Here is a 144,179-nt window from a genome sequence, read left to right as displayed (position 1 = left end):
TATTTCCTCCAGCAGGGCAGCATTTCCTAAGTCTTCCCAAATGATACCACCAACTGAGAAGGATTAATTTCTCTGACTTCAAGCCTACATGCTTGCTCTCTGTTACATGAACCAATTCATGATAGAGGAAAACTCTGTAGGTAAGCAAGCCTTTAGGTGCCTCAACACCTGAGTTACAGGAACGAATGAGAAAAACATTCATGGGTAAAAATATTTGCTTACCTACTTGTATTAATTTATTTATGTCAGTGTGTATGTGAGTGTATGTGTGTGTTAGAGAGAGGGGGAGAGGGACAGAGAGAGAGAGAGAGAGAGAGAGAGAGAGAGAGACAGAGAGAGAGACAGAGAGAGAGAGAGAGAGAGAGAGAGAGAGAGAGAGAGAGAGAGACTGACCATGTGTGTACCTGTGTGCTGGTTTCCAAGAGGATTTTCCTTTTAATCTTCTTGTAGCAGGAGTTACAGGAAGTTATCAAAAACCTCTCTTGGTCCAGGGAATAAACTTGCTCAGCCATGTCCCTAGCTCTGAAGTATTTTAACAACTTTGATGTCAGGCAGTAGGAAAGAACTCATATATGAGAAAACCCCATTTGTATGAATGCTTTGAGAAAGACTTTAGATATCACGTGGCAAATCCATTTACAGACTTTTTTAGGACATCCTTACATGCTTCCTGTGCCTTCTGTTCATCTTCTGTTTGTACTGCACTGTCCCGTGGTGACAGGTATTCTCCTGCCGCAGTGTATAGAATGGTATCCCATCATCTAAGTGGTCCATTGTTCATTTATGTATAAGTCAGGTTGTGACCATACTTTTCCTGTAGTGGTGTCTGTGAGAAGGTGGTGGGTAGGTGTCCTGGTTTTAGTTTTCATATTTTCACAATTCCCTTGAGATGTTGTTTGTTATCCAGCCTGGTTTGCATGTCATTGATTGGTCAAGGCTCCATTGGACCTCTTGATTCTCATGGGTCAGCCTCCTTACTACAAGGCCAGGAGTAGGAGATGTACCACCAATGTGTCCTGTTTTGTCAACACATTTAACAATATTAACGTTAAAATGAATATTAGAAGAGAATATAAGAAACATTAAGTAGAGCCGGGCGTGGTGGCGCACGCCTTTAATCCCAGCACCCGGGAGGCAGAGGCAGGTGGATCACTGTGAGTTCGAGGCCAGCTTGCTCTACAAAGCACGTCCAGGACAGCCAAGGCTACACAGAGAGACCCTGTCTCGAAAAACCAAAACAAACAAACAAAAAAAGGAACATTAAGTACCTCGTGTGTACTCAAGGCAGCATTTTCGTCTATCTGGTAGAGAGCAAACAAAGTGAGCAAACAACAACTTTTATAAGAACTAAAAATTAGCATTATGATTCAATCAGTTTTCTTTTAACTAGGTGTCTTTTTTCCTTAAGATGGATGCCATAGCTCAATCATGTTCATAGCTGCCTTATTTGGAATGCCAACCTGGATGTCTCTCTGTGAAAGAATGGAGAAAGAAACTTGGCACATTTACCCTATGGAATACTACTCAGCTATTAAAAACAAGGAAATCCTGAAATTTGTGGGCAAATGGATGGAACTAGAAATGATCATACTGAGTGAGTTAACCCAGATCCATAGAGACACACATGGTATATCCTCACTTAAAATTGGACACCACCTTCTGTTTCTCTCATAGACATTATGTCAATGTGTACTGTGTAAAGATTCAAATGTTTATTTCTCTGCTTCCCTCCCCCAAAGCTAGGTGCAATCTTTGTTCTGAGAATGTACTGTCTTCAGGGTGTGTAAACTTTGTTCCCCAATTGTCCTCTCCTAATACCATTAACAGCTTAACAGCCAATCACTAAGCCGAGCAGGGGATAGGAATGGACTTCCTGGCAGCTCGGGAAGGGGAAGGAAGAGAGAGGACTTAGAGGATTCAGCCACAGCAGAGGTCCAGCAGCCTCCATGAGAAATGAGCAGCTGGAGCAGAGACATCCATACAGTGCAAGTCTCTGGGGATTCACACTGGGAGGAAGCCAGATTAGCAAAGAGTGTCAGGAGAAGATTAACACTGCTCAGTTCTTATGCATTCAAGCTTACTACACAAATATAGTAGGCCAGACTCAATTATTTGCATGCTAGCCAGTTGAATAGAGAAAGCACAACAAAAACAGACATTTTATTTTTTATAATTTTTTATTTTTTTGCACACATTTCTATTTTATTATGGCAAAAGTGCAAGTGACAACTTCTCCCCAACTGCAATCAGTAAAACTTACCTCAGAAATACCTCAGTCCATAACAGGTCTGTTTCAGAATTTTAAAAGGGGGAGGGGAAAGCCTTTACGTGAGTTTTTAGACTCTATTTTCAAAGAGTGAGGGGAAATCCGAGAAACAAACCCACTATTGCCCACATAGTGCAGTTGCCATCCTTCCCTCTAGAGATCATGGCCAAGGCTCCTGAGTCCAGTTACGCGTGTGGATTTGCTCAGCTGTTTAGCTGGTGTCCATCCTTGCCTTCTAAGCATCCAGCTGTACATCCTGCTCCTCAACAGAAAAATGTTGCTTTGAGTTCCCGCAAATGCCTCTACCTCTTCCCTGGCTGCCTCCACGAGTTCCTCTTCTTCTGCCTCTGCGGCCAAAACCCCCGATCCACGGTTTCCTGCCATGATACTTCTGTCAATGCTTTCGTGCCGGACTTCTCTGTGTATCACGTTATGATGTGACAAGCTGGATGTCATAGGATGGCCATCCGGAGGGACACCGTTATACTGCTCATAGCCTTCAGGGCGTTGGGCTTCCGTTCATCTGCTGTCCCTAAACTTCATCCAGAGTGATCTTAGTGCACAGCTGCTCTCTTCAACGTTCCAAATTCAGCAAAGAGTTCCTGAATACCAGCGTCTGGCACTCCGACGTTTGACACCAGCAGCTTCTCACCCATCTCCATGCCGGCTCCACCCCAGAAGCCTGTGTGGAACAGGTCCTGCTGCCACTTGTCAGGGAGCTGTTTAGGTCTGCTCTATGGTGCAGGCTGGTTTCTGCTAAGGTCTACAGCGCCAAAAAAAGAGCGATGGCAGGCAGGTTTCAAGGGTCCACAACGTCGGTTCACCCGCACGGTTGAATGCAGTGTGCCACTGTGGCTGCCCTGTGACCCCTGCCCCTCCTCAGCTGCTGCCTAGCTGGCTCAGGTTCACATTAATGATGTCCATTTCGTCGGCCATCCCGCGAACACACACATTTGTAAAACAGTCACTAACATCTCTCTCTGTCTCTGCCTCTCTGTCACTCTGTCTCTACCTCCCTGTGCCTCTGTCTCTGTCTGTCTCTGTGTGTGTGTGTGTGTGTTTGTGTGTGTGTGTGTGTGTGTGTGTGTGTGTGTGTGTGAGTATGTCTTTCAGTCTCTTTGTTTTTGTCTCATGATATAAGCTCCCAGCTGCTATTCCAGCCATATGTCTGCCTGTTTCCATGCTCACCTTCAGGATGGTCATGGCCTCATCTTCTGACAGTGTACACAGTCCCCCAGTTAAATGCTTTCATCAACCTCAGGATGACAGGGACCTGTTCGGCTTGGCCACAAAAGGCAGACATTTTCCAGGACGACCCAAGAGCAGAGGCCAGGGTTAGGCTCATGAGTGCTGTCTCCTCCCACCACAGGCCCACACCTGGCCTAGGTAGTCTAGGCCAGAAACAGCCATTCTCTCCCTGCCAGAGTCCCAGCACAAACAGCACTGACTGGTTGGAGGGCAGGAGCATGGTTTCTAGGGAATGTATCATTGTGGCCGCTAGGGGGCAGCAGGAGCCAAATGGCAGCCTAGAAAGAGCCCAGGTGCCTGGAAACCTGGGAAGCAGAGGATGCTGAGTAGGCTCCTTAGACAGTAATTCCACTGTGCTGAAGCAGATGCTTCTGAGCATTAACACCCCCGCTGCCCTTTGAAACTGCTGAGCGAATTCGAAAGGTAACTGCCATCCCTCCCTTTGAACAACAGCCCAAGGCTGCATCCCTTCCATTTAGCAGGCAGGACTGGAGGCAACTGTGGCCTGCATGGCAGGAGCCCAGCATTGGCTGGAGTCTGAGCAGAGGCCAAAAGGAGATTCCTTTAGCTCTCCAAGGAGGACTGGCAGAAAGAAATTGTCCATTGAAAGCAAGTACGGAGCAGCTGGAGAAGGGTCACACTGAGCACATTCAGAAATGAGAAGAAGATCGTAGCCAAGAAGCAAAGCCAAGTCGAAGGTAAGGATGGGAGCAGCTGCTTGGTCCTTTTGTGTGTCGGCTTGTCACTGTGCTCCAGGAGCGCAGTGTGTGGCTAGTAATATTTGAAATGTAAATGTCTATCAAATGTTGTTAATTTTAACGATGGATACTCATAACCAGAGCAGCATATGTATATGTGCACATATATATTTGTAATTTTCAAAATATGAGGTTAAACAATGCAAAGGCTGTAGGATAGTGGTAAAGTGTTTGTCTAGAAGGGACAGGAATGTAGTTTCCATCTCTAGCACTGGGAGTAATCAGTATATATTCCTATGACTTTCAGTGTTTACTTAATTTTATCATATCAATAACTAATTAATACCAGCAGCCATTATTTCATTAGTACACCAAATATTCTCTGATATGTAGTATTGCAGGACATGGAAGCACCACAGGGAACTTCCACTTTTCCTAGAAATTTGAGCTGTGTTTCTCATTTGAAAATACTACTGTGAAGGAGAGATAAACCTGTGTTTTAGGATCCCAAGTGCAGGATTGGAAGGGTCTTGTGAGAGAACAGGTGAGGTTAATCCACTAGAAGACCAACCACCTCATGTGGGAACTTAATTGTTGCCAGTTGAAAAGATCCTGTGTTGCCGGGCGTGGTGGCCCACGCCTTTAATCCCAGCACTTGGGAGGCAGAGGCAGGTGGATCGCTGTGAGTTCGAGGCGAGCCTGGTCTACAAAGTGAGTCCAGGACAGCCCAGGCTAACACAGAGAGACCCTGTCTCGGAAAAAAAAAAAAAAAAAAAAAAAAAGATCCTGTGACCAGACTCTGGGAGGAGATATATAAATGAGCCCAGAACTGAGGCGGGGCTTTTTGGAGACTTGGGATAGTTTTGGCTCTTCATCGTTGCAGTTCAAGACGCTCCTAGAGAGAACTGCTTGAGGGAAGGCTTTGGGGCTCCGGCTCCTGCTGAGGTTCCAGGTTCTGATTACTCTAGGATTCAGCAGAAGAAATCTTCCAGATTGTGCCAGGAGAATTGTTCCTCGGAACTGATATCCTTACAGTTTTGTTATTGTGTCCATTAATCCTCATTTCCTATTGTTTTGGTTAGTCGGGTTATAAGTGACATATGCTTGGTCACTAAGTTATTAATAAAATATATTGGTTAAGAAAATTGAGCATACACTACTGTCTGATAAACTGAATTTATTTTGATTTGTTCAAGTGCGCCCATTATTTTTATTTAACTTTTGGTTGTTGAGGTAGGGTCTTACTATGTGGCCCTGGCTGGCCTGGTATTTGCTATATAGACCAGTAGTATCAAGACCCCATATCATGACTTCTTACAACCAGGTACGAAAACTAGGAAGGTAGAGTTGGGCAGATGGCTCAGAGGTTAAGGAGCAGTGTCTGCTTTTCCAAACGTCCTGAGTTCAGTTCCCAGCAATAACATACTGACTAACAACCATCTATAATGAGATGTGGTGCCCTCTTCTGGCCTGCAGGAGTACATGCAGGCAGAACACTGTGTTCATAATAAATAAATAAATATTTTAAGAAAGAAAGAAAGAAAGGCTTGCTCTTTGGTATCCTATTTTGCCATTTTGTTAGTCTATTGATATTTTGCTGGGATTCAGAAAATGATACCCAGAGCCCCACATTATGGCCAGTTTGGTTTCTATTCATCTTTCTTTCCAAAAGTACAGAGAAAGAAAGGCCTTTTGACTGAGACATGATGACCCTTCCCAGGTGTAATAGTGATGGAATCCCATGACCCAGGCAAGAGTGACTTACCAGAAAGAGACTGATAGGCTGTCCTCTTAGACCCCCATCAGATGGTCATCTGGTCTTCTGGGGATATCACAAGACACTTTGTCTACATTTAGAAGAAAATATTTGTTCACCTCTGTATTCCTTTTTCCATGTGTCTCATAGCTTGTGGTTACTTTCCAATATTACAATTTATAATTCTTTCTTGTTACTGTAAATGGTTTTGTTTATCCTACCCTTTGGGGGGGGGGGTTAGACAGAATTTCTCTGTGTAACAACTATGGCTATCCAGGAACTAGCTCTGTAGACCAGGCTGGCCTTGAACTCACACAGATACACCTGCCTCTGCCTCCCAAGTGGTGAGATTAAAGGCACGTGCCACCACTGCAGGCTTATCCACTATTTCTTGAAGGTGCAAACTCTTCGAATACTTTCCATGCTGGGTTTTTTTTTCTCCTGACACATTAATAAATTCTGTTACAAGCACTGGGTTTTATGCAGTCTTGGCAAGAATTACATATAGCCCCAATAACCAAAATAAAAATTTCAAAATATTGTACTTTTAATGCTGAGTGCACAGATTTTTTCTGTGAAGAAGATTCCAATATTATTTTTAAAAACATTTGAAAAATAAAGAATGGACACATTTTATAACAGCATCACTTCAAAAAACTAACCTGATCTCTTTCTGACAGAGGGCTAATATCCCCTAATATCCAAATTATATATAAAGAATATAAGAAATTAAAAACTACCAAGTCAAACAATACAATTAAAACTGGGGTACAGAACTAAACAGAGAGTTCCCAACAAAGGAATATTGAATGGCCAAAAAACAGTTAAAGAAATGCTCAATGTCCCTAGTCATCATGGAAATGCAAATCAAGCAACTTTGAGATTCCATCTTACAATGGCTAAAATCAAAAACTCAAGTGACATCACATGCTGGCAAGGATGTGAAGAAAGGGCAACACACCTCCTATGTTGGTGGGATTACAAACTTGTATAACTACTTTGATAATCAATCTTATCTTTTCTCAGAAAATTGGGAATAGTGCTACCTCCAGACCCATCTATAGGACTCCTGGGCATATGCCCAAATGATTCTCCAACCACACAACAAGGACATTTGCTCAGTTATGTTGATAGCAGTTTTATTTGTAATATCCAGAATCTGGAAACAACCTAGATGTCCCTCAACTGAAGAATGGATAAAGAAACTGTGGTATATTTACACACTGGAATATTATTCACCTATCAACCTCAAGGAAATCTTGAAATATCTGTCGTTATAATTGACCTGATAGCTTCTACCAGCTTAGCCAGAGCACCCTTGTCTTCCGTGTTAACTTGTGTGAAGGCAACAGTGGTGCAAGTCTTCCTGTGGACCAGCCGCCCCAGCCTGGCCTTTCCCTTGATGATGCAGTAGGGGACCCCCATCTTTTGACATAGGGCAGGCAGGAAGACCACCAGCTCAATGGGGTCTACATCATGGGCAATCACCACCAGCTGAGCCTTCTTGTTCTCCACCAAGGTAGTGACTGTATTGACCCCTGCTCGAAGGACAGGTGGTCTCTTAGTCGGGACGTCCCCTTTCCCAGCGGTTTTCTTCTCCGCTCGCGCCAGCAGCCTTATGTTCTTCTCCTGCTTTGTGTCTGGCCTGTACTTGTGCGCGAGCTTAAGCAGCTGGGTAGCTGTCTGCCGGTCCAGGGCCTGGGTGAACTGGTTAATGGCGGGAGGTACCTTGAGCCGCTTGTAGAGGATGGCCCTCTGCCGCTGCAGTCTGATGTAGCGGGGCCATTTGATGAAGCGAGTGAGATCTCTTTTGGGCTGGATGTCCTGCCCGATGCCGAAGTTCTTGGGCCGCTTTTCAAACAGAGGGTTGACCACCTTCTTGGCCTACTGTTTCTTCACCACGGCGGGGGCCGGGGCCACCTTCTTCCCCTTGGCTTTCTTTCCCTTGGCCATCTTGCTGGGCTGGAGGAGAGAGCACATCTGTGTTTTTGTGTCTCTTCAAAAGACAGTTTCCATACTATCCTGCTAGGATGAGGGAAAATGCCTTCCTGTTGTCACTGCATGATTACCTGAGAATCTGGTGCACTTGATTTTGAAGTGCTCATGGCTGTTTCCAAATGTGTGAGCAAATGTCTGGATGGGATGGATTTCCAGACTGCATTTATTGTTCCTGGGGAGTTTTAGTTATACACAGAAATCTCTGCTCCTTACACACCTAATGCATAAATAATTATGCACCATTCTATATTTAGGCCAGCATTTCCTTTGAGTTTCGGTTGTACGTGAGGGAATGTACAGAGAGTGCTGTGTGCTGACACACACTAGTTCCTCTCATGGTCTCAGTGGCCATTCATCTTCTGGATGTCTCTGCCATCCTGCCCTCAGTAGGAGCTATGTTCAGGTATGGTAGGACCGTCTACAGGAAGGAAACCGACCCAGGTTTATGCATGTTTCGTGGAGTCTGGTACCTCAGAGCACAGCCTCGGGAATTGGATTCCAAGAGTCAGACTCCCAGCCCAGCCACTGTGCAGCAGTTTAACCTTGGGTAACGTCCCTTCTCTGCTCTTGTCTCATTTCCCTTGCCATTCAAATGGTGACAATAACACCTACTGTACAGTATTGTTGTGAGAAATAGAGTGTTAGCCATCAAACTGGCTCAGTACACACAGTATAAGACTGGTTTACACAGCTAATGAACTCTGGTCCTGGAAGCAACTGTTGTATAGTGCTCTGTGAGAGAGGAACTCAGTGAGAGGACTAAGTGTATCCTGTATCCTGCATTGGATCCTGGGGCAGGAATAAACTAAGGGACTACAGAGAAGAGCTGGATTCTTCTTAGGTCACCAGATCAGGTGGAGTGAGGGGCCTCAGCTGAGAAAGGGAGTTCATTCCTCATAGGCCCAGCTTAGAATCGGACATCCATTGAAGACCAGATTTCAACCTTAACCAGCAGAGCCCTACAGCTCTGAGTTTACATTCTTACTAACCTGAGATCAGCATCACCTATCCCCAGCACAAGGCTGAAGGGCTGGAGTCAGTAAGGGCATCCAAGGACAGATGAGCTCCGGTTCCCAACCTGTGCACTCCAGAAAGGAGAGTCCTTGAGCATCAGGTCTCTGCTTGGTGGCCTGTGTGTTCTTTGGTACTCAGTTAACCATTGAAAGATGAAAGAAAAATCTTTTATAAAAAATGGAGGGAGCTGGCCACTGGTCTGCTTCTGCCTGAAGCTCCCATGCAGGAAGAAGCAGGAGCCACCAGTGAGGAGAGAAAGCCAGCTGAGGGATGAAGACAGAGGCAAGAGACACAGCAATTGCTGGACTGTGGAGGCCAGGCCAGTCCCAGTCAGGACACACTGACTTGGCCTCCACTGCTCTTCAGAGATGTAGCATTTGTCTTGAGGTTTTTATCTGGAAGAGACATTGTCCTCTGCCTTCACTTTAGTCCAGGCAAATAAGATGATTGTGTGAAGCCTGGAGCCACAAATGGACTAAGAAATGGATTGACTATGATGTTGTTGTTTCCTCCTCCTCCTCTTCCTCCTCCTCCTCCTCCTCCTCCCTCCTCCTTCTGTTTTAAAAGTTCCTGTAGTCTCTCCCACAAGGAAACTCAGTATTCTACAATGTTCACTATTTGAACCTTGATACCTGGCTCAGGAAATAAAAGTATCATTTTCTTTAAAGCACCATCTTTCTGGATTTTTGTCTGTTTGCTTATTTGAGACACAGTCTCACATTGTAACCTGGTCTCAAAGGTGAAGCTGCCCTTGGACTCCTGATCCACCTCCTGACTGGGGGTTTCAGAGTTCTTATCTTACCCAGACAGTGCACAGAGTATGGGGTGGGGGTGGGGAGCTCAGTTTAGCAGCCCCTACTTCATGAATGACAGAGAAACAGAGCATTAGTGCAGGAGGGAGAGGGTGGTGACATGAGAGCCTGTGTCTATAGCTGCCTCTCATCTCCCACCCTGATTCCTGGAACTTGACCAGGGTACCTCCCTGTATCTCACAGCTTAAATCCACTTTTTGGTGTGTTTGTTTTGTTTTGTTTTATAGACAGAGTTTCTCTGTGTAACAGCTCTGGCTGTCCTGGAACACACTCTGTAGCCCAGGCTGGCCTTGAACTCACATAGATCTTCCTGCTTCTGCCTTGCAAGTGCTGAGATTAAAGGATTGTGCCACCACTGCCCAGCCCTTAAATCCACTGTCTACATATGTAGATTCATTATATCAGGTCTGTTCATGCAGAGAACCTTCATAATACAGCTGTGTTTTTGTTTTGGTGTGTGCTGGAGATACATTTGCCTACCTATACACGTATTGTTGGACCCTAGAGTTTACTTGGGTAGTAGGGGGTCATCACGAGAGACCACTCGAGGACCACAGTGTTGATGTAAAAGCACAAGGTTTATTGTTGACGCATGTCAGGGGGCCTCAGCACTCACTCGGGAGGCAGGCACCCCGAGTCTTTGTTACAGACTACTTTTAAAGGCTAAACCCGCAAAGGTTAGAAGTGGCTGCCTGCCCTATGTTAGGATTGGCTCTGGTGGTCGCTAGGGGTGCTTGTCTAATTATTATTGGCTATTGCAGGGGTCGTTGGCCTCGGTAGCTGTTCTTGGCAAAGAGGGGTGTTGAGGAGTTTCCAGAGAATTTCCAGATGGTAATTGTTTACCTTAGTTGAAATTGTTTATCTCGGTTGGCCACCTTGATCTCAGAAACTCAAGCTAAGCTGGCCTTTAATTCTCTATGGGTCATTTTTCCAAGCTTGTCTGGGTCACGTACTCAGGCTGGCTGAGAGAGAGCCTTACAGTATCTACACACACACATACAGACATACATACACAGAATCTGTTTCTTGCTTCCCACATCCCCCCAGTATTGTCTAATGTGTACCAGGTGAAAAGTAGCTACAGTTTACCTGAACCCTGCATGCAGCCACAAAATAAAAATCTTGTTTCCTAAACTCTCTCTTTAAGTGTTAACATTCTGGGCAGTTGTGGGGCAGACGTGTAGGGGACGGGCTATATGGCCAATGTTCAGCCATCTTGTCGGAGTCTAGGTTCCTATTTCCCCAGCACTCTGCCATTTATCCGAAGCCAGCTGGCCCTGTCGTGGTTTGGCAGTTAGACCTGTCGTGGTTTATGGTGGGGGCTGGTCATTCTAAGACTCCTCAGCTACTCCTTTCTGGCTATAAACTAGCTTTTCCAGTAAGACTCTGGTGAGATCAGATTAAAGGCCAGCTGCCTGCGAGCAACAGTTCCGGGAACTTTTTGCTGACTAACCAGATTTTCCCAACTTCTTTCCCTCTCTGGAATTTCTCTCCTTCAATTAGAGCAGCGGTAAACATAGATACCTGCAGGAGCACTCCAGAGTTAGGTATCCATAGCAACTCTTGCTTATGCAAAAACCCATGCCTCTGTGCCTATATAAACTCTGTGAAATTTTTCAATAAATGGAGTTGATCAGAATCCAGACTTGCCTCCTTCTTCGTGTCTTGTGTTCTGTCCTCATACAGGAAAGTTCTCCCCCTAAGCGTGAGTCCAACCCCGGCGGGCCGGGACACAGAGGGTTAAGTCCATGGCAGCTGAGTAATGGGCCATATATGTTATCTTCCTTGCTTCCAGGAGGAAGAAGGCAAGTGCCTGCTGAGGGCCTTGAGGGCAGCTGAGACAAGCTCCAAGGTCCCAAGGCGTTGAAGGCGTGGTCACTGCACACCTAGGGAGGAGCAGGCAGCTGAGCAGCAGGAGCTGGAGTGGCTGGTCCTCCCTGGGGCAGGGTGAGAAGACAAAGGGGTTGAGTATAGGAGGACAGGCACAAGCGCTATGGAAATGAAAAGCTCTGCAGATCCGGAAAAGGACTGGCTCTGGGCTGGAAGCCTGGGCCAGGACCACTGTGCTGCTTCCCTTCTGCTCATGTCACTCAAGACACACTAGCCAATGAGAGCCATGAGGCAGAATTGTCAGCAGGAAGAGGAGGGGAGTTATTCCTGGTCCCATGGTGCAGGTTCCACTCTAGCTGAGCAGGCTTTAATGGTTTGGAGTGATGTGGTAAAGGCAACTGCTGTGTGCTGTGAGGGGAGCTCCCGCTAGCTCCGAAGCCGAGACATGGTGAGCACAGGGCCACTGCCCATAACCAGGAGGAGCAGGCAGCTGAGCAGGGGGAGCTGGTGTGGCGGGTCCTCCATGGGGTGGTCCTAGTCACTCTTTGGACCAGACTGTGGCCTCTGAATGGGGACTCCTCATTGTATTCCATTAGTTTGCATAGACTGAGGAGTTATTGTCATTGGTTTCTATAGTCTTTATATTAGCATGTATGCAGCCGGGCTGTACGCTGAAAAAGAAATCCCGCCATGCGGCAGATCCATACTAGTTTTTTGTTTGCTTGTTTGGTTGGTTGGTTTTCTTTTTAAAATGGGAATTGAATACCAAGACAGTCTTTTGAGACTGACTAGAGAAGGAAATGGCTTGGGGAATGGGAGGAATTCCTTCTACAAGTCTTCTTAGCGCAGAAGGTGCAAGCTCATGTGCTGGAGTACAGGTGTGGTGGAGGGGATGGGAGGAATTCCCTCTACAAGTCTATCTCGCTCGTGTGCAGAAAGTGCACACGCATGCACACAGGGTGCCCACGTGCTTTAATAGACCTGAATCCTGCATGTTGGTGGTGGCCTGTTTCAGAAGACATGCTTCCTGGGCGGCTTTGTATTTTCTTTTTCCCATGGTCATCAGTGCCTCTAGGGGTGGCTCCATTGCTGCCTGTTTACTAACACTGTATTTCTTCTTTTTTCTTTTTCTTTTCTGTTTCTGAGACAGGGTTTCCCTGTTTAGCCCTGGCGGTCCTGGACTCACCTTGTAGATCAGGCTGGCCAGGAGCTCACAGAGATCCTCCTGCCTCTGCCCCCCAGAGTGCTGGAATTGCAGGCGTGCACCACCACACCCCGCACACTGCTATCCTCACCCTTTTTTCATTCTGTGGAGAGTTGTTCAGTTTCCATGAGTTTCTAAGCTTTGTCTTGTGTCTGTTGGTGATGGTGTGCCCCTTTAATCCTTGGTGGTCTGATAGTTTGCAAGGTCACTACAGCGTCCTTGTATCTGTTGAGACTTGTGCTGCGTTTGAGTATCATTAATTTTGGAGAGTGTTGCATGAGTTGTGAGACGGGGGTATATTCTTTTGTGTTTGGGTAGAATGTTCTGTAAATATAACTTTGGTTGTTTTAGCTTTTAACTTTGGTTACCTGGGGTAGTTATCGGGTTTTTTCCCCCTAAAGGACCCATTTCTTGGTAAGAGAGAGATACTGAAGTCTCCCCCTATTAGTGCATGAAGGTCTATGGCGATTTAAGCCTGTTTCTTTAACGGTGTTGGGAGCTCTGGTGTTGGGACATAGATGTTAAGAATTTAAAAGATAACATGGTACTCTTTTCTTTGAATACGTAGTGTCCTTCCCATCTCTCGATGACTTTTTGTTTGAAGTGTATTTTTTAGATATTAAAGTGGCCATAGCATCTTGATTCTTAGGTCCATTTGCTTAGAGTCTCTTTTTGCCGCTCTTTGCCTTGAGGCAATGTCTGTCCTTGCTGTTGAACTGTATTTGTTGTAGGCAGTAGAAGGATGGATTCTGTTTTAGCATCCATTCTGGAAGCCGGAGTCTTTTTATTGGTAAGTTGAGGTCGTTGATATTGACAGATATCAATGAAAAATGATTATTAATTCCTGGTGTTTTGTTGTTGTTGTTGGTTGTGGTGTGTTAGATTGTATATATATGTGTGTGTGTGTATGTCGCAAGTGTGTGGCATGTATGTACACCTTCTGTTCTTTTGGTTTTGCTAATGTGAGGTTATTTATGTCCAGTGTCTTTATGGGCATTGTTAACTTCATTGAGTTGGATTTTTCCTTCTACCACGTTGTGTAAGGCTATGTTTGTAGATAAATATTGTTAAAAATTGACTTTATCAGAGAATATCTTATTTTATCCATTTATGGTGATTGAAACTTTTCTTGTATAGTAATCCTGGTTGCAGCACATGTGTCCAAGCCCTTCTGCTTTTAGAGTCTGCATTGAGAGACAGATACAATTCTAAGAAGTCAGCCTGTATATTTTACTTGGTTGTTGTGTTTTATATTTTGTTGCAGTTTTTCACGTTCTTTCTCATGTCTAGTGTTTTTATTATGATGTGGCAAGGGGAATTTCTTTCCTGGACCAATCTATTTTGTTATTTTGCATGCTTCTTTTTGTTTGTTTGTTTGTTTGTTTGTTTTTCAAGATAGAGTTTCTCTGTGTAGCCTTGGCTGTCCTGGTCTCACTTTGTAGACCAGGCTGGCCTCGAACTGACAGCAATTCGCCTGCCTCCCGAGTGCTGAGATTAAAGGCGTTTGTCACCACCTCCCAGCTTGCATGCTTCTTGTACCTTGATAGACATCTTCTTTAAGTTAGGAAATTTTTCTTTTTATAGATTTGTTGAAACTATTTTCTGGACCTCTGAGGTGGTATTCTTCTCCTTCCTCTATTGCAGTTAGTCATAGTTTTGGTCTTCTCCTAAGATCTCAGAGTCCCCAGATGTTTTGTGCCAGCAAATTTAGGTTGTATCCTTTTTTTTAAACTAATGTATCCATTTTTTTTCTATTGTATCATCAGTGCCTGAGATTTCCCTTTCATACACAATCTGAGAGGGAATCTTGCCACTGTCCTTCCTTGTAGTCCTAAGACTTTCATTTCCAGGATTCCCCCATTTTCAGCTTTCTTTATTGTTTCTATTTCCAATTGTACATTTTCAACAGTTTTATGTCTTCATTCAAGCGTTGTTTAGTGTATCTTGGCCTTATTTAAGGGGTTTATTGGGTTTCTCCAGTTGTTTGATTGTGTTTTCCTGGATCTCTTCAAGGGATGTATTCATTTCCTTTGAGGACCTCTATGAAGGTTTTTTTCTAGTGCCTTCAGCTATGTTGGGAAATTCAGGACCTGCTGTGATAGGATAGCTTGTCCTTGTTGGAGACCCAGCTCCTGGCTGTTATTGATTATGCTCCTATGCTGGTATCTATGCATCTGGGTTTGATGTGATTATTGGTGTAGGTGTTGATTTCTGGGTTTGTCTTGGAAAGGTGGGAGTATTGTTTCTGGGTTCCTGTTTGCTCCCTGGATATTCTGAGAGTGTCTTGGCTGAGTATTGGATTTTTTACTGTTGTGCTTGGCTGCTGTGTTCATGGAGAATGCTTGCTGTTCTTAGAGGCTGGGAAAAAGAAGGTCAGGGAGAGATGGCTTTAGGGATGGGATGGGGGAGGGGAAGCTGCCTCTGTTGTCCAGTCCAGTGCTTGGGGCAATTGTGAAAATCAAGGTCTGGGATGAGAAGATAAGGTTGTAGATCTGTTGACAGCCTACCTGGGCTTCGGGCAGGCATGGAATGTGGTTGATCAGGAATGTGTCTGCTTAAGGAGGGGCTTGGGCACAGAGATGAGGCAGTTTTGTATGGTCTGTGTTTTCTACAGGAGACATGGTAAGTGAGGAGGAAGCTTTCCCTGGTATTCTGTCCAGTGTTTGACAATTTAGTGTGCAGTAACAGATAGTGGGATATCTTTGGTCAGACTACCTAGTCTTCTGTCCATCAGGGCTTGTGGTTGAGCAGCGTGTCTGCGCCCATAGTTAGAGGCTCAGGCAAAGAGATGAGGTAGGAGGAGAAGGGCAGATGGGAACGGTCTGTGGTGATGACAGGAAGCATGGACAGGGGGAGAGGAAGATGCATCTCTAGGGGCAACCTTGAGTAGTGACTGGGTCTCAGGTACCAGAGAGTGGTGAAGGTCTGGATGCATCCCACCTAGTCCCATGCACAATGTCTTCATAGTGAGCCATCATGTTCTCAGGGATCAATTATTTACCACAATCCCCTCAGTCAGGGGGTTGTCAGGAGAACAAGGTGGTAGGCTCTACTCCAGATCCTTTTACTAACTAGACAAAGGAAGTTCTAACTGATCTTTGATTGGTCCTGGCCAGCTTGTGGCCAAGGGCAGCTTTATATGTAGCTGGGTGTCACAGACAGGACGACAGGTAGTAAAGGTTTTTCTTGGCAAAATTCCAGAGACCTCCAACAATCCAACATGATCTCTAGACATGTAGAACAACTATTGAGGCTTTGATTGACAAAGATCCAAGGATCTCTGGCTGATCACTACTGTCCCTAAATATCATGTATTGTCCAAGTGTAAAGCTGTTTTAGACATATACTATTTTTCCTAAAACTGTTTAATTTTTTCACCTTTTTCTTTGGCTCTTAAAATTTTCATACAGGGAAAAGTTTTTCCCACAGAGAATGTTGAAACGGCATCTTGCTCACGTTTTGAGATAATGATAGAGTTTTTTGCTCTGACTGTGAGCACCCAAGCAGAACCTGCAGGAAAGAAAGTTAAGACCTTGACATAACAGTACCTGGCTAGATACTGTCACCTGTAGAAATATTTGTTAGAATATGTTTTGAGAGCCCTAGAAAGGGGCTTGGATCATCATGCTTTACAGATATTTTACGACAGAGGACCCCTTGGCAATTAGCCTAGGCTTGGATAGCACAGCTGTTGTTCTGAGACTGAAAGTAGGTCAAGTTTTTCTTTCAATAATATTTAGCTTAAGGTATGATGATGCTATGAGCATCTTGTAAACACATTGGAGGTAGGTTGGGGAAATGTATGAATAAACTTTCTTGTGTATTGTTTAAAAAATAAAGATCAGGTCATGCTGCCCATTGCTTGAAAACTGATTTTCGTTGTAGGTTACAGAACTTTTGTATTTCCTTGTTACTCTTTTGATTTTTGATTGCCCTAGTGATTATAAATGAAGGGAAAAATCATGCTGTAATCTTTAACAACAAATAATAGGACTTCAATAAAATTCTGGTGATGGCCCAAGGAGAGGGAAAGGAAGCAAGAGACATGAGAGAGTAAGCTAGAGTGAGATGGGGAACAGCAAGAGAGGGGGATAGATAGGGAATGGCAAGAGGGATAGGTAGATGGGTAACAGCAAGAAAGAAGATAGTTAGCAGGACAGCAAGCAAGCAAGGTGAGAGAAGTCAGACAGACAGCAAAGGAGACAGAGACGGAGAAAGATAGAGAGGCAGAAGAAAAGTTCTCCTGGGCTTCAAGACCTTCAGCTTCTACCGCTTATGCCTGAGTATTTCTTTTTCCTCCGTTCCTCACCATCTCAACAACTACTTCCTCTAGCTAGTTGTTCAATCAACGCTTGGTTTCCCTTAAGCAAACTTCCTGCTCAGTTCTCCCTGCTGCAGATCTACCTCTCTTCTCTCCTATCTGCAGTTCCTGGGGTTGGTCTTGGGGAGCAGGGACTGGGGAATGTCTGTGGATTAACAAGGCCTCAGAGTGTGCTGAACATAAACATAGTTTGTTGTCAACCTGACCCGATACAGAGAATTCTCCCAGCACTGAAGGCACAAACACTTTTCCTAGAGTAGGAACATTATTTGTGATCAGTAGTTCTTGGTGAGCCTGACTTTGTCCAGGGAATTCTCTCAGACCAGGGTAGAGGTCTGTGTGCTAACAAGGAAGTGTATCTGCTTGTCACAAAATGGAGTCTGACTGCTCTTGATGTGGTCTCTTCCGGTGAGCTTATTCAGCAGTAAAACTCAGGAAACATAGTTGGCCTAGGTTAACAAACAGAGGGAGGAAGCCTCACAATTGCATCTGGGGAATCAATGTTCCTTTGCACCTTCACCTATCTTTGTCTTCAAGATTTACTATATTATGTTATGAGTTCCTTGAGTTTTTGTTGGTTTGAAGAATATCTGTGGAGAAACAGTTTTAGTTTTCTTTTCTTGATCTCAGAGCCTCCCCTTTCCTCTTTTCGTGGCACATCTGTATTTGCTAGTTTTTGCAATAATCAGTGTTTGCTGGATTGGCAGTAAAATTGTTTGCTATGGTTAACAAATTCTTTGAGGTTTTTAAACACTTTCTGATATATTATTGCTTTGTGTCCTAATTAGCTTCATTTCTGAACATTTCAGTGTCTACAGTCATCAGTTGATGGCGTGCCCCTACCAAGACTGGCTGGTTGCTCTGTCTGTCAACAATTGTATTGATTTATCACTTAAATCAATTGTATTGATTTAAGACTCAGGAATAGCCTTTTTTTAGGGTTTGAAAAAATAGTAGAAGGGATCATGCAGTCTTGGTTCATTGAGTAAACATTGATTAAGGCCCTGTTGTGTGCCTAGCTGGGACACAGAAAGGCAAAGGAGAGGTAAACACAGCCTTTGAGAGAGATCACCTAATGTGAAAACAATACGCCATACAGTAAACACTGTGGGCTCTTGACAGGGCCTGACAGTGAGTAGCTTTTCTTTGGAACAAGACCAAAGAACTTCCAAGAAGAATCTGAAGACTGAGGCATCAGCAGAGGGACAGACTAAGAGTCTGAGCCCAGGCTACAGACAGCTAAATCAAAGCATGTGCAGCCATGAGGTGACACTTCTACTTGTCCAGTGAAGGACTTTGTTTTTTTAGATTTATTTATTTATTCCATATACAGTGCTCTGCCTGCATGTACACCTACAGGCCAGAAGAGGGCATCAGATCACATTATAGATGGTTGGGAGCCACGACGTGGTGACTGGGAATTGAACTCAGGACCTCGGGAAGAGCAGTCAGTGCTCTCAACCTCTGAGCCATCTCTCCAGCCCCCCAGTGAAGGCCTTTTGGCAGCAGAATCAAAGTCCTGTTTTTTCTTTGTCAGTCCAGCTTCTGTGCCTCCCCTTCTCAGGTGTTAATCTCAAAGCAAACATGCTATGCATCCTACCTAATCTCCAGCTTGGGGCGGGTTCCACTGGCAGCCCAAACAACTGCATCTGCCAACATCTTTACAGCCAGGACCAACCTGCAGATAAGGCTCAGCCATCAGTGGGGCTCCACACCCTATAACTAGGAGGACAACTAGGAAGAGCCTTGATGTGGCAAGGCTCTTCCAATGAGAATGGCAATGTCCCTAAGCAAGTGGGCGTGGGCTGGATAAGGGAGCTGGCTGAGCATGGGACCGTGGCCAAGCAAGAGAGAAAGCGAGGACGCCGTGTTTGCCCATAGTTATTTACTTCATTTCTTTTTGCATGAGTTTGTATCCCAAGCTCCTGAAACAATGGGCTGTGATTGCACAGAACCATCCAAAAAACTTGTTTGCTACCTGAGTTTCTTTAGGTTAGAAGATTCAATCACAGCAGCAGAGTAGCAAGTTTAAAAAAAAAAAAGTGGTACACAAATAGTGATGCTGCTGCCGGACAGAACCTGGTGATGGTCTCTTTTGGATGAATATGGAAAACATCAGGACTAGAGATGGCAAAGGCATAGAAATGTGTATACAGAGTTTAATCAGCTGTTCTTGTAGGACCTGGATGATCAGGAATGTTGAGAGTAATGCAGACAGAGGAAGTCCAGGCCAGAGGATTTCAGTAGAAAATAGACGCCATAATTCTTCAGCTAGTGGTCATTTGTGTGATATTTGGGTCCAAAATCTTTGTTAATCTTCTCCTGCCCTGAAAAATTGAGTAAGGCAGGATAATTAAATAATGAGCTGATTTTCTAAGTGGACTATTGACTCTTTGGATGATTTTTACTAGTGGCTCATTAAGGACTACAATGTAAAAAAGTGACAAATGGTGTAGAAATAAACACAAAGTCTGTGGTTTGTAGAAAAAGAACAGCAGTAGGTTGTATCAGATGCAGACCAATGCTGAAACCGAGGCAGGAACTTTCAAGGAGGTGGTCACCATTCCAGGTCAGGCCCTTGCTCTGGTTGGAAACCTAAGAAGATGCCTAAGGGTAACACTTGATCCTCTTAAGTCTTGAATTAAAGGAAGGGTGGGCCAAGTTATTTCTAGTCCCAGGAAGCAACTTCATACAACACCTGCTTTAACTGTGGTCCAAGCAAGGTATGATCCATCCCAATATAGAAGCCCAATTGACAGCACCACAGACCCATGCTATACTGTTCCTGGAAGGAAGAGGCTTCTTCCTCTGTGGTTTCAGTTCAGCGCTATTTCTGCTCTCTATTTCCAGAGTCATAGCCCCAGTGAGGAGACTGTGAGAGTTCATTGCCTGAAGGCATAGGATAAAAAAGCCTGGGTTGTATTTGGAGACCACAAGATGTTGAGTTAACTGAGCTATGAGAAGTCAGCCATGGAGGGATGCATGTAGGGAGTGGAAGTAACCAGTCTGAGAGATGTGTGACAGGTTTCAGGGATAGGGACATCTAAACCCTTTGAGACTGAAGCCCTGTGACGGACTTAGAGGATTTGTTCTTTGCCTTCTATCATGGTTTCTCGCCTTGGTCCTATCTTCCCTCATTCAGCACACATTCCTCTCTTTGGAATGGGAAGGGCTATCCTATGCCAGTGAAGATTAGAAAGTTGTAGCTTGTTTTCTGAATTGACAAGATGTGGCCATCAAGAGATTGTCTACAGAGTCAGAAGAGACTTTGGACATTTGGACAGTGTCCAGGCTGTTGCAGACAATTCAGATCATTGAAGTTGACTAAATGCATTTTCATCATGGGATGACCATGAGCCCAAGGTGACAAGAGTCAGATGGAATAAAAACACAAACACTCCCAGAAAGGATGATGTCTTTGAACACTTGTTTGTGATTTGTGGCTTTCAGGATGTGACTTGAGTGTCTGTAGACTCAACCTACTTCCTGTCTTTGTGTTTACTGTGCTGTGGTTGAAACTGATCACTCAGTACCCTGCTCAAGCCCTCACCATTGTAGAGTCTTGCTAAATGACATGAGATACAGTGGATGCAAGTGCTCTTTAGTGCTAAGCTATTTTGCTAGCTGAATGTAGTTCTAATGTTAGCTTTGTTGTTTTTGTTTTTGAACACAAACTATTTAGCTCTGGCTGTCCTGAAAGTAATTATGTAGACCAAGCTGACCTCCAGCTAGAGGTCCACCTGACTCTCTCCAGAGTTCTGGGATTAGATATGGGCCAACTTTGCTGTATTTTGGTTTCTTTTCATGTATATTAGTGTCTGATGTGCCTGGAACATGGGGTCTTGTACTTGTCAAGCACATGCTGTTGTTCTGTCCTTCAGCCACATCTTGGATATTGAAATTTGGCAGATTCTATATATTCTCTTTCTCAGGATAGCGTGTATTCCTAACATTAATACTCGATGAGCCTTCTGAATTGTTAAATTGCAGGTGTGTGGCATTTTTCCTACCTGTTGTGTTTGTCTTCAAATTTTTTGACTGAATATGAGTCTTTGGCTATGGGCATGAATATGCACAGTAGGCTTTGATCTTTTTAAAACCTGCTTTAGAGCTGGAGGGATGATGGCTCAGTGGTTAAGAGCACCACATGCTCTTCCAAACATCCCGTGTTCAATTTCCAGCAACAACATGGTGGCTCACAACCATCTGTAATGCCCTCTTCTGTCTTGCAAGTGTACATGCAGGTAGAACAATGTATTCATAATAGTAAGTAAATAATTTTTTTAAAATCCTACTTTATTTGGGGCTCATTAATGCCTCTCTCACCCTTTCAACCCAGTACCTCACATTGGGAGAGAAAAGGGCTGATAGGGACTATGGAGGTCACCTTCTTACACTCAGTTCCGTGGAGGGAGGTTCCACTCTTAGCTATCAGGATTCTGGCTGACCTATTAAATAGCAAACCCAAAGTTCAGCAAATGTGACTGCAGTGACAACAGCGGAAACCTGGCAGAGTTCTCAGAAGCGTTTCTGTTGAAGAGCATCTCAAGGCAGGAGCAATTCTGAGCAGCCAGGCAAATAAAGTGATGCAAAAGGGATTTATCTTTCGTATTTGGACTATATTTACTCTCCCATAGTCCATACAGGATGTTTTTCAAATGGCAAAGAACATTTCCCCACATGAGGCAGTTCTTTTTGCAATAGACAAACACCAAACACCCTCACACAAGGCAGTTTCTCATCCCACACTTGGGATCAAAACCAAAACATGTTTACAGTGCACCCCATGTGTGCCTGGACTTCACAGTAGTCAGTAGGTGGCCTCAGAACTCGTGAACTTGGAATAAAGGGTAGTTGTGAGCAGCCATGTAAGTATGGCCATTGAAGCTAATTATTTGCAAGATCATCAAGGTCTCTGAACTGCTGAGACATCTCTCCTGCCCCTGTTACTCATTTAATACCAACCCTTGCAGCCAGGTGTGGTGGAGCACACCTTTAATCCCAGCCCTCAAGGAGGCAGAGGCAGGTGAATTGTTGTGAGCTCAAGGTCAGCCTGGTCTAAAAAGGAAGAACAGGACAGTGAAGCCTACACTGTCTTGAAAAAAAAGGGAAAAATAGAACAAAAATGAAGTCAACATTTATATTGCTAATATATTCATCTTGTTGTGTTTGGGATAGAAGCCAAGAAAACTCACTTTAGATAGAGGAACTGAAAATGAACCCTTTATTTCCTGAGGAACTGAAAATGAACCCTTTATTTCCTGAGCACAGGGAGGCGGCCACATTGGGATCTTAACCGCATCCTTGAACAGAGACTGTCCAATATTTTTAAAGGATGGGAACAAAAAGCTGGAGAAAGTGGAGCCGGAACATTGTCCAATCATATTTTGACTCAAGGGTTGAGCCAGGAAGTTTCCATCAATCAGGATAGGAGTGGCTTCTGGACCTGGGAATATGAATCTGATTGGCCCTGCCAACAAGATGGAGAAGTTGTCCTTGAGTACAGGCTTGGCCAGGATGTAGGCAGAAGCTATAGTAAGGAGGGAACACATGGGAAGGGAAGTGAGCTTTTTCTTCTAGGCTGTATTCACAATGCAGCAATTTATATTTTAAGTGTTTTGACCAAGAAATGTTTTTTTTGTAACTAGGGGAAATCTACAGTAGGGGGCTTCCAACAGAATGGGGGTGGCATGGAGATGCTCTAGGCCCCTCATCCTCATGGTTAGAATCTGAAAACAAAAATGAGAGTACTGAGAATTAGTTTCTTTGGCTGGTTCCCAAAAATCTGTCCATGTGTAAAATGCAATTCCTGTTAGTACGATCTTATCAGTGTTACAGTTTAAGCTGGGCACTTCAGGAATCTGTCAGATGAATACAGAACTAGAGTGAGTGTGCAATTCTTTGTAGGAACTTCAGTAAAGTCCTCTGGGGTCTTTCTGTTTCATTCCTTGAGTTTTGTATAGGAGTCAAGGTCTTAATAACTACCTCTGTGTGTCCCTGAGCTCATGGCATAGACCAGTCTGTCATCCAGCTCAATGAGATGACCCTGCCTCTGCCTCCTGAGCCCTCTTATTAAAGAGATGATCCAGTAAACCAGCTTGTCCTTTTTTCTTTTCTTTTTTGTCTTCAGTAATAGTTCATACAGTTATTCTGATGTAGCCTCAGGACTGTTGATGCTTCTCACAATCCTCTCTCTCTCTCTCTCTCTCTCTCTCTCTCTCTCTCTCTCTCTCGTTATCTGTTAATTTTCATTTCTCTTGAAAGGCTATATCCTATTCAAAGAGTTCAAAAATGATACAGAAGAACCTTATTCTATTTCCTAGGTGACCTAAGTCACCTAACGTGACCTGCTGAGGACATTAGCGCTTCTGTGTCAGGAAATAAGTGGAAGATGCCCAGAGTTATATGAATTCTATGTCAGAGAATTATACATTTCCAGTGTGGTCACTATCATGCTTCCTATTGTACACATGTATGGGACATTTTAGGGTGCAGTGAACTTGGATGATGTGCATGTGAACTTCACTCGGGAAGAGTGGGCTTTGCTGGATCCTTCCCAGAAGAATCTCTACAAAGATGTGATGCTGGAGACCTATTGGAATCTCACCACTATAGGTAAGACTGTGACAAAATTTTTTGTTTTCAATTTTTAAAATACAGGGCAACTGTTTCCTTAGTATTGATGCTGTTTTGTAATTTGAATTGAAACCGAGGAGGGATGAGGTGATTAAGTCAGGCATGGTTGTCTGATTCACTGAAGGGAGTATCGTAAGTTTGACCTAATTTCCAAAGATATATCATATATTTTCTGGTACTATGTTTTAGGATACAATTGGGAAGACCACACTATTGAAGAACGTTGTCAAAGATCTAGGAGATATGAAAGGTAAATCTCATGTGCAAGCTGATATGAATATGCATCCCAAGAAAATGTAACATGTCCTGCATATTTTAAAGGAAAGCACTGCTTTATGTGTATTGGGGATGAATACATTCTCATAAACCATGTCCAGGAAGGCCTTTTTTTTTCTTGCTGTTTCAAGACAGGGTTTCTATGTGTAACCTTGACTATCCGAGACTCACTTTGTAGACCAAGCTAGCCTGGAACTCACAGCACTCTGCCTGCCTCTGCCTCCCAAGTGCTGGGATTAAAGGTGTGTGCCACCACACCTGGCTCCCTTAGTGTCATAGCGTGTTATATGTGTAGCATGTATCTCAATGTGCACAGAAGGTATACCTATGGGATAAGTGATAAGTATATGTTCAACACTTTCTAATAAGCACATAGTCCATAGTAAAGCAGTTTAGTGAGGGGACAGTTTGTGAGAGTCAAGAAGGTTGTTGTGGAGAAACCTTAATCCTTACACCACATGTCTATGAGGAACAAACATCAAAGTGTGTGACGGCAATGTGGAGCGCTTTCACTTGTTATTCTTCTTTTAATAGCTATATCTTATGTCACAATGGATACAGGCTATGTGAGCAAAGCGGTATTAAAAGAAGCACCGTACCTCTGTGTCCCAGAACAAACAGAAGCTATGTTGTAGTCCCCACTTTTGAGTAGACTTTCTGAATGTGATACAAGTTTTCAGTTCACTGGTTTTCCAACTTCATTGGAACCATCCCAGACTCACGATGCAGGAAATCCCTATGAGTACTAGGAATGTGAAGATTCTTTTTGTTCTGGTTCACCTTGTAAATGTATAACTCACACCTTAGAGAATTTTATGAATGGAATCAATGTGGTAAAGCTCTGAGTTCTTCTTGTTTTCATTAAGTATATGAAAACCTATAGAAAAAGAATGCTACAAATGTAAACCATGTAATAAATGCTCTGAACATCACAGATATCTTCAAAATCTCAAAACGACCCCCAAAGAAGGGGAGCACCATAAATGGAAACAAAGTGATAAGATCTGATTCTTTTTTATCATTAGACCATATTTTAAAATTAATTCATACAGATAAATGATTTATAAGTGTACTGAAAGTGATAAATTTTCACATGTGCCTATTATCTTTGCAGGAAGGAGAGAAATCAAACAAGAGAAAAACCCTTCGAATATCCTGTATGTGATAAAGCCTTTGCATATCACCGTCATCCTGAAAGACTTGAAAGAGTTGATGCTGGAGAGAAACCCTATGAATGTAAGCAATGTGGTAAAGCCTTTCTACAGCACAGTAATCTCCAAACACATAAAAGAACACACAGTGGAGAGAAACCCTATGAATGTAAGCAATGTGGTAAAACCTTTGCACAGCGCAGTCATCTTCAAAGTCACGAAAGAACACATACTGGAGAGAAACCCTATGAATGTAAGCAATGTGGTAAAGCCTTTACACAGCACAGTCATCTTCAAAGTCACGAAAGAACACATACTGGAGAGAAACCCTATGAATGTAAGCAATGTGGTAAAGTATTTGCACATCACAGTAGTCTTCAAAGTCACGAAAGAACACACACTGGAGAGAAACCCTATGAATGTAAGCAATGTGGTAAAGCCTTTGCACATCACAGTAATCTCCAAACACATAAAAGAACACACAGTGGGGAGAAACCCTATGAATGTAAGCAATGTGGTAAAGCCTTTGTACAGTACAGTTATCTTCAAAATCATGAAAGAACACATACTGGAGAGAAACTCTATGAATGTAAGCAATGTGATAAAGACGTTGCACAGCATAGTCATCTTCAAATTCATGAAAGAACACATACTGGAGAGAAACCCTATGAATGTAAGCAATGTGGTAAAGCCTTTGCACATCACAGTACTCTTCAAACTCATGAAAGAACACATAGTGGAGAGAAACCCTATGAATGTAAGCAATGTAGTAAAGCCTTTATGCAAAACAGTCATCTTAAAAATCACGAAAGAACACATACTGGAGAGAAACTCTATGAATGTAAGCAATGTGGTAAAGCCTTTGCATATTACAGTAATCTCCAAGTACATAAAAGAACACACACTGGAGAGAAACCCTATGAATGTAAGCAATGTGGTAAAGCCTTTGGATATTACAGTAATCTTCAAATACATAAAAGAACACACACTGGAGAGAAACCCTATGAATGTAAGCAATGTGGTAAAGCCTTTCTACAGCACAGTAATCTCCAAACACATAAAAAAACACACAGTGGAGAGAAACCCTATGAATGTAAGCAATGTGGTAAAACCTTTGCACAGCGCAGTCATCTTCAAAGTCACGAAAGAACACATACTGGAGAGAAACCCTATGAATGTAAGCAGTGTGGTAAAGCCTTTGCACAGCACAGTCATCTTCAAAGTCACGAAAGAACACATACTGGAGAGAAACCCTATGAATGTAAGCAATGTGGTAAAGTATTTGCACATCACAGTAGTCTTCAAAGTCACGAAAGAACACACACTGGAGAGAAACCCTATGAATGTAAGCAATGTGGTAAAGCCTTTACACATCACAGTAATCTCCAAACACATAAAAGAACACACAGTGGGGAGAAACCCTATGAATGTAAGCAATGTGGTAAAGCCTTTGTACAGTACAGTTATCTTCAAAATCATGAAAGAACACATACTGGAGAGAAACTCTATGAATGTAAGCAATGTGATAAAGCCTTTGCACAGCTTAGTCATCTTCAAATTCATGAAAGAACACATACTGGAGAGAAACCCTATGAATGTAAGCAATGTGGTAAAGCCTTTGCACATTACAGTACTCTTCAAACTCATGAAAGAACACATACTGGAGAGAAACCCTATGAATGTAAGCAATGTGGTAAAGCCTTTGCACATCACAGTACTCTTCAAACTCATGAAAGAACACATACTGGAGAGAAACCCTTTGAATGTAAGCAATGTGGTAAAGCCTTTGCACATTACAGTAATCTCCAAATACATAAAAGAACACACAGTGGAGAGAAACCCTACGAATGTAAGCAATGTGGTAAAGCCTTTGCACATCATAGTAACCTCCAAATACATAAAAGAACACACAGTGGAGAGAAACCGTATTAATATAAGCAATGTGGTAAAGCCTTTGCACAGCATATTCATCTTCAAAGTAATGAAAGAGCACATACTGAAGAGAAACCCTATGAATGTAAGCAATGTGGTAAACCCTTTGCACAGCACCGTTATCAATGAAGTTACATAAGAACACACCCTAAAGAGAAACCTTATGAATGTAAGCAATGTGCTATAAAGCCTTTGCACAGTACAGTTATCTTCAAAATCATGAAAGAACACACACCGGAAGAAAACCCTATGAATGTAAACAATGTGGTAAAGCCTTTGCACAGCACCTTGATCTTCAGTTCATGAAAGAACACATACTGGAGAGAAACCCTATGTATGTAAGCAATGTGCTAAAGCCTTTTTATGTCACAGTGATCTTCAAAGGCCTGAGAGAACACACACTGGAGGGAAATCCTGTGAACATATCCAATATCGTAAAGACTTTGGACATCATAACAGTTTCCAAATACATTTTGAAAACTGATGTGGTCAATTCAAAAAAGTCTGAAGAAGGTCACTGCATTTAAGAAGCATATTAAGAATCTTGATTGTGTAGGTATGTCTTTCATTGTATATAGGTCTTATAATTCATAAACAAATACCTTGTGTCTCAAAATAAAAATATTTGTTATATTTGAAGTTGTGCATGGTAAGGATTGTGTTTGAACTATTAAAAAGAATAATGTGTTAAAAGTCCATGCTGACCTTGTATATTTAGTACTATGAATGGATTGGTTGGGATTTGGTGTTGTAGAGCTCACATGCTTACACTTAGGGCCTTATTTCCTCCAGCAGAAATACTTTATTAAAATGACCCTTTATTTTCTAAAGTAACATGTTGGTACATTTTCTCTGTTGCTTCTAGCCAAGAGCTTTCAGTCCGGCAATCAGCATGATCACATGGTGTGAATGTTTTTTGCCATCCTTCTGTAAATAGTGAGTTCATCATTAACTCTGCATGGCTTCCGCCTGTCTTAAGGCAGACAATAAGATCATAAGCCTCTTTTCCCCAGTATTGTAGGCTTTCAAAACTACTTTAAGTTATTGATGCATTTCATAATTCTGCATAATCTATATTTGAAATTACATCTTTTCAGCACTTTTCTAAACTCATTTAGATGAAATCTTGCCTTAAGCTCCCAAAATGCTTTGCCATTAGCTTTAATGTCCATTTATATGTTTAACTTGGTTTCAAATTCAGGTTCTGTGTAGTAAAAAAAAATAGTCTCCAAATACATAAAATAACTCATACCAGAGAGAAACCCAATGAAAGTATCCAATGTGGTAGAAAGTGTGCATATCACTGTCATTTTCAAAGGCATAAAAGAATATATACTGGAGAAAACGCTTATCAATGCGGTAAACCCTTTGCATGTCACAGTAGTCTCTCAATACATAAAAGAACACTTACTGGAGAGAAACCCTATGAATGTAACCAATGTGGTGAAGCCATTGCATGTCGCAGGCATCTTCAAAAACATGAAGGAATTCATACAGGAGAGAAACATGATGAGTGCAATGAATATGATGAAGCTTTTGTACATTCCATCATGAAAGAATTCATAAGGAAGAACAACCTAATGAAAGTATTTACATGGTGATGCCAATGTACATTTCTATAGTGCTCATCATCATGAAGGAAGTTGTACTGGAGAGAAGTTCTGTGAATGGAAAGAATGAGGTAAGGCCTTTGTGTTATGGGGTCTGCTGAGATCCAACACAACTCACACTCCACAAGTCAATGAAACACACAAGAGTGTATAGTAATCAAGGCACTACTGATTGATCAGGGCCACTGAACATACATGGGAGCTGAACTACAACACACAGACCTCCGCTCCTGAGCCAGAATGTTAGAGAGCTTTTAAACTTGAAAACCATAATCATCTGAGGCAAGTTACAGCTACATTTTGCCACCCATCAGGATTAGGGATAGGGGCTTTCCTTATGCAGGTGATCTATGTCAACTGAAACCAAATATAGAGTTTACAGTCTAAACAATCATACCCATTTGGTTTTTTTTATTTTTATTTATTTAGAGTGTGTATGTGTGTGATTAAGAAGAGGCATTATGTCTTGAGGAATAAAAGATGAGTAAGAGAAGCTCTGGTTAGGAAGAGTTATTACTCCTCGCTCCAGTGGAGTCTGTATTACAAATACTACACAGGCCTGAGACCACGACCCCTCCAAAGGTGAGAGTGTCCTGGATTGGCGCTTATGTTTCTGCCAGGAGAAAACCTGAAGTTCTTTTCCCTCATTGTGCTGGAATCTGTTCTTTCCTCTTACCTCTACTGCACTCCCAATCTGGACATTTTATCAGGAGCGTTACTTTGAGACGACCCGACCCTGACTCAGGATTGCAGCCAGGTGCTGACCAGGTCCAGAGTAGTTCTGCTTCACTTCCTTTTATTGAAAGAGGCGTAAGTAGAAATTAATCATTAGTTAATAAGTTATATTATGGCTTACAAAGAAAGTGTATTTCAAAAATTCCAAATAATGATGCTCAGATGTGAGATGATGGAACTAAAGAAAAGGAAAAATCTGTCTTGGCACACAGGTGCTAGGCACAGGTTTTGTTAGGGGTAGAACGTTGACCCTGGACTAAGGGAACACATACATATTGATCCCAAGCCAGTAAGGTAGAAGTGATGATGTCTTTGCTGTGTGTTCTGTATCTTGTATTGTTTGATTCAAAGTTGTAGTTCAAAAGATGACAACACAACAACTTTGCATTCTGCACCTGAACTGTGTGTGCCTGATTGCTCACTGACTTCCTTGAATCTGCTCTGTAGGAAAAGGTAACCACAAGTTCCCCTGCTTTTGAGATGTATGTTTAACAACTGAGACTACTTAGCTGCAAAATACACTCAATTTTGAGTTGTTCTGTTTGTCACTTGCCCATCTCTGTTCACCAATGCTTCAAGACCTCCCAATCCCAAGGACCTCTCCTCAACAGAGCCGCTTTGTACCGCACTGAGGTACAAAGATGACTAATGGAATCTGGTCAGCTATTGTGAAGTCCACAGCTCCCCTAGGACCTGGGAACTTGAGCTTAGTTTCAACCTAGGATTAAATGGAGGCTGTGTTGGTTGGTTTTGTGTTTCAACTTGTCACAAGCTAGAGTCATCAGGCATGAAGATCCTCAGGTGAGCAAATGCCTCCATGAGATCCAGCTGTAAGACATTTTCTCTGTTAGTGATCCATGGGGGAAGGTCCATTGTGGGTGTTGCACCCTTTGGGCTGATGGTCCTGGCTTCTCAAAGAAGGCTGACTGAGTAAGCCAAGGAGAGCAAGAAACTAATCAGCTTTCCCCCATGTCCTCTGCATCAGCTCCTGCCTCCAGTTTCCAGGCCTGCTTGACTTCCATGCCTTCTTGCCCCAGTGATAGAATACAATCTGGAAGTGTACCCTGAATAAACTTTTCTTACAACTTGCCTTTTGGTCATGTTTGTTTGCAGGAATAGTAACACTAGGGAAGACATAGGCTGACAACAAAAAAGCAATACTTTTTTTTTGGTTTTTTTGAGACAGGGTTTCTCTGTGTAGCCTTGGCTGTCCTGGACTCGCTTTGTAGACCAGGCTGGCCTTGAACTCACAGCAATCTGCCTGCCTCTGCCTCCCGAGTGCTGGGATTAAAGGCGTGGGCCACCATGCCTGGCTAAAAAAGCAATACTTGAGACAGGCTTTCCCCTCCTGTTGCCAACATTTGTAAACCACTGTCGTCTTCAAATAAATAAAAGAACATACATTGGAGAGAAACCTTACAAATGTAGTCCATGCGGTAAAGTCTCTTCACAGCACCCTTACCTACTAATGCAGAAAGAACATGTAGTGGAGATGTGTGCATAGGAATAAGCGATGTGGTAAAGTCTTTGCATGTAGCAGTAGTCTTGGCAATATTTAGAAGAGGTCGTGCTGCAGAGAAAAGCCATAATTGTAGTCGGTGTGATAATATTTTGCACATCATGGTTTCTGTACACAATAGTAAAGTCTTTAGTGTGCTCACACCTTTAATCCCAGCACTTGGGAGGCAGAATCAAGTAGATCACTGTGAATTTGAGGCCACTCTGGACTACAAAATGAGTCTCCGATAGCCAAGGCTACACAGAGAATCCCTGTCTCGAAAAACCAAAAGCAGAAACAAACACAAAACCTTTAGTGTGTAATCAGTGTGTTAAAGCCTTTGCATATCACAGTGTTTTTGAGGACCTGAAAAGATTCCTACTGTCAGGAGTCTATGACTAGAAAGTATTTGGTAAGATCTTTAGCGTACAGACTTCCATTGAGTTACATAGAATATTAATTTTGGAGAAAAGAATGGGACATGCATCAACAACCTATTCTAACAGCATGATGCCCCTCTCTGTTATCTTTGGACTACAAACTCCTATGGACAGCGCCCGGTGAATTTAACAATAAGGTAACTCACTTAGCTTTCACAGTTCCCTTCAATTACCTAAAATAACGCATCCAGGTGTAAAACTTTATGTTGTGTATGACCAAACATAATGTCTAAGGTAACTTATAAGTTGCCTTGTAAGGTTAATTTATAAGTTTAATTCAGCTTATGGTTCGTGGGATATGGGATCATTGTGAAAGCAGCAATGCAACAAGTGTGATATATTGGGGGTCCAAGCAGGAAGCTCAGAGCTCACACCTTCCACCTGCAGCATGAAGCAGAGAGTGGGAACTGAGAAAGTTGTGCATGCCAAGTGATGTATTTCCTCCAGCAGGGCAGCATTTCCTAAGTCTTCCCTAATGATACCACCAACTGAGAAGGATTGAATTCTCTGACATCAAGCCTACATGCTTGCTCTCTGTTACATGAACCAATACATGATAGAGGAAAACTCTGTAGGTAAGCAAGCCTTTAGGTGCCTCAACACCTGAGTTACAGGAACGAATGAGAAAAACATTCATGGTAAAAGTATTTGCTTAACTACTTGTTTTAATTTATTATGTAATGTCAGTGTGCATGTGTGTGTATATGTGTGTTAGAGAGAGGGGGCAGAGAGAGAGAGAGACAGAGAAGGAGACAGGGAGGGACGGAGGGAGGGAGGGAGAGAGAGAGAGAGAGAGAGAGAGAGAGAGAGAGAGAGAGAGAGAGAGAGAGAGAGAGAGACTGAGCATGTGTGTACCTGTGTGCTGGTTTCCAAGAGGATTAATCCTTTTAATCTTCTTGTAGCAGGAGTTACAGGAAGTTATCAAAAACCTCACCTTGGCCCTGGGAATGAACTTGCTCAGCCATGTCCCTAGCTCTGAAGTATTTTAACACCTTTGATGTCAGGCAGTAGGAAAGAACTCATATATGAGAAAACCCCATTTGTATGAATGCTTTGAGAAAGACTTTAGATATCAGGTGGCAAATCCATTTACAGACTTTATTAGGACATCCTTACATGCTTCCTGTGCCTTTGGTTCATCTTCTGTTTGCACTGCACTGTCCCGTGGTGACAGGTATTCTCCTGCCGCAGTGTATAGAATGGGATCCCATCATCTAAGTGGTCCATTGTTCATTTATGTATAAGTCAGGTTGTGATCATACTTTTCCTGTAGTGATGTCCGCGAAAAGGTGGTGGGTTGTTGTCCTGGTTTTAGTTTTCATATTTTCACAATTCCTCTGAGATGTTGTTTGTTATCCAGCCTGGTTTGCATGTCAGTTATTAGTCAAGGCTGCATTGGACCTCTTGATTCTCATGGGTCAGCCTCCTTACTACAAGACCAGGAGTAGGAGATGTACCCCCAATATGTCCTGTTTTGTCAACACATTTAACAATATTAACGTTAAAATGGTTATTAGAAGAGAATATAAGAAACATTAAGTAGAGCCGGGCGTGGTGGCGCACGCCTTTAATCCCAGCACCCGGGAGGCAGAGGCAGGCGGATCACTGTGAGTTCGAGGCCAGCTTGCTCTACAAAGCACGTCCAGGACAGCCAAGGCTACACAGAAAGACCCTGTCTCGAAAAACCAAAAAAAAAAAAAAACCAAAAAAAAAAAGGAACATTAAGTACCTTATGTGTACTCAAGGCAGCATTTTCGTCTATCTGGTAGAGAGCAAACAATGTGAGCAAACAACAACTTTTATAAGAATTAAAATTAGCATTATGATACAATCAGTTTTCTTTTAACTAGGTGTCTTTTTTCTTTAAGATGGATGCCATAGCTCAATCATGTTCATAGCTGCCTTATTTGGAATGTCAACCTGGATGTCACTCTGTGGAAGAATGGATAAAGAAACTTGGCACATTTACACTACGGAATACTACTCAGCTATTAAAAACAAGGAAATCCTGAAATTTGTGGGCAAATGGATGGAACTAGAAATGATCATACTGAGTGAGTTAACCCAGATCCATAGAGACACACATGGTATATCCTCACTTAAAATTGGACACCACCTTCTCTTTCTCTCATAGACATTATGTCAATGTGTACTGTGTAAAGATTCAAATGTTTATTTCTCTGCTTCCCTCCCCCAAAGCTAGGTGCAATCTTTGTTCTGAGAATGTACTGTCTTCAGGCTGTCTAAACTTTGTTCCCCAATTGTCCTCTCCTAATACCATTAAAACATCTTAACAGCCAATCACTAAGCTGAGCAGGGGATAGGAATGGAGTTCCTGGCAGCTCGGGAAGGAGAAGGAAGAGAGAGGACTTAGAGGATTCATCCATAGCAGAGGTCCAGCAGCCTCCATGAGAAATGAGCAGCTGGAGCAGAGACATCCATACAGTGCAAGTATCTGGGGATTCACACTGGGAGGAAGCCAGGTTAGCACAGAGTGTCAGGAGAAGATTAACACTGCTCAGTTCTTGTGCAGTCAAGCTTACTACACAAATATAGTAGGCCAGACTCAATTATTTGGGTGATAGCCAGTTGAATAGAGAAAGCACAACAAACACCGACATTTTATTTTTTATAATTTTTTATTTTTTTGCACACATTTCTATTTTATTATGGCAAAAGTGAAAGTGACACCTTCTCCCCAACTGCAATCAGTAAAACTTACCTCAAAAATAACTCTGTACAAAACAGGTCTGTTTTAGAATTTTAAAAGGGGAAGAGGAAGCCTTTACGTGAGTTTTTAGACCCTATTTTCAAAGAGTGGGGGGAAAACCGAGAAACAAACCCACCATTGCCCACACAGTGCAGTTGCCATTTTTCCCTCTAGAGATCATGGCCAAGGCTCCTGAGTCGAGTTACGCGTGCGGATTTGCTCAGCTGTTTAGCTGGTGTCCATCCTTGCCTTCTAAGCATCCAGCTGTACATCCAGCTCCTCAGCAGAAAGACGTTGCTTTGAGTTCCCGCAAATGCCTCTACCTCTTCCCTGGCTGCCTCCACGGGTTCCTCTCCTGGTGTCGCCGCCACCAAAACCCCCGATCTACGTTTTCCTGCCATGATACCTCTATCAATGCTTTCGTGCTGGACTTCCCTGTGTATCACGCTATGATGTGACAAGCTGGATGTCATAGGATGGCCATCCGGAGGGACACCGTTATACTGCTCATAGTCTTCAGGGCGTTGGGCTTCCGTTCATCTGCTGTCCCTAAACTTCATCCAGAGTGAACTTAGTGCACAGCTGCTCTCTTCAACGTTCCAAATCCAGCAAAGAGTTCCTGAATATCAGCGTCTGGCACTCCGACGTTTGACACCAGCAGCTTCTCACCCATCTCCATGCCGGCTCCACCCCAGAAGCCTCTCTGGAACAGGTCCTGCTGCCACTTGTCAGGGAGCTGTTAGGTGTGCTGTATGGTGCAGGATGGTTTCTGCTAAGGTCTACAGCGCCAAGAGCGATGGCAGGCAGGTTTCAAGGGCCCACAGCCTCGGTTCACCCGCGCGGTTGCATGCACTGTGCCACTGTGGCTGCCCTGTGACCCCGGCCCCTCCTCAGCTGCTGCCTAACTGGCTCAGGTTCACATTAATGATGTCCATTTCGTCGGCCATCCCGGGAACACACACATTTGTAAAACAGTCACTAACATCTCTCTCTGTCTCTGCCTCTATGTCTGTCACTCTGTCTCTGCCTCTCTGTCTGTCCCTCTGTCTCTGTCTGTGTGTGTGTATGTGAGTATGTCTTTCAGTCTCTTTGTTTTTGTCTCATGATATAAGCTCCCAGCTGCTATTCCAGCCATATGTTTGCCTGTTTCCATGCTCACCTTCAGGATGGTCATGGCCTCATCTTCTGACAGTGTACACAGTCCCCCAGTTAAATGCTTTCATCAATCTCTGGATGACAGGGACCTGTTCGGCTTGGCCACAAAAGGCAGACATTTTCCAGGACGACCCAAGAGCAGAGGCCAGGGTTAGGCTCATGAGTGCTGTCTCCTCCCACCAGAGGGCCATACCTGGCCTAGGTAGTCTAGGCCAGAAAGAGCCATTCTCTTCCTGCCAGAGTCCCAGCACAAACAGCCCTGATTGGTTGGAGGGCAGGAGCATGGTTTCTAGGGAATGTATCATTGTAGCCGCTAGGGGGCAACAGGAGCCAAATGGCAGCCTAGAAAGAGCCCAGGTGCCTGGAAACCTGGGAAGCAGAGGATGCTGAGTAGGCTCCTTAGACAGTAATTCCACTGTGCTGAAGCAGATGCTTCTGAGCATTAACACTCCCTCTGCCCTTCGAAACTGCTGAGCGAATTCGAAAGGTAACTGCCATCCCTCCCTTTGAACGACAGCCCAAGGCTGCATCCCTTCCATTTAGCAGGCAGGACGGGAGGCAACTGTGGCCTGCAGGGCAGGAGCCCAGCATTGGCTGGAGTCTGAGCAGAGGCCAAAAGGAGATTCCTTTAGCTCTCCAAGGAGGACTGGCAGAAAGAAATTGTCCATTGAAAGCAAGTCCGAAGCAGCTGGAGAAGGGTCACACTGAGCACATTCAAAAATGAGAAGAAGATCGTAGCAAAGAAGCAAAGCCAAGTCGAAGGTAAGGATGGGAGCAGCTGCTTGGTCCTTTTGTGTGTTGGCTTGTCACTGTGCTCCAGGATCGCAGTGTGTGGCTAGTAATATTTGAAATGTAAATGTCTATCAAAGGTTGTTAATTTTAACGATGGATACTCATAACCAGAGCTGCATATGTATATATGCACATATATATTTGTAATTTTCAAAATATGAGGTTGAACAATGCAAAGGCTGTAGGATAGTGGTAAAGTGTTTGTCTAGAAGGGACAGGAATGTAGTTTCCATCTCTAGCACTGGGAATAATCAGTATATATTCCTATGACTTTCAGTGTTTACTTAATTTTATCATATCAATAACTAATTAATACCAGCAGCCATTATTTCATTAGTATACCAAATATTCTCTGATATGTAGTATTGCAGGACATGGAAGCACCACAGGGAACTTCCACTTTTCCTAGAAATTTGAGCTGTGTTTTGACATTTGAAAATACTACTGTGAAGGAGAGATAAACCTGTGTTTTAGGATCCCAAGTGCAGGATTGGAAGGGTCTTGTGAGAGAACAGGTGAGGTTAATCCACTAGAAGACCAACCACCTCATGCGGGAGCTTAATTGTTGCCAGTTGAAAAGATCCTGTGTGGCCGGGCGTGGTGGCGCACGCCTTTAATCCAAGCAGAGGCGGGCGGATCGCTGTGAGTTTGAGGCCAGCCTGGTCTACAAAGTGAGTCCAAGACAGCCCAGGCTAACACAGAGAGACCCTGTCTCGAAAAAACAAACAAACAAAAAAAGATCCTGTGACCAGACTCTGGGAGGAGATAAATAAATGAGCCCAGAACTGGAGGCGGGGCTTTTTGGAGACTTGGGATAGTTTTGGCTGTTCATCGTTGCAGTTCAGGACGCTCCTAGAGAGAACTGCTTGAGGGAAGGCTTTGGGGCTCCGGCTCCTGCTGAGGTTCCGGGTTCTGGTTACTCTAGGATTCAGCAGAAGAAATCTTCCAGATTGTGCCAGGAGAATTGTTCCTCGGAACTGATATCCTTAAAGTTTCGTTATTGTGTCCATTAATCCTCAATTCCTATTGTTTTGGTTGGTCGGGTTATAAGTGACATATGCTTGGTCACTAAGTTGTTAATAAAATGTATTGGTTAAGAAAATTGAGCATACGCTACTGACTGATAAACTGAATTTATTTTGATTTGTTCAAGTGTGCCCATTATTTTTATTTAACTTTTGGTTGTTGAGGTAGGGTCTTACTATGTGGCCCTGGCTGGCCTGGTATTTGCTATATAGACCAGTAGTATCAAGACCCCATATCATGACTTCTAACAACCAGGTACGAAAAATAGGAAGGTGGAGTTGGGCAGATGGCTCAGAGGTTAAGGAGCAGTGTCTGCTTTTCCAAACGTCCTGAGTTCAGTTCCCAGCAACAACATACTGACTCACAACCATCTATAATGAGATGTGGTGCCCTCTTCTGGCCTGCACGAGTACATGCAGGCAGAACACTGTGTACATAATAAATAGATAAATATTTTAATAAAGAAAGAAAGAAGGGCTTCCTTGCTCTTTGGTATCATATTTTGACATATTATTAGTCTATTGATATTTTGCTGGGATTCAGAAAATGATACCCAGAGCCCCACATTATGGCCAGTTTGGATTCTATTCATCTTTCTTTCCCAAAGTACAGAGAAAGAAAGGCCTTTTGACTGAGAGATGACCCTTCCCAGTTGTAATAGTGATGGAATCCCATGACCCAGGCAAGACTGACTTACCAGAAAGAGACTGATAGGCTGTCCTCTGAGACCCCCAACAGATGGTCATCTGGTCTTCTGAGGATGTCACAAGACACTTTGTCCACATTTAGAAGAAAATATTTGTTCACCTCTGTATTCCTTTCTCCATGTGTCTCATAGCTTGTGGTTACTTTCCAATATCCCAAACTATAACTCTTTCTTGTTACAGTAAATGGTTTTGTTTATCTTACCTTTTGGGGGGGGGGATTAGACAGAGTTTCTCTGTGTAACAACTATGGCTGTCCAGGAACTAGCTCTGTAGACCAGGCTGGCCTTGAACTCAAACAGATACACCTGCCTCTGCCTAGCAAGTGGTGAGATTAAAGGCACGTGCCACCACTGCAGGCTTATCCACTATTTCTTGAAGACGCAAATTCTTCGTATACTTTCCATGCTGGGTTTTTTTTCTCCTGACACATTAATAAATTCTGTTACAAGCACTGGGTTTGATGCAATTTTGGCAAGAATTATATATAGCCCTAATAACCAAAATAAAAATTTCAAAATATTGTACTTTTAATGCAGAGTGCACAGATTTTTTTGTGAGGAGATTCCAATATTACTTTTAAAAACATTTAAAAATAGAGAATGGACCCATTTCTATAACAGCATCATTTTAAAAAACTAACATGATCTCTTTCTGACAGAGGGCTAATATCCCCTAATATCCAAATAATATATAAAGAACTTAAGAAATTAAAAACTACCAAGTCAAACAATACAATTAAGAATGGGATACAGAACTAAACAGAGAGTTCCCAACAAAGGAATATTGAATGGCCAAGAAACAGTTAAAGAAATGCTCAATGTCCCTAGTCATCATGGAAATGCAAATCAAGCAACTCTGAGATTCCATCTTACATCTATCAGAATGGCTAAGGTCAAAAACTCAAGTGACATCACATGCTGGCAAGGATGTGAAGACAGGGCAACACACCTCCTATGTTGGTGGGATTACAAACTTGTATAACTACTTTGATAATCAATCTTGTCTTTTCTCAGAAAATTGGGAATAGTGCTACCTCAAGACCCATCTATTCGACTCCTGGGCATATGCCCAAATGATTCTCCAACCACACAACAAGGACATTTGCTCAATTATGTTGATAGCAGTTTTATTTGTAATATCCAGAATCTGGAAACAACCTAGATGTCCCTCAACTGAGGAATGGATAAAGAAACTGTGGTATATTTACACACTGGAATATTATTCACCTATCAAACTCAAGGAAATCTTGAAATTTGCAGACAAATGGATGGATCAAGACACAGTCATCCTGAATGAGGTAACCCAACCCTGGAAGACCCAAATGGTATGTGCTCACTTATAAATAGATACTAGCCCAACATAGATGTCCTCTGAGAAACTCCACCCTGCAGGGGATTGGGACAGATGCTGGGTCTGGCTGCTGGACTCTGAACAGAGCTCTGAGAGTGGTATGGAAAATGGGGATAGAAGGACCCAGAGAGCTCAGGCACCCCTCATGGAGGCCATCAGTCTCGACAGATCTGGACCAGGGTGTGAGTGTGGGCTGCACAAACTGATACACCAACCAAGGACATTGCAAACAGAGAACCAGAAGCCCTGTTCAGCCCTAGCAGATGGTCAGCTCATTCTCCACATTGGCAGGGGGAGGAGAGCAGGAACTGGCTCTGACTAGAACTCAGGTACTGGTGATTTGATCACTGACCCTTGGCACGGTGGCCTTGGGGGGACACAGAGAAAGGGTATGCAGGCTATCCTCATGAGAACTGATAGGCTGAGATCAGAAGGCAGGGGCTATCGCCCACGACATCTGATACCTAGGGGAGGGGAATATGGTGGAAGAGGGAGGGAGAGTTGGACGGGAAGATAAGAGCAAGGGGACAACAATTGGGACAGAATGTGGATAAATTATAATAAATTTAAAAATTTTAAGCTGACTAGACGAAACTGAAGAAATATCACAAATGTGTTATGTTTTGTTGTTCTAAGGAAATGTCTCAGGCTTGGTATTTTATGTAGAAAAAAGATTTACTATTCTCAAAGTTGTGAAATCTGAAACATATTACCCCGTGTAGAACTCACTAGGAAGGCATCAACCTCTGGGAATAGAAGAGTCTGTAACACAAGCAACCACACTGACAGGCAGTAAAGCAGAAAGATGTGATGATTTACCCTTTTGTCAAGCCTCTCTCAGACACTAAGTCAAGGAAGGCCCCACTCAAAGACTCCACTCAGCTTGTCCATTCTGCCTTCTTTGCAAGACACACAGCCACACTATGACAGCCTTGCCTTCTGTACCCCATCCATGGAGCTCACGGGATTCCCTTGCTAGGATGGGTGGTGACTCTGCTGTCAGGCTTAGGTTTGACTGTTCCTTCTTTTCCATCTTCAGTTATTACAGAGATTGGGGGCTCCTTCCTAGTCATGTGACACAGAAAGTGCTATGTTTGCAGATGTGGATAAGAGACATCTGTGTTTTTTGTTTGTTTGTTTGTTTAATTTCGTAGTTATATTTATGTACAGAAAACTTAGTGTACATTTAGCCCAGCTTAGTGGCGAGCTCTTTAGCCTTTGCCTTTTCCAGTTTGGCAATTCGAGCCACAGATTTAGGAGCCAGGACGTTGCCTCCCCAGTGGCGACGGATCTCATCATATCTGTCGTTATAATTGGTCCTGATAGCTTCCACCAGCTTAGCCAGAGCACCCTTGTCTTCTGAGTTAACTTGTGTGAAGGCAACAGTGGTGCAAGTCTTCCTGTGGACCAGCCGCCCCAGCCTGGCCTTTCTCTTGATGATGCAGTAATGGACCCCCATCTTTCGACATAGGGTAGGCAGGAAGACCACCAGCTCAATGGGGAATACGTCATGGGCAATCACCACCAGCTGAGCCTTCTTGTTCTCCACCAAGGTAATGACTGTATTGACCCCTGCTCGAAGGACAGGTGGTCTCTTAGTCGGGACGTCCTCTTTCCCAGCGGTTTTCTTCTCCGCTCGCGCCAGCAGCCTTATGTTCTTCTCCTGCTTTGTGTCTGGCCTGTACTTGTGCGCGAGCTTAAGCAGCTGGGCAGCTGTCTGCCGGTCCAGGGCCTGGGTGAACTGGTTAATGGCGGGAGGTACCTTGAGCCGCTTGTAGAGGATGGCCCTCTGCCGCTGCAGTCTGATGTAGCGGGGCCATTTGATGAAGCGAGTGAGATCTCTTTTGGGCTGGATGTCCTGCCCGATGCCGAAGTTCTTGGACCGCTTTTCAAACAGAGGGTTGACCACCTTCTTGTCCTCCTGTTTCTTCACCACGGCGGGGGCCGGGGCCACCTTCTTCCCCTTGGCTTTCTTTCCCTTGGCCATCTTGCTGGGCTGGAGGAGAGAGCACATCTGTGTTTTTGTGTCCCCTCAAAAGACAGTTTCCATACTGTCCTGCTACGATGAGGGAAAATGCCTTCCTGCTGTCACTGCATGATTACCTGAGCATCTGGTGCACTTGATTTTGAAGTGCTCATGGCTGTTTCCAAATGTGTGAGCAAATGTCTGGATGGGATGGATTTCCAGACTGCATTTATTGTTCCTGGGGAGTTTTAGTTATACACAGCAATCTCTGCTCCTTACACACCTAATGCCTAAATAATTATGCACCATTCTATATTTAGGCCAGCATTTTCTTTGAGTTTCGGTTGTCCATGAGGGAATGTACAGAGAGTGCTGTGTGCTGACACACACTAGTTCCTCTCATGGTCTCTGTGGCCATTCATCTTCTGGATGTCTCTGCCATCCTGCCCTCAGTAGGAGCTATGTTCAGGTATGGTAGGACCGTCTACAGGAAGGAAACCGACCCAGGTTTATGCATGTTTCGTGGAGTCTGGTACCTCAGAGCACAGCCTCGGGAACTGGATTCCTAGAGTCAGACTCCCAGCCCAGCCACTGTGCAGCAGTTTAACCTTGGGTAACGTCCCTTCTCTGATCTTGTCTCATTTCCCTTGCCATTCAAATGATGACAATAACACCTACTGTACAGTATTGTTGTGAGAAATAGAGTGTTAACCATCAAACTGGCTCAGTATACAGAGTATAAGACTGGTTTACATAGCTAATGAACTCTGGTCCTGGAAGCAACTGTTGTATAGTGCTCTGTGAGATTGGAACTCAGGGAGAGGACTAAGTGTATCCTGTATCCTGGATGGGATCCTGGGGCAGGAATAAACTAAGGGACTACAGAGAAGAGCTGGATTCTTCTTAGGTCACCAGATGACGTGGAGTGAGGAGCCTCAGCTGAGAAAGGGAGTTCATTCCTCATAGTCCCAGCTTAGAATTGGATGTCCATTGAAGACCAGATTTCAACCTTAACCAGCAGAGCCCTACAGCTCTGAGGTTACATTCTTACTAACCTGAGATCAGCATCACCTATCCCCAGCACAAGGCTGAAAGGCTGGAGTCAGTAAGGGCATCCAGGGACAGATGAGCTCCGGTTGCCAACCTGTGCACTCCAGGAACGAGAGTCCTTGAGCATCAGGTCTCTGCTTGGTTGCCTGTGTGTTTTTTGGTACTCAGTTAACCATTGAAAGATGAAAGATAAATCTTTTATAAAAAATGGAGGGAGCTGGCCACCAGCCTGCTCCTGCCTGAAGCTCCCATGCAGGAAGAAGCAGGAGCCACCAGTGAGGAGAGAAATCCAGCTGAGGGATGAAGACAGAGGCAAGAGACACAGGAAGTGCTGGACTGTGGAGGCCAGGCCAGACCCACTCGGACACATTGACTTGGGCCTCCACTGCTCTTCAGAGATGTAGTATTTGTCTTGAGGTTTTTATCTGAAAGAGACATTGTCCTCTGCCTTCACTTTAGTCCAGGCAAATAAGATGATTGTGTGAAGCCTGGAGCCACAAATGGACTAAGAAATGGATTGACTATGATGTTGTTGTTTCCTCCTCCTCCTCTTCCTCCTCCTCCTTCTCCTCCCTCCTCCTTCTGTTTTAAAAGTTCCTGTAGTCTCTCCCACAAGGAAACTCAGTATTCCACAATGGTCACTATTTGAACCTTGATTCCTGGCTCAGGAAACAAAGTATCATTTTCTTTAAGCACTGTCTTTCTGGATTTTTGTCTGTTTGCTTATTTGAGACACAGTCTCACATTGTAACCTGGTCTCAAAGGTGAAGCTGCCCTTGGACTCCTGATCCACCTCCTGACTGGCGGTTTCAGAGTTCTTATCTTACCCAGACAGTGCACAGAGTATGTGGTGGGGGTTGGGAGCTCAGTTTAGCAGCCCCTACTTCATGAATGACAGGGAAACAGAGCATTAGTGCAGGAGGGAGAGGGTGGTGACATGAGAGCCTGTGTTTATAGCTGCCTCGCATCTCCCACCCTGATTCCGGGAACTTGACCAGGGTACCTCCCTGTATCTCACTGCTTAAATCCACTTTTTGGTTTGTTTGTTTTGTTTTGTTTTTATAGACAGAGTTTCTCTGTGTAACAGCTCTGGCTGTCCTGGTACTCACTCTGTAGCCCAGGCTGGTCTTGAACTCACATAGATCTTCCTGCTTCTGCCTTGCAAGTGTTGGGATTAAAGGCTTGTGCCACCACTGCCCAGCCTTTAAATCCATTTTCTACATATGTAGATTCATTATATCAGTTCTGTTCATGCAGAGAACCTTCATAATACAGCTGTGTTTTTGTTTTGGTGTTTGCTGGAGATACATATGCCTACCTATACACGTATTGTTGGACCCTAGAGTTTACTTGGGTAGTAGGGGGTCTTCGCGAGAGACCACTTGAGGACCACAGTGTTGATGTAAAAGCACAAATTTTATTGTTGCCACATGTCAGGGGGCCTCAGCACTCATTCCAGAGGCAGGCACCCCGAGTCACTGTTACAGACTATTTTTAAAGGCTAAAACCGCAAAGGTTAGGAGGGGCTGCGTGCCCTATGTTAGGATTGGCTCTGCTGGTCACTAGGGGTGCTTGTCTAATTATTATTGGCTATTGCAGGGGTCGTTGGCCTCGGGAGCTGTTCTTGGCAAAGAGGGGTGTTGGGGAGTTTGCAGAGAATTTCCAGATGGTAATTGTTTACCTTAGTTGAAATTGTTTATCTCGGTTGGCCACCTTGATCTCAGAAACTGAAGCTAAGCTGGTCTTTAATTCTCTCTGGGTCATTTTTCCAAGCTTGTCTGGGTCACGTTCTCAGGCTGGCTGAGAGAGAGCCTTACAGTATCTACACACACACATACAGACATACACACACAGAATGTTTCTTGCTTCCCACATCCCCTCAGTATTGTCCAATGTGTACCAGGTGAAAAGTAGCTACAGTTTACCTGAACCCTGCATGCAGCCACAAAATAAAAATCTTGTTTCCTAAACTCTCTCTTTAAGTGTTAACATTCTGGGCAGTTGTGGGGCAGACGTGTAGGGGACGGGCTATATGGCCAATGTTCAGCCATCTTGTCCGAGTCTAGGTTCCTATTTCTCCAGTAGTCTGCCATTTACCAGAAACCAGCTGGCCCTGTCGTGGTTTGGCAGTTAGACCTGTCGTGGTTTATTGTGGGGGCTGGTCATTCTAAGACTCCCGAGCTACTCCTTTCTGGCTATAAACTAGCTTTTCCAGTAAGACTCTGGTGAGATCAGATTAAAGGCCAGGTGCCTGCGAGCAACAGTTCCGGGAACGTTTTCCTGACTAACCTGATTTTCCCAACTTCTTTCTCTCTCTGGAATTTCTCTCCTGCAATTAGAGCAGAGGTAAACATAGATACCTGAAGGAGCACTCCAGAGTTAGGTATCCATAGCAACCCTTGCTTACGCAAAAACCCATGCCTCTGTGCCTATATAAACTCTGTGAAAATTTTCAATAAATGGAGTTGATCAGAATCCAGACTTGCCTCCTTCTTCGTGTCTTGTGTTCTGTCCTCATACAGGAAAATTCTCCCCCTGAGCGTGAGTCGAACCCCGGCGGGCCGGGACACAGAGGGTTAAGTCCATGGCAGCTGAGTAATGGGCCATATATGTTATCTTCCTTGCTTCCAGGAGGAAGAAGGGCAAGTGCCTGCTGAGGGCCTTGAAGGGAGCTGAGACAAGCTCCAAAGTCCCAAGGCGTTGAAGGCGTGGTCACTGCACACCTAGGGAGGAGCAGGCAGCTGAGCAGCAGGAGCTGGAGTGGCTGGTCCTCCCTGGGGCAGGGTGAGAAGACAAAGGGGTTGAGTATAGGAGGACAGGCACAAGCGCTATGGAAATGAAAAGCTCTGCAGATCCGGAAAAGGACTGGCCCTGTGCTGGAAGCTTGGGCCAGGACCCCCTGTGCTGCTTCCTTTCTGCTCATGTCACTCAAGACTCACTAGCCAATCAGAGCCATGAGGCAGAATTGTCAGCAGGAAGAGGAGGAGAGTTATTCCTGGTCCCATGGTGCAGGTTCCACTCTAACTGAGCAGGCTTTAATGGTTTGGAGTGATGTGGTGAAGGCAACTGCTGTGTGCTGTGAGGGGAGCTCCTGCTAGCTCCGAAGCCAAGACATGGTGAGCACAGGGTCACTGCCCACAACCAGGAGGAGCAGGCAGCTGAGCAGGGGGAGCTGGTGTGGCGGGTCCTCCCTGGGGTGGTCCTAGTCACTCTTTGGACCAGACTGTGGCCTCTGAATGGGGACTGCTCATTGTGTTCTATTAGTTTGCATAGATTGAGTCATTGTCGTTGGTTTCTATTGTCTTTATATTAGCATGTATGCAGCCGGGCTGTACGCTGAAAAAGAAATCCCGCCATGCGGCAGATCCATACTAGTTTTTTGTTTGCTTGTTTGGTTGGTTGGTTTTGTTTTTTTTTGTTGTTGTTTTGTTTTGTTTTGTTTTGTTTTTTTAATGGGAAGGGAATACCGAGACAGTCTTTGGAGACTGACTAGAGAAGGAAATGGCTTGGGGAATGGGAGTGATTCCTTCTACAAGTCTTCTTAGCGCAGAACGTGCAAGCTCTTTTGCTGGAGTACAGGTGTGGTGGAAGGGATGGGACGATTCCCTCAACAAGTCTATCTCGCTCGTGTGCAGAAAGTGCACACGCATGCACACAAGGTGCCCACGTGCTTTAATAGACCTGAATCCTGCCTGCTGGTGCTGGCTTGTTTCAGAAGACAGGCTTCCTGGGCGGCAATGTATTTTCCGTTTTTCCATGGTCATCAGTGCCTCTAGGGGTGGCTCCATTGCTGCCTGTTTACTAACACTGTATTTCTTCTTTTTTCTTTTTCTTTTCTGTTTCTGAGACAGAGTTTCTCTGGTTAGCGCTGGCTGTCCTGGACTCACTTTGTAGACCAGGCTGGCCAGGAGCTCACAGAGATCCTCCTGCCTCTGCCCCCCAGAGTGCTGGAATTGCAGGCGTGCACCACCACACCCTGCACACTGCTATCCTCACCCTTTTTTCATTCTGTGGAAAGTTGTTCAGTTTCCATGAGTTTCTAAGCTTTGTCCTATGTCTGTTGGTGAGGGTGTGCTCCTTTAATCCGTGGTGATCTGATATTTTGCAAGGTCACTACAACTTCTTTGTATCTGTTGAAACTTGCGCTTTGTTTGGATATCATCAATTTTGGAGAAAGTTGCCTGAATTGCTGAGAAGGGGGTATATTCTTTTGTGTTTGGGTAGAATGTTTTGTAAATATCATTGGATTGTTTTGGCTTTTAACTTTGGTTACCTGGGGTAGTTCTCTGTTTTGTTTTGTTTTGTTTTTTCCTAAAGGACCGGTTTCTTGTTAAGAGTGAGATAGTGAAGTGTCCCACTTTTAGTGCATGAAGGTCTATGGTGATTTAAGCTGCACTTTCTTTTACAATGTTGGGTGCTCTGGTGTTGGGGCATAGATGTTAAGAATGTAAAAGATATCATGGTAGACTTTTTCTTTGTTGAATATGCAGTGTCCTTCCCCATCTCAATGACTTTTTGTTTGAAGTGTATTTTTTAGATATTAACCTGGCCATAGCAGCTTGACTCTTAGATCCATTTGCTCAGAATCTCTTTTTGCCACCCTTTGCCTTGAGGCGATGTCTGTCCTTGCTGTTGAACTGTATTTGTTGTAGGCAGTAGAAGGACGGATTCTGTTTTAGCATCCATTCTGGAAGCCGGAGTCTTTTTCTTGGTAAGTTGAGCTTGTAGATATTGACAGATATCAATGAACAGTGATTATTAATCCCTGGTGTTTTGTTGTTGTTATTGGTGGTGGTTGTGGTGTATGTGTGTATGTGTATGTGTATGTCCTAAGTGTATTATATGTATGTACACCTTCCGTTCTTTTGGTTTTCCTAATGTGATTTTATTTATGTCCTGTGTCTTCATGGGTTTAGTTAACCTCCTTGAGTTGGATTTTTTTTTTCTAGCATATTTGTAGATAAATACTGTTAAATTTTTACTTTATCAGAGAATACCTTTTTTTTTTTTTTGGTTTTTCATGACAGGGACTCTTTGTGTAGCCTTGGCTATCCTAGACTCACTTTGTAGACCAGGCTGGCCTTGAACTCAGAGCGATCTGCCTTCCCCTGCCTACCAAGTGCTGGGATTAAAGGCGTGCGCCACCACCACCTGGCCTGAGAATATCTTATTTTGTCCATTTATGGTGATTGAAACTTTTCTTGTATAGTAATCCGGGCTGTCATATGTAATTTCTTAAAGCCTGCAGCACATGTATCCAAGCCCTTCTGATTTTAGGGTCTGCATTGAGAGACAGGTGCAATTATAATACGTCAGCCTGTATGTATTACTTGGTTGTTGTGTTTTACTTTCTGTTGCAGCTTTTCATATTCTTTCTCATGTCTAGTGTTTTTATTATTATATGGCAAGGGGACTTTCTATTCTGGACCAATCCATTTGTTATTTTGCATGCTTCTTGTACCTTCAGAGACATCTTTTTTTTTTTTTTTTTGGTTTTTCGAGACAGGGTCTCTCTGTGTAGCCCTTGCTGTCCTGGACTCACTTTGTAGACCAGGCTGGCCTCGAACTCACAGCGATCCACCTGCCTCTGCCTCCCAAGTGTTGGGATTAAAGGCGTGCACCACCACGCCCAGCTCAGGAAAATTTTATTTTTATGGAATTGTTAAAATATTTTCTGGACCTCTGTGGTGGTATTCTTTCCCTTCCTCTATTGCAATTAGTCATAGTATTGGTCTTCTCATAAGATGGCAGAGTCCCATGTTGTTTTACACCAGGAAACTTAGGTTGGATCTGCTCTTATTTTTAATGATGTATCCAGTTTTTTCTATTGAATCATTGATTCCCAAGATTCTCCCTTTCATATACAATCTGTGAGGGTCTCCTGCCACTGTAGTTCACGTTGTAATCCTAAGACTTTCATTTCCAGGATTCCCCAATTTTTCAGTTTTCTTTATTGTTTCTAATTCCATTTTAAGATTTTGAGTGTTTTATGTCTTCATTCAAACATTGTTTAGTGTATCTTGGCTTTATTCAAGGTGTTTATTGTGTTTCTCCAGTTGTTTGATTGTGTTTTCCTGGATCTCTTAAAGGAATGTATTAATATCCTTTAAGGACCTCTATGAAGGTTTTTTTCCTTTTTTTTCTTTCTTTCTTTTTTGTTTTTTTTTTTGAGACAAGGTTTCTCTGTGTAGCCTTGGCTGTCCTGGACTCCCTTTGTAGACCAGGCTGGCCTTGAACTCACAGCGATCCACCTGCCTCTGACTCCTGAGTGCTGGGATTAAAGGCCTGCGCCACCACGCCCCGCCTGAAGGTTTTTTCTTGTGCCTTCAGCTATGTTGGGATATTCAGGACCTGTTGTGATAGGATAGCTTGACCTTGTTGGAGACACAGCTCCTGGCTGTTATTGATAATGCTCCTATGCTGGTATCTAGGTATGTTGGTTTGACATGATTATTGGTGTGGGTGTTGATTTCTGGGTTTGTCTTGTAGAGGTGGGAGTACTGTTTCCGGGTTTGTGTTTGCTCCCTGGATATTCTGAGAGTGTCTTGGCTGAGTATTGGACTTTTTACTGTCCTGCTTGGCTGCTGTGTTCATGGAGAATACTTGATATTTTTAGAGGCTGGGAAAAAGGCGATCACGGAGAAATGGCTTTAGGGATCCACAGGAGGTGTGGATGGGATAGGCGAGAAGAAGCTGCCTCTGTTGTCCAGACCAGTGCTTGGGACAATTGTGAAGATCAAGGTCTGGGTGAGGAGATAAGGTTGTAGATCTGTTGACAGCCTACCTGGGCTTTGGGCAGGCATGGAATGTGGTTGATCAGGAATGTGTTTGCCTAAGTAGGGGCTTGGACACAGAGGAGGCAGTTGGGTATGGTCTGTGTTCTCTACAGGAGACATGGAAAGTGGGGAGGACGCTTTCCCTGGTATTCTGTACACTGTGTGAGAATTGGGTCTGTGGTAACAGATAGTGGGATATCTTTGGACAGAAGACTGGTCTTCTGTCCATCAAGGCTTGTGGTTGAGCAGGGTGTGTGCGCCCATAGTTAGTGGCTCAGGGAAAGAGATGAGGTAGGAGGAGAAGGGCAGATGGGGATGGTCTGTGGTGATGACAGGAAGCATGGACAGGGGGAGAGGAAGATGCATCTCCAGGAGCAACCCTGAGTAGTGACTGGGTCTCAGGTACCAGAGAGTGGGGAAGATCTGGAGGCATCCCACCTAGTCCCATGCACAATGTCTTCATACTGAGCCATCATGTTCTCAGGGATCAATTATTTACCACAATCAGCTCAGTCAGGGGGTTGTCAGGGAACAAGGTGGTAGGCTCTGACTCCAGATCCTTTTAGTAACTAGACAGAAGCAGTTCTAAATGACCTTTCATTGGTCCTGGCCAGGTTGTGGCCAGGGACAGTTGCATATATATCTGGGTGTCACAGACAGGAGGACAGGTCATAAAGGTTTTTCTTGGCAAAATTCCAGAGGCCTCCAACAATCCAACATGATCTCTAGACATCTAGAACAACTGTGGAGGCTTTGATTGACAAAGTTCCAAGGATCTCTGGCTGATTGCTACTGTCCCTAAGTATCAGGTATGGTCCAAGTGTAAAGCTGTTTTAGAAATCTGGTATTTCTCCTAAATCTGTTTTTTTTTTCACTCTATTCTTCGGCCCTGAGCAACTTCATACAGGGAAAACTTTTTTCCATAGAGAATGTTGAAAGGGCATCTTGCCAACACCTTGAGACAATGATAGTTTTTTGCTCTGACTGTGAGAACCCAAGCAGAAACTGGCTTGAAAGAAACTTAATTCCTTGACATAACAGTACTTGGCTAGACACTGTTTCCTGTAGAAACATTGTTTAGAAAATGTTTTGAGAGCCCTAGAAGGGTCTTGGATCATCATGTTTTCAGATATTTTACGACAGAGGACCCCTTGGTAGTTAGCCTAGGCTTGGATAGCACAGCTGTTGGTCTGAGACTGGAAGTAGGTCAAGTGTTTCTTTCAATAATATTTAGCTCAAGGTATGATGATGCTATGACCTTGTAAACACATTGGCTGTAGCCTGGGGAAATGTATGATAAGACTTTCCTCTGTATCGTTTAAGAAATAAAGATCCGGTGATGCTACCCATTGGTTTAAAAATGATTTTTTGAGCCGGGCGTGGTGGTGCATACCTTTAATCCCAGCAATTGGGAGGCAGAGGCAGGTGTTTGCTGTGGGTCCGAGGCCAGCCTGGTCAAAAAGTGAGTCCAGAATGGCCAAGGCTACACAGAGAAACCCTGTCTCAAAAAACCAAAAAAAAAAAAAAAGGTTTTTTTGTTGTAGGTTACAGAACTTTTGTATTTCCTTTTACTCTGTTGATTTTTGATTGCCCTAGTGACTGTAAATGATGGGGAAAATCATGATGTAATCAGTAACAACAAATAATTGAACTTCATTTCAATAAAATCTGGGGTTGGCCCAAGGAGAGGACAAGCAAGTAAGAGACATGAGAGAGTAAGCTAGAGTGAGATGGGGAACAGCAAGAGAGGGGGATAGATAGGGAATGGCAAGAGGGATAGGTAGATGGGTAACAGCAAGAAAGAAGATAGTTAGCAGGACACAAGGCAAGGAAGCAAGCAAGGAGAGAGAAGTCAGACAGACAGCAAAGGAAACGGAGACGGAGACAGATAGAGAGGCAGAAGAAAAGTTCTCCTCGGCTTCAAGACCTTCAGCTTCTACCGCTTATGCCCGAGTATTTCCTTTTCCTCCATTCCTCACCATCTCAACAACTAGTTCCTCTAGCTAGTTGTTCAAAAAACGCTTGGTTTCCCTTAAGCAAACTGCCTGCTCAGTTCTCCCTGCTGCAGATCTACCTCTCTTCTCTCCTCTATGCAGTTCCTGGGGTTGGTCTTGGGGAGCAGGGACTGGGGAATGTCTGTGGATTAACAAGGCCTCAGAGTGTGCTGAACATAAACATAGTTTGTGGTCAACCTGACCCGATACAGAGAATTCTCCCGGACCAGGGTAAAGGTCTGTGTGCTAACAAGTAAGTGTAGCTGCTAGTCACAAAATGGAGTCTGACTGCTCTTAATGTGGTGTCTTCAGGTGAGCTTATTCAGCAGTAAGACTCAGGAAACATAGTTGGCCTAGGTTAACAAACAGAGGGAGGAAGTCTCACAATTGCATCTGGGGAATCAATGTTCCTTTGCACCTTCACCTGTCTTTGTCTTCTGAAGATTTACTATATTATGTTATGAGTTCCCTGAGTTTTTGTTGGTTTGAAGAATTTCTGTGAGACAAAGAGTTTTCTCTTCTTGATCCTAGAGCCTCAAAATTTGCTCTTTTCGTGGCACATCTGTGTTTGCTAGTTTTTTCAATAATCAATGTTGATTGCTATGGTTAACACATTTTTGAAGGTTTTAAACACTTTCTGATATATTATTGCTGTGTGTCCTAATTAGGTTCATTTCAGAACATTTCAGTGTCTGTAGTCATCAGTTGAAGGTGTGCCCCTACCAGAACGGCTGGTTACTCTGTCAGTCAACAATTGTATTGATTCATCAACACAATTGATGTGGCAAGGCTCTTCCGATGAGAATGGCAATGTCCCTAAGCTAGTGGGCGTGGGCTGGAAAAGGGAGCAGGCTGAGCATGGGACAGTGGCCAGGCAAGACAGAAAGCTAGGACACCATGTTTGCCCTTAGATATTTACTTTATTTATTTATTTATTTATTTATTTATTTATTTATTTATTATGCATACAGTGCTCTACCTGCATGTACACCTGCAGTCCAGAAGAGGTCATCAGATTACATTATAAATGGCTCTGAGCCACCATGTGATGACTGGGAATTGAACTCTGGACTTCTGGAAGGAAGATCAGTCAGTGCTCTTAACCTCTAGCCATCTCTCCAGCCCTACTACATTTCTTTTTACATGAGTTTGTATCCTAAGCTCCCGAAAAAATGGTCTGTGATTCGAAAGAACCATCCAAAAACTTGTTTGTTACCTGAGTTGCTTTAGGTTAGAGAATTGAGTCAAAGTAGCAGAGTAGCATGTTATTAAAAAAAAAAAAAGAGTGGTACGCAAATATTGATGTTGCTGCTGGACAGACCTGATGATGCTCTCTTTTGGAGGAATATGGAAAACGTCAGGACTTGAAATGGCAAAAGGCTCAGAAATGTGTTTACAGAGTTTAATCAGCTGTTCTTGTAGGACGTGGAAGATAAGGAGTTTTGAGAGTAATGCAGACAAAGGAAGTCCAGGTCATAGGATTTCAGTAGAAAATAGACTCCATAATTCTGCAGCTAGTACTCATTTGTGTGATATTTTGGTCCAAAATGTTTCTTAATCTTCTCCTGCCTTGAGAAATTGAGTAAGGCAGGATAATTAAATAATGAGCTGATTTCCTAGATGGACTATTGACTCTTTGGATGATTTTTACTAGTGGCTCATTAAGGACCACAAGGTAAAAAAGTAACAAATGGTGTAGAAATAAACACAGAGTCTGTGGTTTGTGGGGAAAGAAGAGCAGTAGGTAGTATCAGATGCAGTCCAATGCTGAGACCGAGGCAGGAACTTTCAAGGAGGTGGTCACCATTCCAGGGCAGGGCCTTGCTCTGGATTGGAAGCCTAAGATGATGCTCTAAGGGTGACACTTGATCCTCTTAAGTCTTGAATTAAGGGAAGGGTAGGCCAAGTTATTTCTAGTCCCAGGAAGGAACTTCCTACAAAACCTGCTTTAACTGTGGTCCTAGGAAGGTATGAGCCATCCCAATATAGAAGCCAGATTGACAGGACCACCCACCCATGCTATATGTTCCTGGAAGGAAGAAGCTTCTTCCTCTGTGGTTTCAGTTCAGCACTATTCCTGCAGCCTATATCCAGAGTCATAGCCCCAGTGAGGAGACTGTGAGAGTTCATTGCCTGAAAGCAGAAGGATAAAAAAGCCTGGGTTGTATTTGGAGACCACAAGATATTGAGTTAACTGAGCTATGAAAAGTCAGCCATGGAGAGATGCATGTAGGGAGTGGAAGTAACCAATCTGAGAGATTTGTGACCAGTTTCAGGGATAGGGACATCTAAACCCTTGAGACTGAAGCCGCATGTATCTGAGACAGAGATAGAGAATTTGTTCTTTGCCTTCTATCATGGTTCTTGCCTTGGTCCTATCTTCCCTCACTCAGCACACATTCCTCTCTTTGGAATGGGAAGGACTATTCCATGCCAGTGAAGATTAGAAAGTTGTAGCTCGTTTTCTGAATTGACAAGATGTGGCCATCAAGAGATTGTCTTGGGAGTCAGAAGAGACTTTGGACATTTGAAAAGTGTCCAGGCTGTTGCAGACTACTAGGATCATTGAAGTTGACTAAATGCATTTTCATCATGAAATGACCATGAGCCCAAGGTGACAAGAGTCAGATGGAATAAAAACACAAACACTCCCAGAAAGGATGATGTCTTTTCACACTTGTTTGTGATTTGTGGGTTATGGGAGGAGCTTATGGAAGTTTTTGTAGTCGGACCCTCTCTAGATTCCTTATTGGGGATGTGACTTGAGTGTCTGTGGACTCAACCCACTTCCTGTCCTCCTGTCTACTGTGTTGTGGTTGAAACTCATCAGTTTCCTTCTCAAGCCCTCACCATTGTAGACTATTCCTAAATGACATAAAATAGAGTAGATGCAATTGCTGTTCAGTGCTAAGCTAATTTGCTAGCCGAAAGTTGTTCGAATGTTAGTTTTGTTGTTGTTTTTGAAGACAAAGTTTCTCTATACGTAGACCAGGCAGGCCTCCAGCTTAGAGGTCCACCTGACTCTCTCCAGAGTGCTGGGATTAGATGTAGGCCAACTTTGCTGGCTTTTGGTTTCTTTTCATGTTATGTTAGTGTCTGATGTGCCTGGAATGTAGGTTTTTGTACTTGTCAAGCACATGCTGTTTGCTGACCTTCATCCACATGTTGGATATTGAAATTTGGCAGAGACTATATATTCTCTTTGTCAGGATGGCATGTATTCATGACATAAATACACCCTGAGCCTTCTGAGTTGTTAGATTGCAGGTGTGTGGCATTCTTCTTACATGTTGTATTTGTCTTGAATTTTTTTGATGAATATGAGTCTTTGCCTATGAGCATGATTATGCAATGCAGGCTTTGATCTTTTTAAAGCCTGCTTTAGGGCTGGAGGGATGGCTCAGTGGTTAAGAGCACCACCTGCTCTTCCAAACATCCCGTGTTCAATTTCCAGCAACCACATGGTGGCTCAAAATCATCTATAATGTGAGGTAACGCCCTCTTCTGTCCTGCAAGTTTACATGCAGGCAGAACACTGTATTCATAATAAGCAAATAATTTTTTAAAGAGACTACTTTATTTGGAGCTCATTAATGCTTCTATCACCCTTTCAACGCAGCAACTCACATTAGGAGAGAAAAGGGCTGATAGGAACTATGGAGGTCACCTTCTTACACTCAGTTCCTTGGAGGGAGGTTACACTCTTAGTTATCAGGATTCCAGCTGATCCCTTCATCAGCAAACCCAAAATTTAGCAAACGTGACTGCAATGGCAACAGCGGAAACCTGGAAGGGTTCTCAGGACTGTATCTCTCTAAGAGCATCTCAAAGCAGGAGCAACTCTGAGCAGCCAGGCAATATAAAGCGATGCAAAAGGAATTGATCTTTCATATTTGGACTATATTTACTCTCCCATAGTCCATGCAGGATGTTCTTCAAATGGCAAAGAACATTTCCCCACATGAGGCAGTTCTTTTTCTAATAGACATACAGCGAACACCCTTACACAAGACAGTTTCACATTCCACGCATGGGATCAAAACAAAAACATGTTTACAGTGCACCCCATGTGCCGGGACTTCACAGTAGTCAGTAGGTGGCCTCAGAACTCGTGAACTTGGAATAATGGGTAGTTGTGAGCAGCCATGTAAGTACTGGCTATTGAAGCTAATTATTTGCAAGATCATCAAGATCTCTGAACTGCAGAGACATCTCTCCTGCCCCTGTTACTCATTTAATATCAACCCTTGCAGTCAGGTGTGGTGGAGCACACCTTTAATCCCATCCCTCAAGGATGCAGAGGCAGGTGGATTGCTATGTGTTTGAGGCCAGCCTGGTCTAAAGAAGGAAGAACAGAACAGTGAAGGCTACAAAGAAAATACCTGTCTCGGAAAAAAAAGTGGGAAACAAAAAGGAAATCAACATTTATATTGCTAATATTTTATCTTGTTGTGTTTGAGGTGGAAGCAAAGAAAACTCACTATAGCTAGAACAACTGAAAATGAAACCTTTATTTCCTGAGCACAGGGATGCGGCCCCATTGGGATCTGACCTGCATCCGTGAACAGAGACTGTACAATATTTGTAAAGGATGGGGGAAAAAAGGTGGAGGAAGGGGAATCAGAACATTGTCCAATCATATTTTGATTCAGGGGTTGAGCCAAGAAGTTTCCATCAATCAGGATACGAGTGGCCTTCTGGACCTGGGAACATGAACCTGATTGGCCCTGCCAACAAGATGGAGAAGTTGTCCTTGAGTACCAGGCTTGGTCAGGATGTAGGCAGAAGCTATAGTAGGGAGGGAACACATGGGAAGGGAAGTGAGCTTTCTCTTGAAGGCTGTATTCACAATGCAGCAATTTTTATCTTAAGTGTTTGGGCCAAGAAACATTTATTCTCGAAACTAGGAGGAATATACAGTAGGGGGTTTCCAACAGAATGGGGGCAGCATGGAGATGCTCTAGGCCCCTCAACCTTATGGGTAGAGTCTGAAAACAAAAATGAGAGTACTGAGAATTAGTTTCTTTGCCTGGTTCCCAAAAATCTGTTCCTGTGTAGCATGCATTTGCTGTTAGTACGATCTTATCAGTGTTACAGTTTAAGCTGGGCACTTCAGGAATCTGTCAGATGAATACAGAACTAGAGTGAGTGTGCAATTCTTTGTAGGAACTTCAGTAAAGTCCTCTGGGGTCTTTCTGTTTCATTCCTTGATTTTTGTGGGAGTCAGGTCTTAATAACTACCTCTGTGTGTCCCTGAGCTCATGGCATAGACCAGTCTGTCATCCAACTCAATGAGATGCTTCTGCCTCTGCCTCCTAAGCACTCTTATTAAAGGGATGAGCCAGTACAACAAACTTGTCCTTTTTTCTTTTCTTTTCTTTTGTTTTTAGTCTTTAGTAACAGTTTATACAGTTTCTCTGCTGAGGGCTCAGTACTGTTGATGTTTATTACCTTTCTCTCTCTCTCTCTCTCTCTCTCTCTCTCTCTCTCTCTCTCTCTCTCTCTCTTCTCTCTCTGTTTCCTTATCTGTTAATTTTCATTTCTCTTGAAAGGCTATATCCTATTCAAAGAGTTCAGAAATGATGGAGGAGAATCTTATTCACTTTCCTAGGTGACCTAAGTCACCTAACATGACATGGTGAGGACATTAGAGCCTCTGTGTCAGAAAATAAGTGAACGAAGCCCAGAATGATATGAATTCTATGTCAGAGAATTATGCATTTCCAGTGTGGTCACTATCATGCTTCCTGTTGTACACATGTATGGGACATTTTAGGGTGCAGTGAACTTGGATGATGTGCATGTGAACTTCACTCGGGAAGAGTGGGCTTTGCTGGATCCTTCCCAGAAGAATCTCTACAAAGATGTGATGCTGGAGACCTATTGGAATCTCACCACTATAGGTAAGACTGTGACAAAATTTTTGTTTTCAATTTTTAAAATACAGGGAAACTGTGTCTTTAGTATTGATGCTGTTTTGTAATTTGAATTGAAATTGAGGAGGAATGAGGTGATTAAGTCAGGCATGGTTCTAAGATTCATTGAAGGGATTATCGTAAGTTTGACCTAATTTCCAAAGATATATCATATATTTTCTGGTACTATGTTTTAGGATACAATTGGCGAGACCACACTATTAAAGAACAGTCTCAAAGATCAAGAAGATATGAAAGGTAAATCTCATGTGCAAGCTAATATGAATATGCCTCCCAAGAAAATTTAATATGTCCTGTGTATTTTAAAGGAAAGCACTGCTTTATGTGTATTGGGGATGAATACATTCACACAAAACCATGTCCCTCAACGTCTTTGTGTGTGTGTGTGTGTGTGTGTGTGTGTGTGTGTGTGTGTGTGTGTGTGTGTGTGTGTTTCAAGAATGGGTTTCTCTGTGTATCCTTGGCTGTTCTAGATTCACTTTGTAGACCAAGCAAACTAGCCTGGAACTCACAGCACTCTCCCTGCCTCTGCCTCCCAAGTGCTGGGATTAAAGGTGTGTGCCACCACACCTGGCCCCTTTAGTGTCATACCATGTTATACGTGTAGCATGTATCTCAATGTGCACAGAAAGTACACCTATGGGATAAGTGATAAGTATATGTTCAAAACTTTCTAATAAGCACATAGTCCATAGTAAAGCAGTTTAGTGAGGGGACAGTTTGTGAGAGTCAAGAAGGTTGTTGTGGAGAAACCTTAATACCAACACTACATGTCTATGAGGAACAAACATCAAAGTGTGTGACTGCAATGTGGAGCCCTTTCTCTTGTTATTCTTTTTCTAATAGCTATATCTTATGTCACAATGGATACAGGCCATGTGAGCAAAGCAGTATTAAAAGAAGCACCTTACCTCTGTGTCCCAGAACAAACAGAAGCTATGTAGTAGTCCCCACTTTTGAGTAGACTTTCTGAATGTGATGCAAGTTTTCAGTTCACTGGTTTTCCAACTTCATTGAAATGATCCCGAGACTCACAATGCAGGAAATCCCTATGAGTACTAGGAATGTGGAGAATCTTTTTGTTCTGGTTCACCTTGTAAATGTATGACTCACACCTTAGGGAATTTTATGAATGGAATCAATGTGGTAAAGCTCTGAGTTCCTCTTGTTTTCTTATGCTACAAACGTGAACCATGTAATAAATGCTCTTACCATCACAGTTATCTTCAAAGTCTCAAAACAACCCACAAAGAAGGGGAGCACCATAAATGTAAACAAAGTGATAAGATCTGATTCTTTTTTATCATTAGACCAAACTGTAAAATTTATTCATACAGATAAAATGATTCCTAAGTGTAATGAAAGTGATAAATTTTCACATGTGCCAATTATCTTTACAGGAAGGAGAGACATCAAACGGGAGGAAAACCCTTCGAATATCCTGTATTTGATAAAGCCTTTACATATCACAATCATCCTAAAAGACTTGAAAGAATTGATACTGGAGAGAAACTCTATGACTGTACCCAGTGTGATAAATCCTTTACACGTCAAAATGGTCTCCAAAAGCATAAGAGAACACACACTGGAGAGAAACCCTATGAATGTAAGCAATGTGGTAAAGCCTTTGCAGATCACAGTAATCTTCAAACACATAAAAGAACACACACTGGAGAGAAACCCTATGCATGTAAGCAATGTGGTAAAGCCTTTGCCCAACACAGTCATTGTAAAAAACATGAAAGAACACATACTGGAGAGAAACCCTATCAATGTAAGCAATGTGGTAAAGCCTTTACACAGTACAGTTATCTTCAAACTCATGAAAGAAGACACATTGGAAATCAACCCTATGAATGTAAGCAATGTGGTAAAGCCTTTGCATATCACAGTAATCTCCAAATTCATAAAAGAACACACACTGGAGAGAAACCCTATGAATGCAAGCAGTGTGATAAAGTCTTTGCACAGCACAGTCGTCTTCAAAGTCATGAAAGAACACATACTGGAGAGAAGCCCTATGAATGTAAGCAATGTGGTAAAGCCTTTGCACAGTACAGTTATCTTCAAACTCATGGAAGAACACACAGTGGAGAGAAGCCCTATGAATGTAAGCAATGTGGTAAAGCTTTTGCCCAACACAGTCATCTTAAAAAACATGGAAGAACACATAGTGGAGAGAAACCATATGAATGTAAGCAATGTGGTAAAGCCTTTGCACATCACAACAGTCTTCAAACACATAAAAGAACACACACTGGAGAGAAACCTTATGAATGTAAGCAATGTGGTAAAGCTTTTGCCCAACACAGTCATCTTAAAAAACATGGAAGAACACACAGTGGAGAGAAACCCTATGAATGTAACCAATGTGGTAAAGCCTTTGCATGTCACAGGCATCCTCAAAAACATGAATGAATTCGTACAGGAGAGAAACATGATGAGTGCAATGAATATGATGAAGCTTTTGTACATTCCATCATAAACGAATTCATAAGGAAGAACAACCTAATGAAAGTATTTACATGGTGATGCCGCTGTACATTTCTATAGTGCTCATCATCATGAGAGAAGTTGTACTGGAGAGAAGTTCTGTGAATGGAAAGAATGAGGTAAGGGCTTTGTGTTATGGGGTCTACTGAGATCCAACACAATTCACACCCCCAAGTCAATGAAACACAGAAGAGTATATAGTAATCAAGGCACTACTGATGGATCAGGGCCACTGAACATACATGGGAGCTGAACTACAACACACAGACCTCTACCCCTGAGCCAGAATGTTAGAGAGCTTTTACACTTGAAAACCATAATCATCTGAGGCAAGTTACAGCTACATTTTGCCACCCATCAGGATTTAGGGATAGGGCTTTCCTTATGCAGGTGATCTATGTCAACGGAAACCAGATGTAGGGTTTACAGTCTAACCAATCATACCCATTTGGGTTTTTGTTTTGTTTTGTTTTGTTTTTTTTGTTTTTTTTGTTTTTTTTTTTTTTTGTGTGTGTGTGTGTGTGTGTGTGTGTGTGTGTGTGTGTGTGTGTGATATTAACAAGAGGCATTATGTTTTGAGGAATAAAAGATGAGTAAGAGAAGCTGTGGTTAGGAGGAGTCATTACTCCTCCCTCCAGTGGAGTCTGTATTACAAATACTACACAGGCCTGAGGCCACGACCCCTCAAAAGGTGAGAGAGTCCGGGACTGGCGCTTATGTTTCTGTCAGGAGAAAACCTGAAGTTCTTTTCCCTCATTGTGCTGGAATCTATTCTTTCTTCTTCTTCTTCTTCTTCTTCTTCTTCTTCTTCTTCTTCTTCTTCTTCTTCTTCTTCTTCTTCTTTTTCTTCTTCTTCTTCTTTTCGAGAGAAGGTTCCTCTGTGTAGCCTTGGCTGTCCTGGACTTACTTTGTAGACCACGCAGGTCTTGAGGTCACAGCGGTCCACCTCCCTCTGCCTCCCGAGTGCTGGGATTAAAGGTGTGCGCCACCACACCCGGCCTTCAACCGATGATTAAATGGAGGCTGTGTTGGTTTTTTTTTGTGTGTGTGTTGCAACTTGTCACAAGCTAGAGTCATCAGGCATGAAGAACCTCAGTTGAGAAAATGCCTCCATGAGATCCAGCTGTAAGGCATTTTCTCTGTTAGTGATCCATGGGGGAAAATCCATTGTGGGTGTTGCCCCCTATGAGCTGGTGGTCCTGGCTTCTCAAAGAAGGCTGACTGAGCAAGCCAAGGAAGCAAGGAACTAAGCAGCTTTCCCCCATGTCGTCTGCATCAGCTCCTGCCTCCAGTTTCCAGCCCTGCTTGACTTCCATGCCTGATTGCCCCAGTGATATAAGATAATCTAGAAGTGTACCTTGAATAAACTTTTCTTACAACTTGCCTTTTGGTCATGTTTCTCTGCAGCATAAGTAACATTAGGGAGACAGAGGCTGACAACAAAAAAAGCAATACTTAAGATAGGCTTTCCCCTCCTTGTTCCCAACATTTGTAAACCACTATCTTCTTCAAATAAATAAGAGAACATACAATGTAGAGAAACCTTATAAATGTAATCAATGCGGTAAAGCCTTTTCACAGCACCCTTACTACTAATGATGAAAAACATATAGTGGAGATGTGTGCATAGGAATAAGCGATGTGGTAAAGTCTTTGCATGTAGCAGTAGTCTTGGCAATATTGAGAAGAAGCCATGCTGCAGAGAAAAGCCGTAACTGTAGTCGGTGTGATAATATTTTCCACATCATGGTTTCTGTACACAATAGTAAAATTTTTAATGTGCTCACACCTTTATTCCCAGCACTTGGGAGGCAGAAGTAGGTAGATCATTGTGAGTGTGAGGCCACCCTGGTCTACATAATGAGTGTAGGATAGCCAAGGCTACACAGAGAAACCCTGTCTCGAGAAACAAACATACAACCTTTAGTGTGTAATCAGTGTGTTAAAGCTTTTTCATATGACAGTTTTTTGAGGACCTGAAAACATTCCTACTGTTAGAAATCTATAACTAGAAAATATTTGGTAAGATCTTCAACCTACACACTTCCATTGAGTTACATAGAATATTATTTTGGAGAAAAGAATGGGACATGCATCAACAATCTATTCAAACAGCGTGATGCCCCTATCTATTATCTTGGACTTGCAAACTCATATGGACAAACTCATTTAATTTCACAGTTCTCTTCAGTTACCTAAAATAACGCATCCAGGTGTAAAACTTTATGGTTGTGTATTAATACCTTTTGTGTTCCTGTGACCAAACATAATGTCTAAGGTAACTTATAAGTTGCCTTGTAAGGTTAATTTATAAGTTTAATTTGGCTTATGGTTCGTGGGATGTGGGATCATCATGAAAGCAACATGCAACAAGTATGCCATATTGGGGGTCCAAGCAGGAAGCTCAGACCTCACACCTTCCACCTGCAGCATGAAGCAGAGTGTGGGAACTGAGAAAGCTGAGCATGCCAAGTGATGTATTTCCTCCAGCAGGGCAGCATTTCCTAAGTCTTACCAAATGATACCACCAACTGAGAAGGATTGATTTCTCTGACTTCAAGCCTACATGCTTGCTCTCTGTTACATGAACCAGTTTATGATAGAGGAAAACTCTGTAGGTAAGCAAGCCTTTAGGTGCCTCAACACCTGAGTTACAGGAACAAATGAGAAAAACATTCATGGATAAAAATATTTTCCTAACTACTTGTTTCATTTTTTTTCATTTTTATTTTTTTGGTTTTTCGAGACAGGGTCTCACTGTGTAGCCTTGGCTGTCCTGGACTCACTTTATAGACCAGGCTGGCCTCGAACTCACAGTGATCCACCTGCCTCTGCCTCCTGAGTGCTGGGACTAAAGTCGTGTGCCACCACTCCCGGCCCCTTAACTACTTGTTTTAATTTAATTATGTAATGTCAGTGAGAATGTGAGTGTGTGTGTGTGTGTGTGTGTGTGTGTGTGTGTGTGTGTGTGTGTTAGAGTGGGGAGAGAGAGACAGAGAAGGAGACAGAAAGAGAGAGAGACTGAGCATGTGTGTACTTGTGTGCTGGTTTCCAAGGGGATTAATCCTTTTAATCTTCTTGTAGCAGGAGTTACAGGAAGTTATCAGAAACCTCACCTTGGTCCTGGGAATGAACTTGCTCAGCCATGTCCCTAGCTCTGAAGTATTTTAACACCTTTGATGTCAGGCAGTAGGAAAGAACTCACATATGAGAAAAACCCTATTTATATGAATGCTTTGAGAAAGACTTTAGATATCATGTGGCAAATCTATTTACAGACTTTATTAGGACATCCTTACATGCTTCCTGTGCCTTCTGTTCATCTTCTGTTTGCACTGCACTGTCCCATGGTGACAGGTATTCTCCTGCCGCAGTGTATAGAATGGGATCCCATCATCTAAGTGGTCCATTGTTCATTTATGTATAAGTCAGGTTATGATCATACTTTTCCTTTAGTGGTGTCTGTGAAAAGGTGGTGGGTAGTTGTCCTGGTTTTAGTTTTCATATTTTAACAATTCCCTTGAGATGTTGTTTGTTATCTAGCCTGGTTTGCATGTCAGTTATTAGTCAAGGCTCCATTTGACCTCTTGATTCTCATGGGTCAGCCTCCTTACTACAAGACCAGGAGTCGGAGATGTACCCCCAATGTGTCCTGTTTTTGTCAACACATTTAACAATATTAACGTTAAAATGGTTATTAGAAGAGAATATAAGAAACATTAAGTAGAGCCAGGCGTGGTGGTACACGCCTTTAATCCCAGCACCTGGGAGGCAGAGGCAGGCGGATCGCTGTGAGTTCGAGGCCAGCCTGGTCTACAAAGCGAGTCCAGGACAGCCAAGGCTACACAGAGAGACCCTGTCTCGAAAAATCAAAAAAAAAAAAGGAACATTAAGTACCTCATGTGTACTCAAGGCAGCATATTCGTCTATCAGGTAGAGAGGTAATGAAGCAGGGTAATCAGCAATCATCTGTAGATACCATAACGCAGCTTGGTTTATGCATATGTGCTGGGGTCCATCTGAGGGTGAGGACCGGGCTGCAAGAGTGGCAATGGAGGAATCAGACAAGGGACACCTTTTACTATTGTTCTATGAGAGATGGACAGAGAGGAAGACATCTGGGTAAGGCTTGGCTTCTCTGAAAACCTATGTCTTTCACCTGTGTCTTTATACACAAAATCATTTCCTCATTAACTTTGATCATTTATTTCAAACATTTTATAGTACAGTGAAAAAAAAATCTTCCTTAATTACATAAACATATTAAAGTAACCAAAACAAAGTGAGCAAACAACAACTTTTTTGTTGTTGTTGTTTTTGTTTTTCAAGACAGGGTCTCTCTGTGTTAGCCTTGGCTGTCCTGGACTCACTTTGTAGACCGGCCTGGCCTCAAACTCACAGCGATCCGCCCGCCTCTGCATCCCGAGTGCTGGGATTAAAGGCATGCGCCACCACACTCAGCAACAACAACTTTTATAAGAACTAAAAATTAGCATTATGATACAATCAGTTTTCTTTTAACTAGGTGTCTTTTTCCTTAAGATGGGTGCCATAGCTCAACCATGTTCATAATTGCCTTATTTGGAATGCCAACCTCGATGTTACTCTGTGGAAGAATGGATAAAGAAACTGGCACATTTACACTATGGAATAGTACTCAGCTATTAAAAATAAGGAAATCTTGAAATTTGTGGCCAAATGCATGGAACTAGAAATGATTTTCCTGAGTGAGTTAACTCAGATCCATAGAGACACACATGGTATATCCTCACTTAAATTTGGACACTACCCTGAAAGGGCTGTCTTGAAAGTCTTCCCTTAGGAGGAGATAGGGATATATGTGGAGTCTTCCTATTGGGACTCTGGGTAGCAGAAGTATGGGAGAATAGGGAAATAGAAGGACCAGAGTGTCCTAGAAACCTACAAGAGGACCATCAAGGCTGGGAGATCTGGACCTAGGAGGGTCTGCTCAAGCTACTCTACCAACCAAGACAATGCATACAGTAAACCTAGCACCCCTATTCAGATCTAGCCAATGAAGAGCACATTCTCCACATTTGTGTGGAGATTGGGGATGAATCCGACACGATCTCTGGTGCCCCATATTTGACCACTTTCCCTTGTTGGGGAGGCCTGGTGGCACTCAGAGAAAGGATAAACAGGATACCAGGATGAGACTTGATATGCTATGACCATATGGTAAGGAAGGAGGTCCTCTTCTGTCACAGACCTATGGGAGTTGAATAGGGTGAAAGAAGGAGGGAGTGAGGAACAGGAAGATACAAGTGAGGGGATACCAATTGAGATGGAATCTGAATAAATTAATTAAATAAAAAAATCAAATAAACAAAAAGATTGGTGCCATAAGCCTTGAGTTTACAGAAGTGCTAGACAAGATGACTCTGTTGAAGTTTGGCCCTTTTTAAGTTTGGCAGAGAGTTAATAGGTCAGAAGTTATTTCCTACAACCTGTTCTATCAAGCTTTTCCTACATCATTTAATTAGCCTGTTACAAATACCTAATCTCTCTATGGAAGCCCAAATCTCAATCTCTTGTTTAAATATTTTTTTTTGCTTTTGCTTTTTTATATTTAACATAAAACCACCATTCTTTCTTGGAAATACTGTACAGTCTTTTTAGCATTATATAAACAATTTTTAAGCAAAGACAGTCTGTCCTTTGTTTTTCTACAATATCAGAAAAGTCCTGGTCTGACAACTCTCCACAGGAAGGCAGGCAGTTCATTGAGCCACAATGTCCTTCTCTGTGTCTTTGTCATAAAGCCTCTTAATTACATTCCGGTAATTGGTAAGAGAACATCACATGTTAAATGTGTGAACTCTTGGGTATCTGGTTTTCATTTCTTTCCATGAGAAGGCTCATTTAAAAGTTGATGATGTCGTGTTTGAACTCTGGGTGTCCTTTGGCGTCTGCATGTCTCCTCCAGGAATTTGAAGTTTGAGGCTGCACTTTGGATCTCACCTTGTGTCCATGGGGCTACTTCACTTCTAATATTCTTTTCCATACCTGCTGTGACATCAGGGCCCTGATGGTGTCCACTGCCCATCTCTTGGTCCTCACTATCCTTTTCCTGGCCTCAGGGGTTGGTCTTGAGATGTAGTTGTTGAGAATGGCGTTGCTCCTATCGTGTATGCACATTGTACCTGTGTTTGTCCCAGAAAACTTGTTTTGACTCTTCTCTGTGTAAGAAAATTTCTCCACTGAACTTCTCTTTTCACTTTTAACTGGCTAGTGTCCTGCCCTTGTTCCTACACAGGCACTGTTTTCACTTGATTGTGTTGTTTCTGATCTATGAAACTGCAATATAGTTCTGATCTTCTTGTAGGTGTCCACAGGGCTTGTGTGATCTCCGTGATGGTCAGAGCGCACTTGATCACCAGTCTGAGGGTGTTGCAACAACATTAGAGGCTTTTCTTGTGGTGTTACTGAACACTTTCCTTGTACTAGGGCACTAGTGACCTTTCACCCCATGTGCAAAGTTCACCTGATAGTACCCAGTTCTTGATAGTCTTTGCACACTTGCTGCTTTAGTTGTCTTGGATCTTCTTCCTGAGGTTTCCATAGTTGATCTTTCCCAGATTCTTCACATCCAAGCTACATTTCACTCTGCTCCAGTTTCAACCTCTTCCAAAGCTCTGCTGGCTCTTCAGAGAGAGCACAGGCTCCCTCTTTATCTTCCCATTTCACCTCTGGATTCTTAGGTCTAAGGGCTCCATGCTGCTGTTGAGGTTGCCATGCAAAGTGAGGACTTAGGTTACCTCTGCTCAGATGCCTGCTGACACTTCTGGTCCAGCCTTCTGATAGCAAAGTGTAATTACCTGGCAGGGGACTCTAGGTTGGTACTCTTGTGTTGTTGTCCTCCTGGTGGCTGATGGATCCCTAAGTCTACTGTGAGATCGCTTATCCGCACTGATCCAAGGTCATAAACCACTGGAGGCAAAGCTCAGATTTCCTGTTTGTAGGGTTTGCTTTTGTCTTTGAAGTCAGTCAAAACATGAAGGCAGATGGGGGTTACAGAATCAATGAGTTATTTATGTATGGTGTATGGATCCATTGAGCTTTTTCCTTAAGGTGGCAGTTCACTAGTCCTACTGAAATACAAATCCATGGGTCAGGGACTTTTCTTTGTTGTTAGATGTATGGTTCCAGAGCACAACAAAGCTATGTAGACACTAAAATTGTGGAAACCACTGTGATATTTTGTACCAGTAGTCTGAAAGCACTTTGAAAAGTAAAAAGGGTTTGAATTGAGTCAAAAGCTTTTCTTTATCAATTACACTGTATTAGAGAACTAAATAACACTCATTATTTTATTGTAGAAAACCAAATTGGAAAAAATATCATAAATAATAGATTAGCTGTCATTTTAGAAAAGACTTTAAAAATAGTTAAGGAACCGCTCTCTCTGAAAACCCTGCAAGACAAAGAGAACTAAGCTGCAACTCCCAGTATTTAAATATGCTTTTAGGAGCCGGGCGTGGTGGCACATGCCTTTAATCCCAGCACTGGGGAGACACAGGCAGGCGAATCGCTGTGAGTTCGAGGCCAGTCTGGTCTAAAAAATGAGTCCAGGACAGCCAAGGCTGTACAGAGAAACCCTGTCTTGAAAAACAAAAACAAAACAAAACAAAAAAGTGCTTTTAACTGCTTTTTTCAGTTAACAGCAATCTGTATTCAATACTGCGTCTATAGAAAATCCACAACATATGTGGTTTATCAATGCTGCACATTTATTTGGTGACTATAACTTGATAATTTCAAATCAAATAGGGGACACATGCCATGGCTCAGCCTGGTGAGCTGGTCACTGGAAAATCCAAAACCTCAGTGAAATCCCTGAGCCCCACAGGACAAAAGGACAGAATCAAGTCACCCAAGATGTCCTCTGACCTCCAAGAGTGTTCTGGGAAAGCAAGCAGTTGTCCCACCCCCATGATATGAATAAACGCATGGACTGCAATAAGCTTTATAAGGTGAACTGAAGAAAGCCACTTCTTTTTTTTTTTTTTTTTTTTTTTTTTTTTTTTTTTACATGTTTTTTTTTTTTAATTAATTTATTCATATTACATCTTGATTGTTAGCCCTTCCCCTGTTTCCTCCCATTCCTCCCTCCCTCCCACTTCCCCCCTTCTCCCCTCCCCTATGTCTGTGATTGAGGGAGACTTCTTCCCCCTATGTATGCTCTAAGATTATTGAGTCTCTTCTTGGTAACTTGCTATCCTTCTTCTGAGTGCCACCAGGCCTCCCCATCCAGGGGACATGGTCAGAAAAGGGGCACCAGAGTCCTTATAGCCTTTTATGTATGCAGTTCTGAGGAGCTGTGCTTCTCCCCCGTGCAATTCAGGATAAGTCCACTAGAGGGATGCAGAGGTACCACAGTGACTAGCCTGTATATCAGCTCTTTTCTGCCTTGCTCTCTGGCCCAGAGGAGCATCTCAGAGCCCAGCACTACAGGAGGAGCACAAATGCCTCTACACAGGTCCTTTAACCCGTGAGGCCTCATCTCACACTCTTCAAGCTGAGCACCCTGGGAGTGAATGCCGGATCCACCACTGACAAGTGATTGTCTATCAATATGCTTGTTTCTGAGGATTTAGTACTTGTAAAGGAGATCATGGTGGCATCCTCCTTGTTAGCTTTCCTTTCTCCATAGGGGAGCTGGTTAAAACTGTGTTTGCTGCTTACTGAAAAGTGCATCTGTGACATCAACATGTGATTACCACATGAACAACAGCGCGATGCGGGAGACCTTTGTCAAAGTCACATCCAAGTCTGAGCACTTCTGTAGCCTTAAGTAACATTTAAATTATGTAAGTGAGGGACTGGAGAGATGGCTCAGTGGTTAAGAGCACTGTCTGCTCTTCCAGAGGTCCTGAGTTCAATTCCCAGCAACCACATGGTGGCTCACAACCATCTATAATGTAATTTGATACCCTCTTCTGCAGATAAAGCACTCATCTGCAATAAATAAAATAAATAAATCTTAAAAAAATAAATTATGTAAGTGAGAACAATCTGTACCTCCTTCACAAGGACTCATTGAGTAGATCCCTATGTGAACAGCACTTCAAGTTGATTCAGTTTAATAATCATATTTAATAGGCAAATGCTATAAGACTCCAGTGATGCTTTCCCATGAGGCATTGTGCTGAGCAATCAGGCCTGTCTCTCCCACACAGTTCCACACCATCCTGTGTGAGGAAAAGAACAAACAAACTATCAACAACATACATGCATTCTGGGGGACCCATAGGGAAACACATGTTGAAATTAAGGAAGGTGCCCTTATGTAATTCTCAAATAGTCAAAATTGAAGTACAACATTTATTGACAGAAATTTGTGTTGACTGTGTTGCTGTGGACTATGTAGCTGCAGATTCACTGCCATGAGCAATTCCACACAGGCAAGGATAGAAATGAGCTATGCTCCCTACAATCTACAATGTTGCTCCCTTCAAGAAGGTCCTTGGGTGAATACCAGCCAGTTATCAATTTACTCTCCTGTTAGAAACACTTCCATGTGCACAGAAGGAGACAATAAAGGGAACCAGAGGTGGTTCCCTTGAAATAGCAAAACCTGCAATAATACAGCCGCACTCAGGAGACAGAGAACAGGGTGATACTACCATTAGTAAGAAATGAAGGAAGCTGCCCAGCCACTAGTCCACAGCAACAGGAACATATCCCCTCCTGTCATTCTGAGAATAGGCAAAGAACAGAAGCACGTCCTACAAAGCAGAAACAAGGAACTAAGTCTATGTAAGGAAAACTTCCTGGTACTTCCATAGCAGCAGTTTTTAAACTGCTGAAAGGATGACAGTTTTAAACAACACAAATCTGTCATCTCAACTTTAGACAGCAGCAGTCCACAGTGGGAGACTCTGGGTAGAGGCAGGTTCTGAATGTGGCTGGGAGTCCATAGGAGAACCTACATCATCCTGTTTGCAGGTGTTAAAAGCCCCTGGAATTCCCCATTTAAAGTCAATACCCCACTGTCCACACAAGACAACATTCTCTCAGTGTAGAGTAAGATATTCTCTACTCTTCTTTTTAAAACCGGTGTCCCAAAATAAGCAAAAAAACACAAAATGACAAACAAACAAACAAACAAAGAAAAAGAAACAACAACTCAAGATTGAAAGAGGTGTTTATGGGCTAGAGAGATGGCTCAGTGGTTAAGAACACGGACTGTTCTTCCATAGGTCATAAGTTCATTCCCCAGGAACCACATGGAGGCTCACAACCATCAATAATGTGATCTGATGCCTTTTTCTGTACATGAAGGCAGAGCACTGTATACATAATAATAAAAAAATCTTTAAATTAAAAAAAACAGGTGTTTGCCTGGAAGCTATAGCACAAGCCAAAGTATTCAGGAAGATGAGCCTTGCACATTTCTTGTTGTTAGATCTTAGTTACCAAGCATGTTGTCTTCATTCTCGCTGGTATTATTAGTGCAGTAATGCCCAACTTCTCTGTTCTTGTGGGAATGTGTGTAAAGTGCTCACCGTAGATACTAATACTAAAATGAGTAATGTTAAGCCATGATCAGTCAACATAGTATAGTGACTGTTGATTGGGCACTGTGTTAGTTGGTGTCAACTTGCTGGGACCTAGGATTCAGGACACAAGCCTAGGGAAAGTGTGCCTGTGAGAGATCTTCTCACAAGTTCATTGGAATGGGGAAACCCACCTTAGCCATGTGTGTGGCTGTATCCCATAGGCTGGGGTCCTGGACTGAACAAAAGGCAAACAAAAGCTGAAGAGGTATGTTCACCTTCTGAACCTCTGGACCCTGGACCAAATACATCAGGCTCCGAATGTCTTGCGTTCCCCAGGATGGACTTCCTCTCCAACTGGAAGTCAGAATAAACCCTATGACTCTCACATTGCCTTTGTCAGGATATCTTATGATAACAGCCAGATAAGTGTGTAACACAGATAGCATGATGAGATGAAAGAGAGGTAAGATCCTGTCTCTGATTTTTAAATATTTTCTATTAAAATTGATTAAAGCTGGGAGTGGTGTTGCAGGCAGGAGGATTCCCATGAGGGCAGCTGGGTATACAACAAGACTCTCAACAATAAGTACAGGAACCAAGCTGAGTAGCCTAGATTATAATAATGATAGTGTGCACTGGTGTGTGCAGAAGTTGGTGAGCTGCTGTTGCTGTGGTTGCAGGCAGATGCTGACTGTGGTACCCAGAGTGGTCTCAACACCTGGGAGGAAGCAGTCATCCTTTCCTAGCCTCTAGATGCTTCAAGTATAGGACTGACATGGTTTGAATGACAGCGGTTCCCATGCATGCCCACTCTCTCCTCTCCTCTGCTCTCCTCTTCTCTTCTCTCTCTCTTATTCTCTCTCTCTCTCTCTCTCTCTCTCTCTCTCTCTCTCTCTCTCACACACACACACACACATTCTCTCTCTCTGTTTTTCTCTCTCTCTCTGTCTCTTCCTCCCTCCCTCTCTCCCTCTCTTTCTTTCTCTCATAGACATTATGTCAATGTGTACTGTGTAAAGATTATAATGTTTATTTCAGTGGTCTCACCCCCACCCCCGCAAGCTGGTTGCAATCTTTGTTCTGAGAATGTACTATCTTCAGGCTGTCTAAACTTTGTTCCCCATTTGTCCCTTGATAATACCATTAAAAGAGCTTAACAGCCAATCACTAAGCCAAGCAGGGAATAGGAATGGACTTCCTGGTGGCTTGGGAAGGAGAAGGAAGAGAGAGGACTTAGAGGATTCATCCACAGCAGAGGTTCAGCAGCCTCCATGAGAAATGAGCAGCTGGAGCAGAGACATCCATACAGTGCAAGTCTCTGGGGATTTACACTGGGAGGAAACCAGATTAGTACAGAGTGTCAGGAGAGGATTAACACTGCTCAGTTCTTGGGTAGTCAAGCTTACTAGACAAATATAGTAGGCCAGACTCAAATATTTGGGTGCTAGCCAGCTTAAGAGAGAAATCACAACAAACACACTTTTAAAACAGCCACTAACATCCCTCTCTCTCTCTCCCTCCTCTCTCTTCTCTCTGTCTCTCTCTCTCTCTCTCTCTCTCTCTCTCTCTCTCTCTCTCTCTCTCTCTCTCTCTCTGTCTTTGTTGTTGTCTCTTGATGTAAGCTCCCAGCTCTTGTCCCAGCCATGTGTGTGCCTGTTGCCATGCTGGCCTTCATTATGGCCATGGCCTCATCCTCTGACGTGCACACAAGCCCCCCGTTAAATACTTTTTTTTATAAGTTGCTTTAGCTCTTGTGTCTCTTCATGGCAATACAACAGTAACAAAGACAAAGCCTAAACCAGAGGCCCAAAACAATACAGTGTTCAGTTTTCCTCCTGTGTTATGAGTGACAGTTAAATCTGAACTTCAACCACTGAATAAGAGCCTCATCGTAGTACACATGAATGGCACAAAGAGCTGTGTCTCGAGTTTTTAGAGGGTTTTTCAATGTAGCCCCCTTACAGACCTCAGAGGAGCAAGGCACAGGTGGCCCATACTCAGGATGATCTCTGGATGAGCAGACACCTGTTCGGGTTGGTCACAAAGGGCATACATTTTCCAAAACCACCGAAGACCAAGAATCAGGGTTAGACTCTCTTCCCACCACAGGGCCACACCTGGCATAGGTAGGCCTGGCCACTAACAGCCATTCTCTCTTTGCCAGAAAGTCCTAGCACAAATAGCCCAGATTGGATGGAGGGCAGGAGCATGGCTCCTGGGTCATGTTTCCTTGTGGCCGCTAGGGGGCAGCAGGAGCCAAATGGCTGCCTAGAAAGAGCCCAGGTGCCTGGAGACCTGGGAAACAGGATGCAAAGTAGACTCCTTAGACATTAACTCCACTGTGCTGAAGCAGGTGCTTCTGGGCATTGACACAACCCCTGCGCGAATTCGCAAGGTAACTGCCGTCCATCCCTTTGAACGACAGCCCAGGGCTGCATCCCTTCCATTCAGCAGGCAGGATGGGAGGCAGCTGGGTCAGGCTTGGCAAGATCCCAGCACTGGCTGGTGTCTGCGCAGAGGCCCAAGAGGAGATTGCCTTGCCTCTCCAAGGAGGACTGGCAGAAAGAAATTGTCCTTTGAAAGCAAGTACGGAGCAACTGGAGAAGGGTCACACAGAGCAGATTCAAATGAGAAGGAGATCGTACCCAAGAAGCAAAGCCAAGTCGAAGGTAAGGATGGGAGCAGCTGCTTGGTCCTTTTGTGTGTCGGCTTGTCACTGTGCTCTAGGAGTGCAGTGTGTAGCTAGTAATATTTGAAATGTAAAGGTCTATCAAAGGTTTTAATTATGGATATTCATAACCAGAGCTAACAGTATTGGGTGCTCAGAACGTGAGTCTGCATACGTACATATGCATATATGTATATATTTTTGTAATTTTCCAATTATGAAATTTTAAAAATGGTAAAGCTGTTAGGTTAGTGGTAAAGTGTTTGTCTAGAAGGGACAAAAATGTAGTTTCCATCTCTAGCACTGGAGATCATCAATATATATTCCTGTGACTTTCCATATTTACTTAATTTCATGATATCAATACCATTAATATCAGCAGCCATTACTTTATTAGTATACCAAACATGCTCTGATATGTAGTATTGCAGAGCATGAAAACACCACAGGGTTCTCCTCTTTTCCTAGAAATGTGAGCTGTTTGTACTTTTGCTTCTCTGAGTAGCCATCCCATAGCAACGCTCCACGTGTCTGATACACTTATGGAATTCATGCTCGTGCCAGGGGAGCGTGAGAATTCAACACAATTATGCAAAAGAAACATATATTGACCAACACATTAGTTAAGGTGCTGTCTATATTTTTCCATAAAAGAAAAAAGTTGGACATAGTGGTACATACATGAAATTACAGAATTGAGGAGACAGAGGCAGACAGATTTCTGAGTTTGAAGCCAGCCTGCACTACATTGCAAGTTGCAGTTCAACCAGGGCTACATACAATGAATATACATGTAGACATACAAACATACATAAACATACACACATACATACATACATACATACATTTGTATGTACATATGTATATACATATAAAATAAAAAACATAAATTGTACTACTAATAATATTAAACTTGTGGCCTAAAATATAGATGCTTCCATTATCATGATTGTTGATTGTTAATTATCATTGTTATTTTGAGACAGTCTCAGTGTAGCTCAGGATAGCCTAGATCTCACTTAGTAGCTCAGGCTGCTCTTGGAGTCACAACAGTCTCCCACCTGAGGCTCCTGAATGGCTGAGATTAGAACTGTGCTCTCACCATTCCTCAGGAGAAGTCCCTTCCTTGCTCATGTAAATGTGGAGGTGTGTTGTCCCCCTGCTAGGATCCCTTAGCTTCAGTCATTACACAGACTCCTCCCACTTTGCGGTACTACCAGAGTCTAGAGCTGTGACAAGACTTCCTGTCTGAAACCGAGTCTTGAATTTGTTTGTATTCTGGTTTGCCCAAGGGAAGAGCAGATACAAGCTGTTGAAATCCAAGCACTCAGAGGACATAGATGTTCCACTGATGTAACTGGTAGGACAGTGAGAAGTCCCATGGTCACAGCTTGCTGCGAAGGACACTGGGAAATATAGTCCCACTCATTGCTAGCCATCCCTGTACCTAAGATACCCCAGAGACCTGCAAGGAGATAGGTAACTTAAGTGCCTGCCTTCACTTGCAATGAAAACATTTTTTGGAGAGGCAGTCTTCTAGTGAAATGCTATTTTCATGTTAATTTGTTTGCCGTTGATTGCAACTGAGAGAAAACTTTGCACATGAACATGGGATACCCTATTTTTGAGACCATAAGCACACCCAGTTTTTAGAGCAGTAAAACACAAGAAAAATAGTAAAAACAGCCATTGGACCATAAAGCACATCCTTATTTCCCCTCTCTTTTGGTTGGATAAAAGTGAATACTATGGTCTAAAAAATATGGTATTGGTTTTCATAACTAAAGTACTTACTCATGTTTTTGCCTCTTTTTTTTTTTTTGGTTTTTTGAGACAGGGTTTCTCTGATGTTTTTGCCTCTTAATGATTTGTGAGTTTCCATTTTTCATGTGTTGTTCATGTTAATATGTTGTCTGTTACTCCAGAGACATAATTCTGTCTATAGTTTCTGTTCTGGCATTTGAAAATACTATTGAATGGTAAACTGAATTTATTTGGGCTTTTTCAAGTGTACACATTATTTTTATTTAACTTTTTGTTGTTGAGGCAGGGTCTGACTATGTGGGCCTGGCTGGCCTGTGACTTGCTGTATAGACCTGTATCAAGACCCCATATGAGAAACTGGCTCTGACAAGAGCTCAGGTGCTGGTAATTTGATCACTGACCCTTGGCACCACAGTACTGGGGGGACACAGGGGAAGGGTATGCAGGCTGTCCTGAGGATAAGATGATGGTGTGAAGCCTGGAGCCACAAATGGACTATGAAATGGATTGACTATGATGTTGTTGTTGTCGTCATCCTTCTATTCCTTCTTCTTCTTCTTCTTCTTCTTCTTCTTCTTTTCTTCTTTTTTTTCTTCTTCTTTTCTTCTGCTTCTTCTCCTCCTCCTACTACTCCTCCTCCTTCCTCTCCTCCTCCATCTCCTCCTCCTACTTCTGTTTTTAAAAGTTCCCATAGCATCTCCCACAAAGAAACTTAGTATTCCACAATGTTCACTATTTGAGCATTGGTTCCTCATAATTGGCTCAGGAAATAAAGTATCATTTTCTTTAAGCACTGTCTTTCTGGATTTTTGTATGTTTGCTTATTTGAGAAAGAGTCTCACATTGTAACCTGGTCTCAAAGGTGAAGCTGCCCTTGGACTCCTGATCCACCTCCTGACTGGCAGTTTCAGAGTTCTTATCTTACCCAGACAGTGCACAGAGTATGGGGTGGGGGTGGGGAGCTCAGTTTAGCAGCCCCTACTTCATGAATGACAGAGAAACAGAGCATTAGTGCAGGAGGGAGAGGGTGGTGACATGAGAGCCTGTGTCATGGCTGCCTCTCATCTCCCACCCTGATTCCTGGAACTTGACCAGGGGACCTCCCTGTGTCTCACAGCCAACACTGGAGTGGTTGTCAGCTTGCTAATTCCTGCAGTTTCTTTGTAGTTCTGGGTCCTCCCTGGAGAGGAGCCTGAGGAGGGAGCTTTGAAGAAAGGATTAACATGGAGTGCTTTGCCCTCTTTCTCTGGTCCTCATTCTTGCCTCGGTCCTTCAGCTGCACTTCAGTGCACACAAACACGGTTCACACAGGTTTGCCTTTCCCTCCATTTTCCAAGCTTGAGGGCATTTATGATACAACTATGTGTCCTATACATGACATTCTTCTGTGGGTGTCCACACACTGGTCTGTCTCACTCACTGCAGAATCATAGTTTGGAAATTGGCCGTGCCTCCATCCCAGAGAGCATGAGATGAGGTCATATGATCAGATAAGAAGACACGCACTGAGGTTATTTCCCTCCCGATGCTCCTGTAGCAACCATTAATCCCCTCGGGCAAGCAAGCCCTCTCTTAGTTACTTTACTTCTTTCCATCCTCTTAGCAAATCTAGCAAGTGTGTACAGCCTGCAGAACTTGATAACCTTGGGCAGGCTGTTAGCTACTCTGAAGACACACTGTACACCAGGCTGGCCTTGAACTCAAGGATCTATCTGCCTCTATCTCCTGAGTGCAGTGATTAAAGGCATGTGGCAGCACAGCCAGGCTTAAATCCACTTTTTGATTTCTTTGTTTGTTTTGTTTTGTTTTGAGAGACAGGGTTTCTCTGTGTACCTGCTCTGGCTGTCCTGGAACTCACTGTGTAGACCAGGCTGGCCTCGAACTCAAATAGATCTGCCTGCCTCTACCTTGCAATTGCTGGGATTAACAGCTAGTGCCACCACTGCGACGCCCTTATATCCCCTTTCCTTTTTTCCCTCACTTTCTATATATGTAGATTAATTATACAGTTCTGTTCCTGTACAGAACATTCACTAATACAGCTGTGTTTCTGTTTTGGTTTGTGCTGGACACACACACACACGCACACGCACACGCACACGCACACGCACACACACACACACACACGCAATCTGTTTCTTGCTTCCAACCACCCCCCAGTATTCCCCAATGTGTACCAGGGAAAAGTAGCTACAGTTTACCTGAACACTGCATGAAGCCACAAAATAAAAATCTTGTTTCCTAAACTCTCTCTTTAAGTGTTAATATTGTGGGCAGTTTTGGGGTCAACGGATAAGGCCATGGCCCGCTGAGTTTTGGGCCATACACGGTATCTTCCTTGCTTCTAGGAGGAAGAAGGGCAAGGGCCTGCTTGGGCCACGTTCCAAAGTCCCAAGGCGTTGAAGGCGTGGTCACTGCACACCTAGGGAGGAGGAGGCAGCTGAGCAGCAGGAGCTGGAGTGGCTGGTCCTCCCTGGGGCAGGGTGAGAAGACAAAGGGGTTGAGTATAGGAGGACAGGCACAAGCGCTATGGAAATGAAAAGCTCTGCAGATCCGGAAAAGAACTGGCCCTGGGCTGGAAGCCTGGGCCAGGCCCACTGTGCTATTTCCGGTCTGCTCATGTCACTCAAGACTCACTAGCCAATCAGAGCCTTGAGGCAGAATTGTCAGCAGGAAAAGGAGGGGAGTTATTCTTGGTCCCATGCTGCAGGTTCCACTCTGTAGCTGAGCTGGCTTTAATGCTTGGGTGTAATGTGCTGAGGGCAGCTGCTGTGTGCTGTGAGGGGAGCTCCCGCTAGCTCCGAAGCTGAGACATGGTGAGCACAGGGTCACTGCCCACAACCAGGAGGAGCAGGAAGCTGAGCAGCGGGAGCTGGTGTGGCGGGTCCTCCCTGGGGTGGTCCTAGTCACTCTTTGGACCAGACTGTGGCCTCTTAATGGGGACTGCTCATTGTGTTCCATTAGTTTGCCTAGATTGAGGAGTTATTGTCATTGGTTTCTATAGTCTTTATGTTAGCATGTGTGCAGCCGGGCTGTTTGCTGAAAAAGAGATCACGCCATGCGGCAGATCCATACTAGAATTTTTTTTCAAATGGGAAAGGAATACAGAGACAGTCTTTGGAGACAGACTAGAGAAGGAAATGGCTTGGGGAATGGGAGGAATTCCTTCTAGAAGTCTACTTAGCGCATGTGCAGAAAGTGTCTGACCATGTGCAGGTGTACAGGTGTGTGTGGAAGATGTCGGAGTAAAATCCTTACAGATCTACCTCGGTCATGAGCAGAAAGTGCACACGCATGCACACAAGGTGTCCACGTGCTTTAAAAGACCTGAATCCTGCCTGCTGGTGCTGGCTTGTTTCAGAAGACATGCTTCCTAGGCGGCTTTGTATTTTCCGTTTTCCCATGGTCATCAGTGCCTCTAGGGGTGGCTCCATTGCTGCCTTTTTACCAACACTGTAGTTCTTCTTTTTTCTTTTTCTTTCTTTTCTTTTTTCGAGACAGACTCCCTCTCTTCAACCCTGGCTGTCCTGGACTCACTTTGTAGACCAGACTGGCCTGGAGCTCACAGACATCCTCCTGCCTCTGCCCCCCCAGAGTGCTGAAATTGCAGGCGTGCACCACCACACCCTGCACACTGCTATCTTCACCCTTTTTTCATTCTGTGGAGAGTTGTTCAGTTTCCATGAGTTTCTAAGCTTTCTCTTGTGTCTGTTGGTGATGGTGTGCCCCTTTAATCCTTGGTGATCTAATAGTTTGCAAGGGTCAGGACAACTTCTTTGTATCTGTTGAGACTTGTGCTGTGTTTGAGTATAATTAATTTTGGAGAAAGCTGCGTGAGTTGCTGAGAAGGGGGTATATTCTTTTGTGTTTGGGTGGAATGCTCTGTAAATATCAGTTTGGCTGTTTTAGCTTTTAACATTGGTTACCTGGGTTAGTTCTCTGTTTTGTTTTGTTTTTTCCTAAAGGACCGGTTTCTTGGTAAGAGAGAGATACTGAAGTCTCCCACTATTAGTGCATTAAGGTTTATGGTGATTTAAGCTGCACTTTCTTTTACAATGTTGGGTGCTCTGGTATTGGCGCATAGATGTTAAGAATGTAAAAGATATCGTGGTAGACTTTTCTTTGATGAATATACAGTGTCCTTCCCTATCCCTTGATGAATTTTTGTTTGAAGTGTATTTTCTAGATATTAAACTGGCATTACCAGCTTGATTCTTAGGTCTATTAGCTCAGAGTCTCTTTTTGCCGCCCTTTGCCTTGAGGTGATGTCTGTCCTTGCTGTTGAACTGTATTTGTTGTAGGCAGTAGAAGAACGGATTCTGTTTTAGCCTTCATTCTGGTAGCTGGAGTCTTTTTATTGGTAAGTTGAAGTCGTGATATTGACAGATATCAATGAAAAATGATTATTAATCCGTAGTGTTTTGTTGGTGGTGGTGGTTGTGGGGTGTGTGTCTATGTGCATGGCCCAAGTGTATGTCATGTATGTACACCTTCTGTTCTTTTGGTTTGGCTCATGTGAGGTTATTTACGTCCTGTGTCTTCATGGGTGTAGTTAACCTCGAGTTGGATTTTTCCTTCTTGCACCTTGTGTAAAGCAATATTTGTAGATAAATTTTGTTAAAATTTGACTTTATCAGAGAATATCTTATTTTATCCATTTATGGTGATTGAAACTTTTCTTGTATAGTAATCCGGGTTGTCATCTGTAGTTTCTTAAAGCCTGCAGCACATGTGTCCAAGCCCTTCTGCTTTTAGAGTCTGCATTGAGAGACAGATGCAATTCTAGTAAGTCAGCCTGTATATGTTACTTGGTTGTTGTGATTTAATTTCTGTTGCAGCTTTTCATATTCTTTCTCATGTCTAGTGTTTTTATTATTATATGGCAAGGGGACTTTCTTTTCTGCACCAATCTATTTGTTATTTTGCATACTTCTTGTACCTTGAGAGACATCTTCTTTAAGTTAGGAAATTTTTCTTTTCATGGATTTGTTGAAAATATTTTCTGGACCTCTGAGGTGGTATTCTTCTCCTTCCTCTATTCCAATTAGTCATCGTTTTGTTCCTCTCATAAGATCCCAGAATCCCTGGGTGCTTTGTGCTAGGAAACCTAGGTTTTATCCTTTTTTATTTTTTAATGATGTATCCATTTTTTCTATTGTATCATCAGTGTGAGATTCGTCTCTCCATATACAATCTGAGAGGGACTCCTGCCACTGTCCTTCCTTGTAGTCCACAGACTTTCATTTCCAGGATTCCCCCTTTTTCAGCTTTCTTTATTGTTTCTATTTCCATTTTTAGATTTTGAAGAGTTTTATGTCTTCATTCAAATGTTGTTTAGTGTATCTTGGCTTTATTCAAGGGGTTTATTGTGTTTCTCCAGTTGTTTGATTGTGTTATCCAGGATCTCTTCAAGGGATGTGTTAATTTCCTTTAAGGACATCTATGAAGGTCTTTTTCTTGTGCCTTCAGCTATGTTGGGATATTCAGGACCTGCTGTGATAGGATAGCTTGTCCTTGTTGGTGACATAATTCCTGGCTGTTATTGATTACACTCCTATGCTGGTATCTAGGCATCTGAGTTTGATGTGATTATTGGTGTAGGCGTTGATTTCTGGGTTTGTCTTGGAGAGGTGGGAGTATTGTTTCTGGGTTTCTGTTTCCTCCCTGGATATTCTGAGAGTGTCTTGGCTGAGTATTGGCCTTTTTACTGTCCTGCTTGGCTGCTGTGTTCATGGAGAATGCTTGCTGTTCTTAGATGCTGGGGAAAAGGAGTTCAGGGAGAGATGGCTTTAGGGATCCACAGGAGGTGTGGATGGGATGGGCTAGAGGAAGGTCCCTCTGGTGTTCAGTCTAGTGCTTGGTCAATTGTGAAAATCAAGGTCTGTGCTGAGGAGATAAGGTTGTAGATCTGTTGACAGCCTACCTGGGCTTTGGGCAATCATGGAATGTGATCCATCAGGAATGTGTCTGCCCAGATAGGGGCTTGGACACAGAGAGGAGGCAGTTGGGTATGGTCTGTGTTCTCTACAGGAGACATGGAAAGTGGGAGTAAGCTTTCCCTGGTATTCTGTACAGGGTGTGAGAATTGAGTCTGTGGTACCCAATTGTGGGATATCTTTGGAGCTAAGACCTGGTCTTCTGTCCTTCAGGGCTTGTGGTTGAACAGGGTGTGTGTGCCCATAGTTAGGGGCTCCGGCAAAGAAATGAGGTAGGAGGAGAAGGGCAGATGGTGATGGTTTGTGGTGATCACCGGAAGCATGGACAGGGGAAGAGGAAGATGCATCTCTAAGGGCAACCCTGAAGTAACTGGGTCTCAGGTACCAGAGAGTGGGGAAGATCTGGAGGCATCCCACCTAGTCCCATGCACAATGTCTTCATAGTGAGCCATCATGTGTTCAGGGATCAATTATTTACCACAATCAGCTCAGTCAGGGGCTTGTCACAGGAACAGGGTGGTAGGCTCTGACTCCAGATCCTTTTACTAACTAGACAAAGAATATCTAACTAACCTTTGATTGGTCCTGGCCAGGGGCAGCTGCATATGGAGCTAGGTGTCACACACAGGAGGACAGGTCACGAAGGTTTTTCTTGGCAAATTTCCAGAGGCCCCAAACAATCCAACATGATCTTTAGACATCTAGAACAACTGTGGAGGCTTTGATTTTTTTTTTTTGAGACAGGGTTTGAGCTGCGTGTCACAGACAGAAGGAAAGGTCATAAATGTTTTTCTTGGCAAAATTCCAGAGGCCCCCAACAATCCAACATGATCTCCAGACATCTAGAACAACTGTGGAGGCTTTGATTTTTATTAATTAATTAATTAATTTATTTATTTATTTATTTATTTTTGGTTTTTTGAGACAGGGTTTCTCTGTGTACCGTTTGCTGTCCTGGACTCTCCTTGTAGACCAGGCTGGCCTCGAACATAAATCAGTCCTCCTGCCTCTGCCTCCCGAGTGCTGGGATTAAAGGTGTGCTCCACCACGCCCAGCAAATATTTATTTATTTATTATTTGTACATATTCTCTTCACATGTGCACCTGCCTGTCACAAGAGGACAGCAGATCTCATTATAGATGGTTGTGAGCTGCCATGTGGTTGCTGGGAATTGAACTCGGGACCTTTGGAAGAACAGACCGTGCTCTTAAGCTCTGAGCCATCTCTCCAGCTCGAGTCTTTAATTGACAAAGTTCCAAAGATCTCTGGCTGATCACTACTGTCCCTAAATATTATGTATGGTCCAAGTGTAAAACTGTTTAGAAATCTGCTATTTCTCCTAAAACTTTTTTTCTCTTTATTCCTCAGCCCTTAGAAATTTCATACATGGCAAACTTTTTCCCACAGAGAATGTTGAAACGGCATCTTGCTAAAGTCTTAAGCAAATAGAGTTTTTTGCTCTGACTATGAGAACCCAAGCAGAAACTGCAGGAAAGAAAGTTAAGACCTTGACACAACAGTACCTGGCTAGGTACTGTTACCTGTAGAAACATTTGTTAGAATATGCTGTGAGAGCCCTAGACAGGAGCTTGGATCATCCTGTTTTCAGATATTTTACGACAGAGGACCCCTTGGCAGTTAGCCTAGGCTTGGATAGCACAGCTGTTGGTCTGAGACTGGAAGTAGGTCAAGTGTTTCTTTCAATCATATTTAGTTCAAGGTATGATGATGCTAAGACCTTGGAAACACATTGGCTGTAGCCTGGGAAGATGTATGATTAAATTTTCCTGTGTGTTGTTTAAAAAATAAAAATCAGGTCATGCTACCCTTTGTTTGAAAATTGATTGATTTTTTGTTATAGGTTACAGAACTTTTTTGTATTTCCATGTTACTCTGTTGATTTTCGATCACCCTACTGAGTTTAAATGATGAGAAAAAATCATGATGTAATCGGTAACAACAAAATAATTGGACTTCATTTCAATAAAATTCTGGGGTTGGCCCAAGGAGAGGGCAAGCAAGTAAGAGACATGAGAGAGTAAGCTAGAGTGAGATGGGGAACAGCAAGAGAGGGGGATAGATAGGGAATGGCAAGAGGGATGGGTAGATGGGTAACAGCAAGAAAGAAGTTAGTTAGCAGGACACAAAGCAAGGAGAGAGAAGTCAGACAGACAGCAAACGAGACAGAGATGGAGACAGATAGAGAGCCAAAAAAAAAAGTTCTCCTGGGCTTAAAGACCTTGAACTTCTACCGCTTATGGCTGAGTATTTCCTTTTCCTCTGTTCCTCAACATCTCAACAACTAGTTCCTCTAGCTTGTTGTTCAACCAATGGTTGGTTTTCCTTAATGAGCCCTTCAGCACCTGTTCAGTTTTCCCTGCTGCAGATCTACCTCTCTTTCCTCCTCTATGCAATTCCTGGGATTGGTCTTGGGGAGCGGGGGCTGGGGAATGTCTCTGGATTAACAAGGCCTCAGAGTGTGCTGAACATAAACATAGTTTGTGGTCAACCTGACCCGATACAGAGAATTCTCCCAGCACTAAAGGCACAAACACTTTTCCTAGAGTAGGAACATTATTTGTGATCAGTAGTTCTTGGTGAGCCTGACTTTGTCCAGGGGATTCTCCCAGGACCAGGGTACAGGTCTTTGTGCTAACAAGGAAGTGTAGCTGCTTGTCACAAAATGGAGTCTGATTGCTCTTGATGTGGTCTCTTCAGGTGAGCTTATTCAGCAGTAAAACTCAGGAAACATAGTTGGCCTAGGTTAACAAACAGAGGGAGGAAGCCTCACAATTGCATCTGGGGAATCAATGTTCCTTTGTACCTTCACTTATCTTTGTCTTCTGAAGATTTACTATATTATGTTATGAGTTCCTTGAGTTTTTGTTGGTTTAAAGAATATCTGTGGAGAAACAGTTTTAGTTTTCTCTTCTTGATCTTAGAGCCTCCCTTTGCTCTTTTTGTGGCACATCTGTGTTTTCTAGTTTTTGCAATAATCAATGCTTGCTGGATTGGTAGTAAAATTGACATGGTTAACACATTTTTTGAGGTTTTAAAAAACATTCTGATATATTATTGCTGTGTGTCCTAATTAGGTTCATTTCAGAACTATTCAGTGTGTATAGTCATCAGCTGAGGGCTTGCCCTTACCAGAATTGCTGGTTGCTCTGTCAGTCAAGAATTGTATTGATTCACCAACACAATTGATGTGGCAAGGCTCTTCCAATGAGAATGGCAATGTCCCTAAGCAAGTGGGTGTGGGCTGGATAAGGGAGCTGGCTGAGCATGGGGCAGAGGCGAAGCAAGAGAGAAAGCTAGGATGTCATGTTTGCCCATAATTATTTACTTCATTACTTTTTGCATGAGTTTGTATCCTAAGCTCCCGAAACAATGGGCAGTGATTGGACAAAACCATCCAAAAAATTCGTTTGCTACCTGAGTTTCTTTAGGTTAGAAGATTCAATCACAGCAGCAGAGTAGCAAGTTATTTAAAAAAAAAAGTGGTACACAAATAGTGATGTTCCTGCCGGACAGAACCTGGTGATGGTCTCTTTTGGAGGAATATGGAAAACTTCAGGACTTGAGATGGCAAAGGCATAGAAATGTGTATACAGAGTTTAATCAGCTGTTCTTGTAGGATGTGGACAATCAGGAGTGTTGAGAGTAATGCAGACAGAGGAAGTCCAGGCCAGAGGATTTCAGTAGAAAATAGACTCCATAATTCTGCAGCTTGTACTCATTTGTGTGATATTTTGGTCCAAAATCATTGTTAATGTTCTTCTGCCCTGAGAAAATGAGTAAGGCAGAATTTTTAAATAATGGACTGAATTCCTAGATGGAATATTGACTCTTTGGATGATTTTTACTACTGTCTCATTAAGGACCACAATGTAAAAAAGTAACAAATCGTGTAGAAATAAACGCATGTCTGTGGTTTGTAGGGAAAGAACAGCAGTAGGTAGTATCAGATGCAGTCCAATGCTGAAAATGAAGCAGGAACTTTCAAGGAGGTGGTCACCATTCCAGGGAAGGCCCTTGCTCTGGATTGGAAGCCTAAGAAGATGCCCTAAGGGTGACACTTGATCCTCTGACATCTTGAATTAAGGGAAGGGTAGACCAAGTTATTTCTAGTCCCAGGTAGGAACTTCCTACAAAACCTGCTTTAACTGTGGTCCAAACAAGGTATGAGCCATCCCAATATAGAAGCCAGATTTACTGGACCACCCACCCATGCTATACTGTTCCTGGAAGGAAGAGGCTTCTTTCTCTGTGGTTTCAGTTCAGCACTATTCCTGCTCTCTATTTCCAGAGTCATAGCCCCAGTGAGGAGACTGGGAGAGTTCATTGCCTGAAGGCATAAGGATAAGAAAGCCTGGGTTGTGTTTGGAGACCTCAAGATATTGAGTTAACTGAGCCATGAGAAGTTAGCCATGGAGAGATGCATGTAGGGAGTGGACATAACCAATCTGAGAGATGTATGACAAGTTTCAGAGATAGGGACATCTTTGAGACTGAAGCCACATGTCTGTGAGACAGAGATAGACGATTTGTGCTTTGCCTTCTATCATGGTTTCTTGCCTTGGTCCTATCTTCCCTCACTCAGCACACATTCCTCTCTTTGGAATGGGAAGGGCTATCCTATGCCAGTGAAGATTAGAAAGTTGTAGCTTGTTTTCTGAATTGACAAGATCTGGCCATCAAGAGATTGTCTTGAGAGTCAGAAGAGACTTTGGACATTTGAACAGTGTCCAGGATGTTGCAGACTATTCGGATCATTGAAGTTGACTAAATGCATTTTCATCATGGGATGACCATGAGCCCAAGGTGACAAGAGTCAGATGGAATAAAAATACAAACACTCCCAGAAAGGATGATGTCTTTGCACACTTGTTTGTGATATGAGGCTTTTGGGAAGAGTTTATGGAGGTTATTGTAGTCGGACCCTCTCTAGATTCCTTATTGGGGATGTGACTTGAGTGTCTGTGGACTCAACCCACTTCCTGTCTTCCTGTCTACTGTGTTGAGGTTGAAACTGATCAGGCGGTTTCCTTTTCAAGCCATCACCATTCATTGTACACTATATTCCAAAATGACATAAAATACAGTAGATGCAATTGCTGCTCAGTGCTAAGCTATTTTTCTAGCTGAATGTTGTTGTAATGATAGTTTGTTGTTGTTGTTGTTGTTGTTTTTGAAGATAAAGTTTCTCTATATATAGACCTGGCAAGCCTCCAGCTTAGAGGTCCACCTGACTCTCTCCAGAGTGCTGGGATTAGATGTAGGCCAACTTTGCTGGCTTTTGGTTTCTTTTCATGTATATTAGTAGGTGATGTGCCTGGAACGTAGGGTCTTGTACTTGTGAAGCATATGCTGTTTGCTGACCTTCATCCACATGTTGTATATTGAAATTTGGCAGATTATATATATTCTCTTTCTCAGGATGGCATGTATTCCCAACATTAATACACCCTGAGCCTTTTGAGTTGTATATTGCAGGTGTGTGGCATTCTTCCTACATGTTGTGTTTGTCTTGAATTTTTTGATGAATGTGAGTCTTTGCCTATGAGCATGAATATGAACTGTAGGCTTTGATCTTTTTAAAGCCTGATTTATTGTGGAGGGATGGCTCAGTGGTTAAGAGCACCATCTGCTCTTCTAAAAATGCCATGTGATATTTACAGCCCCACAGGGTGGCTCACAACCGTCTGTAATGTGATGTAATGCTCTCTTCTGTCCTGCAGGTGTACATGCAGGCACAACACTGTATTCATAATAATAAATTAATAATTTTTTAAAAGCCTCCTTTATTTGGGGCTCATTGATGCCTCTATCACCCTTTCAACGCAGCAACTCACATTAGGAGAGAAAGGGCTGATAGGGACTATGGAGGTCACCTTCTTACACTCAGTTCCTTGGAGGGAGGTTCCACTCTTTGTTATCAGGATTCCAGCTGATGCCTTAAACATAAAACCCAGAGTTCAGCAAACGTGAGTGCAATGGCAACAGCAGAAGCCTGGAAGGGTTCTCAGGACTGTATCTCTAAGAGCATCTCAAAGCAAGAGCATCTCTGAGCAGCCAGGCTATATAAAGCGATGCAAAAGGGATTGATCTTTCATATTTGGACTATATTTACTGTCCCATAGACCATACAGGATGTTCTTCATATGGCAAAAAACATTTCCCCACATGAGGCAGTTCTTTTTCTAACAGACAAACAGCAAACACCCTCACACAAGGTAGTTTCTCATCCCACACTTGGAATCAAAACAAAAACATGTTTATAGTGCACCCCATGTGTGCCTGGACTTCACAGTAGTCAGTAGGTGGCCTCACAACTCGTGAACTTGGAATACTGGGTAGTTGTGAGCAGCCATGTACGTACTGGCCATTGAAGCTAATTATCTGCAAGATCATCAAGATCTCTGAACTGCTGAGACATCTCTCCTGCCCCTGTTACTCATTTAAGACCAACCCTTGCACCTAGGTGTGGTGGAGCACACCTTTCATCCCATCCCTCAAGGAGGCAGAGGCAGGTGGATTGCTGTGAGTTTTAGGCCATCCTGGTCTAATAAGGAAAAAGACAGTCAAGGCTACACAAAAAATACCTGTCGTTAAAAAAAACCAAAGGGAAAAAACAGAAAAAACAAAAATGAAATCAACATTTATATTGCTAATATTTTCTTCTTGTTGTGTTTGCGGTGGAAGCCAAGAAAACTCACTTTAGATAGAGCAACTGAAAATGAAACCTTTATTTCCTGAGCACAGGGAGGCAGCCACATTGGGATCTTAACTGCATCCTTGAACAGGGACTGTACAATATTTTTAAATGATGGAAGCAAAAAGGTGAAGGAAGAGGAGCCAGAACATTGGCCAATCGTATTTTGACTCAAAGGTTGAGAGGGGAAGTTTCCATCAATAAGGATAAGAGTGGCCTTCTGGACCTGAGAACATGAACCTGATTGGCCCTGCCAACAAGATGGAGAAGTTGTCCTTGAGTACCAGGCTTGGTCAGGATGTAGGCAGAAGCTATAGTAGGGAGGGAACACATGGGAAGGGAAGTGAGCTTTCTCTTGAAGGCTGTATTCACAATGCAGCAATTTTTATCTTAAGTGTTTGGGCCTAGAAACGTTTTTCTTGTAACTAGGGGGAATCTACAGTAGGGGGCTTCCAACAGAATGAGGGCGGCATGGAGATGCTCTAGGCCCTTCATCCTTATAGTTAGAGTCTGAAAACAAGAATGATAGTACTGAGAATTAGTTTCTTTGGCTGGTTCCCAAAAATCTGTCCATGCATTTCCTGTTAGTACGATCTTACCAATGTTACAGTTTAAGCTGGGTACTTCAGGATTCTGTAAGATGAAAACAGAACTAGAGTGAGTGTGCAATTCTTTGTAGGAACTTCATTAAAGTCCTCTGGGGTCTTTCTGTTTTGTTCCTTGATTTTTGTAGAGGAGTCAAGGTCTTAATAACTACCTCTGTGTGTCCCTGAACTCATGGCATAGACCAGTCTGTCATCCAACTCAATGAGCTGCACCTGCCTCTGCCTCCTGAGTACTCTTATTAAAGGGATGAGCCAGTACAACCAGCTAGTCCTTTTTTTTTGTCTTCAGTAATATTTCATGCAGTTTCCCTGATGTGGGCTCAGTATGGTTGATGATTCTCATGTCTGTCTCTGTCTCTGTCTCTCTCTTTCTCTCTCTCTTTCCTTAAGTGTTAATTGCCTTTCTCTTAAAAGGCTATATCCTATGCAAAGAGTTCAGGAAGGATAGAGGAGAATTGTATTCACTTTCCTAGGTGACCTAAGTCACCTAATGTGACTTGGTGATTACTTTCGAACTTCTGTGTCACAAAATAAGTGTAAGAAGCCCAGAATTATATGAATTACGTCAGTGAATAACATATTTATAGTATTGTCACTATCGTGCTTCCTGTTGTACACATGTATGGGATATTTTAGGGTGCAGTGAACTTGAGTGATGTGCATGTGAACTTCACTCGGGAAGAGTGGGCTTTGCTGGATCCTTCCCAGAAGAATCTCTACAAAGATGTGATGCTGGACACCTATTGGAATCTCAACACTACAGGTAAGACTATGACACAAATTTTATTTCAAATTTTAAAATACAAGGCAACTGTTTCTTTAGTATTGGTGCTGTTTTGTAATTTGAATTGAAACTGAGGAGGGATGAGGTGATTAGATCAGGCATGGTTCTAAGATTCACTGAAGATAGTATCATAAGTTTGGCCTAATTTCCAAAGAGATATCATATATTTTCTGTTACCTTGTTTTAGGCTACAATTGGGAAGCCCACACTATTGAAGAACATTGTCTAATATCTAGAAGATACGAAAGGTAATTCTCATGTGCAAGCTGATATCAATATGCCTCCCAAAAAAATTTGACATGTCCTGCATATTTTAAAGGAAAGTACTGCTTTATATGTATTGGGGATGAATACATTCTCACAAAACCATATCCCTCAGTGTCTTATTTTGCTTTGTTTTTGTTTGGTTTTTGGTTTTTTTGAGACAGGGTTCCTCTGTGTAGCCTTGGCTATCCTGGACTCACTTTGTAGACCAGGCTGGCCTCGAACTCACAGCGATCCCCCTGCCTCTGCCTCCTGAGTGCTGGGATTAAAGGCATGTGCCACCAGGCCCGGCTATATTGTTTTGCTTTTTGAGACAGGATTTCTCTGTGTAACCTTGACTATCCTAGACTCACTTTGTAGACCAAGCTAGCCTGGAACTCACAGCACTCTGCCTGCCTCTGCCTCCCGAGTGCTGGGATTAAAGGTGTGTGCCACCACACCTGGCTCCCTTAGTGTCATAGCGTATTATACGTGTAGCATGTATCTCAATGTGCACAGAAGGTACACCTATGGGATAAGCGATATGTATATGTTCAAAACTTCTAATAAGCACATAGTCTAGAGTAAAGCAGTTTAGTGAGGGGACAGTTTGTGAGAGTCAAGAAGGTTGTTGTGGAGAAACCTTAATCCCTACACCACATGTCTATGAGGAACAAACATCTAAGTGTGTGACTGCAATGTGGAGCCCTTTCACTTGTTATTCTTCTTTTAATAGCTATATCTTATGTCACAATGGATACAGGCCATGTGAGCACAGCGATATTGAAAGAAGCACTGTACCTCTGTGGCCCAGAACAAAGAGAAGATATGTTGTAGTCCCCACTTTTGAGCAGATTTTCTGAATGTGATGCAAGTTTTCAGTTCACTGGTTTTCCAACTTCATTGGAACCATCCAGAGACTCACAATGCAGAAAATCCCTATGAGTACTAGGAATGTGGAGATTCTTTTTGTTCTGGTTCACCTTGTAAATGTATGACTCACACCTTAGGGAATTTTATGAATGGAATCAGTGTGGTAAAGCTCTGAGTTCTTCGTCTTTTCTTTAAGTATATGAAAACCTATAGAAAAAAGATGCTACAAATATAAACCATGTAATAAATGCTCTAATCATTATAGTTATCTTAAAGACTCAAAACAACCCTCAAAGAAGGGGAGCACCAGAAATGTAAACAAAGTGATAAGATCTGATTACTCTTTATCATTAGACCAAAGTGTAAACTTAACTCATACAGATAAAATGATTCATCTGTGTAATGAATGTGCTAAATTTTCACATGTGTCAATTATCTTTGCAGGAAAGAGAGAAATTAAACGGGAAAAAACCCTTTGAATATCCTGTATGTGATAAAGCCTTTGCATATCACAGTCATCCACAAAGACATGAAAGAGTTCATATGCCAGAGAAATCCTTTGAATGTAACCAATGTGGTAAAGCCTTTGCCCAGCATAGTAATCTCCAAACACATAAAAGAACACACAGTGGAGAGAAACCCTATGAATGTAAGCAGTGTGGTAAAGCTTTTGCACAGTACAGTCATCTTCAAAACCATGAAAGAACACATACTGGAGAGAAACCCTATGAATGTAAGCAGTGTGTTAAAGCCTTTGCACAGCAAAGTGGTCTTCAAAGTCATGAAAGAACACATACTGGAGAGAAACCCTATGAATGTAAGCAATGTGGTAAAGCCTTTACACACTACAGTAGTCTTCAAATACATAAAAGAACACACAGTGGAGAGAAACCCTATGAATGTAAGCAATGTGGTAAAGCCTTTGCAGTGTACAGTTATCTTCAAACTCATGAAAGAACACATACTGGAGAGAAACTCTATGAATGTAAGCAATGTGGTAAAGCCTTTGTAGATCACAGTAGTCTTAAAAAACATAAAAGAACACACAGTGGAGAGAAACCCTATGAATGTAAGCAATGTGGTAAAGCTTTTGCACAGTACAGTCATCTTCAAAACCATGAAAGAACACATACTGGAGAGAAACCCTATGAATGTAAGCAGTGTGTTAAAGCCTTTGCACAGCAAAGTGGTCTTCAAAGTCATGAAAGAACACATACTGGAGAGAAACCCTATGAATGTAAGCAATGTGGTAAAGCCTTTACACACTACAGTAGTCTTCAAATACATAAAAGAACACACAGTGGAGAGAAACCCTATGAATGTAAGCAATGTGGTAAAGCCTTTGCAGTGTACAGTTATCTTCAAACTCATGAAAGAACACATACTGGAGAGAAACTCTATGAATGTAAGCAATGTGGTAAAACCTTTGTAGATCACAGTAGTCTTAAAAAACAAAAGAACACACAGTGGAGAGAAACCCTATGAATGTAAGCAGTGTGTTAAAGCCTTTGCACAGCATAGTGGTCTTCAAAGTCATGAAAGAACACATATTGGAGAGAAACCCTATGAATAAAATCAATATGGTAAAGCCTTTATATGTCACAGTCATCTCCAAATGCATAAAAGAACACACAGTAGAGAGAAACCCTATGAATGTAAGCAATGTGGTAAAGCCTTTGCACAGCATAGTCATCTTCAAATTCATAAAAGAACACATACCGGAGAGAAATCCTATGAACGTAAGCAATGTGGTAAAGCATTTGCACAGCACCATTATCTTCAAATGCATAAGATAATACACACTGGAGAGAAACCCTATGCATGTAACCAATGTGGTTAAAGCCTTTTTATGTCACAGTAGTCTTCAAAGGCATGAGAGAACACATACTGGAGAGGAATCCAGTGAATGTATCCAGTATGGTAAGAACTTTGCACATCATAATTCAGAAAACTCTGAATAAGGTCATTGCATTTAAAAAGCATATTAAGATACTTGATTGTGTATGTGTGTCTTTCATTGTATATAGGTCTTATAATTCATAAACAAATACCCTGTGTCTCAAAATAAAAACATTTGTTATATATTTGAAGTTGTGCATGGTACGGATTGTGTTTGAACTATTATAAACAATAATGTGTTAAAAAAAAGAGCATGCTGACCTTGTATATTTAGTACTATGAATGGATTGGTTGGGATTTGTTGTTATATTGCTCACTTGTTTACACTCTCCGGGCTCTATTCCTCTGGCGGAATTACCTTCTTAAAGTGACCCTTTATTTATTATTATTATTATTTTTTTTTTTTGGTTTTTCGAGACAGGGTTCTCTGTGTAGCCTTGACTGTCCTGGACTCACTTTGTAGTCCAGGCTGGCCTCGAACTCACAGTGATCCACCTGCCTCTGCCTCTCGAGTGCTGGGATTAAAGGCGTGTGCCCTCTCGCCCGGCTGACCCTTTATTTTTTAAATAAGCATGTTGAGCCGGGCGTGGTGGCACTCACCTTTAATCCCAGCACTCGGGAGGCAGAGGCAGGCGGATCGCTGTGAGTTCAAGGCCAGGCTGGTCTACAAAGCGAGTCCAGGACAGCCAAGGCTAACACAGAGAGACCCTGTCTCTGAAAATAAAAAATAAATAAATAAATAAGCATGTTGGTGGTACATTTTCTCTGTTGCTTCTAGCCAAGAGCTTTCAGTCTGGCAGTTAACAAGATCACGTGGTATTAGTTTTGTTGCCATCTTTCTGTAAATAGTGAGGTCTTCATTAGCTCTGCACTGCTTTTTTCTGTCTTAATGCTGGCATTAAGATCATAGCCTCTTTTCTCCAGTAGTGCAGGCTTTGAAAACTACTTTAAGTTATTCATGCATTTCATATTTTTGCATAATCTATACTTATAGTTACATCTTTGCATCCTTTTTTCTAAATTCATTTTGATTAAATCTTGCATTAAGCCCTCAGATTGCTTTGCCATTACCTTTAATGTACATTTGTATGTTTAATGTAGTTTCACATTCAAGTTCTCTGTAATGAAAAAAAAAATAGTCTCCAAATACATAAAATAACTCATACCAGAGAGAAACCCAATGAAAGTATCCAATGTGGTAGAAAGTTTGCATATCATTGTCATTTTCAAAGGCATAAAAGAATACATACTGGATAGAAAATGCCTTTCAATGTGGTAAACCCTTTGCATGTCACAGTAGTCTCTCAATACATAAAAGAACACACACTGGAGAGAAACCCTATGAATGTAACCAATGTAGTGAAGCCTTTGCATGTCATATTCATCTTCAAAATTATCAAGGAATTCATACAGGAGAGAAACATGATGAGTGCAATGAATATGATGAAGGTTTTGTACATTCCATCATGAAAGAATTCATAAGAACAACCTAATGAAAGTATTTACATGGTGATGCCGCTGTACATTTCTATAGTGCTCATCATCATGAAGGAAGTTGTACTGGAGAGAAGTTCTGTGAATGGAAAGAATGAGGTAAGGCCTTTGTGTTATGGGGTCTGCTGAGATCCAACACAACTCACACTCCCCAAGTCAATGAAACACACAAGAGTGTATAGTAATCAAGGCACTACTGATTGATCAGGGCCACTGAACATACATGGGAGCTGAACTACAAAACACAGACCTCTGCCCCTGAGCCAGAACGTTAGAGAGCTTTTACACTTGAAAACCATAATCATCTGAGGCAAGTTACAGCTACATTTTGCCACCCATCAGGATTTAGGGATAGGGGCTTTCCTTATGCAGGTGATCTTTGTCAACGGAAACCAGATGTAGGGTTTACAGTCTAAACAATCATACCCATTTGTTCCTTTGTGATTAAGAAGAGGCATTATGTTTTGAGGAATAAAAGATGAGTAAGAGGAGCTGTGGTTAGGAAAAGTCATTACATTTTTGAGTGTCAAAACCTCCATGTGGAATCTTTGCTGTATGTTCTGTACCCTGTGTTGTTTCCTTCAAAGTTGTAATCAAAAGATGACAACACAATATCTTCGCATTCTGCACTTGAGCTGTGTGTGTCTGATTGCTCACTGCCCCCCTGCTTTTGAAATGTATATTTAAAAACGTAGACTACTTAGCTGTAAAATACACTCAGACACAAACACAAACTGGAGTTTCTCTGTTTGTCGCTTGCCTAGCTCTGTTCACCAATGCTTCAGGAACTCCCATTCCCAAGGACCTATCACTGGCAGAGCCGGAGCATGGCAGTGGCCTACAAAGATGACTAATGGAATCTGGTCAGCTATTGTGAAGTCCACAGCTCTCCTAGGACCTGGGAACTTGAGCTTAGTTTCAACCTATGGTTAAAGGGAGGCTGTGTTGGTTGGTTTGTCACAAGCTAGAGTCATCAGACATGAAGAACCTCAGTTGAGAAAATGCCTCCATGAGATCCAGCTGTAAGGCATGTTCCCTGTTAGTGATCAATGGGAGAAGGTCCATTGTGGGTGTTGCCCCCTATGGGCTGGTGGTCCTGGCTACTAAAGTAGGCAGGCTGAGCAAGCCAAGCAAAGCAAGCCACTAAGCAGCATCCCTCCATGTCCTGTGCATCAGCTCCTGCCTCCAGTTTCCAGCCCTGGCTTGCCCCAGTGATAGCATATAATCTGCAAGTGTATGCTGAATAAACCCTTTTTTCACATCTTGCTTTTTGGTCATGCTGTTTCTTCACAGCAATATAAACATTAGTGACGACAGGTTGACAGCAAAAAAGAAATACTTAAGACCAGCTTCCCCTCTCCCCTTGTTCCCAACATTTGTATGCCATAGTCATCTTCAAATACATAAAAGAACATATATCAGAGAGAAACACTATGAATGTAATCAACGTGATAAAGCCTTTTCACAGCACCCTCACTTACTAATGCAGAAAAGGACACATAGTGGAGATGTGTGCATAGGAATAAGTGATGTGGTAAAGTCTTTGCATGTAGCAGTAGTCTTAGAAATACTGAGAAAAGGCCATGTTGCAGAGAAAACCCATAAATGTAGTCAGTGTGGTAATGTTTTGCACTTCATGGTTTCTTTATACAATCTTAAAATCTTTCGTGTGCTCACACCTTTAATCCCAGCACTTGGGGGGCAGAAGCAGGTAGATCGTTGTGAGGCTGAGGCTACTCTGGTCTACAAAATAAGTCTAGGATAGCCAAGGCTACACAGAAACCCTGTGTCAAAACACCAAAAGCAAAAACAAACAAAAATCCTTTAGTGTGTAAGCAGTGTTAAAGCTTTTGCATATCAGAGTTTTCCTTGAGGAGCTGAAAAGATTCCTACTGTCAGGAATCTATGACGATAAAGGATTTGTTAAGATCTTCAGCCTACACACTTCCATTGAGTTACATAGATTATTTATTTTGGAGAAAAGAATGTGACATGCACCAACAATCTAATCAAATATCATGATGTCCCTCTTTATTTTCTTTGGACTTGCAAACTCCTATGGACAAAGCCCTGTGACTTTAAACAATAAGGTAACTCACTTAGTGACCCAGCCTGCCGGGGTTTGACTAATGCTCGGGTCCCCGGCTTGCCGGGGTTCGACTAACACTCAGGAGGAGAATTTTCCTGTATAGGGACAGAACACAAGACATGAAGAAGGGGGCAAGTCTGCATTTTTATCAAACCCCGTTTATTGAAAAATTTCACAGTGTTTATATAGGCACAGAGGCATGGATATTTGTGTAAGCAAGGGTTGCTATGGATACCTAACTCTGGAATGGTCCAGTAGGTGTCTACCTTTACAGCTGCTATAATTGCAAAGAGAAAAATTCCAGGAAAGTCATGAAGGATCTGGTTAGTCAGGAAAAAGCTCCCAGAGCTGCTGCTTGCAGGCAGCTGGCCTTTAGTCTGATCTTATCAGTAGTCTTACCGGAAAAGAAGTAGCTTGGGGGTCTAGAATGACCAGCCCCCACAATAAACCACGACAGGTGTCTAACTGCCGACCTACGGCAAGGTCAGCTGGTTTCTAGTGAATGGCAGACTGCTGGAGAAATAGGAACTAGGCTCTGACAAGATGGCTGAACAGTGGCCATGTAGCCCATCCCCTACATCTCCTCCTCTCTTTTTTAAAAGAGAAGGTAGATGGATCCATCATATATGGGTGAGCTTTGGTCCCCGGAGGGAGCGGGCATTACCCAGAGGGGGGAAGCATTGACCTGATGCTCCTAGGCCCAGATTGGCCTGCCACGATGTCTTTTTGAGGAGGAGAGGGAGATCCTGGTCTGCTGTCTATGGGCATCCCCAACATACAGCGAACAAGACAGTTTTTGACATTAACCTCTATGCAATCAGGTTTACTTCTCAGGGGACTCAGAGTCAGACGATCAGGTCCTCCCCCTGCGGTATCTTGTCCTACACCCCCCTTGCTGGTGCCCATGCCTTATGGCAGGCACTATCTGAGTATAAGCCATTCTCACCAGGCCAAGAAAGGGGGAACGGAAGCACATTAGTGTTCAAGCTCATCTTGGCCATCGTCTACCAAGGAAGTCTATGATCATGCAACTGTATCGCTCGGGCATCTTGAGCATCTAGCTGCTGTTTTACAAAGCCGGTAAGGCAGTAAGGTATCTAAAAGCCTAAGGTGTGGCCTGCTTTTCATCTGAATAGCCTTAGTCTGCAAGCTCCAGCCTGTGAACATGGACCTGTATAGGTTTTGCCCATATGGCATCCACTTGCTGTTTGACAAAGGCCATGAGTTTGTTGAAGAGAAAGCGTCCTAGCGATAGTAATATTAATAAGCCAAGCAAGGGACCTAAAAGCGGGAGAAGATATAGGAGGAACCCATAGAGCCCATTCCAAAGGGGATTATGGAGGAGCTCTTTTTGCTGCTTTTCCAGGTCTTCTTGTAGCTTTTTAATCTTATCTCCAATGATCCCAACATCCCCGGCAAACTCATCCATGCCAGCATCCACTTGACACACAAGCCTTTCAGGCAGCCAGTGTGCAGCATCATGTTCCTGTAAGAAAACACAAACAGAGCCTCCACCCCATATTAATACAGGGTCAGGTCCATTCCACTGGACCACAGTGAAAGGATCTTTCCATTTCACTCTAGCAAAGGATGACTGAGTGCCAGAATGGATCAGCTGTGGAATTTCCTTTGGCATCAAGCAGAAACAATTTTAAAATAAAGAGAACATGACTCAAAGCATTTTAGGTGATTGGGGGTAAAGTTGCCCTTTCTTTACTTTTTGTAAAGAGGTTTTTGTGGTGGAATGAGCTCGTTCCATCATACTTGGTCCTTGAGGGTTATAAAGAATACCTGTAACATGCTTTATGAAAAAAAGTCACAAAAGTTTTGAAAAGCTTTGCTGACATACCCTAGAGGCTTGTCATAATCTATATAGGTTATGAATTGATTGGAGACAGCCTCTTTTACAAATGCCAAGGCTTTCCCAGCTTTCTCTGTAAGCTCTCAGGGTGAATTTGGAGAGGAATCTCCTCATAAGATTTTGAATAAGGGCCATAAATCTCTAGTTGTTAATTTTAAATAAGGTCTAAGCCAATTTATATCACCAAGCAACTTTTGAAAATCATTTAAAGTTTTTAAATGGCTCACTCTCAATGTGTTCTTTTGGTGTTTTACCTGAGAAGGAAAAGCTCGAATCCCAAATACAAATATGGACCAACCTTTTGGACTTTTTAGGAGGTATTTGTAGACCAGAGTGAGATAATTGGGTTTCCATAAAAGCGTAACACAAAAGCACTTGTTGTCAATCCTTTTCAGCAATAAGTATATGATATATAAATTAGTATATATTTTTTCTAACCTTTTGTAAAACTGTAGCTACAAATTTCTGACACAGGGTGGGACTGTTAGCCGTTCTCTGAGGCAAAACCTGCCAATGATATCTCTTCATTGGCTCTCTGGAATTCACAGACTGCCTACTGAAAGCAAAGCTATGGCAATCTTTTGGATGCAAGGGAACAGTGAAAAAACAATCCTTAAGGTCTATGACAAATTTGAAAGTATTTTTGGGAACGGCCACAGGAGAGGGCGTCCTGGCTGTAATGTTCTCATAAGTTGGAAGTCTCAAGTAAGTTTTAAAAAACTTACATCTGTGTAAGTAATTTAGCTTATAAGTAGATTACACCCTGTGGAGACCAGCTTTGAACTCAAGAGTTTTGTCTGTGTTAATACCCAAGTGTTGGGATTAAAGGTGTGCACCACCATGCCTTGTCACAAAGATCCACCTGCCTCTGTCTCCCGAGTGATGGGATTAAAGGCATGTGCCACCGCACCTTGTTTAATTATTTCATCTCAGTTTTAGTAAAAAAAAAATCTTTAAACATCTCAAACAAAATTAACCAAGAAAATAAGAAAATTCTAAGTTCTAGGTAGTTAACTACATTCCCAAGCCTAGTTTAGAAAACTATAAGCCTCCTAGTTCTGCCTCTCCAACTGGCCGCATGTCTGTAGCCATCTCTGTTCTGTAGGAGTCAAGCCCACAGATAACTAGGAGCAATGTCTGTAAAATTATCTGGCCCAAGGAAATTTTAGCCCTGGGCTTGTTTAGCTAGTTGGATCTAAGCTGGAAACTCCCAGCTGTAATTGTTTCCAAGGACAAAGTTTATTTATATCTCTTATTTGAGAATCTAAAAATTTATAGAAATATTACAACTAAACATTAAGCAAAGAAACAAGAAAATTATAAACACCTTCTGGCTAAGGAGTGTGGAATTAACTCTATTTCCTAGACCAGTTTGGAAAACTGTTAGTCTCTTACAAGCTAAAAACTAAGCAAGAAAATTTTAAGTTTTAGGCAATAAACTCTATTCCTTAGACTGTACTTCTCCAACCTGCCACGTGTTCACAGCCATGCCTGTTTTGTAAGAGTCAAGCCTGCTCCTGTCGCAGAGGCAATACTCTTACTGTCTCATGAGATGTGCATGCCATTTTGGGCTGCACTGTTTTAGAAAATTGGCCAACGAGTAAAGCTTGGCCCTTTCTCAAGCCATAGAAAAAAATGAAACAATATTTTAAAAATAGAACAAATTTACAGACATAGACATAAAATTTTACATGACGATTATAAAGCAATACCCGAGTTCCCTGTGTCCTGAGGGACTGTTTGAATCCCTGTAAGAAAAGCTCATGCTTACTTAATGCCTGTCCCATATGTGTGTGTGTCATTGTGCCTTACCTTAATCGATCTGTCTCACAATTAGGAGAATCGTGGTGATCCAAGTCGATCTGTCTAAAGGACACGAAGTCCGTGGCGATCTGACTCACAGGCATGAAGCCCGTGGTATTCTGTGTCGATCTGACTCACAGACATGAAGTCTGTGGCGATCCAATAATATCATTAATGAGATTTCAGTAAGATATGGCAGACACCAGGACCTCTTCAGGCCCAATAGACCTATAAGAATCACGAAGGCAATCCCCCACTTGTTGCCAGCGTTTTTCATCCACATTGCCTTCTTGGGGAAACCAAGGGCAAATATCATTGATAAAGAGGAAAATTTTTACTAAGCCCTTTTTCTTTACCTGCGTTCCTCGTGTCTTGAGGGAGGTTTTGAGTTCCTTAATAAATAATTCATGTTTGCTGAGTGACTGTCCCATATGTGTATCGCCGTTGCTTAACTTTGTCCATCTGTCTCAGGATTAGGGGTGTTGTGGCGATCCAAGTCCATCTGTCTCATGGAGGGGGGGTGATATTCTGTGGCAGTCCAAGTTGATCTGTCTCACAGGCCCGAAGTCTGTGGCGATCCAGGGTGACCGGCCAGTCCAGAAGGGTAACGGACAGGTGAATTTTCTGTTCTCTGAGCCCTAATCATTGGACGCCAAACTGCCCGGGTCTACCGGGGTTCGACTAATGCCCGGGAGAATTTTCCTGTATAGAGACGGAACACTAGACACGAAGAAGGGGGCAAGTCTGCATTCTGATCAAACCCCATTTATTGAAAAATTTCACAGAGTTTATATAGGCACAGAGGCATGGGTATTTGCGTAAGCAAGGGTTGCTATGGATACCTAACTCTGGAGTGCTCCAGCAGGTATCTACCTTTACAACTCCTATAATTGCAGGAGAGAAAAATTCCAGGAAAGTCGTGAAGGCTCTGGTTAGTCAGGAAAAAGCTCCCGGAACTGCTGCTCGCAGGCAACTGGCCATTAATCTGATCTTATCAGTAGTCTCACCAGAAAAGGAGTAGCTCGGGGGTCTAGAATGACCAGCCCCCACAATAAACCACAACAGTTGTCTAACTGCCGACCTATGACAAAGCCATGTAACCCGTCCCCTACAGAAGTGCAGCCAAACATTAGGTGGAGCTTACGAAACCCTCAGAGGAGGGGGAGGGAGGATTAAAGGAGCCAGAGAGGTCAAGGACATTGCAAGAAAAACTACAGAATCAGCTGTCCTAATCCCATAGGGACCCAAGAGGCTGAACCAGCAACCAAAGATCATGCATGGAATGGTACTAGCTCCCATGCACATGTGTACCATATGTGCTTCTTGGTCTTCATGTGGGACCCCTAACCACTGGAGCAGGGGCTGTCACTGACGCTATGGCCTGCCTTTGGACCCCTTTGCTCTAAGTGCGGTGCCTTGTCTACCCTCAGTAGGAAAAGATGTGCCTACTCCTACAGTAATTTAATATGCCAGGACACATTAATATCCATGGGAGGCCTGTGTTTCTCAGAGGTCAAGGGGAAGGGAAGTGGGTAGAGGGGAGGATATATATAGAATTTACCATTAATTAGAAACTCTTCAACCTATACAATAAAACAAGATGCCCAATGCATTCTTTTAATGGTTCATTTTATCATCGATGTGGGAAACATTAGCACACTGGATTTAATCTATCAGTTTTTAGTCTGTTTTCAGTATTTGATGTGTTTGCTCACAAGTTTTAGCTAGTTAAGAGTGGTTGTTTTGCAGTGCTTTTGAACCTTTAACTCTAAATTACTGAATTGAACTATGGCTATCCCTCACCAGGAGGATGGACAGAAGAAATGGGGTAGATTAACACAATAGAGCATTACCCAACTGTCCAAAAAATGACATAAATGCAATGTGCAGAAAGCAGAGCATCTCCAGTCAGCTGACAGGCTACATTAAGGCAGGAACAACATCTTCATGCTCCACACAAGCTATCAACAGTTTTGTTTCTACAATCATAGCACAGTACATTTAACCTCTAAACACAGTGTTCACCATCCTACTTTGTATATGCTTATGTAGTGTCAGCCTGTGTGTGTGTGTGTGTGTGTGCTTGTATATGTATATGTACTACACAGAACCTGAATTTGAAACTAAGTTAAACATATAAATGTACATTAAAGCTAATGGCAAAGCAATTTGAGAGCTTAAGGCAAGATTTAATCTAAATGAATTTAGAAAAATGATGAAAAGGTGTAATTTGACATATAGATTATGCAAAAATATCAAATGCATCAATAACTTAAAGTACTTTTGAGCTGGGCGTGGTGGCGCACGCCTTTAATCCCAGCACTCGGGAGGCAGAGGCAGGTGGATTGCTGTGAGTTCGAGGCCAGCCTGGTCTACAAAGCGAGTCCAGGACAGCCAAAGCTAACACAGAGAGACCCTGTCTTGAAAAACTAAATAAAAACAAGAAAAAACAAACAAACAAACAAAAAACCAAAAAACCTCTATCATTGTCTCAAAACGTTGGCAAGATGCACTTGCAACATTCTCTGTGGGGAAAAGTTTTCCCTGTATGAAATTGGTAAGGGCTGAGTAATAACGAGAAAAAAAACTCTTTTAGGAGACTAGGTGGGATGCCTCCAGACCTTCCCTACTCTCTGTAACCTGAGACCCCACCACTACTCAGGGTTGTCCAGGAGATGCATCTTCCTCTCTCCCTGTCCATGCTTTCTGTCATCACCACAGACTGTTCCCATCTGCCCTTCTCCTCCTACCTCTTCTCTTTGCCAGAGAGAGTAACTATGGGCACACACCCTGCTCAACCCCAAACCCTGACTGACAAAAGACCAAGTAGTCTGTCCAAAGATAGCCCACTGTTACCACAGACCCAATTCTCACACACTGTACAGAATACCAGGAAACGCTTCCTCCCCACTTTCTATGTCTCCTGTAGAAAACACAGACCATACCCAACTGCCTCATCTGAGTCCAAGCCCCGTACTTGGGCAGACACATTCCTGATCAACCACATTCCATGCCTGCCCGAAGCCCAGGTAGGCTGTCAACAGATCTACAACCTTATCTCCTCAACCCAGACCTTGATTTTCACAATTGTCCCAAGCACTAGACTGGACACCAGAGGGGGCTTCCTCTCGCCCATCCCATCCCTAAAGCCATTTCTCCCTGATCTCCTTTTGCCCAGCCTCTAAGAAGAGCAAGCATTCTCCATGAACACAGCAGCCAAGCAGGATAGTAAAAAGCCCAACACTCAGCAAAGACACTCTCAGAATATCCAGGGAGCACACAAATACCTGGAAACAATATTCCCGCCTATACAAGACAAACCCAGAAATCAACACCTACATCAATAATCATTTCAAACCCAGATGTCTAGATAGCAGCATAGGAGCATAATGAATACCAGGAGCTATGTCACTGACAAGGACAAGCTATCCAAACACAACAGGTCATCAATATCCCAACATAGCTGAAGGCACAAGAAAAAGACCTTCATGGAGGATATTAAAGGAAATGAACAAACCCCTTAAAGAGATCCAGGAAAACACAATCAAACAACTGGAGAAACCCAATAAATCCCTTAAATAAAGCCAAGATACACTAAATAATGCTGGAATGAAGACATAAAACTGTTAAAAACACCAGGCGTGGTGGCGCACGCCTTTAATACCAGCACTCGGGAGGCAGAGGCAGGTGGATTGCTGTGAGTTCGAGGCCAGCCTGTTCTACAAAGTGAGGTCAGGACAGCCAAGGCTCCACAGAGAAACCCTGTCTCGAAAAACCAAAAAACAACAACAACAAAACTGTTCAAAATCTATAAATGGAAACACAAACAATGAAGAAAGCTGAGAAATGGGAGAATCCTGGAAATGAAAGTCTTAGGACTACAACGAGGAACTACAGTGGCAGGATTCCCTCTCAGATTGTATATGGAAGGGAGAATCCTGGGAACTGTTGATACAATAGAAAAAAATGGATACATCATTAAGAATAAGAAAGGATACAACCTAAATTTCCTGGCACTAAACAACCAGGGACTCTGCCATCTTATCAGAAGACCAAAACTATGACTAATTACAATAGACAAAGGAGAAGAATACCACCTCAGACGTCCAGAAAATATTTCCAACAAATGTATAAAAAGAAAATTTTCCTAACTTAAAGAAGATGTCTCTCAAGGTACAAGAAGCATGCAAAATAACAAATGGATTGGTCCAGAAAAAAAAGTCTCCTTACCACATAATAATAAAAACCCTGAAGCCGGGCGTGGTGGCGCACGCCTTTAATCCCAGCACTCGGGAGGCAGAGGCGGGCGGATCGCTGTGAGTTCGAGACCAGCCTGGTCTACAGAGTCCAGGACAGCCAAGGCTAACAAAGAGAAACCCTGTCTCGAAAAACAAAACAAAACAAAAAAAACAAAAAACAAATAATAAAAACAGTAGAAATGAGAAAGAATAAGAAAAGCTGCAACAGAAATTAAAACACAACAACCAAGTATCATATACTGGCAGACTTATTAGAATTGCACCTGTCTCTCAATGCAGACTCTAAAAGCAGAAGGGCTTGGACACATGTGTTGCAGGCTATAAGAAACTACAGATGACAACCCGGATTACTATACAAGAAAAGTTTCAATCACCATAAATGGATAAAATAAGATATTCCCTGATAAAGTCAAATGTTAAAAATATTTATCTACAAATATTGCCTTACACAGGGTGCTAGTAGGAAAAATGCAACTCAAGGAGGTTAACTAAACCCATGAAGACACAGGACATAAATAACCTCACATGAGCAAAACCAAAAGAACAGAAGGTATACATACATGACATACACTTGGGCCATACACATACACACACACACACACACACACACACACACACACACACCACAACCACCACCACCAATAACAAAACACCAGGGATTAATAATCACTGTTCATTAATATCTATCGAGGTCAATGAACTCAACTTACCAATAAAAAGACACCGGCTACCAGAATGGATCCTAAAACAGAATCCATCCTTCTACTGCCTACAACAAATACAGTTCAACATCATGGACAGACATTGCCTCAAGGCAAATGGTGGCAAAAAGAGACTCTGAGCAAATGGACCTAAGAATCAAGCTGCTATGGCCACTTTAATATCTAAAAAATAGACTTCAAACCAAAATTCATTGAGATAGGGAAGGACACTGCATATTCAACAGAGAAAAGTCTACCACGATATCTTTTAAATTCTTAACATCTATGCCCCAACACCAGAGCATCCAACATTGTAAAAGAAAGTGCAGCTTAAATCACCATAGACCTTCATGCACTAATAGTGGGACACTTCACTATCTCACTCTTAACAAGAAACGGGTCCTTTAGGAAAAAACAAAACAAAACAAAACAGAGAACTACCCCAGGTAATCGATGTTAAAAGCCAAAACAATCAAATTGATATTTACAGAACATTCCACCCAAACACAAAAGAATATACCCCCTTCTCAGCAACTCAAGCAACTTTCTCCAAAATTGATGATACCCAAACACAGCGCAAGTCTCAACAGATACAAAGAAGGTGTAGTGACCCTTGCAAACTATCAGATCACCAAAGATAAATGGGGCATACCATCACCAACAGACACAAGACAAAGCTTAGAAACTCATGGAAACTGAACAACTCTCCACAGAATGAAAAAAGGGTGAGGATAGCAGTGTGCAGGGTGTGGTGGTGCACGCCTGCAATTCCAGCACTCTGGGGGGCAGAGGCAGGAGGATCTCTGTGAGCTCCAGGCCAGCCTGGTCTACAAAGTGAGTCCAGGACAGCCAGGGCTAAACAGAGAAACTCTGTCTTAGAAAAAGAAAATAAGGAAAAAGAAAAAAGCCGGGCGTGGTGGCGCACGCCTTTAATCCCAGCACTCGGGAGGCAGAGGCAGGCGGATCACTGTGAGTTCAAGGCCAGCCTAGTCTACAAAGTGAGTCCAGGACAGTCAGGGCTTCACAGAGAAACCCTGTCTCGAAAAACCAAAAACAAAAAACAAAAAACAAAGAACAAAAAAAAAAAAAAAAAAAAAAGAAAAAAGAAAAGGAAAAAAGAAGAAATACAGTGTTAGTAAACAGGCAGCAATGGAGTTACTCCTAGAGGCACCGATGACCATGGGAAAACGGAAAATACAAAGCCGCCCAGGAAGCATGTCTTCTGAAACAAGCCACCACCAGCAGGCAGGATTCAGGTCTATTAAACCACGTGAGCACCTTGTATGCCTGTGTGTGCACTTTCTGCACAAGGACGAGGTAGACTTGTAGAAGGAATTCCTCCCATTCCCCAAGCCATCTCCTAACCTTCTCCAAAGACTCTCTCGGTATTCCCTTTCCATTAAAACAAAAACAAAAACAAAAACCACCAATCCTCTAGTATGGATCAGCCACGTGGCATAATTTCTTTTTCAGCGTACAGCCCAGCTGCACACATGCTAATATTAAGACTATAGAAACCAAGGAAAATGGCTACTCAATTTATGCAAACTAATGGAACACAATGAGCAGTCCCCATTCAGAGGCCACAGTCTGGTCCAAAGAGCGACTAGGACCACCCCAGGGAGGACCCGCCACACCAGCTCCCGCTGCTCAGCTGCCTGCTCCTCTTGGTTGTGGGCAGTGACCCTGTGCTCACCATGTCTCGGCTTCGGAGCTAGCGGGAGCTCCCCTCACAGCACACAGCAGTTGCCCTCAGCACATCACCCTAAACCATTAAATCCTGCTCTGTTACAGAGTGGAACCTGCAGCAGGGGACCAAAAATAACTTCCCTCCTCTTCCTCCTGACAATTCTGCCTCAAGGCTGTGATTGGCTAGTGTGTCTTGAGTGACATGAGCAGAAGGGAACCAGCACAGTGTGCCCTGGCCCAGGCTTCCAGCCCAAGGCCAGTCCTTTTCAGGATCTGCAGAGCTTTTCATTTCCATAGCGCTTGTGCCTGTCCTCCTATACTCAACCCCTTTGTCTTCTCACTCTGCCCCAGGGAGGACCAGCCACTCCAGCTCCTGCTGCTCAGCTGCCTGCTCCTCCCTAGGTGTGCAGTGACCATGCCTTCAACACCTTGGGACCTTGGAGCTTGTCTCAGCTCCCTTCAAGGCCCTCAGCAGGAACTTGCCCTTCTTCCTCCTGGAAGCAAGGAAGATACCGTGTATGGCCCATTACTCAACTGCCATGGGCTTATCCGTCCTCCCCACAACTGCTAAGAAAATTAACTCTTGTTTTTTTTTTTTTTTTTTTTTTGAGACAAGGTTTCTCTGTGTAGCCTTGGCTGTCCTAGACTCGCTTTGTAGACCAGGCTGGCCTCGAACTTACAGTGATCCACCTGCCTCTGCCTCCCGAGTGCTGGGATTAAAGGCGTGCGCCACCACGCCCGGCCTAGAAAATTAACTCTTAAAGAGAGAGTTTAGGAAACAAGATTTTTATTTTGTGGCTTCATGCAGGGTTCAGGTAAACTGTAGCTACTTTTCGCCTTGTTCACATTGGACAATACTGGGGTATTGTGGGAAGGAAGAAACCGTGTGTGTGTGTGTGTGTGTGTGTGTGTGTGTGTGTGTGTGTGTGTAGATACGTGTATAGGTGGGTCTATATATCTCCAGCACACACCAAAACAAAAACACAGCTGTATTAGTGAATGTTCTCTACATGAACAGAACTAATATAGTGAATCTACATTTATAGAAAGTGGGTTTGAGGGCTGGGAAGTGGTGGCACACACCTTTAATCCCAGCACTTGCAAGGCAGAGGCAGGCAGATCTATGTGAGTTCGAGGACAGCCTGGGCTACAGAGTGAGTTCCAGGACAGCCAGAGCTGGTACACAGAGAAACCCTGTCTCTAAAAGTAAAACAAACCAAACAAACCAAAAAGTGGATTCAAGCCTGGCTGTGCTGCCACATGCCTTTTATCACTGGCACTCAGGAGGTAGAGGCAGATAGATCCTTGAGTTCAAGCCCAGCCTGGTCTACAGTGTGTCTTCAGAGTAGCTAACAGCCTGCCCAAGGTTAACAAGTTCTGCAGGCTGTACACACTTGCTAGATTTGCTAAGAGGATGGAAAGAAGTAAAGTAACTAAGAGAGGGCTTGCTTGCCCTCGGGGATTAATGGTTGCTACAGGAGCATCGGGAGGGAAATAACCTCAGTGCCTGTCTTCTTATCTGATCATATGACCTCATCTCATGCTCTCTGGGATGGAGGCACGGCCAATTTCCAAACTATGATTCTGCAGAGACAGACCAGTGTGTGGGCACCTGCAGAAGAATGTCATGTATAGGACACATAGTTTGATCACACATGCCCTCAAGCTTGGAAAATAGAGGGAAAGGCAAACCTGTGTGAACCTTACTTGTGTGCACTGAAGTGCAGCTGAGGCTGTACACTGTCTGGGTAAGATTAGAACTCTGAAACCCTCAGTCAGGAGGTGGATCGGGAGTCCAAGGGCAGCTTCACCTTTGAGACCAGCTTAAAATGTGAGACTCTGTCTCAAATAAGCAAACATAAAATAATCCAGAAAGATAGTGCTTTGACGCAAATGATACTTTATATCCTGAGCCAGTTATGAGGAACCAAGGCTCAAATAGTGAACATTGTGGAGTACTGAGTTTCCTTGTGGGAGATGCTATGGGAACTTTTTAAAACAGAAGTAGGAGGAGGAGGTGGTTGGGGAGGAGGAAGAGATGGAGGAGGAGAAGAAGAGGAAGAAGAAGGAGGTGGAAGAGGAGAAGCAGAAGAAAAGAAGAAGAAGAAGAAGAAGAAGAAGAAGAAGGAATAGAAGGATGACAACAACAAAATCATAGTCAATCCATTTCTTAGTCCATTTGTGGCTCCAGGCTTCACACAATCATCTTATTTGCCTGGACTAAAGTAAAGGCACAGGACAATGTCTCTTCCAGATAAAAACCTCAAGACAAATACTACAACTCTGAAGAGCAGTGGAGGCCCAAGACAATGTGCCTTGAGTGGGACTGACCTGGCCTCCACAGTCCAGCACTGGCTGTGTCTCTTGCCTCTGTCTTCAGCCCTCAGCTGGCTTTCTCTCCTCACTGGTGGCTCCTGCTTCTTCCTGCATTGGAGCTTCAGGCAGAAGCAGACCAGTGGCCAGCTCCCTCCATTCTTTATGATAAATTTGTCTTTTACCTTTTTGTTTTGTTTTTCGAGACAGGGATTCTCTGAGTAGCCTTGGATCTTCTTCCTGAGGTTTCCATAGTTGATCTTTCCCAGATTCTTCACATCCAAGCTGCATTTCACTCTGCTCCAGTTTCAACCTCTTCCAAAGCTCTGCTGGCTCTTCAGAGAGAGCACAGGCTCCCTCTTTATCTTCCCATTTCACCTCTGGATTCTTAGGTCTAAGGGCTCCATGCTGCTGTTGAGGTTGCCATGCAGAGTGAGGACTTAGGTTACCTCTGCTCAGGTGCCTGCTGACACTTCTGGTCCAGCCTTCTGATATCAAAGTGTAATTACGTGGCAGCTGACTCGGGGTTGGTACTCTTGTGTTGTCCTCCTGGTGGCTGAAGGATCCCTTAGTCTACTTTGAGATCACTTATCCACACTGATCCAAGGCCATAAACCACTAGAGGAAGAGCTCAGATTTCCCCTTTCTCAGTAGAGTGTGCATTTGGCTTTGAGGTCAGTCAAAACATGAAGGCAGATGGGGGTTACAGAATCAATGAGTACTTTATGTATGGTGTATGGATCCATTGAGCTTTTTTCTTAAGGTTACAGTTCTTTGGTCCTACTAAAATAAAAATCCATGAGTTCAGGTACTTTTCTTTGTGGTTAGATGTATGGTTCCAGAGCACAACGAACCTCTGTAGACACTAAAACTGTGGAAACCACTGTGATCTTTTGTACCAGTAGTCTGAAAGCACTTTGAAAAGTAAAAAGAGTTTGTATTGAGTCAAAAGTTTTTCTTTAACAATTACACTGTATCAGAGAACTAAATAACACTCATTATTTAATTGTACAAAACCAAATAAATTAGCTGTTATTTGAGAAAAGACTTTAAAAATAGTTAGAGGAACGGCTCTTTCTGTAAACTCTGCAAGACAGAGAGAACAAAGCTGCAACTCCTGGTATTTAAATGTGCTTTTAACTGCTTTTTTCAGTTACCAACAATCTGTATTCAATACCGCGTCTACAGATAATCCATACCATATGTGGTTTATCAATGCTGCACACTTATTTGGTGACTATAACTTTATAATTTTAAATCAAATAGGGGACACATGACATGGCTCATCCTGGTGAGCTGGTCACTGGAAAATCCAAAACCTAGTGAAATCCCTGAACCCCACAGGACAAAACGACAGAATCAAGTCACCCGAGATGTCCTCTGACCTCCATGAATGTTCTGGGAAAGCAAGCAGTTGTCCCACCCACATGATATGAATAAACACATGGACTGCAAAGCTTTATAAGGTGAACTGAAGAAAGCCACTTCTTATAGCCTTTTATGTATGCAGTTCTGAGGAGCTGTGCTTCTCCCCCATGCAATTCAAGATAAGTCCACTAGATGGATGCAGAGGTACCACAGCTGTATATCAGGTCTTTTCTGCCTTGCTCTCTGGCCCAAAGGAGCATCTCAGAGCCCAGAACTACAGGAGGAGTACAAATGACTCTACACAGGTCCTTTATTTATTTATTTATTTATTTTGGTTTTTCGAGACAGGGTTTCTCTGTGTAGCCTTGACTGTCCTGGACTCACTTTGTAGACCAGGATGGCCTCGAACTCACAGCGATCTGCCTGCCTCTGCCTCCCAAGTGCTGGGATTAAAGGCATGCGCCACCACGCCCGGCCTACACAGACCCTTTGACCAGTGATGTGTCATTTCACAGTCTTCAAGCTGAGCACCCTGGGAGTGAATGCCGGATCCACCACTGACAAGTGATTGTCTACCAATATGCTTGTTTCTGAGGATTTAGTACTTGTAAAGGAGGTCGTGGTGGCATCCTCCTTGTTAACTTTCCTTTCCCCTTAGGGGAGCTGGTTAAAACTGTGTTTGCTGCTTACTGAAAAGTGCATCTGTGACATCAACATGTGATTACCACATGAACAACAGCGCGATGCAGGAGACCTTTGTCAAAGTTACATCCAAGACTGAGCACTTCTATAGCCTTAAGTAACATTTAAATTATATAAGTGAGAACAATCTGTACCTCCTTCACAAGGGCTCATTGAGTAGATCCCTATGTGAACAGCACTTCAAGTTGATTCAGTTTAATAATCATATTTAATAGGCAAATGCTATAAGGCTCCAGTGATGCTTTCCCATGGGGCATTGTGCTGAGCAATCAGGCCTGTCTCTCCCACACTGTTCCACATCATCCTGGCTGTGTAAGGAAAAGAACAAACAAACTGTTGTCAACAGACATGCACTCCTGGGGACCCATAGTGAAACACATATTAAAATTAAAGAAGGTGCCATTATGAAATTCTCAAAGAGTCAAAATTGAAGTACAAAATGTATTGACAGAAATTTGTGTTGATTGTGTTGCTGTGGAATATGAAGCTGCAGATCCACTCCCATGAGCAATTCCACACAGGCAAGGATAGAAATGAGCTATGCTCCCTACAATCTACAATGTTGCTCCCTTCAAGAGGGTTCCTGACTGCATACCAGCCAGTTATCAATTTACTCTCCTGCTAGAAACACTTCCCTGTGCACAGAAGAGACAATAAAGGGAGCCAGAGCTGCGTCCCTTTGAAATAGCAAAACTGGCAATAATACAGCCGCACTCAGGAGACAGAGAACAGGGTGATACTACCATTAGTAAGAAATGAAGGAAGCTGCCCAGCCACTAGTACACAGCAAAAGGAACATATCCCCTCCTGTCATTCTGAGAATAGACAAAGAACAGAAGCACGTCCTACAGAGCAGAAACAAGGAACTAAGTCTATGTAAGGAAAATTTCCTGGTACTTCCAGAGCAGCAGTTTTTAAACTGCTGAAAGGATGACAGTTTTAAAAAATACAAACCTGTCATCTCAACTTTAGACATCAAGCAGTCCACAGTGGGAGACTCTGGGTAGAGGCAGGTTCTGAATGTGGCTGGGAGTCCATAGGAGAACCTACAGCGTCCTGTTTGCAGGTGTTAAAAGCCCCTGGAATTCCCCATGTAAAGTCAAAACCCCACTGTCCACACAAAACAGCATTCTCTCAGTGTGGGCAAGCTAGTCTCCACTCTTCTTTTTAAATCCAGTGTCCCAAAACAAACAAATAAAAATACAAAACACCAAGGAAAAGAAAACAAAACAAAAATCCCCCACGATTCCAAGAGGTATTTGCCTGGAAGCTATAGCACAAGCCAAAGTATTCAGGAAGATGAGCCTTGCACATTCTTCTTGTTAGACCTTTGATACCGAGCATGTTGTCTTCTGATTCTCACTGGTATTATTAGTGCAGTAATGCCGAACTTCTGTGTTCTTGTGGGAATGTGTATAAAGTGCTCATCTTAGATACTAATACTAAACTGAGTAATGTTAAGCCATGATCAGGCAACATATTATAGTGACTGCTGATTGGACAGTGTGCTAGTTGATGTTGTCAACTTGCTGGGATCTAGAGGGATTCAGGACACAAGCCTAGGGCAAGCATGCCTGTGAGGGATCTTCTAGATTAAGTTCATTGGAATGAGGAAACCCACCTTAGCCATGTGTGCTGCTGTATCCCATATGCTGGGGTCTGGACTGAAAAAAAGGCAAACAAAAGCTGAAGAGGTGTGTGCACCTTTCTGACCGTCTGGACACTAGACCAAATGCATCAGGCTCCTGATGTCATGCCTTCCCCAGGATGGACTTCCTCTCCAACTGGAAGTCAGAATAAACCCTATGACTCTCACATGGCCTTAGTCAGGATATCTTATGAGAACAGCCAGATAAGTGTGTAACACAGATAGCATGATGAGATGAAAGATAGATAAGATGCTAGCCGGATGTGGTGGTGCACGCCTTTAATCCCAGCACTCGGGAGGCAGAGGCAGGCGGATCACTGTGAGTTCGCAACCAGCCTGGTCTACAAAGTGAGTCCAGGACAGCCAAGGCTAACACAGAGAACACAGAGAGACCCTGTCTCGAAAAACCAAAAGAGAGAGAGAGAGAGAGAGAGAGAGAGAGAGAGAGAGAGAGAGAGAGGGAGATAAGATCCTGTCTCTGATTTTTAAATATTTTCTATTAAAATTGATTAAAACTGGGAGTGGTGTTGCAGGCAGGAGGATTCCCATGAGGGCAGCTGGGTATACAACAAGACTCTCAACAATAAGTACAGGAACCAAGCTGAGTAACCTAGATTATAATAATCATAGTGTGCACTGGGGTGTGCAGATGCTGGTGAGCTGCTGATGCTGTAGTTGCAGGCAGATGCTGACTGTGGTACCCAGAGTGGTCTCAGCACCTGGGAGGAAGCAGTCATCCTTTCCTAGCCTGTAGATGCTTCAAGTATAGGACTGACATGGTTTGAATGACAGCGGTTCCCATGGGTGCCCGCTCTCTCCTCTCCTCTCCTCTCCTCTCCTCTGCTCTCCTCTGCTCTTCTCTCCCCTCCACTCCTCTACTCTCCCTTCCTCGTTTCTCTCTCTCTCTCTCATTCTCTCTGTCTCTCTCTCTCTATGTCTCTCTCTCTGTCTTTTCCTCCCTCCCTCTCTCCCTCTCTTTCTCTCATAGACATTATGTCAATGTGTACTGTGTAAAGATTCAAATGTTTATTTCTCTGCTTCCCTCCCCCAAAGCTAGTTGCAATCTTTGTTCTGAGAATGTACTGTCTTCAGCTGTCTAAACTTTGTTCCCCAATTGCCCTCTCCTAATAGCATTAAAACAGCTTAACAGCCAATCACTAAGTCGAGCAGGGAATAGGAATGGACTTCCTGGCAGCTCGGGAAGGAGAAGGAAGAGAGAGGACTTAGAGGATTCAGCCACAGCAGAGGTCCAGCAGCCTCCATGAGAAATGAGCAGCTGGAGCAGAGACATCCATACAGTGCAAGTGTCTGAGGATTCACACTGGGAGGAAGCCAGATTAGCACAGAGTGTCAGAAGAAGATTAACACTGCTCAGTTCTTATGCAGTCAAGCTTACTAGACAAATATAGTAGGCCAGACTCAATTATTTGGGTGCTAGTCAGTTAAGAGAGAAAACACAACAAACACACTTTTAAAACAGCCACTATCACCTCTCTCTCTCTCTCTCTCTCTCTCTCTCTCTCTCTCTCTCTCTGTGTGTGTGTGTGTGTGTGTGTGTGTGTCTTTGTTGTTGTCTCCTGATGTAAGCTCCCAGCTCTTTTCCTAGCCATGTGTGTTATCCTATTGCCATGCTGACCTTCATGATGGCCATGGCCTCATCCTCTGATGGTGCACACAAGCAGTTACATGCTTTCTTTTATAAGTTGCTTTAGCCCTTGTGTCTCTTCATAGCAATACAACAGTAACAAAGACAAAGCCTAAACCAGAGGCCCATCACAATACAGTGTTCACTTTTCCTCCTGTGGCCCCACATCTTAGAATGTTATGAGTGACAGTCAAGTCTGAACTTTAACCACTGGATAAAAGCCTCATCGTAGTGCCCATGAATGGCACAAAGAGCTGTGTCACCAGATTATAGAGGGTTTTTATGTAGGCCCCTTACAGACCACAGAGGAGCAAGGCACAGGTGCTCCATGCTCGAGATGATCTCTGCATGAGCAGACACCTGTTCGGGTTGGCCACAAAGGGCATACATTTTCCAAAACCACTGAAGACCAAGAATCAGGGTTAGACTCTCCTCCCACCACAGGGCCACACCTGGCCTAGGTAGGCCTGGCCACTAACAGCCATTCTCTCTTTGCCAGAAAGTCCTAGCATAAATAGCCCAGATTGGATGGAGGGCAGGAGCATGGCTCCTGGGTCATGTTTCCTTGTGGCCGCTAGGGGGCAGCAGGAGCCAAATGGCTGCCTAGAAAGAGCCCAGGTGCCTGGAGACCTGGGAAACAGGATGCAAAGTAGACTCCTCAGACACGAACTCCACTGTGCTGAAGCAGGTGCTTCTCAGCATTAACACCCCCGCTGCCAAAAAACAAGAAACAAAACACCCTGCTGCCCTTCGAAACCGCTTATGCTAGGGAAAAGCAGGTACAAGCTGTTGAATATCAAGCACTCAGAAGACATAGAAATTCCACTGATGCAACTGGTAGGAAAGTGAGAAGTCCCATGGTCACAGCTTGCTGCAAAGGATGATTCACCAACACATAACAATGAAAATTAATCAAACCCATGCCATATGCCCTCATTGTACACCCACATCTCCACTAGCAGAGTAAAACCACTGTGAAAGGCCTATGCTGAAAAAACAATCTTGTTCAACACTGCTATGTTAAAAATCTTTAAAACTTGTTTGAACACCGGGCATGGTGGCACATGCCTTTAATCCCAGCACTCGGGAGGCAGAGGCAGGTGGATCGCTGTGAGTTCGAGGCCAGCCTGGTCTACAAAGCGAGTCCAGAACAACCAAGGCTACACAGAGGAACCCTGTCTCAAAAACAAACAAACAAACAAAAAAACTTGTTTGGCCGTCAAGGGAAGAGGCTACATATAGCAAAGGTGATTAAGTGTTGGGGACAGTAGGCCATATGGCCAATGTTCAGCCATCTTGTCAGAGCCTAGGTTTCTATATCTCCAGCCGTCTGTCATTTACCAGAAACCAGCTGACCCTGTCATGGTTCAGCAGTTAGACAAAAGATAAAATTGAGATGGAGCCACCCTGTTGTAGTTTAGTTGTGAGATTTGATAAAGATAGCAAAATATTCAGTGTGGCAGAACGTTGTGACCTGCTTGGAATTCCTCGAATCTGGCGATAGCCTACAGCTGGATTGCCATAGCAATATGCTTCCCTGCCCCCTGCCTTATAAAACCTTCCACCTGAACAATAAAATTTGAGAGCTTGATCAAAGACTTGCTCTCCTTCTTCGTGTCTTGTGTTCTGTCCCTATATAGGAGAATTCTCCTCCTGAGCGTTAATTGAACCCCGGCAGGCCTGGTCAATCAAGTGTCCATTACAAATGATGAGGAAAATCCAGGTGGCACATGTGTTTCAATAAGACAATGAGGTTATGTAGTCTACCTTCTGCTGAACATTGAACCAAAGGCCAACACAAGAGGGTTTGTGGTCACACAGAAGTATTGTTTTCAAACAAAGAAAAAATAACTAACAACACGTGAAACTTCCTACTTCCTGAGTAGCTGACTCTAAGAACTTCCTTGACCCTTGGGTGGTTCCCAGTAGGGACTTCCCTACTTCTTCCAAAGGTAAATAGTCCTAGGATAGCCTAGAACACAAGGCCTCCTCTGGCAAAGCTCAGCAACTGGAAGGTCACAGCATGCAGCCTAAGCAAGGGATTTCTAACAGGACAGAATTTAGCATGGCTCCCTACAGGCCTATTGTCCTGAGGTAGGGGTGGGACAGTGAGAGTGAGCAGGGAAAGTGATGGTGTCTCAGCTGGAGGTGGAATTCAAGTGACTACATTATTGACTTTAGTGCTGTTTTGTTTTTTTTATGGGTTGTTGTTATTGATTTTTTTCAGGTTTTTGTTTGTTTGTTTGTTTCCCTCTCTCCTGGCACAGGCTTTCTCTGCTAGCTTTTCTCCAACTCACTTCTAAGACTAGGCTGGCTTCAAACTCACAGAGATCCTCCTACAATTGCCTCGGCCTCCTGAATGCTGGGTTTAAAGCTATATGCCATAAGTGACCCTCAAAATATTTCTTATCTTCTTCTTTTTAAAAAAAAAATTTCCCCCGAGGCATGGTTTCTCCAGTATCCTGGAACTTGCTTTGTAGCCCAGGCCAGCCTGGAGCTCACAGAAACCCTCACTCCCCTACCTCCCAAGTGCTGGGGTTGGAGGTGTGCTCCACCATGCCTGGCTTAAAACATCAGGTTTAAAGTGCATAGAAATAAGAACTGTTGGGGTGGTGGTGGCGCATGCCTTTAATCCCAGCACTCAGGAGGCAGAGGCAGGCAGATCTCTGTGAGTTCGAGGCCAGCCTCGTCTACAAAGTAAGTCCAGGACAGCCAAGGCCACACAGAGAAACTCTCCCTTGGAAAAAAAAAGTACTCAGGTCACTTATACAGCTAGCTGGGGTATGTGAAAACTGAGCCAGCTCTTTTGGAATGTGACCACTGGTCTTAAGAGGGACTGGGAACACGGGTGCTCCACAAATGTCACAGCTCTTTGGTTCATTTTGTGGCCGGCATGATAAGGGATTCAGAAGGACACCTGTAATGTCTGTGACCCACTGGCTGTCAGGACAAGACAGCCTCTCCTCCAGTGCTCTCCCAGTGGTGCTAACCTCAAGAGTTCCACCCTAATTCCCAGAATAGTTACATGCAAATTTGCAGATATCAGATGTCCGCACAAGAGGTTCCCCCAGGCCAGATGTCCTAATGTCCATATGGTTTCCAGTGATAAGCAACCCCACCTGCTTTATGGTTTTTGCCTTTAAAACTAGCCTGTAACAGCTACTCGAGGTCCTTCACCTCCCCAGTGCTGAGGGACCCTGACACATCAACAATTGGGACTTCTGGTGTGTCAGTAATAAATTTTACCTATATCTCTCAGCTGGTGTGACTTGAGTGGACTCTCGCGGCGACCCCCTTCCAGAATTGGACTCCCAAGGTCCAACATTTTGGACCAGGGTCCAACAATAGGCGATTCAGAAGGACACCTGTAATGCCTGTGACTCACTGGCTGTCAGGACAAGGCATCGTCTCCTCCAGTGCTTTCCAAGTTGTTGGCCTTGGGCCAACTCTGAGCATCAGCAAGCAGCTAAAAGCCCTTCCCAGAATGAGGAGTCTGCAACAGTCATGTGAAGTGAGGAGACTAAGGCAACTTTACTTGTGAACTAGGAAGTTATAAAACTCTGGGCAGTGAGGGTGAATGTATCTGATTCGCTAGAGCTCTCTGTGCCAGAATACAGTGATGCACTATCCTGTGTCTTAGTAACATGGGCCTTTATCACAGGAAGGAAGGCAGTATTTAATTATTGTATGTGTCAGGGGATGGTGCCTAGATACAATTAAAGACCATTTGTTGGAGGCTCAGAGCTCAGCACAGGGTAGGGTACTTCCTTGAATTCCCTGGGCTTGATATCAGGCAAGTCAGGCCTGTATTTCCTATGTGATGCTCCTTGCAAAATTCTGAGGTCACCAGATCAGGTGGAGTAAGGGGTCCCCCGCTGAGAAACGGAGTCCATTCTTCATGGAGCCAGCTTGAAATCAGATATCCAGAGAAGAGCAGATTTCAACCTTAACATGCAAAGCCTTACAGCTCTGCGGTTACATTCTTACTAACCTGAGATCAGCATCACCTGGCTGACAAGGCTGAAAGGCTGGAGTCAGTAAGGGCATACAGGGACAGATGAGCCCCGATTCCCAATCTGTGCACACCAGGAAGGAGAATCCTTGAGCATCAGGTCTCTGCTTGGTTGCCTGCCTATTCTTTGAGATTCAGTTTGCCATTGAAAGATGAAAGATAAATCTATTATAAAGATTGGAGGGAGCTGGCCACTGGTCTGCTTCTGCCTGAAGCTCCAATGCAGGAAGAAGCAGGAGCCACCAGTGTGGAGAGAAAGCCAGCTGAGGGCTGAAGACAGAAGCAAGAGACACAGCCAGTGCTGGACTGTGGAGGCCAGGCCAGTTCTACTCAGGGCACATTGACTTGGGCTTCCACTGCTCTTCAGAGATGTAGTATTTGTCTTGAGGTTTTTATCTGGAAGAGGCATTGTCCTCTGCCTTCACTTTAGTCCAGGCAAATAAGATGATGGTGTGAAGCCTGGAGCCACAAATGGACTATGAAATGGATTGACTATGATGTCGCTGTCGTCATTCTTCTATTCCTCCTCCTCCTCCTCCTCCTCCTCCTCCTCCTTCTTCTTCTTCTTCTTCTTCTTCTTCTTATGTTTTAAAAAGTTCCCATAGCATCTCTCACAAGGAAACTCACTATGCCACAGTGTTCACTATTTGAGCCTTGATTCTTCATATTTGGCTCAGTAAATAAAGTATTACTTTCTTTAAAGCACTTTAAAGCACTGTCTTTCTGGATTTTTGTCTGTTTGCTTATTTGAGACAGAGTCTCACATTGTAAGCTGGTCTCAAAGGTGAAGCTGCCCTTGGACTCCTGAACCACCTCCTGATTGGGGGTTTCAGAGTTCTAATCTTACCCAGAATGTGCAGAGCCTCGGTCCTTCAGCTGCACTTCAGTGCACACAAAAATGGTTCACACAGGTTTGCCTTTCCCTCCATATTCCAGGCTTGAGGGTATGTGTGATCAAACTATGTGTCCTATACACGACATTCTTCTGTGGTCTGTCTCACTCACTGCAGAATCATAGTTTGGAAATTGGCTGTGCCTCCATCCCAGAGAACATCAGATGAGGTCATATGATCAGATAAGAAGACACTCACTGAGGTTATTTCCCTCCCGATGCTCCTGTAGCAACCATTAATCCCCAAGGGCAAGCAAGCCCTCTCTTAGTTACTTTACTTCTTTCCATCCTCTTAGCAAATCTAGCAAGTGTGTACAGCCTGCAGAACTTGTTAACCTTGGGCAGGCTGTTAGCTACTCTGAAGACACACTGTAGACCAGGCTGGGCTTGAACTCAAGGATCTATCTGCCTCTACCTCCTGAGTGCAGTGATTAAAGGCATGTGGCAGCACAGCCAGGCTTGAATCCACTTTTTGGTTTGTTTGGTTTGTTTTACTTTTAGAGACAGGGTTTCTCTGTGTACCAGCTCTGGCTGTCCTGGAACTCACTCTGTAGCCCAGGCTGTCCTCGAACTCACATAGATCTGCCTGCCTCTGCCTTGCAAGTGCTGGGATTAAAGGTGTGTGCCACCACTTCCCAGCCCTTAAACCCACTTTCTATAAATGTAGATTCACTATATTAGTTCTGTTCATGTAGAGAACATTCACTAATACAGCTGTGTTTTTGTTTTGGTGTGTGCTGGATATATAGATATATACCTACCTATACACGTATCTACACACACACACACACACACACACACACACACACACACACACACACACACACTCACAGACACACAAAATCTGTTTCTTGCTTGTCACAACTCCACAGTATTGTCCAAAGTGTACCACGTGAAAAGTAGCTACAGTTTACCTGAACCCTGCATGAAATCACAAAATAAAAATCTTGTTTCCTAAACTCTCTCTTTAAGTGTTAATACTGTGGGCAGTTGTGGGGCCGACGGATAAGTCCATGGCAGCTGAGTAATGGGCCATACACGGTATCTTCCTTGCTTCCAGGAGGAAGAAGGGCAAGTGCCTGCTGAGGGCCTTGAAGGGAGCTGAGACAAGCTCCAAGGTCCCAAGGCGTTGAAGGCGTGGTCACTGCACACCTAGGGAGGAGCAGGCAGCTGAGCAGCAGGAGCTGGAGTGGCTGGTCCTCCCTGGGGCAGGGTGAGAAGACAAAGGGGTTGAGTATAGGAGGACAGGCACAAGCGCTATGGAAATGAAAAGCTCTGCAGATCCTGAAAAGGACTGGCCTTGGGCTGGAAGCCTGGGCCAGGACCCGCTGTGCTGCTTCCCTTCTGCTCATGTCACTCAAGACACACTAGCCAATCAGAGCCTTGAGGCAGAATTGTCAGCAGGAAAAGGAGGGGAGTTATTCCTGGTCCCATGCTGCAGGTTCCACTGTGTAGCTGAGGAGGCTTTAATGGTTTGGGGTGATGTGCTGAGGGCAACTGCTGTGTCCTGTGAGGGGAGCTCCCGCTAGCTCCGAAGGCGAGACATGGTGAGCACAGGGTCACTGCCCACAACCAGGAGGAGCCGGCAGCTGAGCAGTGGGAGCTGGTGTGGCGGGTCCTCCCTGGAGTGGTCCTAGTCACTCTCTGGACCGGACTGTGGCCTCTTAATGGGGACTGCTCATTGTATTCCATTAGTTTGCATAGACTGAGTAGCCATTTTCAATGTTTTCTGTAGCCTTTATGTTAGCATGTATGCAGCCGGACTGTACGCTGAAAAAGAAATCATGCCATGCGACAGATCCATGCTAGATTGTTGATTTGGGTTTTTTGTTTTTGTTTTTGTTTTTTGCTTTTTTTTTTTTTTTTTTTTTTTTTTTTTAATGGGAAGGGAATACCGAGACAGTCTTTGGAGATGGTTAGGAGATGGCTTGGGGAAAGGGAGGAATTCCCTCTACAATCTACCTTGCTCTAGTGCAGAAAGTGCACACGCATGCACACAAGGTGCCCAAGTGCTTTAATAGACCTGAATCCTGCCTGCTGGTGGTGGCTTGTTTCAGAAGACGTGCTTCCTGGGCGGCTTTGTATTTTCTGTTTTCCATGGGCATCAGTGCCTCTAGGGGTGGCTCCATTGCTGCCTGTTTACTAACACTGTATTTCTTCTTTTTTCTTTTTCTTTTCTGTTTCTGAGACAGAGTTTCTCTGGTTAGCGCTGGCTGTCCTGGACTCACTTTGTAGACCAGGCTGGCCTGGAGCTCACAGAGCTCCTCCTGCCTCTGCCCCCCAGAGTCTGGAATTGCAGGCATGCACCACCACACCCTGCACACTGCTATCTTCACCCTTTTTCCATTCTGTGGAGAGTTGTTCAGTTTCCCTGAGTTTCTATGCTTTCTCTTGTGTCTGTTGGTGATGGTGTGCCCCTTTAATCCTGGGTGGTCTGATAGTTTGCAAGGTCACTACAACGACTTTGTATCTGTTGAGACTTGCGCTTTGTTTGGGTATCATCAATTTTGGAGAAAGTTGCCTGAATTGCTGAGAAGGGGGTATATTCTTTTGTGTTTGGGTGGAATGTTCTGTAAATATCAATTTGATTGTTTTGGCTTTTAACATCGATTACCTGGGGTAGTTCTCTGTTTTGTTTTCTTTTTTCCTAAAGACCCGTTTCTTGTTAAGAGTGAGATAGTGAAGTGTCCCACTATAAGTGCATGAAGGTCTATGGTGATTTAAGATGCACTTTCTTTTACAATGTTGGGTGCTCTGGTGTTGGGACATAGATGTTAAGAATGTAAAAGATATCATGGTAGACTTTTCTCTGTTGAATATGCAGTGTCCTTCCCCATCTCAATGACTTTTTGTTTGAAGTCTATTTTTTAGATATTAAAGTGGCCATAGCAGCTTGATTCTTAGGTCCATTTGCTCAGAATCTCTTTTTGCCGCCCTTTGCCTTGAGGCAATGTCTGTCCTTGCTGTTGAACTGTATTTGTTGTAGGCAGTAGAAGGATGGATTCTGTTTTAGCATCCATTCTGGTAGCCGGTGTCTTTTTATTGGTAAGTTGAGGTCGTGATATTGACAGATATCAATGAACAGTGCCTATTAATTCCTGGTGTTTTGTTGCTGTTATTGGTGGTGGTTGTCATGTGTTAGTGTGTGTATATATGTGTATGTCTCAAGCGTATTATATGTATGTACACCTTCCATTCTTTTGGTTTTGCTCATGTGAGGTTAGTTATGTCCTGTGTCTTCATGGGTTTAGTTAACCTCCTTGAGTTGGATTTTTCTTTCTAGCACCCTGTGTAAAGCTATATTTGTAGATAAATATTGTTAAATTTTGGCTTTATCAGAGAATATCTTTTTTTTTTTTTTTTTGGTTTTTCGAGACAGGGACTCTCTGTGTAGTCTTGGCTGTCCTGGATTCACTTTGTAGACCAGGCCGACCTTGAACTCACAGCGATCCGCCTGCCTCTTCCTACCAGGTGCTAGGATTAAAGGCGTGCGCCACCACTGCCTGGCCTGAGAATATCTTATTTTATCCATTTATGGTGATTGAAACTTTTCTTGTATAGTAATCCGGGTTGTCATCTGTAGTTTTTTAAAGCCTGCAGCACATGTGTCCAAGCCCTTCTACTTTTAGAGTCTGCATTGAGAGACAGGTGCAATTATAATACGTCAGCCTGTATGTGTTACCTGGTTGTTGTGTTTTACTTTCTGTTGCAGCTTTTCATATTCTTTCTCATGTCTAGTGCTTTTATTATTATGTGCCAAGGGGACTTTCTATTCTGGACCAATCCATTTGTTATTTTGCATGCTTCTTGTACCTTGAGAGACATCTTCTTTAAGTTAGGAAATTTTTCTTTTTATGGATTTGTTAAAATATTTTCTGGACCTCTGAGGTGGTATTCTACCTCTTCCTCTATTGCAATTAGTCATAGTTTTGGTCTTCTGATAAGATTGCAGAGTCCCTTGTCGTTTTGCGCCAGGAAACTTAGGTTGGATCCGCTCTTATTTTTAATGATGTATCCATTTTTTTCTATTGAATCATCAATTCCCAAGATTCTCCCTTTCATATACAATCTGTGAGGGTCTCCTGCCACTGTAGTTCACGTTGTCATCCTAAGACTTTCATTTCCAGGATTGCCCAATTTTTCAGTTTTCTTTATTGTTTCTAATTCCATTTTAAGATTTTGAGTGTTTTATGTCTTCATTCAAGCATTGCTTAGTGTATCTTGGCTTTATTCAAGGGGTTTATTGTGTTTCTCCAGTTGTTTGATTGTGTTTTCCTGGATCTCTTCAAGGAATGTATTAATTTCCTTTAAGGACCTCTATGAAGGTTTTTTTTCTTTTTTTCTTTTTTGGTTTTTTTTGAGACAGGGTTACTCTGTGTAGCCTTGGCTGTCCTGGACTCCCTTTGTAGACCAGGCTGGCCTTGAACTCACAGCGATCCACATGCCTCTGACTCCTGAGTGCTGGGATTAAAGGCCTGAGCCACCACGCCCGGCCTGAAGCTTTTTTCTTGTGCCTTCAGCTAGGTTGGGATATTCAGGACCTGCTGTGATAGGATAGCTTGTCCTTGTTGGTGACATAATTCCTGGCTATTATTGATTATGCTCCTGTGCTGGTATCCAGGTATGTGGGTTTGACCTGATTATTGGTGTGGGTGTTGATTTCTGGGTTTGTCTTGTAGATGTGGGAGTATTGTTTCCAGGTTTCTGTTTGCTCGCTGGGTAGTCTGACAGTGTCTTGGCTGAGTATTCAACTTTTTACTGTTCTGCTTTGCTGCTGTGTTCATGGAGAATGCTTACTGTTCTTAGAGGCTGGCAAAAGGAGTTCAGGGAGAGATGGCTTTAGGGATCCACAGGAGGTGTGGATGGGATGGGGGAGAGGAAGCTGCCTCTGTTGTCCAGTCCAGTGCTTGGGGCAATTGTGAAAATCAAGGTCTGGCCGGGTGGTGGTGGTGCACGCCTTTAATCCCAGCACTTGGGAGGCAGAGGCAGGCAGATCGCTGTGAGTTTGAGGCTAACCTGGTCTACAAAGTGAGTCCAGGACAGCCAAGGATACATAGAGAAACCCTGTCTCGAAAAAAAAAAAAAAAAGAAAAAGAAAATCAAGGTCTGGGCCGAGGAGATAAGGTTGTAGATCTGTTGACAGCCCACCTGGGCTTTGGGCAGGCATGGAATGTGGTTGATCAGGAATGTGCCTGCCCAGATAGGGGCTTGGACACAGAGATGAGGCAGTTGGGTATGGCCTGTGTTCTCTAGGAGACATGGAAAGTGGGGAGGACGCTTTCCCTGGTATTCTGTACAGTGTGTAAGAATTGGGTCTGTTGTAACAGATAGTGGGATATCTTTGGACAGACTACGTGGTCTTCTGTCCATCAGGGCTTGTGGTTGAGCAGGGTGTGTGCACCCATAGTTAGTGGCTCAGGGAAAGAGATGAGGTAGGAGGAGAAGGGCAGATGGGGATGGTCTGTGCTGATGACCGGAAGCATAGAGGGGGGAGATGCATCTCTAGGGGCAACGCTGAGAAGGGACTGGGTCCTGGGTCTCAGGGACCAGAGAGTGGTGAAGGTCTGGATGCATCCCACCTAGTCCCATGCACAATGTATTCATAGTGAGCCATCATGTTCTCAGGAATCAATTATTTACCACAATCAGCTCAGTCAGGGGTTGTCATGGAACAGGGTGGTAGGCTCTGACTCCAGATGCTTTTACTAACTAGACAAAGCAGTTCTAATTGACCTTTCACTGTTCCTGGCCAGGTTGTCGCCGGGGACAGTTCCATATATATCTGGGTGTCACAGACAGGAGGACAGGTCATAAAGGTTTTTCTTGGCAAAATTCCAGAGGCCTCCAACAATCCAACATGATCTCTAGACATCTAGAACAACTGTGGAGGCTTTGATTGACAAAGTTCCAAGGATCTCTGGCTAATCACTACTGTCCCTAAATATCTGGTATGGTCCAAGTGTAAAGCTGTTTTAGAAATCTGGCATTTCTCCTAAAACTGTTTTTTTTTTCACTCTATTCTTCAGCCCTTAGCAACTTCATACAGGGAAAACTTTTTCCCATAGAGAATGTTGAAAGGGCATCTTTCCAACGCCTTGCGACCATGATAGTTTTTTGCTCTGACTGTGAGAACCCAAGCAGAAACTGCATGAAAGAAACTTAATACCTTGACATAACAGTACTTGACTAGACACTGTTTCCTGTAGAAACATTTGTTAAAAAATGCTTTGAGAGCCCTAGAAGGGTCTTGGATCATCATGTTTTACAGATATTTTACGACAGAGGACCACTTGGCAGTTAGCCTAGGCTTGGATAGCACAGCTGTTGGTCTGAGACTGGAAGTAGATCAAGTGTTTCTTTCAATAATATTTAGCTCAAGGTATGATGATGCTATGACCTTGTAAACACATTGGCTGTAGCCTGGGGAAATGTATGATTAGACTTTCCTCTGTATCATTTAAAAAATAAAGATCAGGTGATGCTGCCCATTGCCTTAAAAATGATTTTTTGTTGTAGGTTACAGAACTTTTATATTTCCTTGTTACTCTGTTGATTTTTGATTGCCCTAGTGACTGTAAATGATGGGAAAATCATGATGTAATTAGTAACAACAAATAATTGAACTTCATTTCAATAAAATCTGGGGTTGGCCCAAGGAGAGGGCAAGCAAGTAAGAGACATGCGAGAGTAAGCTAGAGTGAGATGGGGAACAGCAAGAGAGGGGGATAGATAGGGAATGGCAAGAGGGATAGGTAGATGGGGAACAGCAAGAAAGAAGTTAGTTAGCAGGACAGCAAGCAAGCAAGGTGAGAGAAGTCAGACAGACAGCAAAGGAGACAGAGCGGAGACAGATAGAGAGGCAGAAGAAAAGTTCTCCTGGGCTTCAAGACCTTCAGCTTCTACCGCTTATGCCTGAGTATTTCCTTTTCCTCCGTTCCTCACCATCTCAACAACTAGTTCCTCTAGCTAGTTGTTCAACCAACACTTGGTTTCCCTTAAGCAAACTTCCTGCTCAGTTCTCCCTGCTGCAGATCTACCTCTCTTCTCTCCTCTATGCAGTTCCTGGGTTTGGTCTTGTGGAGCGAGGGGCTGGGGAATGTCTGTGGATTAACAAGGCCTCAGAGTATGCTGAACATAAACATAGTTTGTGGTCAACCTGACCCGATACAGAGAATTCTCCCAGCACTGAAGGCACAAACACTCTTCCTAGAGTAGGAACGTTATTTGTAATCAGTAGTTCTTGGTGAGCCTGACCCTGTCCAGGGAATTCTCCCAGGACCAGGGTAGAGGTCTGTGTGCTAACAAGGAAGTGTAGATGCTTGTCACAAAATGGAGTCTGACTGCTCTTAATGGGGTCTCTTCAGGTGAGCTTATTCAGCAGTAAGACTCAGGAAACATAGTTGGCCTAGGTTAACAAACAGAGGGAGGAAGCCTCACAATTGCATCTGGGGAATCAATGTTCCTTTGCACCTTCACCTGTCTTTGTCTTATGAAGATTTACTATATTATGTTATGAGTTCCTTGAGTTTTTGTTGGTTTGAAGAATTTCTGTGAGACAAAGAGTTTTCTCTTCTTAATCTTAGAGCCTCAAAATGTGCTCTTTTCGTGGCACATCTGTATTTGCTAGTTTTTGCAATAATCAATATTGATTGCTATGGTTAACACATTTTTGAAGGTTTTAAACACTTTCTGATATTCCTGTGTGTCCTAATTAGGTTCATTTCAGAACATTGCAGTATCTACAGTCATCAGTTGAGGGCTTGCCCCTACCACACTGGCTGGTTGCTCTGTCAGTCAACAATTGTATTGATTCATCAACACAATTGATGTGGCAAGGCTCTTCTGATGAGAATGGCAATGTCTCTAAGCAAGTGGACGTGGGCTGGATAAGGGAGCTGGCTGAGCATGGGACAGTGGCCAGGCAAGAGAGAAAGCTAGGACACCATGTTTGCCCATAGTTAATTAATTATGCATACAGTGCTCTACCTGCATGTACACCTGCAGACCAGAAGAGGGCATCAGATCACATTATAGATGGCTCTGAGCCACCATGTGGTAGCTGGGAATTGAACTCTGGACTTCTGGAAGGAAGAACAGTCAGTGCTCTTAAACTCTAGCCATCTCTCCAGCCCTACTACATTTCTTTTTACATGAGTTTGTATCCTAAGCTCCCGAAAAAATGGGCTGTGATTCGAAAGAACCATCCAAAAACTCGTTTGTTACCTGAGTTGGTTTAGGTTAGAGAATTCAGTCAAAGCAGCAGAGTAGCAAGTTATTAAAAAAAAAGAGTGGTACACAAATAGTGATGTTGCTGCTGGACAGACCTGATGATGCTCTCTTTTGGAGGAATATGGAAAACGTCAGGACTTGAAATGCAAAAGGCTTAGAAATGTGTTTACAGAGTTTAATCAGCTGTTCTTGTAGGATGTGGAAGGAGTTTTGAGAGTAATGCAGACAAAGGAAGTCCAGGTCATAGGATTTCAGTAGAAAATAGACTCCATAATTCTGCAGCTAGTAGTCATCTGTGTGATATTTTGGTCCAAAATGTTTCTTAATCTTCTCCTGCCTTGAGAAATTGAGTAATGCAGGATAATTAAATAATGAGCTGATATCCTAGATGGACTATTGACTCTTTGGATGATTTTTACTAGTGGCTCATAAGGACCAGAATGTAAAAAAGTAACAAATGGTGTAGAAATAAACACAAAGTCTGTGGTTTGTAGGGAAAGAAGAGCAGTAGGTAGTATCAGATGCAGACCAATGCTGACACCGAGGCAGGAACTTTCAAGGAGGTGGTCACCATTCCAGGGCAGGCCCTTGCTCTGGATTGGAAGCCTACGATGATGCGCTAAGGGTGACACTTGATCCTCTTAAGTCTTGAATTAAGGGAAGGGTAGGCCAAGTTATTTCTAGTCCCAGGAAGGAACTTCCTACAAAACCTGCTTTAACTGTGGTCCAAGGAAGGTATGAGCCATCCCAATATAGAAGCCAGATTGACAGGAGCACTCACCCATGCTATACTGTTCCTGGAAGGAAGAAGCTTCTTCCTCTGTGGTTTCAGTTCAGCACTATTCCTGCTCTCTATTTCCAGAGTCATAGCCCCAGTGAGGAGACTGTGAGAGTTCATTGCCTGAAGGTATAAGGATAAGAAAGCCTGGGTTGTATTTGGAGACCACAAGATGTTGAGTTAACTGAGCTATGAGAAGTCAGCCATGGAGAGATGCATGTAGGGAGTGGAAGTAACCAATATGAGAGATGTGTGACAGGTTTCAGGGATAGGGACATCTAAACCCTTTGATACTGCAGCTGCATGTATCTGAGACAGAGATAGAGAATTTATTCTTTGCCTTCTATCATGGTTTCTCGCCCTGGTCCTATCTTCTCTCACTCAGCACACATTCCTCTCTTTGGAATGGGAAGGGCTATTCTATGCCAGTGAAGATTAGAAAGTTGTAGCTTGTTTTCTGAATTGACAAGATGTGGCCATCAAGAGATAGTCTTGAGAGTCAGAAGAGACTTTGGACATTTGAACAGTGTCCAGGCTGTTGCAGACTATTCGGATCATTGAAGTTAGACTAAATGCATTTTCATCATGGGATGACCATGAGCCCAAGGTGACAAGAGTCAGATGGAATAAAAACACAAACACTCCCAGAGAGGATGATGTCTTTGCACACTTGTTTGCGATTTGTGGGTTATGGGAGGAGCTTATGGAAGTTTTTGTAGTCGGACCCTCTCTAGATTCCTTATTGGGGATGTGACTTGAGTGTCTGTGGACTCAACCAACTTCCTGTCTTCCTGTCTACTGTGTTGTGGTTGAAACTCATCAGTTTCCTTCTCAAGCCCTCACCATTGTAGACTATTCCTGAATGACATAAAATAGAGTAGATGCAATTGCTGTTCAGTGCTAAGCTAATTTGCTAGCCGAATGTTCTTCTAATGTTAGATTAGTTGTTGTTGTTTTTGAAGACAAAGTTTCTCTATACGTAGACCAGGCAGGCCTCCAGCTTAGAGGTCCACCTGACTCTCTCCAGAGTGCTGGGATTAGATGTAGGCCAACTTTGCTGGCTTTTGGTTTCTTTTCATGTTATGTTAGTGTCTGATGTGCCTGGAATGTAGGTTCTTGTACTTGTCAAGCATATGCTGTTTGCTGACCTTCATCCACATGTTGGATATTGAAATTTGGCAGAGACTATATATTCTCTTTCTCAGGATGGCATGTATTCATGACACTAATACACCCTGAGCCTTCTGAGTTGTTATATTGCAGGTGTGTGGCATTCTTCCTACATGTTTTGTTTGTCTTGAATTTTTTTGATGAATATGAGTCTTTGCCTATGAGCATGATGATGCAATGCAGGCTTTGATCTTTTTAAAGCCTGCTTTAGAGCTGGAGGGATGGCTCAGTGGTTAAGAGCACCACCTGCTCTTCCAAACTTCCCGTGTTCAATTTCCAGCAACCACATGGTGGCTCAAAATCATCTGTAATGTGAGGTAATGCCCTCTTCTGTCCTGCAAGTGTACATGCAGGCAGAACACTGTATTCATAATAAATAAATAATTTTTTAAAGAGCCTACTTTATTTGGGGCTCATTAATGCCTCTATCACCCTTTCAATGCAGCAACTCACATTAGGAGAGAAAAGGGCTGATAGGGACTATGGAGGTCACCTTCTTACACTCAGTTCCTTGGAGGGAGGTTCCACTCTTAGCTATCAGGATTCCAGCTGATCCCTTCATCAGCAAACCCAACATTCAGCAAACGTGAGTGCAATGGCAACAGCGGAAGCCTGCAAGGGTTCCCAGGACTGTATCTCTCAGAGCATCTCAAAGCAGGAGCAACTCTGAGCAGCCAGGCAATATAAAGGTATGCAAAAGGGATTGATCTTTCGTATTTGGACTATATTTACTCTCCCATAGTCCATGCAGGATGTTCTTCAAATGGCAAAGAACATTTCTCCACATGAGGCAGTTCTTTTTCTAATAGACAAACACCAAACACCCTCACACAAGACAGTTTCACATTCCACGCTTGGGATTAAAACAAAAACATGTTTACAGTGCACCCCATATGTGCCTGGACTTCACAGTAATCGGTAGGTGGCCTCAGAACTCGTGAACTTGGAATAATTGGTAGTTGTGAGCAGCCATGTAAGTACTGGCCATTGAACCTAATTATTTGCAAGATCATCAAGATCTCTGAACTGCTGAGACATCTCTCCTGCCCATGTAATTCACTTAATATCAACCCTTGCAGCCAGGTGTGGTGGAGCAAACCTTTAATCCCATCCGTCAAGGATGCAGAGGCAGGTGGATTGCTATGTGTTTGAGGCCAGGCTGGTCTAAAGAAGGAAGAACAGAACAGTGAAGGCTACAAAGAAAATACCTGTCTCGGAAAAAAAAATGGGAAAAAAAAGGAACAAAAAGGAAACCAACATTTATACTGCTAATATTTTATCTTGTTGTGTTTGAGGTGGAAGCAAAGAAAACTCACTATAGGTAGAACAACTGAAAATGAAACCTTTATTTCCTGAGCACAGGGATGCGGCCACATTGGGATCTGACCTGCATCCTTGAACAGAGACTGTACAATATTTGTAAAGAATGGGGGAAAAATGTGGAGGAAGGGGAACCAGAACATTGTCCCATCATATTTTGATTCAGGGGTTGAGCCAGGAAGTTTCCATCAATCAGGATAGGAGTGGCCTTCTGGACTTGGGAACATGAACGTGATTGACCCTGCCAACAAGATGGAGAAGTTGTCCTTGAGTACCAGGCTTGGTCAGGATGTAGGCAGAAGCTATAGTAGGGAGGGAACACATGGGAAGGAAAGTGAGCTTTCTCTTGAAGGCTGTATTCACAATGCAGCAATTTTTATCTTAAGTGTTTGGGCCAAGAAACATTTATTCTTTAAAATAGGAAGAATCTACAGTAGGGGGTTTCCCACAGAATGGGGGCAGCATGGAAATGCTCTAGGCCACTCTTCCTTATGGTTAGAGTCTGAAAACAAAAATGAGAGTAGTGAGAATTAGTTTCTTTGCCTGGTTCCCAAAAATCTGTTCATGTGTAACATGCATTTGCTGTTAGTACGATCTTGTCAGTGTTACAGTTTAAGCTCGGCACTTCAGGAATCTTTAAGATGAATACAGAACTAGAGTGAGTGTGCAATTCTTTGTAGGAACTTCAGTAAAGTCCTCTGGGGTTTTTCTGTTTCATTCCTTGATTTTTGTAGGAGTCAGGTCTTAATAACTACATCTGTGTGTCCCTGAGCTCATGGCATAAACCAGTCTGTCATCCAACTCAATGAGATGACCCTGCCTCTGCCTCCTAAGCACTCTTATTAAAGGGATGAGCCAGTACAACCAGCTTGCCCTTTTTTCTTTTCTTTTGTTTTGTTTTTAGTCTTTAGTAACAGTTCATACAGTTTCTCTGATGAGGGCTCAGTACTGTTGATGGTTCTTACCTTTCTCTCTCTCTCTCTCTCTCTCTCTCTCTCTCTCTCTCTCTCTCTCTCTCTCTTTCTCTCTCTTCTCTCTCTCTGTTTCCTTATCTGTTAATTTTCATTTCTCTTGAAAGGCTATATCCTATTCAAAGAGTTTAGACATGATAGAGGAGAATCTTATTAACTTTCCTAGGTGACCTAAGTCACCTAACATGACTTGGTGAGTACATTAGAGCTTCTGTGTCAGAAAATAAGTGAACGAAGCCCAGAATTATATGAATTCTATGTCAGAGAATTATACATTTCCAGTGTGGTCACTATCATGCTTCCTGTTGTACACATGTACGGGACATTTTAGGGTGCAGTGAACTTGGATGATGTGCATGTGAACTTCACTCGGGAAGAGTGGGCTTTGCTGGATCCTTCCCAGAAGAATCTCTACAAAGATGTGATGCTGGAGACCTATTGGAATCTCACCACTATAGGTAAGACTGTGACAAAATTTTTTGTTTTCAATTTTTAAAATACAGGGCAACTGTTTCATTGGTATTGATGCTGTTTTGTAATTTGAATTGAAAGTGAGAGAGATGAGGTGATTAAGTCAGGCATGGTTCTAAGAGTCACTGAAGATAGTATGGTAAGTTTGACCTAATTTCCAAAGATATATCATATATTTTCTGGTACTATGTTTTAGGATACAATTGGAGAGGCCACACTATTGAAGAACAGTGTCAAAGATCTAGGAGATATGAAAGGTAAATCTCATGTGCAAGCTGATATGAATATGCCTCCCAAGAAAATTTAATATGTCCTGCGTATTTTAAAGGAAAGCACTGCTTTATGTGTATTGGGGATGAATACATTCTCACAAAACCATGTCCCTCAACGTGTTTTTGTGTGTGTGTGTGTGTGTGTGTGTGTGTGTGTGTTTCAAGACTGGGTTTCTCTGTGTATCCTTGGCTGTCCTAGACTCACTTTGTAGACCAAGCAAACTAGCCTGGAACTCACAGCACTCTGCCTGCCTCTGACTCCCAAGTGCTGGGATTAAAGATATATGCCACCACACCTGGCTCCCTTAGTGTCATACCATGTTATACGTGTAGCATGTATCTCAATGTGCACAGAAAGTACACCTATGGGAGAAGTGATAAGTATATGTTCAAAAGTTTCTAATAAGCACATAGTCTAGAGTAAAGCAGTTTAGTGAGGGGACAGTTTGTGAGAGTCAAGAAGGTTGTTGTGGAGAAACCTTAATCCTTACACCACATGTCTATGAGGAACAAACATCAAAGTGTGTGACTGCAATGTGGAGCCCTTTCTCTTGTTATTCTTCTTTTAATAGCTATATCTTATGTCACAATGGATACAGGCCATGTGAGCAATGCGGTATTAAAAGAAGCACCGTACCTCTGTGTCCCCGAACAAACAGAAGCTATGTAGTAGTCCCCACTTTTGAGTAGACTTTCTGAATGTGATGCAAGTTTTCAGTTCACTGGTTTTCCAACTTCATTAGAATCATCCAGAGACTCACGATGCAGCAAATCCCTATGAGTACTAGGAATGTGGAGATTCTTTTTGTTCTGTTTCAACTTGTAAATATATGACTCACACCTTAGGGAATTTTATGAATGGAATCAATGTGGTAAAGCTCTGAATTCTTCTTGTTTTCTTTAAGTATATGAAAACCTATAGAAAAAGGATGCTACAAACATGAACCATGTAATAAATGCTCTTACCATCACAGTTATCTTCAAAGTCTCAAAACAACTCACAAAGAAGGGGAGCACCATAAATGTAAACAACGTGAAAAGATCTGATTATTTTTTATCATTAGACTAAAGTGTAAAATTAATTCATACATTTAAAACGATTCATAAGTGTACTGAAAGTGATAAATTTTCAAATGTACCCATTATCTTTGCAGGAACGAGGGAAATCAAACGGGAGAAAAACCCTTCGAATATCCTGTATTTGATAAAGCCTTTACATATCACAGTCATCCTAAAAGACTTGAAAGAGTTGATACTGGAGAGAAACTGTATGAATGTACCCAGTGTGATGAATCCTTTACACATCTAAATAGTCTCCAAAAGCATAAAAGAACACACACTGGAGAGAAACCCTATGAATGTAGGCAATGTGGTAAAGCCTTTGCACAGCGTAGTTATCTTCAAATTCATGAAAGAACACATATTGGAGAGAAACCCTATGAATGTAAGCAATGTGGTAAAGCCTTTGTACAGCACAGTAATCTTCACACTCATAAAAGAACACATACTGGAGAGAAACCCTATGAATGTAAGCAATGTGGTAAAGCCTTTCCACAGCACATTCATCTTCAAACTCATAAAAGAACACATACTGGAGAGAAACCCTATGAATGTAAGCAGTGTGGTAAAGCCTTTGCACAACACAGTTATCTTCAAAGTCATGAAAGAACACATAGTGGAGAGAAACCCTATGAATGTAAGCAATGTGGTAAAGCCTTTGCATATCACAATAGTCTTCACATACATAAAAGAACACACACTGGAGAGAAACCCTATGAATGTAACCAATGTGGTAAAGCCTTTGGCCAACACAGTCATCTAAAAAATCATGAAAGAACACACAATGGAGAGAAACCCTATGAATGTAAGCAATGTGGTAAAGTCTTTGCATATCACAATAGTCTTCACATACATAAAAGAACACACACTAGAGAGAAACCCTATGAATGTAACCAATGTGGTAAAGCCTTTGCACAGCACAGTTATCTTCAGCGTCATGAAAGAACACATAGTGGAGAGAAACCCTATGAATGTAAGCAATGTGGTAAAGCCTTTGCATATCACAATAGTCTTCACATACATAAAAGAACACACACTGGAGAGAAACCCTATGAATGTAACCAATGTGGTAAAGCCTTTGGCCAACACAGTCATCTAAAAAATCATGAAAGAACACACAGTGGATAGAAACCCTATGAATGTAAGCAATGTGGTAAAGCCTTTGCTCAACAAAGTCATCTTCAAAGTCATGAAAGAACACATACTAGGAGAGAAACCCTATGAATGTAAGCAATGTGGTAAAGCTTTTGCACAATACAGTAATTTCCAAATACATAAAAGAATACACAGTGGAGAGAAGCCATATTAATATAAGCAGTGTTGTAAATCCTTTGCATATCTCATAGTCTCCACGTACATAAAAGAGCACACACTGGAGAGAAACTCCATGAATGTAAGCAATGTGCTAAAGCCTTTTATGTCACATGATTTTCAAAGGCATGAGAGAACACACACTGGAAGGAAATCCTGTGAATGTATCCAATATCGTAATGACATTGCACATCATAATAGTTTCCAAATACATTTTGAAAATTGACGTGGTCAATTCAGAAAAGTGTGAATAAGGTCACTGCATTTAAGAAGCATATTAAAATACTTGATTGTGTAGTATGTCTTTTATTGTATATAGGTCTTATAATTCATAAATAAATACCCTGTGTCTTAAAAGAAAAATATTTGTTATATATTTGTCGTTGAGCATGGTAAGGATTGTGTTTGAACTATTATAAACAGTTTTGTGTTAAAAAGACCATGCTGACTTTGTATATTTAGTACTATGAATGGATTGTTTGGGATTTGGTATTGTAGAGCTCACATGTTTACACTCAGGGCTTAATTTCCTCTGGCAGAATTACTTTATTAAAGTGACCCTTTATTTTCTAAAGTAACATGTTGGTACATTTTGTCTGTTGCTTCTATCAGTTCGGCCGTCGGCAAGATCACATGGTGTGAATGTTGTTGCCATCCTTCTGTAAATAGTGAGTTGTTCATTAGCTGTGCACTGCTTCTGTCTGTCTTAATGCTGGCATTAAGATCATAAGCCTCTTTTCCCCAGTAGTGTAGGCTTTGAAAACTACTTTAAGTTATTGATGCATTTCATATTTTTGCACAATCTATATTTCAAATTACATCCCTTCATCATTTTTCTAAATTCATTTAGATTAAATCTTGCCTTAAGCTCCCAAATTGCTATGCCATTAGCTTTAATGTACATTTATATGTTTAATTTAGTTTCAAATTCAGGTTCTTTGTAGTAAAAAAAAAAATAGTCTCCCAATACATAAATTAACTCATAGCAGAGAGAAACCTAATGAAAATCTCCAATGTGGTAGAAAGTTTGTCTATCACTCATTTTCAAAGGCATAAAAGAATACAGATTGGAGAAAAGCCCTATCGATGCGGTAAACCCTTTGCATGTCACAGTAGTCTCTCCATACATAAAAGAACACACACTGGAGAGAAACCCTATGAATGTAACCAATGTGGTAAAGCCTTTGCATATCGCAGACATCTTCAAAAACATGAACGAATTCATACAGGAGAGAAACATGATGAGTGCAATGAATATGATGAAGCTTTTGTACATTCCATCATGAAAGATTTCATAAGGAAGAACAACCTAATGAAAGTATTTACATGGTGATGCCACTGTACATTTCTATAGTGCTCATCATCATGAAGGAAGTTGTACTGGAGAGAAGTTCTGTGAATGGAAAGAATGAGGCAAGGCCTTTGTGTTATGGGGTCTACTGAGATCCAACACAGCTCACACCCCAAGTCAATGAAACACACAAGAGTGTATAGTAATCAAGGCACTACTGATTGATCAGGGCCACTGAACATACATGGGAGCTGAACTACAACACACAGACCTCCGCCCCTGAGCCAGAATGTTAGAGAGCTTTTAAACTTGAAAACCATAATCATCTGAGGCAAGTTACATCTACATTTTGCCACCCATCAGGATTTAGGGATAGGACTTTCCTTATGCAGGTGATCTATGACAACTGAAACCAGATGTAGGTTTACAGTCTAACCAGTCATACCCGTTTGGGTTTTGTGTGTGTGTGTGTGTGTGTGTGTGTGTGTGATTAACAAGAGGCATTATGTTTTGAGGAATAAAAGATGAGTAAGAGAAGCTGTGGTTAGGAGGAGTCATTACTTCTCCCTCCAGTGGAGTCTGTATTACAAATACTACACAGGCCTGAGGCCACGACCCCTCAAAAGGTGAGAGTGTCCTGGACTGGCGCTTATGTTTCTGCCAGGAGAAAACCTGAAGTTCTTTTCCCTCATTGTGCTGGAATCTGTTCTTTCTTATTACCTCTACTGCACTCCCAAATCTGGACATTTTAGCAGGAGCGTTACTTTGAGACGACTCGACCCTTACTCAGGATTGCAGCCAGGTGCTGCCCAGGTCCAGAGTAGTTCTGCTTCACTTCCTCTTATTGAAAAAGGCGTAAGTAGACATTAATCATTAGTTAATAAGTTATATTATGGCTTACAAAGAAAGAGTGGATTTCAAAAATTCCAAATCATGATGTTCAGATGTGAGATGATGGAACTAAAGAAAAGGAAAAAACTGTCTTGGCACACAGGTGCTAGGCGCAGGTTTTGTTAGGGGTAGAACGTTGACCCTGGACAAAGGGAACACATACATATTGATCCCAAGCCAGTAACGTAGAAGTGATGATGTCTTTGCTGTGTGTCTGTACCTTGTATTGTTTCATTCAAAGTTGTAGTTCAAAAGATGACAACACAACAACTTTGCATTCTGCACCTGAAGTGTGTGTGCCTGATTGCTCACTGACTTCCTTGAACCTGCTCTGTGGGAAAATGTAACCACAGCGCCTCTGCTTTTGAGATGTATGTTTAACAACTGAGACTACTTAGCTGCAAAATACACTCAATTTTGAGTTGCTCTGTTTGTTACTTGCCTATCTCTGTTCACCAATGCTTCAAGACCTCCCAATCCCAAGGACCTCTCCTCAACAGAGCCGCTTTGTACCGCACTGAGGCACAAAGATGACTAATGGAATCTGGTCAGCTATTGTGAAGTCCACAGCTCCCCTAGGACCTGGGAACTTGAGCTTAGTTTCAACCTATGATTAAATGGAGGCTGTGTTGGTTGGTTTTGTGTTTCAACTTGTCACAAGCTAGTGTCATCAGACATGAAGAACCTCAGTTGAGAAAATGCCTCCATGAGATCCAGCTATAAGACATTTTCTCTGTTAATGATCTTTGTGGAAGGTCTATAGTGGGTGTTGCCCCCTTTGGGCTGGTGGTCCTGGCTTCTCAAAGAAGGCTGACTGAGCAAGCCAAGGAGAGCAAGAAACTAAGTAGCTTTCCTCCATGTCCTCTGCATCAGCTCCTGCCTCCAGTGTCCAACCCTGCTTGAGTTCCATGCCTGCCTGCCCCAGTGATAGAATATAATCTGGAAGTGTACCCTGAATAAACTTTTCTTACAACTTGCCTTTTGGTCATGTTTCTCTGCAGCAATAATAACACTAGGGAAGACATAGGCTGACAACAAAAAAGCAATACTTTTTTTGTTTTTCTTTGAGACATGGTTTCTCTGTGTAGCCTTGGCTGTCATGGACTCCCTTTGTAGACCAGGCTGGCCTTGAACTCACAGCGATCCACTTGCCTCTGCCTCCCGAGTGCTGGGATTAAAGGCGTGCGCCACCACGCCCGACTAAAAAGGCAATACTTAAGACAGGCTTTCCCCTCCTTGTTCCCAACATTTGTAAACCACTGTCCTCTTCAAATAAATAAAAGAGCATACATTGGAGAGAAACTTTACAAATGGAATCAATGCGGTAAAGCCTTTTCACAGCACCCTTACCTACTAATGCAGAAAGAATATGTAGTGGAGATGTGTGCATAGGAATAAGCGATGTGGTAAAGTCTTTGCATGTAGCAGTAGTCTTGGCAATATTGAGAAGAGGCCGTGCTGCAGAGAAAACCCATAATTATAGTCAGTGTGATAATATTTTGCACATCATGGTTTCTGTACACAATAGTAAAGTCTTTAATGTGCTCACTTCTTTAATCCCAGGACTTGGGAGGCAGAAGCAGGTAGATCACTGAATTTGAGGCCACTCTGTACTACAAAATGAGTCTCCCATAGCCAAGGCTACACAGAGAAACCCTGTGTCAAAAAACCAAAAGCAGAAACAAACATAAAACCTTTAGTGTGTAATCAGTGTGTTAAAGCCTTAGCATATCACAGTTTTTTTGAGGACCTGAAAAGATTCCTACTGTCAGGAGTCTATGACTAGAAAGTATTTGGTAAGATCTTCAGCGTACAGACTTCCATTGAGTTACATAGAATATTAATTTTGGAGAAAAGAATGGGACATGCATCAACAACTTATTCAAACAGCATGATGCCCCTCTCTGTTATCTTTGGACTACAAACTCCTATGGACAGCGCCCGGTGAATTTAAACAATAAGGTAACTCACTTAGCTTTTATAGTTCCCTTCAATTACCTAAAATAATGCATCCAGGTGTAAAACTTTATGTTTTGTATTAGTGCCTTTTCTGTTGCTGTGACCAAACATAATGTCTAAGGTAACTTATAAGTTGCCTTGTAAGGTTAATTTATAAGTTTAATTTGGCTTATTGTTCGTGGGATATAGGATCATTGTGAATGCATGCAACAAGTGTGACACATCAGGCGTCCAAGCAGGAAGCTCAGAGCTCACACCTTCCACCTGCAGCATGAAGCAGAGAGTGGGATCTGCGAAAGCTGTGCATGCCAAGTGATGTATTTCCTCCAGCAGGGCAGCATTTCCTAAGTCTTCCCAAATGATACCACCAACTGAGAAGGATTGATTTCTCTGACTTCAAGCCTACATGCTTGCTCTCTGTTACATGAACCAGTTTATGATAGAGGAAAACTCTGTAGGTAAGCAAGCCTTTAGGTGCCTCAACACCTGAGTTACAGGAACGAATAAGAAAAACATTCATGGGTAAAAATATTTGCTTAACTACTTGTTTTAATTTATTATGTAATGTCAGTGTGTATGTGAGTGTATGTGTGTGTTAGAGAGAGGGGGAGAGAGAGAGACAGAGATGAGAGAGAGAGAGAGAGAGAGAGAGAGAGAGAGAGAGAGAGAGAGAGAGAGAGAGAGAGAGAGACTGAGCATCTGTGTTCTGGTTTCCAAGAAGATTAATCCTTTTCATCTTCTTGTAGCAGGAGTTACAGGAAGTTATCAAAAAGCTCACCTTGGTTCTGGGAATGAACTTGCTCAGCCATGTCCCTAGCTCTGAAGTATTTTAACACCTTTGATGTCAGGCAGTAGGAAATAACTCATGTATGAGAAAAACCCTATTTGTATGAATGCTTTGAGAAAGACTTTAGATATCACGTGGCAAATCCATTTACAGACTTTATTAGGACATCCTTACATGCTTCCTGTGCCTTCTGTTCATCTTCTGTTTGAACTGCACTGTCCCGTGGTGACAGGTATTTTCCTGCCGCAGTGTATAGAATGGGATCCCATCACCTAAGTGGTCCATTGTTAATTTATGTATAAGTCAGGTTGGGATCATACTTTTCCTGTAGTGATGTCTATGAAAAGGTGGTGGGTAGTTGTCCTGGTTTTAGTTTTCATATTTTCACAATTCCCTTGAGATGTTGTTTGTTATCCAGCCTGGTTTGCATGCCAGTTATTAGTCAAGGCTCCATTGGACCTCTTGATTCTCATGGGTCAGCCTCCTTACTACAAGACCAGGAGTAGGAGATGTACTCCCAATGTGTCCTGTTTTGTCAATATATTTAACAATATTAACGTTAAAATGGTTATTAGAAGAGAATATAAGAAACATTAAGTAAAGCCGGGAGTGGTGACGCACGCCTTTAATCCCAGCACCCGGGAGACAGAGGCAGGCGGATCGCTGTGAGTTCCCAGCCAGCCTGCTCTACAAAGCATGTCCAGGACAGCCAAGGCTACACAGAGTGACATTGTCTGGAAAAACCAGGGAAAAAAAGGAACATTAATTACCTCATGTGTACTCAAGGCAGCATTTTCGTCTATCTGGTAGAGAGGTAATGAAGCTGGGTAATCAGCAATCAGCTGTAGATCTCATAATGCAGCTTGGTTTATGCGTATGTGCTGGAGTCCAATCAGGGTGAGGACCGGGCTGCAAGAGTGGCAATGGAGGAATCAGACAAGGGACACCTTTTACTATTGTTCTATGAGAGATGGACAGAGAGGAAGAACATCTGCCTTCTCTGACAACCTGTGTATTTTTTTGGGGGGGGGTTTGTTTTTTTTTTTCGAGACAAAGTCTCTCTGTGTTAGCATTGGCCATCCTGGACTCACTTTGTAGACCAGGCTGGCCTCGAACTCACAGCGATCCGCCCGCCTCTGCCTCCCGAGTGATGGGATTAAAGGCGTGCGCCACCACACCTGGCTGACAACCTGTGTCTTTCACCTGTGTCTTTATACACAAAATAATTTCCTCATTTACTTTGATCATTTATTTCAAACATTTTATAGTACAGTGAAAAAATATCCTCCTTGATTACATAAGCATATTAAACTAACCAAAACAAAGTGGGCAAACAACAACTTTTATAAGAACTAAAAATTAGCATTACGATACAATCAGTTTTCTTTTAACTAGGTTTCTTTTTTCTTTAAGATGGATGCCGTAGCTCAATCATGTTCATAGCTGCCTTCTTTGGAATGCCAACCTGAATGTCACTCTGTGGAAGAATGGATAAAGAAACTGTGGCACATTTACACTATGGAATACTACTCAGCTATTAAAAACAAGGAAATTCTGAAATTTGTGGGCAAACGCAAGGAAATAGAAATGATTATCCTGAGTGAGTTAACCCAGATCCATAGAGACACACATGGTATATCTTCACTTAAAATTGGACACTACCCCAAAAGGACTGTGTTGAAAGTATCCCTTAGCAGGAGATTGGGATAGATGTGGAGTCTTCCTATTGGGACTCTGGGTAGCAGAAGTATGGGAAAATGGGGAAATAGAAGGACCAGAGTGTCCTAGAAACCTACAAGAAGACCATCAAGGCTAGGAGATTCTGGACCTAGGAGGGTCTGCTCAAACTACTCTACCAACCAAGACAATGCATACAGTAAACCTAGCACCCTATTCAGATCTAGTCAATGAAGAGCACATTCTCCACATTTGTGTGGAGATTGGGGATGAATCCGACACGAGCCCTGGTGCCCCATATTTGACCACTTTCACTCGGTGGGGAGGCCTGGTGGCACTCAGAGAAAGGATAAACAGGATACCAGAATGAGACTTGATATGCTATGACCATATGGTGAGGAAGGAGGTCCCCTTCTGTCACAGACCTAGGGGAGTAGAATAGGGTGAAAGAAGGAGGGAGTGAGGAACAGGAAGATACAAGTGAGGGGATACCAATTGAGATGGAATCTGAATAAATTAATTAAATAAAAAAATCAAACAAACAAAAAGATTGGTGCCATAAGCCTTGAGTTTACAGAAGTGCTAGACAAGATGACTCTGTTTAGTTTGGCCCTTTTTAATTTTGGCAGAGAGTTAATAGGTCAGAAGTTATTTCCTACAACCTGTTCTATCAAGCTTTTCCTGCATCATTTAGTTAGCCTGTTATAAATACCTCATCTTTCTATGGAAGCCCAAATCTCAGTCTCTTGTTTAATTTTTTTTTGCTTTTACTTTTTTATATTTAACATAAAACCACCATCCTTTCCTTGGAAATACTGTACAGACTTTTTACCATTATATAAACAATTTTTAAGCAAAGGCAGTCTGTCCTTTGTTTTTCTTCAATATCAGAAAAGTCCTGGTCTGACAACTCTCCTCAGGAAGACAGGTAGTTCATTGAGCCACAATGTCCTTCTCTGTGTCTTTGTCATAAAGCCTTGTTTCAGTATGACCCTTATCTTAATTACATTCCGGAAATGGTAGGAGAACATCACATGTTAAATGTGTGAACTCTTGGGTATCTGGTTTTCATTTCTTTCCATGAGAAAGTTCATTTAAAAGTTGATGATGTCATGTTTAAGCTCTGGGTGTCCTTTGGCGTCTGCATGTCTCCTCGAGGAATTTGAAGTTTGAGGCTGCACTTAGGATCTCACCTTGTGTCCATAGGGCTACTTCACTTCTAATATTCTTTTCCATGCCTGCTGTGACATCAGGGCCCTGGTGGTGTCCACTGCCCATCGCTTGGTCCTCACTATCCTTTTCCTGGCCTCAGGAGTTGGTCTTGAGATGTAGTTGTTGAGAATGGCGTTGCTGCTGCCGTGTATGCACATTGTACCTGTGCTTGTCCCAGAAAACTTGTTTTGACTCTTCTCTGTGTAAGAAATTTTCTCCACTGAACTTCTCTTTTCACTTTTTCCTGGCTAGTGTCCTGCTCTTGTGTGAGGACAGGCAGATTCTTTTCACTTGATTGTGTTGTTTCTGATCTATGAAACTGCAATATAGAATCTCATCTTCCTTTAGGTGTCCACAGGGCTTGTGTGATCTCTGTGACGGTCAGAGTGCACTTGATCACCAGTCTGAAGGTGTTGCAACAACATTAGAGACTTTTCTCGTGGTGTTACTGAACACTTTCCTTGTACTAGGGCACTAGTGACCTTTCATCCCATGTGCAAAGTTCACCTCCTCGTACGGAGTTCCTGATAGTCTTTGCACACTTGCTGCTTTAGTTGACTTGGATCTTCTTCCTGAGGTTTCTATAGTTGATCTTTCCCAGATTCTTCACATCCAAGCAACATTTCACTCTGCTCCAATTCATTAGTAAGAAATGAAGGAAGCTGCCCAGCCACTAGTACACAGCAACATGAACATATCCCTTCCTGTCATTCTGAGAATAGGCAAAGAACAGAAGCACATCCTACAGAGCAGAAACCAGGAACTAAGTCTATGTAAGAAAAACTTCCTGGTACTTCCAGAGCAGCAATTTTTAAACTGCTGAAAGTATGACTGTTTTAAACAACACAAATCTGTCATTTCAACTTTATACATCAGCAGTCCACAATGGGAGACTCTGGGTAAAGGCAGGGTCTGAATATGGCTGGGAGTCCATAGGAGAACCTACATCATCCTGTTTGCAGGTGTTAAAAGCCCCTGGAATTCCCCATGTAAAGTCAATACGCCATTGTGCACACAAGAGAACATTCTCTCAGTGTGGCGCAAGATATTCCCCACTCTTCTTTTTAAATCCGGTGTCCCAAAATAAACAAACAACACAACATACCAAACAAACAAACAAAGAAAAAGCAACAACAACTCAAGATTGAAAGAGTTGTTTATGGCTGGAGAGATGGCTCAGTGGTTAAGAACACTGACTGCTTTTCCAGAGGTCATAAGTTCACTCCCCAGGAACCACATGGAGGCTCACAACCATCAATAATGTGATCTGATGCCCTCTTCTGTACATGCAGGCAGAGCACTGTATACATAATAATAAAAATATTTAAATTAAAATAAAGAGGTGTTTGCCTGGAAGCTATAGCACAAGCCAAAGTATTCAGGAAGATGAGCCTTGCACATTCTTCTTGTTAGACCTTAGGTACCGAGCATGTTGTCTTCTGATTCTCGCTGGTATTATTAGTGCAGTAATGCCCAACTTCTGTGTTCTTGTGGGAATGTGTGTAAAGTGCTCACTGTAGATACTAATACTAAACTGAGTAATGTTAAGCCATGATCAGTCAACATATTATAGTGACTGCTGATTGGACACTGTGCTAGTTGATGTTGTCAACTTGCTGGGATCTAGAGGGATTCAGGACACAAGCCTAGGGCAAGCATGCTGGTGATGGATCTTCTAAATTAGGTTCATTGGAATGAGGAAACCCACCTTAGCCATATGTATGGCTGTATCCCATAGGCTGGGGTCCTGGACTGAACAAAAGGCAAACAAAAGCTGAAGAGGTGTGTTCACCTTCTGAACCTCTGGACACTGGACCAAATACATCAGGCTACTGATGTCATGCCTTCCCCAGGATGAACTTCCTCTCCAACTGGAAGTCAGAATAAACCCTATGACTCTCACATTGCCTTTGTCAGGATATCTTATGACAACAGCCAGATAAGTGTGTAACACAGATAGCATGATGAGATGAAGATAGGTAAGATCCTGTCTCTGATTTTTAAATATTTTCTATTAAAATTGATTAAAGCTGGGAGTGGTGTTGCAGGCAGGAGGATTCCCATGAGGGCAGCTGGGTATACAACAAGACTCTCAACTATAAGTACAAGAGCCAAGCTGACTAGCCTAGATTATAATAATGATAGTGTGCAATGGTGTGTGAAGAATCTGGTGAGCTGCTGTTGCGGTGGTTGCAGAAAGATGCTGACTGTGGTACCCAAAGTGGTCTCAACATCTGGGAGGAAGCAGTCATCCTTTTCGAGCCTCTAGATGCTTCAAGTATAGGACTGATGTAATTTGAATGACAGCGGTTCCCATGGGTGCCCCCTCTCTCCTCTCCTCTCCTCTCCTCTCCTCTCCTCTCCTCTTCTCTTCTCTTCTCTTCTCTCTCTCTCTCTCTCTCTCTCTCTCTCTCTCTCTCTCTCTCTTTCTCTCTCTCTCTCTGTCTCATTTTCTCTCTCTCTCTGTCTCTGTCTCTTTCTCCCTATCTCTCTCCCTCTGTTTCTCTCATAGACATTATGTCAATGTGTACTGTGTAAAGATTCAAGTGTTTATTTCTCTGCTTCCCTCCCCCAAAGCTAGTTGCAATCTTTGTTCTGAGAATGTACTGTCTTCAGCTGTCTAAACTTTGTTCCCCAATTGTCCTCTCCTAATACCATTAAAACTGCTTAACAGCCAATCACTAAGCTGAGCAGGGAATAGGAATGGACTTCCTGGCAGCTCGGGAAGGAGAAGGAAGAGAGAGGACTTAGAGGATTCAGCCACAGCAGAGGTCCAGCAGCCTCCATGAGAAATGAGCAGCTGGAGCAGAGACATCCATACAGTGCAAGTGTCTGGGGATTCACACTGGGAGGAAGCCAGATTAGCACAGAGTGTCAGGAGAAGATTAACACTGCTCAGTTCTTGTGCAGTCAA

The 144,179-nt window shown here is 43.0% G+C and overlaps 2 protein-coding genes and 1 pseudogene across 3 annotated transcripts; 1 reads left to right on the top strand and 2 right to left on the bottom strand.

Annotated features, from left to right (window-relative positions):
• Nucleotides 1-7,199: 7,199 nt before the first annotated feature.
• Nucleotides 7,200-7,921, bottom strand: LOC311583057 (large ribosomal subunit protein eL8-like; annotated as a pseudogene). Its single transcript has one exon. The product of its transcript is annotated as a large ribosomal subunit protein eL8-like (transcript).
• A 32,423-nt stretch (nt 7,922-40,344) lies between these two features.
• On the bottom strand, nt 40,345-41,152 carry LOC311583851 (large ribosomal subunit protein eL8-like; the record flags this gene model as incomplete). Its single annotated transcript, XM_084757769.1, has 1 exon — nt 40,345-41,152. The coding sequence occupies one exon, from the start codon at nt 41,150-41,152 to the stop codon at nt 40,352-40,354; it is 801 nt and encodes a 266-aa protein (XP_084613895.1). The 3' UTR covers nt 40,345-40,351.
• A 7,673-nt stretch (nt 41,153-48,825) lies between these two features.
• Nucleotides 48,826-133,811, top strand: LOC311583056 (uncharacterized protein; the record flags this gene model as incomplete). Its single annotated transcript, XM_084756406.1, has 5 exons — nt 48,826-48,941; nt 49,724-49,766; nt 56,728-56,854; nt 57,064-57,124; nt 132,233-133,811. The coding sequence occupies 5 exons, from the start codon at nt 48,826-48,828 to the stop codon at nt 133,263-133,265; spliced, it is 1,380 nt and encodes a 459-aa protein (XP_084612532.1). The 3' UTR covers nt 133,266-133,811.
• Between the last annotated feature and the right edge of the window lie 10,368 nt (nt 133,812-144,179).

This window comes from Acomys minous (assembly GCF_964271855.1).
Source record: "Acomys minous genome assembly, chromosome: 14".
Lineage (NCBI taxonomy): Eukaryota > Metazoa > Chordata > Mammalia > Rodentia > Muridae > Acomys > Acomys minous.
The sequence above is the reverse complement of the archived record's forward strand: the minus strand, read 5'-3'. Positions and strand labels throughout refer to the sequence as shown.